Genomic DNA, 138,221 nt, shown 5'->3' with positions numbered 1-138,221 from the left:
GGGCACCTGGGTGGCTCAGTGGTTGAGCGTCTGCCTTTGGCTCAGGTTGTGATCTCGGGGTCCTGGGATTGAGTCTCGCATCGGGCTCCCTGCTCAGCGGGGAGCCTGTTTGCCCTCTCCTCCCTGCTCATGCTCTCTCTTGAATTAATTAATTAACTCTATAAATAAATAAATAAAAGAATGTCAGGGCTTTGGTGCCTTTGCCTTCCGACTCGGAACAATAGGCCGTTTCGTTGGACTCTGTGTGGCCTAACACCAACCCCAAATGTGAATACGTTCACCTGCGAGGAAAAATATTACCCTGGATTTACAATGGCCCACTGAGCCAAGAAAAGGAAATCTCAAAAATGTTCGTCTGGGCAGTGACCCGGCCGGGCAATCCTTAGCTGGAACAGGCATCTGGGAGACTCGGGTTTTCACCGCGCCTCAAGAAAAACATCCAAATGATGCTCTTGCAAGTTATATGCCTGCAATTATTCCAAAAACAACACCCTGAAATAGATGAGCCAATGGGTCAGGAAACGATTTTCCTCAGAGGGTAATGTCTTCTGCAACATGCCAGCCTCGGGAGTGATTTATGGGCCGGCCTTGCAGGTATTATGGGCTGTCCTCCCAGAGACGCGCCTCGCTCGTCTGGGCCTCGCTGCCTCCCACCAATCGGAGGCTGGTTCTGCCTCCGCTGGCAGTTTTATGCAGACTGTGGGCTCTTTGACTTGCTTTCCTTCTCCCCCGAAAGTGCACCTTATGTGTCTCCAAGGCTCACTCAGCTCCTCCTCTAGGCTCCAGACGGTTTTTCCGATTCGCTCAGCATTTCCACCCGCTGCCTGCCGGGGTTCAGGCCGGCCAGCAGCTGTCTGACCTCTGGTGAACTCGCCTCCTTCCTCACACCTTCGAAAGCCTCTTACTTCTTTCTCCCTTGCCTCCTGGATGAGCTCATCAGACCTGGGAGCCAAAGGGAGCCGGGCCCAGAATCTGCCAGGAAGCGTGCGGAAGGGGCAGGAAAGCACTTTCCTTCTTCCTGTGAAGATTTACTCCTGCGTCAGGCTCTGCACTAGGGGCCAAAGATGCGACCCTGAAAAAGGCAAGGGCCCCCCTAGAGGGGGGAGAGGTCAAAAGCCAAACACAAAGCAAAACGTCAAACACCATGACAGGCTGTTGCACTAAACAAGACAGGGTGATAAGGAGAGAAGGTAAAGGGGATGGAGGTCCAGGGTAAGGGCAAGGAGAGCTCCCACCTGCCTGTGTGACCGATGTCCCCTCTGGGCAGACACGGCCCAGGGGTGTGTGGCTCTAGGAGCAGACAGTGCTTTGGGCAAAGGAAAGGCTCCCTCTCCATCCCCCAGATGGATAGAGCCCCACCATGAGCAGCCAGCACGTCTGTGGGGAGGCACTGGAGATACTCCTGGAAAATAAAACATTCCAGAAGACACTTGAGGGGTGATGTGATGGGCTGAGTGGTGTCTCCCCCTAAATTCATGTGGAAGCCTTGTCCCCCAGTACCTCAGAATGTGACCATATTTGAAGGTAGGCCCTTTAAAGAGGGGATAAAGTGAAAATGAGGGTGAGGATGGGCCCTAATCCAATCTGACTGGTGTCCTTATAAGAGGAGGGAGTTTGGACACCCAAAGAGACATGAGAGATGTGCACACACAGAGGACACAGCGAGAAGGTGGCCATCTGCAAGTCAAGGAGAGAGGCCCCACGAGAAACCACACCTGCCAACACTTGATCCCGGACTTCCAGCCTCCAGAGGTGTGAGGAAATACATTTCTATAGTGTAAGCCACCCAGTCTGTAGCCTTGTGGAGGGAGCCATCCAGCCCCCAGGCCAAGGGAAGGGTAGGTGGGAAGGCCCCGAGGCAGGAAGTATTTGGTGGGTTTAAAGACCAGAAATGCTTGCACAGGGGCCATGACATGATGCAAATTCTTGCAGCGTTCCATATTTTTTGAAACTAATATTACACTGTGTGTTGACTAACCTGTATTACGATTAAAACTTAATTTAAAAATGTAAAAGCTAAAAAATAAAATAAAAAAATAAATACCAGAAATGCTGGGACACCTGGGTGGCTCAGCAGTTGAGCATCTGCCTTTGGCTCAGGTGGTGATCCTGGGGTCCTGGGATCGAGTCCCACATCAGGCTCCCTGCATGGAGCCTGCTTCTCCCTCTGCCTGGGTCTCTGCCTCTCTGTGTCTCAAATAAATAAATAAATAAATAAATAAATAAATAAATAAATAAATACCAGAAATGCTGCCAGCAGGGCTGGATCCCGGCGAAGCAGGCGGACCCTTAGGGCCTGACGTGGTCGGGGAGGCTGCGGCCTTGTGAGGGGCCCTGTGGGCTGTGCATCTGGGTTCAGTTCAGGCGGCGGCCCCAGGTCTGAGGAGCCTGAGGCCGTCTTCCTGAGCAGGGACAGAGCAGAAGGATGAGGGAGGCAGACGGGTGGGAGGCCGCCCTCTGGGTGCTAGCTGCCGCCCTCTGGGTGCTAGCTGCCACTTACCTGGGGAGTGCCTGTGCAGACTCGGGCTCACAGGCCTCATTTTACAGACCAGACGCCCCCACCACCCCCAACACCACACTGCCCCAGCCCCGGACATCTTTTCACGCACAGAATTTGTTTTTCTTTTTCTTAAAGATTCATTCCTTACAAGAAGCCCAGGAGGGAGATATTAAGGGCATGAACCTTTCCCCTGGGCCCTTGCTTTTCTGCATCCTCCAGAACCACTCTGACCACAGAGCTCTCTCACTGAAGCGTCACGCTTTCTCCACAGCCCCCCGGCCCGTGCGAGGAGCCAGTGTCTTCCTGGGCCCTGGAAGGACGCCCAAGAGTGGGGCACGAACCAAGCGCTCGGACCATCACTCCAGAACCGTCACCTCAACCTGGGAGTCCCCCGGGCCCGCTTTACACCCGCCCCTGAACCGGAAGTCTACCCGCCTCCTGGAAGCAGACGGCAGGAGGGGTTGCAGCTCCTGGCATCTCACGAGCCCTGGGGGTCTGCTCTCCGGGCATCTCCTCCGCACCCTCTGCCCGCCTAGAGTCTAAGCTTGCCAAGCCCTGGGGGGAAGTTGGTAGAGAAGAAGGGTGGAGGGTTTGGGCCTGAGGCCGGGGTTTGCGTCCAGGCTCCCCCGCACACCGGCTCACGTTGGCCGCAGTGCTGGACTTGACGGAGTCCCTGCTGACTAGAAAGAGGAGGATCCGGACCGTCCTCTTTTGACGGGGTTGATGGGGGAAAGAGCGAAGAAGAAGCGTGGCCTTGTTCCAGGCCAGGAGCTGTTGCTCAGGTAACGGGAATTCTCTCAGCCAAGAAAAAAGGGTGAGGTGAGGTGGGAATGGTCCAGGGCCCGGGGATCTGGAGGCCTCTGCAAAGAGCTACCTCATGGGGTCAGAGTGCCCCGAGGCTGGTTTATGTCTGAGGCGGGAGGGCTGAGAATGGGGGCTTCCCTTTCGAGGAGTCGCTGTGGCCCCAACCGTGTGTCCTTCCTCCCATCACGCCTCAGCCTGAGCACGGCCCAAGGCGGCCACTTGCTCTCACAGCCTGTCTCCCCCATTTGCCAGCTTTTTACTTTAAGCCCCACAGCTAACGCCCAACTTCCTCCCTTCCTCGGGGCTCTCAGTGCCTCTTGATTCAAGTTCCTCAGAGAGAAGGGGAGCGTGGTGGGCCCAGCAGGTAGCCGGTGGGCACGCATGCGGCCCTTCCGGCAGCTCAGCCCCATGGGGACGTGGAGGAGGCGAGGGAGGCTGGACATTGGGGGGCAGTGACCACGGCGAGTTCTGAGAAGGAGGGGATTTATACAAAATGCCTTACAAAGGTGACTTTGTTTTGTTCTATTTGTTCAATTTTTTAAAGTCCACTGATCCTTATCTCTGAAACAGGCTATTGTCTGTCAACCATGATTTGGTCTTTCTCTCCCTCACACACACACTACCAGCTTTTTGAGGTGGTGACCAAGTTTCAGACACTGTCACTACCCCCCCGCCCTTGGGCCTGACACACTGTCAGGAAGTGAATGGTACGTGTATGAACAAGTCACCCCCAAAACCTTCCTTTGAGGTCTTTCTAGAGAGTTTGCCCCCCCCATATGTCCCCATTCATCAAGACCTCTTTGTGATGCTACTCGAAGCCCATGGGGAGTGATCAGACACCCTAGCTGTCCCTTTGAGCAATGCTCTCCTTCCTGTGTCACCTCCCCCCACCGCACCCCGCCGGGGCAGGAGCCATGCCTCTTCCCTTCTGAGCTCCCCAGAGGCTCTGGACTGACGGGTTACTGTATATCCTACTCTGTTCAGGTTTCTATGACAAAATCCCACAGACGGGTGACTTCTAAATAGCAGACATTTAGCTTCTGTGGTTCTGAAGGGGGGAGGTCTAAGACCAAGGTATCCACATGGTCAGGTTCTGGTGAGAAGCCTCTTCCGGGTTACAGACTTTTGGCTGTGTCCTCACATGGTGGAAGGGCTTGGAGGCTCCGTGGGGCCTCTTTTATAAGGGGACTAATCATTCATGGGGGCTCTCCTGGCCTAAGAGCCTCCCAAAGGCCTGACCTCCTGATACCATCACATCAAGCGTTAGAGTTTATTTTTATGTATGTATGTATGTATGTATTTATTTATTTATTTATTTATTTATTAAGTGTTAGAGTTTAAACATGTGAGTTTGAGGGGACAAAAGTATTCAGATCATAGCACTGTAGAAGCCTTCAGCCCACCTCCATCCCGCTCTGCTTGGTGCCTGCGCCTATCTGGAGACCTGTCGTATGGGGCCACCTGGCCCAAACCCAACTGCAGCCATTAGAACAAGCAAGCTGGGGGCATGAGACACCAAGCTTCCGGTGCCATCACCAGGAAGAAAACTTCTTTTTTGCTCGGCATAATTTAATCCCACCTCATCTGCTGTGCTGGCTCTGCGAGGTGCTGATGTTGCTGGGCTAAGCCTCTCCCCAGAACCCCTTTCCCTGTGGAGTTCTGGTGAGAGTGGCCACCGGGGAGGCCTACGTGGGACATGCGGAGGGCAGAAGGGGGCAGCAGTCACGGGGCAGCTCACACATGCACACTGTCACGTGTGTGGAGCTCCCCAGGCTGGAGGCACCAGCATCTCGGACTCTATGGGAGTCCCAGCTTCTATAGGACCCCACACCACCGAGATCAGAGATAAGAGCCGACACAGATTGCTGTCTGTCCTGGACTCAAACTCATGCTTGTTCTGGTTCTCCCCGCTTTATGTCCATCATCCTGCCCCACTGCTGCCCTGAGGACAAATCCCAGCATCCGACATGGGAAAGCAGCCTTCCGGGGATGGCTTAACCAGCTCCCCTGTATCTGCATTCAAATCCCAGGAACAAATGGTCTCCTGGTGGCGTCTGGTTCTCTGATTGAATCCTGACCGATAGGTCTGCCGACACGTCTGCTCCTGCCACACCTGACCAGGAGGCTGGACCCCACTAAAAATACATTTCTTTTATTCAGCAACTGAGTGGATTTGCTTGACATTCAGAGCAGTGTTTCTTCAGCAAAACAACTCTTGGAAGTCATGGATATATATTCTGCCTAACATTATTCTCCATGTTTCTACTGAAAGGTAGAAAAGGAGGGGGGGGGGATATATATATATTTGTATTTATATTTATATTTATATTGGTACTATATATATATGGTATAAACTGACTTTGTGGGAAAAACAACAATTTTCAAACATATTTGGAAAATGTGAGAGTATTGCATTGCTTCCTACAGAAAGTAAACTGCAGCCCCGGGCAGCACAGAGTAATAATTCCTGACACATGCACTCACATGCATGCCTCACGGCTCTTGGAGAGAAATCCAAGGCAAGGAGCAGCCTCCTCACTTTACAGCTGAAGAAACTGAGGCATGGGGAGACACAATTGTGCCCAAGTGTCCATAACTCAAAAGCCAGAGGTTGCAAATCTAGGGTCCTGGGAACCCAGCACAGGCCTGGGTTCTGTTTTATTTGGCACAAACAGTATTTTTTGTCTGGTTTGGTTTGGGTTTTTTATTAGCTCCCATCCTTTAAAAATCAGAAAACTTGACCCTCTTCTCCTCCCCCCCTGCAAAAAAATCCAGATTTGCTATTTGGCAGCAGACCCTGGAAATGAGTGGAGGCCACCCCATTTAGAGAGAGAGAGGCGGACCCATTTCCAATGATCTAGTCTCCCTATATTACCTAGTTTCCTGTTGGCATTTATGTTCAAACTCCTTTAAATCAGTAGAATCGAGACTCAGAGTCAGATCCATCTGATTCTAATTCTGCTGCCTTTTCCAGTGGACCATGACACAGTCCCAAACATATCAAGCATCCGTGTTCTCAGCCATCTGACAAATATTTACCGACTGTCCCTAATGTGTAGCTTGAGGATGGTGGTGAACGAAATGGGCATCTGAGTGTGTGTGCACGTGTGTGTGTGTGTGTGTTTGCATTGACACATATGATTATTCCCATCGGTTTGGTGTGAGTATCATCTGATGTTCAACCTGTGAGCTAGTGGTAATCGGGTGAATGCCATGCCAACTCCAGACACTTGTATGTCTATCTGCCTATCTCTGGAGCTTATTTGCATTTTCGTCCACTTGCATTTTTGTCCACTTTCCTCTGAAAAGGTAGCCTATGCCTCTTTTGGGGAAAATAACTGCTTCGTTTGAAGTCTTGGATTCCTGTTCTGCAACTGCATGGAGGCATCTCAATGAACCACACAGGCTCATGGGAAGACTAATCTGGGGGCACTGAGCACGACAGCCAGCCAGTGATCTGGGATCTGGGACCAACTGCCCTAGAGTGAAGTGAGATTCACAGGCTGACATGGAGAAAAATCCAAAGGAAACCAGAATGTATTGCTCACCCTCGCTGGAAGCCTTCTCTTGACAATCAGACTTTAAAGAATGATCAAGATCAGCAGGTGGAAGGGGAAGCGAGGGTTGCAAAGTGCTGCTGTTGACGTAAAAGCTTTTCCAGTGGAGCACAAGCAATGAATGGGGAGCTTCCCTTCATACTACGCACACGGCAGTTGGTGGTCAGGAGCTCCCGCCCTTCCAAGAGCTGGCTGTGTGGCCTGGAGGAAGGGTTTCCCCTTCTGTTGCTTCAGCTTTCCCCTCTGTAAAATGGGCATCTTGAATTCAAAGACCACGGAGCTCCCCTCCAGCTAGAATAATCAGGTGCAAAGCACACAAAGTGAAACCTGCTTTTAGGGCTATTTTGCGTTGTAACCGCATGGTGTTACTCGGTCCACAGTATCACTAACTGCTAATATTTATTGTGTGTTTGCTCATGCTGGGGATGCTCTGGCTATTTTAATTTATTTTTTTAAAGATTCTACCTATTTATTTCAGAGAGAGAGAGAGAACATGAATGGAGAAAGAGGCAGAAGGAGAAGCAGACTCTGTGCTGAGCAGGGAGCCCAAAGTGGGGCTCCATCTCAGGACCCTGGGATCATAACCTGAGCCAAAGACAAGTGCTTAACTGACTGAGCCACCCAGGCACCCCTGCTCTAGCTATTTTAAATCTCATGTTTAAAGTCATTGAATCCTCACAACCACCCTTAATTTACAGAGGAGTAAACTGTGAGACAGAAAAGTAAAGCACTTTGTCCAAGTCCCATGGGTCCTGTAAGTGGTGAAGCTGGGATCAACACCCACACAATCCTGCTCCAGTGTCTCTGCCCTCGGCCCCCCTCCATGATGCCACCTCTTTCAAAGTGGGCCTTATTTATCTGTGTGGGGTTTGTTCTTTCTTTCTTTTCTTTTCTTTCTTTCTTTCTTTCTTTCTTTCTTTCTTTCTTTCTTTCTTTCTTTCTTTCTTCTTTCTTTCTTTCTCCTTTCTTTCTTTCTTTCTTTCTTTCTTTCTTTCTTTCTTTCTTTCTTTCTTTCTTTCTCTTTCTTTCTTTCTTTCTTTCTTTCTTCCTTTCTTTCTCTTTCTTTCTTTCTTTCTTTCTTTCTTTCTTTCTTTCTTTCTTTCTTTCTTTCTTTCTTTCTTTCTTTCTTTCTTTTTCTTAAGATTGCATTTATTTATTCATGAGAGACCCAGACAGAAAGGCAGAGACACAGGCAGAGGGAGAAGCAGGCTCCATGCAGGGGGCCTGATGTGGGAATCCATCCCAGGACTCCAGGGTCACACCCTGGGCCTAAGGCAGACGCTCAACTGCTGAGCCACCCAGGTGCCTTGTTTGGGGTTTCTTAAGCTCATCGATGAAGAAGCAGAGGCGTAGAATGTTGTAGTACAAGGCAGTGGTTAAAGGCTGGGGCTCTGAAGTCAGAGAACGGGGCTTCTATATGCTCTGCTGCCTTCCACCTGGGGGACCTCGGGAGTATCACTTCAAGCCTAAACTCACTCAACTGTAAAATTAGGCTAATAATTGTACCAGCTCATAGGGCCCCTGTGGGAACACAGTGAGAGATTGCCTGCGAGACACTTGGCACATCCCTCTTAGGTAGACATCCCCCAGGAATGAATGTACGTGTATCCCCTGGAAAGACGTGCCCCGGGAGGTTTGTGATCACAGGAGCACCTCTGGAAGTGCCCACATGCCCATCGGCCGTACCCAGCTGAACGGCCCTTGGTACACTCCCACTGGGAAATACTATGCAGCCGTGAGAACAGGAGACCCGCAACCACACGCTGCGACGGTGATGAGGCTCCTAAGCTTTGCAGGGAGCGAAAGCAGCCAGACACGGAAGAGTGTGTGCTGTGTGATTCCAGTCATGTCCAGTTCAAAACTAATCCATGCTGTCAGAGATCAGGGGAGTGGTTCCCAGCCTCCCGGAACTTGCTGTGGAGAAGAGGATGGTCTTCTGAGCCAGCTAGTGCAAGGCCCTGGCCCTCCCCACTCCACCTCTTCCTGGCTGTGTGGCCTTGAGCCTGTTGCTGAACCTCTCTGAGCTGCCACGTTGTCTTCGGTAAAGCCCAGGCTGAGGAGGCAGCTGTGCCCAGATAAGCCTCCTGGCCCCCAATCCAGGGCACCCCCATCCCAACCACAGACATCCAAGGTCAGGTGGCTGGTTAACGCAGAGGAACACTTACCTTCAGTTTGCTGCCTTACTCTCTGCCATTCCTGAGCCCACAGAAACTTCCCTGTTCCCACCTTCATCTCACAACTTCAGCCACCAAATACTTATTTGGGGCCTGCTATGTGCCAGTCACTGGTCCTCGTGCAGGGGACACAGATCCCTGTCCTCTTGGGGCTGACAGCTTAGTGGTGTATTTCAGTTCATACACTGGCTCAGCTGCATAATAGAAACCAAGCAACAATGGCTTTAACAAGACAGGTTTAGGGGAACCTGGGTGGTTCAGTGGTTGGGCATCTGCCTTCAGCTCAGGTCTTGATCCCCAGGGTCCTGGGATCGAGTCCTGCATCATTCTCCCTGCATGGAGCCTGCTTCTCCCTCTGCCTGTGTCTCTGCCTCTCTCTCTCTATATATATGTCTCTCATGAGTAAATAAATAAAATCTTAAAAAAAAAAAAAGACAGGTTTATTTCTCTCACTGAAAGTCCAAGTCAGCAGGCAGTTTTGGGGTATGGGTGGAGGTGGTTGGCTTTGCTCCAAAAATTATGGGGGGCCCTGGTTCCCTCTAGCAGCTCTGCCAGCCCCCAGCATGGTAAGAGCGGAAGAGAGGGAAGGGCAGGGCAGGCAGGGACCTTGAAGGGCCTGACCTGAAGGTTGCAGAGGTCATTCTTGCTCACATCCCATTGGGCTGATCTTAGTCACGTGGATGTGTCTAGCTGCAAGGGATGCTGGGAAATGTAGTCTCCAGCTGGATGGCCCTCTGCCCAGATAAAACTGTGGGTTTCATTACTAAAAGGGAGAGGAGAAGGCTAAATTTGGGGGGGGGGGAGCACTTTGCCATGCAGAGACAGAAAACAAAACAATTAATAAATATTTTAGTAGCATAAGTCAGATAGACACGATCGACCGCTTGAGATGACATTTGAATTTGAATGAATTAAAGTTGCCAGCCTTGCACTGTCAAAGGGAAGAGGGTTCCAGGCAGAGGAAACAGCAAATATTAGGCCTTGGGTACGATGGGTGGGAGTAGGGTGTGGAAATGAGCTTATGTGTTCGAGGAAAGCAGCTAGAGGAGGGCTTGGCAGGCTGTAGGAAGGGGTTGGGTTTTATTCTGAAGGTAAAGCATGTGTGTGTGTGTGTACACGCACATGCATGTGTATAGGGACTGAGGTGGGACAGGGGTCAAACAGTGGGACAGGTGGGAAGCTGCACACCTGTCCAGGTGAAGGATGGGCTGTAGTCTAGGTGTAAGCAGAGAGAGGAAAGAAGTTGACGAGATAGAGTTTATTGACGAGGAGGAATAACTGTTAGGAAAATGGATCGGGATCCAAATTTTGGATAGCCTTACGTACCTGGCTGGAAAAACGAGAGATTTCGTTTTGTAGGCAATTTTAAAGCCAAAGAACCGGCATGGTCAGAGTGAACTATACTTGAGGAAAGTCACATCCTTTCGTAGACTTGGGGGGAAAGTGATTTTACTCAAGATGAACAAGAAGGGTCCAGGGGATGCCCTTGCAAGATGGCAGGGAACATGCCAAGGCCCAGCTTTTCGGGCTGCTGTAAAGTCTGGTCTGCTCCCAGCCCGCATCGAGAGCGCAGAGCTGCAGGCCACGAGGCTACGACGCAGAAGGTTCTTAAGGACCTGCATCCACACGCAGCACTCCCGAAGAGCCCAGATTGCCAGAAGCAGCAGCGGGAAGCCATTATGAGAGCTTGCACAATCTATTCTAGCTGAGAATGTTTCCCAATATAATTTACAAAATTTCAGTTGGAAATGCATTAGCAGCTGAGCAGTGAGGAACTTCTACGGGGGAAAGAGGAAAACTAAATTAAAACCCCAGCTTCGAACGTGATCGAACGGTGTGTGCGGCCCCTGCAGTCTTCTCTAACCTTTTCAAGTCCAAAGAGCCCTTTTGTTCTGCTCGGTTTATGGGTTGCTTTTCATTTGATTTGGCTTCAGAAAGTTTTTATGGAATCCGTTCAAATGACTGCCGATGAGCTCACATGCTAAACCGTCCGTTCACACATGCACCGTAAAAAGAGCGCAGAGGAAGAGATACAGGCATCTGAACACATACACACAGCACTGAAGAGGGACTGAGACGGACAGACAGACACGGAGGCAGAGAAAGACGAAGAAATGCAGAGGGAGAGGCTGAGGACACAGGGCACTTAACTTCTCTGTGCTGCCTTTGAAATCACGTATTATAACCTCGAACTGGTTTTCCATGAGTGATGCAGGCCATCTCCTTGTCCTGTGTCTGCACACCCAACCACTGGAAAGTTCGCTGGTAACTGCAAGGCATTTATGCCTTCTTCTTGGGATTTCTGGGGCCCTTACCAAGGCAGAGATGGCTTTCCCTGCACCGCTCTATCCCTCCACCTGACAGCAGCATCTTAGACTCTGGTCTCCTCTCTCAATGGCTCTCTGGTTCTTCTAGAGGAGACCCCAAGCTCCACTTGACGTGACAGGGAGAGTCACATCCTGTTGGGGGACTTTAAACATAAGGGATGCCCCGGACAGAGTCTGAGCCAAGTGCTCCGTCCTCTCTGAAAGCGGGGAGACATCCATTCCATGGGCACCATGACCACAGAGCCAGTGAGAAGCCAGGAGGCCGCTGGCAGAGAGACCAGTCCCTGTTCCCACCCCTGAGCAGCCTGGATCCCTCCTCGAGGAAGAATCATGTCGGAGATCACTCGGGGTACCTACTCTGTCAGTCAGATGCTAGGGATCCCAGACACAGACCCTGCCTTCAGGGAGGGGACATTCTAGCAGGAAGATTGCAACAAGGAAGTCAACCCATAAACAACTCCAGGTGGGGATCAGTGCTTCCCATAAATAGTAACAACATGGAGGTAACAGTGCCAGGTTGGGAGAAGTGGTTTCTTCAGGGGGGTGGGCAGGGCAGAACGGAGGAGCAGAGACTGAATAACGTGGCAGGAAAAGAGCAAGCAGACATGCCCTGAGATGGGAATGGGCTGGCCATCTCTGAGGAAAAGAGGCCATCTCTGAGGGCGCCTGGGTGGCTTGGTTGGTTAAGCGTCCAACCCTCGATCTCAGTTCAAGTCTTGATCTCAAGGTCATGAGTTCAAGCCCCATGTTGGGATCCGCTCTGGGTGTGGAGCCTACCAAACAACCAAACAGACAAAAACAGAAAGAAATGATTTCACATTTCTTGCTCCCATTTGGTGACCTAGAGAAGAGGAGAAAAAATGTCGGGAGCCTCCACTCGCACCACCAATGAGCTTGTGTTACAGCCACTACGGTGGGTGTGAAACGGTTAAAGAGCACACCCCCCCGCCCCGGCCCACCCCAACCACTACCACCACTGTCTGCAGCCAAGGAAGCACTTAACACAACAGGGGCAACGTCCGAGAATCCATGCCTGAACCACCACAGAGATTCCCACCTGAAGCTGCACAATGCATCCGTTTGCCTACTGCCCAGGTTGCACACCACCCAAGAAGGCAAAGCCTTCTCCCCAGCCCGGTCGTCTAGCCAAACCCCTAGACACAGCTAACTCACAGCAAGTGCAGCAAGGCTGCACATAAAATCTTTTTAAAAATACATGAGATAGGGACACCTGGGTGGCTCAGTGGTTGAGCATCCACCTTTGGCTCAGGGTATGATCCTGGGGTCCTGGGATCGAGTCCCACATCGGGCTCCCTACTGGCTGCTTCTCCCTCTGCCTGTGTCTCTGCCTCTCTCTGTGTCTCTCATGAATAAATAAATAAAATCTTTTTTAAAAAATAAAATAAAATAAAAAGAAGAGAGATTGATGGAACTTTAAAATGGAGTTATAATTGTCAGTATATAGTGAAGTTGCACACAGAGAAATCAAGAATTCTCTGCAATGGGTGTTACGTGCAGGAAGTGACTTCTGCCTCGGCCAGCCTGGACCACAGAGAAGGGTGTTGGTGTTGTAAAGTTGGTTTATAAAATGAGAGAAATCCAAGCCCCCCCCCCCCGCCAAAGAAAGAAATCCACCTAGAACACAGAATTCTACACACATGGATCATTTTCACAGGGGAGAGATTAGAAATTAATGCTAGAGTTTTACTCTGTGTAACATATTATCCATAATTTTATTAGAATTTGTAATTACATGTATTTCTTTATGAAATCATCTGTATATAGATAAGGCTTCTTCTTGCCCGCGTGTGCCATCTATCATATTTGCCTCTTTTATGGGAAAAACCAAAACCAAAGCAGTAAATGAGTGGAAAGAAATAGTGATTTTAAATCCGAGCTTCTTGTTGATTACATTAAAATTTCAAACATCTATATGGCCAGAGAGAGAAGGAGAGAAAAGAAAAGAAAGAAACAAATGAGTCCTAAACAAAGTCAGAAGCTAAGCAACGATGTGGGAAGCAGCACCACATAATAGACAAAGGGCTAATTTTTATTATTTACAAAGAGCCCTTTACAAATCAATAAGGAAAAGACAAACAGCCCAACAGATACATGAGCAAAGTACAAGAACAGGCTGATAGCAGAGAAGAGCAAGGTATTTGGCCAGTAACATGAAAAGAAGGCCAATCCCCCTCATAACTAAATAAAAATAAAACATTATTTAAAAAAAAAAAAAGTTGGCAAGGCTTAAAATTTATCCTAACTTGGAATCCCCAGAAGCAGACCCCGAGACACACGTTTGGGTACAAGTAGCTGATTCAGGAGGGGCCCTTGGGAGCAGTGGGCTTGGGGCCCTAGAGGGACAAGTGAAGGGAGAAGCCTGTGACTCTGGTGACTCCTGGAGCCTCAGGCCACTGGGGCAGTGGGGGGGGGGGGGGATGAGGCAGAGGGGGCCCCCAGAGTTCCCTTGACCAAGAGGTGAGGGACGTGGGGGCTCTCACCCCCACCCCCACTGGACACGGGTCCAAGGTTGCTGGGACAGGCTGGCCATCAGGTCCCCAGCCCTTCTGGCTGGCGATGAGCCCGCATGAGTAGAGCAGGCCCCCGCAGCCAGCAAAGCGGGGGGGGCAAAGAAATGTAGGAGCTGACCGGGGGCAGCTGGGCAAACACCCGAATGATAAGGGTAAAGGGCTGTAAGGTCAGGGCAGCAGTAGGCTCAGTACAGGAGGGGACACACGTTTGGCTCTCGCCGTGTGCAAGGCACTGATAATGTGTGTATGCGTCTCATCACCTAGTGTATAACCGCTTCGTGATAGAGGTGCGACTTCTTTTTATTTATTTATTTTTAAATTTTTTTATAAATTTATTTTTTATTGTTGTTCAATTTGCCAACATACAGAATAACACCCAGTGCTCATCCTGTCAAGCGCCCATAGAGGTGTGACTTCTAACCCTGTTTTCAAATGAGCAGAGGCCGGAAGGGCTTGGTTAAACAACTTTCCCAAGGTCCTGCAGCAATAAGAGGGAAGAAGGAAGATTCATTCCAGGCTGCCCAACCCCAGGGCCCAGTCTCCTCACTGGTGTCCTTCCCCTGGAGGGAGGGCAACACCTCACACACCACGGATGGGAACGTAAATCGGGTACAGCCTCTTTAGAGCATTGCTCGGTGATAACTGTCAAATTTTTAAATGCATATATCACACGACTCAACCGCTCCCAACTCCAGATATAAATCCTGCAGACATACTTGCAAAAGGGAGTCACTGCAGAGGAACACAAAAGCAATTGAGGTTTTTAATTAAACAAGAATAATAAGGGGCACCTGGCTGGCTCAGCAGTTGGGCATCTGCCTTGGGCTCAGGGCATGATCCTGGGGTCCTGGGATCAAATCCCGCATTGGGCTCCCCACAGGGAGCCTGCTTTTCCCTCTGTCTGTGTCTCTGCCTCTCTCTGTGTCTCTCATGAATAAATAAAATCTTAAAAAAGAATAATAAGACCCCTGGAAATAATGTAACTGGCTGTTAAGAAAGAGGTGATAGAGCATTTAAGGTGTGTTCACACAGTGAACTAGCACAGAACTCTTAAATGTAAGGGCAAGGAGCTATGTGTGCTGAAACAGATAAAAGTTGACATTTTTTAGAAAATGTAAATTGTTACCTTTTTCAAAAAGCATGTAGCAACAAATGTTTGGTGTGGCTCCATTTGTTTACAAAGAAAAGGGATATTCGGGATCCCTGGGTGGCGCAGTGGTTTGGCGCCTGCCTTTAGCCCAGGGCGTGATCCTGGAGACCCGGGATCGAATCCCATGTCGGGCTCCCGGTGCATGGAGCCTGCTTCTCCCTCTGCCTGTGTCTCTGCCTCATTCTCTCTCTCTCTCTGTGACTATCACAAATAAATAAAAATTAAAAAAAAAGAAAAGGGATATTCATTTTTACATGTGTGGGAAAAAGATTCAAGGAGACCATGGATCAGGATTGAGAATCTGAGAGATTAAGTGTGGATGGGGAGATGTCCCTTATTTTTTACCCTATACCCTTCTGAATTACGTGAATTTGCTCCTAAGGATTATTTTTATAATTAAAAAGTCCCAAGGGCACTAGGATTGTGAGTTCAAGTCCCATGTTGGGTATAGAGATTAGTTAAAAATAAAATATTTTTATTTATTCATTTATTTATTTATTTGAGGGGGGAGGGGCAGAAGGAGAGGGAGAGAGAGAATCTCAGACTCCGGGCACTGAACGGGGAGCCCGACATGGGGCTTGATGTCATGGCAACTGAAATCATGAGCTGAGCTGAAAACAAGAGTCAGATGCTCAACCGACTAAGCCGCTCAAGTGCCCCCCAAAACAAAATCTTCTTTTTAAAGTCTTCATAAAAATCAATAAACAAACGAATCCATTACTCGGGATATTAACACCAGGTTTCTTGGATCCTCCTTGATCTGCTTCTCTCCTTCCCTGTCATTCACCTTTCCCTAGAGTTTATCTTCTCCCTAGCTTTGGCAGGCTGCTCCTCTCCTTGGGATGCCTCTTCTCTACCCTGCTGAGTTTCCCAGTCCCACATATCCTGCAAAGTCTAGCTCAGTTACCACGTCCTTCTAGAGGCTATGCTGGCTCCTCCAAATCCCCTTCCCCTCCAGATACTCGTAGCATCTGTGGTCAGTACCAACCACATGACCTGGTATTTCGATTCCCCTTACTTTCTATCAGGTCTCTCATGTTTATGTTTTGTGTTCTAGGATGTATGTTTTCCCATCTCCTGGGAAAAAAACCAGCCAAGAACTTGGGGAAATGAGACAAAATATTATAATTCTGTGAGAATGAAAGCTTAGCAGTCAGCATTCAGATGTTACCCATTTTTGAAGGACTCCGCGGACATCAAGAGGAAAGTGAGACTAACACAACGAGTGGAAGGGGAGAACCAGTGCATGTGGGAGCATTCATCGCTATCCACTTGCTTGGTCTCCCTGGCTATTGTGTGTCTGTGGCCCTATCTGCTGCCAACAGTGTGCCATTCTTGCAAATAAGATACATAGTGATGTCTATATACATAGTATACTTGAGACTCCTGTGAGTAGAGTTCTAAGAAATACAAGCTTGGAAGGAAAGTAAGTCCTTTGGCAAATTTCTTTTCTCTTTGTGGTGACTTCACTCTTGCTGAGAAATCTGAATGTGACATTATTTGAATATTACCCAATAATATTCACTGGCATTTTCCAGATATGAATCTTTGCTATAGACAAAGATTCATCATAAATTTTCTGCAAAGCTCTTTATAAATACTATTAAACATGCACTTTTTTCTTTATCAAACAACTTTTTTAGATATCCATGAAGAACGTTAAAAATATTTTAAGGGGGCACTTGGGTGGCTTAGTCATTTAAGCATTTGACTCTTGATTTTGGGTCGGGTCGTGATCTCAGCATCCTGAGATCAGGTCCTCATGTAGTTTTGTGCTCAGCTCAGATTCTGCTTGAGATTCTCTCTCTTCTTCTCCCCTGGCCCATCCCCCTGCTCAAGCACACGCTCTCTTCCTCTCTCTTTCTGAAATAAATAAAATCTTTTTTAAAAAAGTATTTTAAGAATAACATGATTTTAGTAATTTCGTGTTCTCATTCCCAGAGCCCAAGGATTCATGTCTGTCAGAAATTTGGAGATGCTTGTGCTGTCATAGAGCTCATTGGTGTCTTATTAGAAGAGCTTGGATGGCAAGATTTTCTGAGAAAGCACCCAAGCCCCAGAGATCACACACAGCCACCTTAACAGTATGCTCTCACTCACTAGCAGGTGAGCTGTCACCAAGGGCCGGGGACAGTGCTTCTGCTCATGGACCATGGGGACGGCAATGTTCAAGACACATGTGCACATGTTCCTGTGTGCCAGATTCTCAGTAAGTGTATTGATGCTGGCTTCTCTGAGCTGTAAATTTTCCATCTGCAAAATAAAGAAGTGAGAGAAGCCAATGATTTTTTTTCAAATGTTATTTTGGGTCAAATCTGACCCTAGGAGGACCCCCCAAGGTGGACTGTAAAAATAATAGCAATAATTAGTTATGGCCTGCTGTGGTTCCAAACACTGTAGACTTATTAACTTATTAAACTTCACAGCAATCCATATGCCCATTTTACAGATGAGAAAACTAATGAGACTCCAAAAGGATTTAAGTAACTTGCCCAGGGTCCCCATGTGAGCAATCTGGTTCCAGACCCTAAAGTAAGGAATTTGGGTGGGCGATAGGGAACCATGCCCTGCTCACCTTCCCCTTTCTTGCCACAGTGGCCCCACACAAACCTTTGGGCTCCCCTAGAATACAGCTGGAGAAGTTAGTGCCTTAAATAATCCCCACCGTCATTTTCAATTTAGATTTAACTAAAGAATATTTTCATACCACAGTCCATTTTTGTAACTTACTGCGATCTGCAAATCTGTGGAACACTTACATCATCTCACCTGAGCATCCCACAAACCCTCTAAGGCAGACAAAGCAGGACTCTTGGCCTGGTATTTACCCAAGGAGCAGAGATTCAGCCTGAGGTCATACTTCAATTATATGGTGGAGGCGACTCAAGAAATCAGATCTCCTGAGTCCCTGCTCAGGGTTTTTGTTTTTGTTTTTTTTTTCCCGAAAGCATATGAAAGCACTTTGTCAAGTGTGAACACTGTACAAATATACAGTATTATTTTTCCCACCTACCTCCCAGCTTTGTACAAAGTAAGTGTTCAATAAGGGTCTATTGAATTGAATAGATGATTATGGCTGCTCTATGGCTATAGAATTAAAGTCAGGAAAGAACAATGGGAAATCTCGTGAATTATGATGTTGTTTACCTTTCCATTGTCGAACCTAATCATTTATTTTTTTCAAGTATGCCTTCTGCTATCCTTAGGCTAATATAGACACAAAGGGGGACCGGCATTTGCTGATTATTCTTCAACTACCATAAGGGTTGGTGGCCCAGAAGCATAATGCATAATACAGTCACCAGGCTGGGAGTCAAAATTTGTCAGGGAGCAGTAAAGGCAAGTGGGTTGTTGGGCACTAACAGGACAGCCTTAGAGTTCTGCACAACAGCCTGGAGAGCACGTGGGCACTGTTCATCAGGAGCCTCAAAGACCCGCACACCCGCCTTTGACCCAGGAATTCCAATCCCAGGAACATACTCTTTTTTAATTTTTATTTTGTAAGATTATTAATTAATTAATTAATTAATTTTATTTATTTATTCATGAGAGACACAGAGAGAGGCAGAGACATAGAGGGAGAATCAGGCTCCCTATGGGGAGCCTGATACAGGACTCGATCCCAGGACCCTGGGATCACGCCCTGTGCTGAAGACAGACGCTCAACCACTGAGCCACCCAGGAACATATTCTATTAAGATCCAAGGATTTGGTCATAGAGCTGCTCATAGCAACACTGTTCACAAAAGCAAAATCGGGGGAACAGACTAAATGTTTGCGATAGACAATTGGCTCGGTAGATTACGTTAAATCTCGCCTGTGGACTATTGTTCAGCTATCGGGATTTTGTGTGGGTGGCAAATCCCGTAATCACATGAGTTAATGTTCACAACCGAGTTTTTTAAGGTGGTGGTGGCGGGGAGTGGGGGGTGGGGGAGCAGTTCATAAAATAACAAGGGCCGTACAGGCTTAGATATGTATATCTATTAAATGAGGTTGCAAATATGTAAACTAACATTTAACAGTCGTCATCTCTTCATCAATGGGATTATGGCTGGTTTTATGGATTATCATTTTGCTTACCCCTAGTTTTAGAATTAAGCGTATTTACTCGCATAATGAAAAAACAATAAAATGGTTGTAAAAGATACTACACAAGAATACATACTAGCACTGAAGTGTGATTATGTTAGAGCTTTAATAATAATAGTGACTGCAGGTCACATTTATTAAGCACTGTTGCGTGTAGCCATTCTTCTAAATTCTTTACCAGCTTCCTTCCTTCTGTCTTCCCAAAAATTACTTGAGGAAGGCACTGTGATCTGTCACCTTTAGTCAGCGGGAAATCTGAAGTTCAGAGAGGTTGAGGTCAAAACTATGCATTGGCATCTGCCCTCTTGTGAAACGTAAAAGCACGAATAACCCATGTGTATGTACACATGCATGTATGCACCGGGGCACGTACGCACAAATTTGTACATCGCTGCTTTCTCCCTTCAGGTGATGGGATCAAGAATTATCTTTATGTTTTTCTTTTGCTTGTCTATACTTGATTTTTTAAAAACTGAGTCCATCCAGCGACTTTTTACTAGAAAAGGCAGAAGTATTTTAAGGTTGGAAAAGGAAGTTTGGGGATCCCTGGGTGGCTCAGTGGTTTAGTGCCTGCCTTGCCCAGGGTGTGATCCTGGGGTCCCACATCAGGCTCCCTGCGTGGATCCTGCTTCTCCTTCTGCCTATGTCTCTGCCTTTCTCTCTCTCTCTCTCTCTCTCTCATGAATAAATAAAATATTTTTTAAAAAGTAAAGGAAGTTTAAAAAGTAAAAAGTACTTTAAAAAGTAAAGGAAGTTTGCCACAGAAGATCCATACTCCACGTGTAATCTATGGGGGAAAAAAGGGTGAGCATGTTCCAGAGGAGGAGAACCAGAAGGAGCTCTTAGAATATGAAGAGTGGGGAGAGATTCCTGGTCAGTTGTCTGAGGCAGAGTCTGTGTCTTTCTTATTCCCCTCTGCCTCCCTCTCGCAGGAGGAGGTGCTCCATCAGGGAGGAGGGATCGACCTGGGAGAGCCCTGGCTGCCCTCTGGAAGCTGCTGGCCTGAACGAGAAGCCTCACCCAATGCACCTCCTGCAGCTTCTCCCCCGTGCTCTGGGATTCCCCGTACCCCAACTGGCCTGGGGAGTAGACAGTCTTGCGTGTACAACCTAATTCTGTCAACAGTGAGATTGCAAGTAAGTCATTCCATGTGCCTAAGCCCATGGTTGTCTTTCTTTCTGTGAAACGTGCACTGTATTATAAGGGATCTCAAAGGATTTGGGGGCCCATATAACCGAGAGCCTGGCACGGTGCCTGGCACATAGTAGGTACTCAATGAAATGCAGTGTTATGGATTAGCACTAGGATGAGGCATCATGACCCATTCATAATCACAACGTTATGATGATTACTGTGCACACATTCCCCTTTCAGACTCCCACGCTGGCTTGGGCTTCTCAAGCCCCGGTCTTTCCGCAGCATACTAACCAAAGTCTGCTCTTTTGTCTTCTCCCCCAGGAAAAGCTTTCAGACTAGAACCACTTTCCCTTAGCCAAACTCAGCCAATAAAATTAATCACCATGAAAGTATGAAGAGTACCCCTAGCTCCACACGGGCTTCTAACAGAGATCTTCAGTGCCTTCACTCAAACAGTGGGCAGTAGTGTGAGTGCGCGGGCTCTGTACCTTGCTGATTTTACAGGATAATCAGGACCTGGTTCCCGAGACAAGGAGGGTCCCAGAGGGGCTTGGGGACCTCACAGCCTCACCCAGGTTTCCTGACCTTTAACTCTCTCCAAACCTTCTCTTTAAGGCTCTAGACTTTTTATGCCCATTGTCATGTTTTATAAACTTTTATTTGCAACACATTAAGACAGATGAGCGTGGAAATCCTTGAAGTTGCTCCCAATAACTCAGCCCCTTTATTATGACCGTAACCTCACCATGTAGGGCATTTCCATAGTCGAAGGATCAAAAAGAAGCCGTTTGCTTTGGCCGAACAAACGGCCGCCCAGCTGTACAACCACGCCAAGGCATCAATAAGGCCAAGAATGCATTTAGGGAAGGTGTGGTAATGCCATATACACAGAAGATTATGGATTTAATGGTTGGAAAAGCAGAGGAGAAAATAGAGTATTCTTAGTCGTCGCTGCAAACTTGGAACCATATGCCATAAATACATGGTTAGCCCATCAAAATGACGAGCCAGGGTATGAAAACCAGAAGATGTTCAGTTTTCAACTCACTGGTCTCACTGCTCAAACACAATCCTCTGATGGCTATATTTACGACTCCATCCCTTCAGATTTGCCTTATTCCAAATAAATCATCACCAATCTCACTGACCCAAATCCCATTTCTTACTAAACATCTTCAATCTCTCTCTCTTGAGCCTAAATGCAAGTGCAGTAAAAAATATTATGAATCCTTTAGGGTACTTTTCACCAATTAAAAGTGGCATATTAAATTTCTGAAAACCTTTGTAATCTGCAGTATAAAATCACATTTTATGGTAGCAGATAATTTAGAATCCATAAGCTAATTAAATGAAGTGAATGACAACTGTATTCTCTAGATAAATGATATATCAGTCACAGATAATGTACAAATTTAAGGGACTGGAACCTTTGGAAGAAGAGAAAAAACAATGGAAATATTCGAGTCACAAATGTTGGTCTTTATATGTAAATCTGACTAATTATATTAACTGCATAATGGAATTAATTGCTGGAGTCTTTTTTGCCTCTAAATCTGCACAGAGCTACAGGAATAGGACCTTCTGCTGTTAGAGAGCCATTATCTCATAATACTGAGCTATGCTGCTGACGCTCCTGGATCTAGGGAGAGGACGTAAGATCTCTATCTGGCGGTGGCCAGTGGGGTGGGGGCGGGGGGGGGCATGAATTGCAAGAACTATAGCTATTGATAAAAGGGGGGAAGTTTCCAAGTCAAGATTTAAATTTTTTTTTTTAATTTTTTTTATTTATTTATGATAGTCACAGAGAGAGAGAGAGAGGCAGAGACATAGGCAGAGGGAGAAGCAGGCTCCATGCACCGGGAGCCCGATGTGGGATTCGATCCCGGGTCTCCAGGATCGCGCCCTGGGCCAAAGGCAGGCGCCAAACCGCTGCGCCTCCCAGGGATCCCTCCAAGTCAAGATTTAAAAACAACAATTTGTAAAAGTGTCCAAAAGCCTTAGGATCATAAAATGTTAAGTAAGCTTCAGAAGAAACTTTAAGATCGGCTACCTCAGTGTTGAGAAGGATTCTGAGGCTGTGTTTAGGCTCAATAAGCAAGAGCACAGTGATCAACCAGAAATGTGTGGCATGGACATGGGAGCGATAGGACATAGATGCTAAACCTGACCAAGGTCAGATCAGGGGGTGCCTGGGTGGCGCAGTTGGTTAGTGCCCAACTCTTAGTTTCAGCTTAGGTTGTGATCTCAGGGTTTCAAGATCGAGCCCTGCATCAGGCTCCATGCTCAGCACAAGTCTACTTGTCCCCCTCCCTCTACCCCTCCCCCTGCTTATTCTCTCTCTCTCTCTCTCTCAAGAAAATGTATGGGCTCCTGGGTGGATCAGTCAATTAAGCATCTGCCTTTGGCTCAGGTCATGATCCCAGGGTTCTGGGATCAAGTCCTGTATCAGATTCCCTATTTAATGGGGAGTCTGTTTCTCTCTCCCACTTGTGCTCTCTCTCTGTCAAATAAATAAATAATCTTTTTTTTTTTAAGTGAAATAAGATAAAATCTTAAAAAAGAAAGAAAGGAAAGAAATGAGAAGTCAAGGGGTACCTGGCTGGCTCCGTTAGTGGAGAATGCAACTTTTGATCTCAAGATTGTGAGTTCGAGCCCCACATTGGTCATGGAGATTACTTTAAAAAAATAAGGAGTCAAATCCCCAAAAGGTAAGGGCCAAACATGCCTGAAGTCAGAAAGTGGTTAGTGGTCAGAACTGGGAAGAGATTACAAGCAGCTGAGTTTTTCTCACAACGCACCTCTCAGAGTTCCCCAGCACATTCCATGGCAATCCTGACCATTCTAAAAGGCAAAAGGAACAACACAGTTCATATCTGCACACACTGGCAGAGGAGTATATCCTCATGGATCCCAAGCTTCTCCAGGTCAAAGCCAGCTGTCTTTAGGCCATAAGTGAAGCTTCACTGGCTTCAATCAATCAGAGAGGTTGTTTCAATATTGAACACCCAGACATAGAGAGGAAAAGTCCAGCTGTGTTAGGATATCTAGGATAGGGGCACCTGGGTGGCTCAGTTGGTTAAACGTCTGCCTTCAGCTCAGGTCATGATCCCAGGGTCCTGGAATAGAGACCCACATTGGGCTCCCTGCTCAGCGGGGAGCCTGCTTTCGCTCTCCCTCTTTGCCTGCCACTCTGCTGCTGTGTGTGCTTGCTCTCTGTGTCAAATAAAAATCTTTAAAAAAATCTTTAAAAAAAAGATATCTAAGGTAAGACTGGATATCTCATGCGTGATAGAAAACGATCTGAAGGTCAGAGTCAACAGGCTAATAAAGCTATGAGGAAAACCATCATAAATTAGATCAGCTAGAAGCACGACTTCACTCATTTCCTAAGTCCCCAGTTCAAGGAAAAAAAATCTGTAATAGGAGGAATGGAGCCTTGCTCCTTTGGTGTGTTAAATGCTCCTTCGGTGTATTAAGTCCAGACATAGTACTGAGCACAGAACATCCTATGTGATATTGAGTGTCTCCTGCCTAGACTCAAGAAGTCAAGGGCTAGCAGGCAGCTGCATGGCAAATGTGTAAGAACTCTCCCAATGCCAGAAACCCAACTCAGACTAACTTCAGCAAAAAAAAAAAAAAAAAAAAAAAAAGGCATGTGTGGTTCAACGACAATGTCCCAGGATGAGGATGATTTCAGGTGTGGTTGGATCCAGGAGGTCAAATTTGGTCTTTGAATTTTAGATTGGTCTTCCATGTTTTGGTTCTTCTTTCCTCCTATTGGCTCCATTTTAGGGCCAATCCCCTATGGAGCAGGCCCAAGCAGCTGTGAGCTTATATCCACCCAGCTTTAAGTCCATGAGAGACAAAAAGACTCTGATAGTAGAAATCCAGGTCTGAGTCTCATTGGGACTTGAGTCACATGCCCAGCCCAGAAGCACTCACCCTGAGCATGGGGAATGAAGCACCCTGATTGGCCCTGATGGATCTCACGTCAGCCACCATATATTCTTACCAAGACTTACTAAATCACTGGCAAACTTTAAGTAGTGTATATTGTTCAAGGTAAACTTAGGGGTTGAAGGGAGGCTAACCCCCTTCAAGCCACATGGACAGAGCTGCATTCCTCTTCACAGGGCAATGGTTCCCCAAAGAAAATCCAGGCTTTTGCAACTCCATCCGACAGGTGTTACCAGCAGGGGTGAGAGAGAACTGGGTCTTCCAGAGCAGCCCTCAAAGGAGGTGAGAAGAGTAACCCCCAGGAAGAAGGGGTGGACAGGGGTGGCACCTGTGAAGCCCACATGCACACACACCAACTCAGAAATCAATGAATGCTTCCCCGTAGAGGGAAGAGAAAGAGGGGTACTGACCAGGTTCATGTCTCCTGACAAATAGAAGGCAGAGAGACAGCAGCACAACTGTGAGCTGGTGTAGGGGGCTGAGTACCAGGTCCTGATCCGGACACTTGTGCATGTTGTGTTACGTGGGAACCTTTGGGCATTGATCTGATCTGGCATTCATTTGATCTTGAGATGAGGGGTTTAGCCTTGGTTATCCCCATGTGCTCTATGATATCACAAGTGTCTTTTTAAGAGAGAGGCAGGGGGAGATTTCACGCAGAAGAGGAGGCCAGTGGGACCACAGACTCAGAGGTCGGAGTGATGTGGCCACCAGCCAAGGAATGCCAGCAGCCGCCAGCACCTGGAAGAGGCAAGGGACAGTTCCTCTCTTAATGCCTCCAGAGGGAGTGTGGCCAAAACCTTGACTGTGACTGGTGATTCAGACATCTGGCCTCCAGAATTGCAAGAGAATCAATTTTTTCACTTTAAGCCACCACGTTTGTGGCGATTTGTTATAGCAGCCCCAGGAAACCAATGAGGACAGCATGAGACCTGCATATTTTACAGCACAAAGGCTAGGCTGGGATAGAGGGGGTCGCCAGGCCGAGGAGTGTGGCCACACTGTCCGGAAAGCCAGTTTCGCCAACACTGAAAGAGTTCCGCAGAAGGACGCAGTTATTTTTCTGCTCCCAGTGGTGGTCGGAGCCAGGGACCTGCTTCAGGACGGATCACTGTAGGTGTTAGGTTGCTGGTTCCTACACTTGGAATAATGAGATTTCGTATGCACTGGGGAGCCCGGGCCAAGGAGGCAACACACAGGAAAACTGCTGGAGTGGGGAGCCTCCCTCTGGCTGGGCACACGGGGTTGCCCTCTGCCTAGCACGGCCTGGGGGGCCCAGTGATCTCACCCTGTCCTGTGGCAGCCTTCAGAGGACACATCTTTGACACCCAGTGTCCATCCAGAAAGTCCCCCTCCTCCCAGCTTCCTCCTCTCCCCAAGGGGAGAGGTATTTTTAATCCTCCTGATGGGTTTAATCCTCTTAATGAGTTGCCTTTTTTCCCTCATGGGGAGGGGGGGAGATTTCACAACCCAGCAGAATAGTATAAATAAAAGCGGCTGAGAGCTGCTGGGCACTCACAGCAGGCAAAGTGTTTTAGAGCTGTGGAGACCCCATTTGGCAGATGAGGAAACCGAGGCACAGATAGGGTGAGCGCCCAGTCTGGAGCCACACAGCTGGCTGGTATGCAGTGGAGCCAGGCTTTAAGCCCAGGGGTCTGAGCTCTAGGCTCATGCCCTGCCCCAAGCCACGGTGGGAGGCAGGATGGCCCAGTGGTCACGCCTGTGCTGGCTCCTCCTCACACCCCTCTGCTCCTTCCTGGGGGCCTCACACCCAGAGATCTTCCAGAGATTGCTTTTTGTCCGCTTCTCATTCTTCATGCTGCTACTTTTGAGCCGTGTTACTGATGAGAAAACAGCTTAGTAAAATCAATGGTTTTAAATTATACCTTTATGTACCAAGGATACAAAACAAGCTACAAAACAGAAATACTTTCCCGTGACAAAAAATCAATCTTGCAGATGCTACTGTTTCTTGAGCTTGCCTCTCCCCCACCCCCCTCCCCCTCCCCCCCACCCCCGCCCCCATTTCCCCTCTTACTTAAGACTTTTCTCTGCTCTCCCATCTGCCGGCTTTGTGCAGACTTTCTTCAGGTTTCTTGCTCGGGAGACTCGTTTTATCTAAAAGGTCAATTCTTTCAGCGGGGCACAAGCAGAATTGAATATAATTATCCCAATCTCTACCGTGTAGAATTCATGCTTGAATTCATTCAAAAAATAGCATGCAGTATAATTAACTCAGAGTCCAACCAAATCTATTGAGAAAGCCTCAGGTATCATACAGTTCCACTTACAATAGAACATTTTCATTTAAGGACATTGTACGTATTAACCCAAGTCAGCATCCAATTACTCTGAATAAGTGAATTCTCTGTTCCAGGAATGTAATTTGAAAATGTTGTCATGCAATCTGAGGCAAAAGGTCCTTTTTCATTAATCTAACTCTCATTAAAGTGGAAGCCTGCAGGTTATTTCAAATCCATTAGTTTTAAATACAGGTGATTACAATTCTATTGCACATAAGACAACAAAAGTGTCTATCAAGAAATATTGGGACGTTTTGAAGGATGGGACTGGTCCGTGGTTTTGCTGTCAAGGCTGAGGATGAGATTTACCAGATGACGGAATGGGAGACTCTTTTCTGAACCCCCCGGGGCATAGGCAATCAACTGCACAACCCAGAGGGTAGATCTACTTGCTGGAGAGAGCCTATGCTCGTCCATTTCTCCCAGAATCCTCTGCTGTGTGTATTTCCAATCCACTTAGCTTTGGAGGCTTGGTGAAGTTAGCACCCACCAGTTTTGATTCCTTAAGGGCCTGGCAATCTTTGGACACATGGGATCATTGGCCTCGATTCTCTGCCCCTGCCCCCATCTACATGCTGTTCATGTCTCAAGGCCCCCTCTCCCAGGCAGCCTCCCCTGACTACCTCAACTGAAAGTGATGGGCTTCTGCTTTGGACCCCTTCAACCCTGAGCATCTGATTCCTTTGGTATTCGCCATCTGCTCCCCCAGCATTTTAGTTGTCTTTTCCAATTTGATTCAATGCAACAAATAGTTCTTGAGTATCTAGCAAAGGTCAGGCACTGGACTAGTTGTGAGAGGTGAAACAAAGAAAGGGTCACAGATCTTAGCTTCCAGAAACTCATGTTCTAGCAGGTGGGGTGTGGGGGAGACAAGGAACCAGGCAGTTAGGCTAAGTGCCTGGGAGTCCTCTGATCCGGGACTTACAGGAGACAGTGGAAGCCCTAAAGGAGAAACTCCCAACTTGAACTTCATATCATGTTAACACCTGAAACCCTTGAATGGCTTCCCATTAGATATAGAACACAATCCATGCCTCTGACAAGACCTCCAACGTCCCGTGATGATCTGGTCTTGCCTCCTGCTCCCACCTAAAGATAGGATTATCTTCATACTCTTCTCCCTCTTTCACCACGCTGGTTTCTCCAAGTTCTTCAAACATTCTAAACTCCCCGATGCCTCAGTGCCTATGCACATGCTGTTTTTCCTCCTCCTTATACTTGAGCTCTCAGTTCAAAGGCCTCTGCCTTGTGGAAGTCTTCTTAACTACACTTTCTAAAGGAACCTTCAAATCTGAGACAGTTTATTTCTTTCAAAACCCCTTAGTCACCTGAAATATTAAGTATTTATTCATTTAAGTTGTCTCTGACCCTCCCCAGAGTATAATTTACAGGAAGGCAAGGACATGGTCAACTTTAATTATCATGAAACCTACTGCACCTATCCCAGAGCCTGGCATATAGCAAGGACTCAATAATATTTATTGCATAAAAAAAATAATGAATAAATGATTTGGAGTTCTTGAAGCAGCCTCTAGGAATGATCAGACAGGAGAAGAAGAGAAATGATATCTTATTTTCAGTTTGGATCATAGCGTTGGGTGGGCTTCTTCATTTGTCTCTTTCCAGAATCACGCCTCCTATCTCAAAGATAACTGAATCGTTTTTATTTTCTGATTTACATCATCTTTCAGGGGCTAGGTGAACCCAAAGGATGAGCAGAAATCTCAGAATTTGAGACTGAGCCAGACAGAAGAGGTCCACGGGGCTTGCTTCTCTCTCAGATGAACACGGCCTCACAGCTGAACACAGAACAGAATTCCCACTTCCAACTGTTTGTAACTTCCTTCACTGCCTGGAGCTACCCCACCTGCCAGCCAAGTGGAAAGACTTTTCCAGAAGTTACATGGACTATAAATATCCATCCATAAACGATTTGGGTGTCGGCTGGATGCGGAGCCCAGGGCCCGGTGACTGGGGAAATTGAAAAATGTTAGTCTCTATCTCAACTCTGGAGAGCATTACACTCTCTTTAAGGAAAGCAAATCTTTCACAGAGCAATGAACCCTTTCTAGGTGTTGAAGTTTGTTTACGTCCATTGCCTCTTCTAACACGCAGAAGCCTTCCAAGGTCAAGACACATTTACAGCAGCATTAAGTGGCCCTCAGAGCAGGGAGCGCAAGACTTGCTCAGAGTCACGTATCTGGGAACAAACAGAACACGCACTTGAATCCAGGTCTTTGATGGCCATGGGATAACTTTGCCAGAGTCGGCTGGCCCCAGGAAACCACTGTGTGAGTCAGATGGGAACTTTCAGGTAGAGGTGCATGGGTTTGGAAGGCTGAGCTGAGCATCATGGAAGCAGCCCAGGATCTCCTTGACTGTTCAGCAGCAATACCTTCCCACCGTTTCAACTTTTTATCCCAGCCTGTTGGCCCTCCCTGGCCACCTCAAGGACCACCAGTCCTGAGGCTTTCCTTGAATAATCTTCTCGCGGTCTCATTCCTGCATACAAGGGGCACCAAACAATCCTGCAGTTAATCAGATACCATCTTGTGCACCAACCATTCCACGGGTTGTCTTATCTCCCCAACTACAGTGAAAACAACCTGGGCAGGAACAATGCCTAATAATACTAATTACAGGATAATAATCCCTTTTATGTGGCCATACTTTCAAGTCTACAATGCACGTTGAAATTCTCACCAAATCTCACTGTACCCCGGCACGGTTGGTGGGAGCAGTGCTAGGATTATTCACACGTGACAGATGAGGGAACAAGTCAGGGAGACACGTGACATGTCTGAGATGGCACAGGACACCTGGGGGATGAATGGTGTGAACCAAATCCGGACTTAAAGCTGGGTCTTCTAATTCCTAGATCCCTTCACCATAGAACCTGGGATTATCTTCCTTTGGCCCAAACCTTGGAACTTCCACCATTCCTTTCTTCTCTCGACAACATATATCATTTTCAGACCTTGAACACTGAGCTTCTGGGGCTCTCAAGCCAAGCTGGGTAACGTGCACCAAAGAGCGATGTTCTCAGAAAAATAGATCCTGCTGCTTTCTAAAGCGATATGTGAATAAGTGAAAACTCCAGGCAAATTTCGAGGCCGCTGTTCGTATGGGGTTCCCACAGCTGGACCTGTCCAGAATTGATGGGATCTGAGACACTGTGAGCACCAAGCCTGGATCCTCCAGTCCTCATCTGCCACCAGGAACTGGAGCTTGCGTTGACTTGACCCTTTGGATGCTGGTTGGCCTGATTGGAACTGGGGGGATGGGTTTGGGTTCCTGGGTTACTCCAAGGGGAGAAAACTCACAAGGGAGGACTTATCTGTTGATCACAAGGGGGCTTAAGTATCTCTGCTCTCTTCCCACCTCATCCTCCCTCAGCAAAGAGAGCGAGCTAGCCCCCTGGAAAATTTTGCCAGACACTTGCCAAGGAAAGGAGTCTAGAACACTCTGACCACAGAGTTATCTTGGAAGAGAAAATGCAGTGAGAAGTCACCAGAATCAAGTTCCAAAGATATTTTTGTAACATTTGACACTTAGGGCTCCCAGCCTGGTGCCTGAGACGTTCACGTCAGACGCCGTCCACAAAGGCCTGAATGATTTTTCCATGAGTGACGCATGAACCTAGGTGAACCAGGCATAGGTGACATTCCCTGGGAGGGGTGGGTGGCCAACCTTTCCTCACCCACTCCGAGTGCCCAGCACGCAAATGAGTGGCATCTGCCTGTGCCCAGACTTGATTAGCTCTAATGTGTGAGAATCATCAGCAAATGTTGGCATTCTAGCTATTAAAGTTTAAAAACAATCCAAACTCGCTTGTCTCACACCTCCCACTGATTGCCACATAAAATATGTCATGGTCCCGGGCTGCCAAATTTTTTTGATCTGCCCACGCCCACTTCCTCCCTCCTCCCCCTGCTGCCCCAATTCTCCTATCACTTCAGACAGGTCCTGGAAAGAAAGGCCTCAGAGGAGAAAAGCCACCAGTTCGCACTTCTTAAAATCACATGTGCGTGAGTTCACGCACACACACACACAAGGATAATGATGCTTCTTCAGCATTTTCAAGTAATTTTTCCATTCCAGACCCTGTGCTTTTTACAAGATCCTATTTAAATCTCCGATCTTAAAATCAGCTCCCTGTTCCACATTAGAAAATGGAAGTATTTAAAAAACAAAACCCATGCTTATAGTTTTACCCCTTGGAAAAAGCCCTCAGGACCCCTTAGCAACCCTCAGGGTTTTGCTTCTCTTTGTTCTTTGAAGGAGCCAATGACTCCTTTTTTTTCCCTAAAGGTACATTTGAATTTCTTTTCAAATGTATATATGACCTCACCTAGTGTGGCTTCCTTTATTTTCAAAACGTATATTTGAATGTCTTTTCAAATGTAATAGCCTTTTGAAGTTTGTTTACTGTGGGTTCCAGGACCTTCTTTCCTTCTGAATTCCACAGTATTTTCTGGAAGCTGATAATTAGCGGGGGAGCTGGAGGGTATCATATTTATGTATTGTCTTCATGTCTAAAATTACTTTTATTTATGAATAAATACCTGTATGACGGATTAAGTATTACGTGCGAGGTATTATGTCCAAATGCTGCATTTATACCCAAAGGAGAACCCGTGGGATGGATACTTTGTGAACTGAGTGGGGAGGTTCCCCAGCTCAACATGGGGGCCCTTGTTTCTGCCTGCAGATTCTGAGTAAATGTGAAAAGCTCTACTTCCAGTCTGGTGTTTTCCCCACAATATCTCCTGACATTTTTTTGAGAAATGTACTGTACTTATCCTGGTTTACAACTGGGGTTCCGAGAGATGAGAGGATTCACCCGATGTCACGTGGCTAGGAAATGGGGAAGCCAGAGGTTACACCCAATGTCTGATCCTTTTCTGAATTTCCTGTGACATGTGGATTTGAACAAAGGCTTTGTTGTTGTTGTTTTGTGTTTGGTCATGTGTGACTAGGAAACCTGTTTGGGGCTTAATTTCTGTTTAGGAGGCTGTGTGCTCCCAGGGCTGTTGTCACCCATCCTCTGCCCAGCTTTGCTCTGGGTGGCAGGAGGACTCGCCCCTGCACAATGCACCCCAGACTCCCACATTTCTTGGTTTCCAGCTGCATTCAGTCAATTTGGGTGTTCTGTGTCCTTCTACCCTGGATACCAGCAAGGGTAAGTGGCCAAAAATCAGGTATGGACTCATGAGATTTCAGATCTAGAATTACTACATTTGTCTGACTGTGGTCAACAAACTTGTGCCAAGTCCTGCTACTCTTTGGAGTTAATTAAAGAAGCCATTAGTGATGTAGAAAAAGACCTTAGGGCTCAAAGCCGATGGCCACGAAAGAATTCTTGAGACGTCTTTTGTGTAAAATGGTGATTTGATTTGGTTTTGACAACTGTCCCCCACTCCTAGAAGTGGCAGTGGGTGCCTGCAATCTCTAGTCTCAGATTGGCCCGCTGTCCCTTTGGGCTTCTTAGCTCTTCCATCACCTGGCTGACCATACCCCTATGGCAAATTCCTTCTGTTTATAACACTTAGACCCCACTCTGCCTTTCTGGTCTGAACATGACTAATGCGGAGATGAAGACACCAGAGAACATTGGAGAAAAACACAAGAACTGTCACAACTAAAATGGTGTAGAGCCTGTTGTGTTTGTTGACCACATTTCTTCCATTGCAAAGCAGGACTTCGCCAAGAACGACGGCAGGCAGGGAGAGAGAAGACACTATACCTATAGGCAGATGTGAAGAGAAAATATTTCCATGTATTTCAGCAAGCAGCATTTTCCAGTTCCTTGAAGGGTAAGAATGGTAGGGAGAGCCCCCACCCTGGACTGTGTGCACTACTCATAGCTTCTTTAATTAATTCCCAAGGGTAGCAAGACTTGGCACAAGTCTGCTGACCACAGTCAGATAAACGTAGAAATTCTAAATCTGAATCTCATGAGGCCATACCTGATTTTTGGCCACCTACCCTTGCTCTACCTTTCTCTGTGTGTCTCTTCCTGTTGAGCTGACAACAGGCCTTAATAAGGAGGATTTGCAAGGCATCACTGGGAGGTACACGGTTCAGTTGGGTGCAGGACAATACCCATAGTCTTTCCCAAGGCACCTCTTAGAAAACACAGCTTCTTCTTTTCCCACCAGGGAATCCCCCTGGGAGAGCTCTGTGTCTGAATACGACGGAAGTGAATTACTGTAGCAAGTCTTAACTCAAGACAGGACACCCAGCTTGGTTTCCAAATAGTCTGTGTTGCTGCAGAAAAATCTCAAGTCAGGCCATAGTGGGTGTATTAGTCATGGTTCTCCAGAGAAACAGAACTTACTGTGCACACGCGCACACACACACACAGATTAATTACAAGGAACAGGTTCACACAATTATGGAGGCTGCTGTGTCCAAAATCGGCAGAACCAATATCTCAGTTTGAGTCTAATTTTAGTATATGTGCTGCCGAAGCGAGCACCTCAGTTTGAGTCTAAGGGCTGGAAGCTGTTAAGGAACCAGGAAGAGCTAATGTCCCAGTTCAAAAACCATCAGGCAGGAAGGTCTAATATTCCAGTTTAAAGATCATCAATCTGAAGAATTCTCTCTTACTGGGAGGACGATCCGCATTTTGTGCTATTCAGACCTTCCTCTGATTGGATGAGACCCACCCATATTATGGAGGGGTGTCTGCTTTACTCAGTTTACCAATTTAAATGTTAGTCTCATCCAAAAACATCTTCATAGAAACACCCAGAATAATGTTTGACCATATACCTGGGCCAGTCAAGTTGACACATGGAACTAACCACCACAGCGAGTAAGAGGTTTTATAAAACATGAAAGTTAAAACCACAGGGGTTATTCCACTTATACGAGGTACCTAGAATAGTCAGGTCCGTAGAGAGAAAGCAGAACTGTGCTTAGCGGAGGCTGGAGGGAGAGGGAATGAGGAATTGTTATTTGATGGGGACAGAGTTTCAGTTTGGGATGATGACAAAGTTCTGGAGATGGATGGTGGTGACAGTCATACAATGGTGTGAACATCCTTAATGTTACTGACCTGTATGTCTCAAAAAGGGTCAAGGCGACAGATTTTATGTCCTGGATATTATAACACAATAAAAATTTTTAAGTAAAACAAATGAACAAAAAATACTGGGCAATGGAGTTGTCTGTCAAGGCATTAATTAGTGTTTCCATAATTCCTCAGTCAAAAAAAATAAACAAGGGTCGTTTCATTTACCTAATAAATGTTGCCTAATAAATCATACCACATATAGGGGCTTGAAAGAATGACAACTGGGGCACATGTGGCTCAGTCGGTTGGGCGTCTGCCTTCAGCTCAGGTCATGATCTCCGGGTCCTGGGATTGAGCCCCATGTTAGGCTCCCTGCTCCCTCTCCCTCTGCCCCTCTGCCCTGCTTATTCACTCTCTCTCTCTCTCTCTCTCACTCTCTATCAAATGAATAAATAAAATCTTAAAAAAAACAAACAAAAAAAAACCAGTGACAACTTATTCCTATTATGTTGTTGTTGTTATTCGGTCTTGGGATCTCTCACCCAGATACAGTCAGGTGGTGGCTGAGGCAGCTTCCCTTCTGCACGTGGGACCTGAGCAGAGAAGGCTGGAGGCCCGGGCCTTCTCTCTCTCCCCACGTGGTGCCAGCTTGGGCTTCATTGCCTGGTAGTTGGACCCCAAGAGCGAGTGTCACGAGGGAGCCACCACGGAAGCCACCAGCACTCTCACATCTAGGCCTGGACAGCACCTCACCACCTCTGTCACAGTCTAAGCAGACGAAGGCCGGCATCCTTGGAGGCAGAGTGACAAGGAGCTGTGGCCACCTTTAATCCACCACGAGGCACTCTTCCTCGATTTTCATTCTGAGCCATCCAGAAGATCTCACTTAGGAAAGAAAGCCCCATGAACCAGAATGTCACCATGTCGGGGTTCCGAAACCCCGAAACCGTCGTTTGATCCCCACGGCAGGGGACTTGGGCATGCTGGCAAGCCAAACCCTTGACCAAATCGAGTTGCAAGGTGGGCCAGCCGCACGCCAAAGGCCCACGTTCAGCGGCCGGGGCCGAGTCGGCCTCCGAATGCTATAAGTCTGCAGAAATTCGTTTCAACTTTCTCAGATGACTCAGAGGCCTGCAGTAAGAGGAGGGTCACCGAGGGTGGCATCCGTCATCATTTCGCTGGTCCGGCCCCCAGCGCTGGTTGACAAGAACGCCAGGGAGATAAACCTCTTTTACTGTAATTCAGGCTCTGAAAAAAAGGGATTTACTAGGCAAATTAAGAGGGTGAAGAAACTTGCAGGGGGTGACATTTAGCCAGCTCCAGACACCAAACTTTTCAAGCACTTTAGAAGCACAATTTGCATACAATTACAGGAATGCCCCATTTATCCACCCCTGTCAGAGGGAAGCCGTCTAAACCCAAGTGAGTGTTTCAGACACCGCCTGCTTCCCCCTAGAGGCACCGAGCCATTTCAACCAGGCTGGGACAGAAACCTTCCCCGAAGGCATTGCAAGCGTCCAGAAGCCTCCAAAGGAGCACACGCAGCACGTGGCTTCACCTCTCTGGGAGGAAGGCAAGCTCTCCCGGGGCGGTCACCCTGCGGGGCTGTGAAATGACAGTGGCCCCGATGTCCCCCGCCCCACGTGGCAGCCTTCCCGCATTCAGAACACATCTACTGGCCCCCTGCTTGATGCAGGATGGTGTCTTAATTGCCTTCTCACTGTCCTACCAGACTTCAGGTACCAAGAATCGAGACGGCTTACTTCTGAGCAAGTGGCCCACTCTGTCACCAGCCTTTTGGTGGTTTGTTTGAATCTCTGATCACCTGTCCCATATATAGTCTTTCAGGCGTGTGTCTTAGTAAAACAGCATCGTGCAGTTTTGTGTGTCTGTGCTCCACAGGAACACACATGGTATGGTGCTACGGAGTTCTACTTGGCCCATCAAATTCCATGCCTTTTTTTAAAAAAAGATTTTATTTATTTATTCATGAGAGACACACATACAGAGAGAGAGAGGCAGAGACACAGGCAGAGGGAGAAGCAGGCTCCAGGCAAGGAGTCTGACATGGGACTCGATCCCAGGTCTGTAGGATCACACCCTGGGCTGAAGGCGGTGCTAAGCCGCTGAGCCACCCGGGGGGCCCAATTCCATGCCTTTAAGAGGGACCTCTCCTGCCTCAAATGCTGCCCTCCATTCCACCTGCATCCAGGTTTTATCTGTGGGATCGATCTAGGGATGGGCATCCAGGGCACCGCTCCCTCCGTGCCTCAGAAACTGAACAGCAAAGACATCCTTGTGTACGTACCCCCGAGGGACGGCTTCTCTGGAGGGTGAGGCCAGGGTGGCCATGACAAGATCTGGAGGTGTGTACACACTCCATTTCAGAAGTGCTCCGAGATTCCTCTCCAGAACAGCTAGGTGGGTTTATATGCCCCCAGCAGCTCCTGAGGAGTCCTGTGTGCCTAGAGGTGGGTGGGGATGGGTGAAATAGATAAAGGGGATAAGGATGCTTGGTATCATTCATTTTTTCTTTTAAGTGAAGGATAATTAACGTACAGTTGTATATTAGTTTCAGGTGTACAATAGAATCAACATTTCTATACATTGTTCAGCACTCATTGAGGTAAGTATACTCTTTTTTTAAAAAAATTTTATTTGTTTATTTGAGAGAGAAAGCATGAGCTGGGGACAGAGTGGAGAGGGGCAGAGGGAGAGGGAGAAGCAGACTCCCCACTGAACAGGGAGGCCAATATGGTCCTCGATCTCAGGACCCTGAGATCATGACCTGAGCTGAAGGCAGATGCTTAACCTACTGAGCCACCCAGGTCCCTCTACTTTCTTTTTTTTTTTTTTTTTTTTAATTTTATTTATTTGCCAGAGAAAGAGTGCGTGTGTACAAGCAGGGGGAATGGGAGAGGGTGAAGCAGGCTCTGTGCTGAGCAGAGAGTCTGACAAGAGGCTCGATCCCAAGACCCCGGGGATCATGACCTGAGCCCAAGGGAGATGCTTAGACTGAGTCACTCAGGCAAGTGTATTTTTAATCCCCTTTATCTATTTCACCCATTCCCCACCCACCTCCACTCTGGCAAGCACCAGTTGTTTCTCTGGGTTTAAGAGCCAAGTTTTTTTGTTTGTCTCTTCTCTTCTTTGTATGTTCATCTGTTTTGTTTCTTAAATTCCACATGTGAGGGAAATCATATGGTCTTTGTCTTTCTCTGACTCACTTATTTCACTTAGTGTTATACCCACTAAATCTATGTTGTTGCAAATGGCAAGATTTCATTCTTTTTTATGCTATAGATATAGATATAGATATAGATATAGATATAGATATAGATATATACCACCTCTTCTTTATCCATTCATCTATGGATGGACACTTGGGCTACTTCCATATCTGGGCTGTTATAAATAATGTTGCAATAAACATAGGGGTGCCTCTATCTTTTTGAATTAGTGGTTTTGTTTTCTTTGGGTTAACACCCAGTAGTGGAGTTACTGGATGGTATGGTAATCCTATTTCTAAATTTTTGAGGAACTTCAAACTGTTTTCCAGAGTGGCTGCACCAGTTTGCATTCCCACCAACAGGGCACACGGATTCCTTTCTCTCCACATCCTCACCAACATTTGTTGTTCCTTGTGTTGTTGATTTTAGCCATTCTGACGGGCACGAGGTGGCATCTCACTGTGGTTTTGATCAGCATTTCCCTGCTGATGAGTGATGTTGAGCATCTTTTCATGTGTCTGTTGGCCATCTGGATGTCTTCTTTGGAAAAATGTCTATTTAATATTTTTTAACCAAGTTTGATGGGGGCAAAATGTTACCTATGTGCTTTTTGATTTTGCTGATTATTAAAAGGTCGAGCACCTCTCTGTAGGCAAGTCAGCCATCATCTGCTTACCTAGTCACTGTTTTCCCAGGCTGTCACCCCTTGCTGACTATCTTTAGTGACTCTCAGCAAACCAAAATGCTTAATTTTGGTGTAGTTAATACATTTCTTCCTGTTATTGTAGGTCCTTTTCTCTTCCCTATTAATCTCACTTGTCACTTTTTTTTTTTAAAGATTTTATTTATTTATTCATGAGAGACACAGAGACAGAGAGAGAGAGGCAGAGACACAGGCAGAGGGAGAAGCAGGCTTCATGCATCACTTGTCACTTTTAACTTCATTCCATATTCTTCCCCCTAGTCTGCCAAAACTGAATTCCGCATCTGAGTCTTACTCTAGTTTTCTCTTTGTCTGGTATACCCTCTTCCTGTGCACTCCACCAGGCCAATCCCTACCCAGATTCTTGTCTTTCACTCCAACTTTGCACATCACCTTGCTTGCATTTCTATTTAGCATCCCATCACTGCCTGGAGTCTGTCATTGTAATCTCCATCTCCCCCATGAGTCTAAAAGTTCCTTAAAGGTAGGGCTTAAACTTTACCTGCCTTATCATTCCTGGGGGGAGTCATACAGGAACCAGCACACATCAAGGAATCGATAAATGCCTACCAAACATAGCAAATATATCTACAGCCTGAAAAGCAAGCTAGTCTCCAGCCAGCAAGCCTTATTGAAATATGCTAACATCTAAAGAAAAGTCCAATGTAAAGCCCAGCTAGATTCTTCTCCTTTGGAGCAGGTGAAGGCAGGAAGGAATTTATTAAGAAAATCCAAGGCTGCAGACTCAACTGGTCTCTATAGGGCAGACAGATGTGAGAGGAGAAAATAAGGAATAAGGAAAGTACTAGATCTTTCCTTCAAAGGGTGAAGATGTCTGATCTTGCTATTTCACAATGGTGCACTTTCTATCTTCTGGTTATCTTTGCTGGTAGCAATCTGCCATAAAATTGTGCTTAAAGCAATGGTGGTGACTTACGATTGCCTCTTCCAGTTCTAGGCTCAACTGGGGAGTTCTTGCTTGGGAGGTGGAGGGTGGACAGCTATTATAGTCAGACTACAGCTCTAGCTGGAATCATCTGGAAGGTTCTTCATGCACGTGTCTGTTGCATGGACTTGATTGGCTGGGGCCACTAGACCATCTCTTGAGGTGTTCTCTCCATGAGGTCTCTCCAGCATTGTGGCTTAAGGGTAGCCAGACTTGTCACATGGTCACACAGGTCTTTAAAGGCACATGTCTGAAGAGGTGGAGAAAAGGAGCAAGCCAAGAGGATGCCATTCCACCTTTTCTGACCTGGCCTCAAGAGTAACATGGCAGGGCTTCCAACCACACTCTGTTCACTGAGGCAAGGGCCCATCCAGGTTCAAGGGGAGGGGATATAGACCCCACATCTTGATGGACCAGAAAAATTTGGGAAAAGCATGTGGAATCCTGAAATATTACTATGGCCATTCTTGGAAAATACAAATGCCCACAGCTTGTACCTGTCTAAACCAAAAACCAGGCTGAGGGTATGACAGAGTCTTGGTAGCCCTGTCTGTACAATGGGCCAGTTGGGTCAGGCCAGTGGCTTTAAAATTTATTTATAGTAACTATTATCTAATAAATTGTTTTCTGAAACTCAAAATAAAGAACCAGTAACAAAGAAGCTGTTGCCTTGGAATAAAGATGATGCAAAACCCCATCCATTTAGCTTCCTCTTTTCACACTAAGGCTCTAAGCTCCCCTTTTGGCTGAACCTTCCCTGCTTTGACAATTGCATACCCTCGAGGGAAAACCCAGGTCCCAGGAAGGACAGGGCTTTCTTCCTGGCTCCTCAGCTTGTGCCTAAAGATCAAACAAGCCCCCTTCTGCTGGCATTCCCATTACTCAGCCTGCAAGCTGATTGATTTAACCCAACGGAGATAGATTGGTGAAATCACCCTCGCAATAGGTGTTTGAGAGTAATGGTACCCGGGAGGGACAGGTAAGCAGAAAGGGAACAAACCCAGGCAATTTTCAGACATCTCCACTGCCCATTACTTTGTTCACTTAAATAAACAAATAACCCCCAGGCAATCAGCAGCCAGAACCTCAGAGGCTGTAGGAATGATTTCCTTTCACTAGACGCCAAGACTAATCAATGCTCCTTAATCGCAACACCACGTACCCAAACAGCACACACACATCCCTAGCCAGCTTTCCACTTGTGGGCATCTACTGTTCATAGAGTGGGGGTGAAACCCCTCTTTTCCACCCCCTGGAAGTATGGAAGGGTGATAATTAAGGGAGACCAGCCCCACCAACCCCACGGCTGGGGTTCTTCACTGGGTAAGGCAGTGGATACTATACATTGTGCTGAGATTGAGGGAAAAATGAAGCGTGAAAGGGATCTTGGGCATTGGATATTCCATGAGAAAGTGCAGGGATCAAATTCCATCACCATTGGTCGACTGTCTGGAGTCATTGCATGGTATGTGCAGAAATACCAGGTCTACCCAGAAGCAGCCACTACACCAATCTCTAGAATCTATTCTGTGTTCCTTGAATGTGTCTGAGGACAATCGCTAGCAGAGCCCCAGACACAGCTTTCCTTTTCTCAGCAAATGGATCCCAATGGGACAAGAACGATACTGACCCTTGGGCCAAATGACCAGGGAGTGACCCATAGTGAGTGGCCAGAAACCACCTCCTCTCATTTTGGTTTTGCTCCCAATTCCAGCTCCCTTCCCCATGGGCCCATTCTGAAGTTTGTCTCAAGGAAAATTCCAGAAAACACATATTTCCCCTTGACTTACAGGGCATTGGTGTCATCTCTGATTATGAGTTCAGTGAGCACCTCAGCACCATTGTCAGCGTTCCCTCCTGGGGCAGCCAGGAAGAAAGCTCCACAAATAATGCTGTCTTATCTGCCACAAGAGAATGAGATTCAGTAAATCTCAAATTTCTGCCATTTTCATGTTACCTGCATGATATTGGCCATGCCCCCCATTTTATTTATTTATTTTTCTTTAAATCGACTCACTTTTATGGGAAAAGAAAAGCATATTCATTTTTTTAAGGAAAACTTTTTATCACTGCCCAAACTGGAAAACCAATACTGCATGCCATAAATAGACTATGACTATAAAAATAAGCACAATGGGAGTTCATGGTGGATTAAACACAAACGTCTTACTCTGCTCATTGCTAAAACCCTAATAAAATGACAGTTAAGGGATAAAAAACCAAAAAGGCATAAATCCATAGGACCAAAAAAAAACAAAAAACAAAAAGACCCAGAATAGCAGATAGCAAACAACAGATGTCAACCAAATTTTGGAGACTAGTGAGAAAATAGATTAATTAGGTCTGTGAGAAAGGGAGCAAGGACATAAGCTGTTCTGACTTCTGACCAGTAGTGTCTCAGAAAGTCTCCTAGAAAGGTGGGAATTCAAGTAGGGCTAAAGTCAGTAAAATGAATGGAAAGCTGAATTAGAATCTGCCAGAACCCTAGATTCCCTCTCCCACTGACTCCCTGCCAGGGACCCCACTCCCCATCCCAGTGGAAGATAGAGTTTACTATTTGACAAGGTCAATAATAAAATCAGTCCTGCCACCATTAAAAGACCCTTATGACACATATATTCTAAAAGTTGAAAAGGCAACTAACAACATAAACAAATCCTTGGTGGGTGTTTTGCTACCTGGAGGATACACTGTCCTTAAGCACTGAGCCAGCTTGTGCTAAAGTGGTAAGACCCACGGGGGATACTGTGGGCACTGCAGCTTCTGCTATACTCAGAGAAAAAAATATATTATATCCATGACATAGAAACAGAACTATAAAAAGGAATACTCAGGGGACAAGGAAGAGGTTAAAAAAAAAAAGGATGGAGGAAAGCAAATAAAGGATAAGAAAACAAATGAATAGTTCCAGGTCTGCCATTTAAATAATAAACATTCCAGAAGATTAAAAAAAAAAAAAGGAAAGAAAGAAAAGAAAAGCAAAAACAAAACAACAACAACAAAAAATCCCAGAGGATATAGAGGGGAGGAAATTATCAAAGAAATAATACAAGAAAACCTCTCAGAAACTAAAGACTTTGGCTTTCTTTTTTTTCTTTCTTTCTTTCTTTCTTTCTTTCTTTCTTTCTTTCTTTCTTTCTTTCTCTTTCTTTCTTTCCACCTTTTCTTCAAGATTTATTTATTTTTTAAAGATTTTAATTTTTTATTTACGAAAGACACAGAGAGAGGCAGAGACATAGGCAGAGGGAGAAGCAGGCTCCCTGAAGGGAGCCTGATGAAGCACTTGATCCCAGGATTCTGGGATTACAACCTGAGCCTAAGGCAGGTACTCAACCACTGAGCAACCCAGGTGCCCTGTTTATTTATTTTTGAGATAGAGAAAGAGAATGCACAAGTGGGGGCAGGGACAGAGGGAGAGAATCTCAAGCAGACTCCATGCTGAGTAAGGAGTCTGATACAGGGCTTGATCTTAGGATCCTGAGATCACGACCTGAGTTGAAATCAAGAGTCAGGTGCTCAACCAACTGAGCCACCCAGGAGCCCCAAGACTTTGGTTTTCTGATTGAATGGCCCCACTGTGAACCCAACAGAAAGAATGGACAACCTTACCAAAGGATATCATCATGAAATTGCAGAGCACCAGAAACAGAAGAGCCTAAAATCTTCCAAAGAGAAAATGAAAAAAGAAAATGACAACATAACCAGGTCACATATATAAAGAAGGAAGAATGGATGAGGCAGTTGTCTTTCTCAGCAACCCTAGAAGCCAGTGGAATGGCACCTTTACAATTCTGGAGGAAAATTACTTCAATGCTTAAATTTTATACACTGCCAAACTATCAATCTGGAGGGAGGGAAAATAATAAAAAATAACTGTTTTTTGTTTGTTTGTTTGTTTGTTTGTTTGTTTATTTGTTTGTTTTAAAAAGGTACTTCTGGTGTCCAAAATGTGCACCCTTTCTCAGGAACATATCAGAGGATGTGCTCCACCAAAACAAGGGGGTAAATCAAGAAAGATGAAGATGTGAGACCCAGGGTACAGGGGCTCATGCTCAGGACAACAGCAAAGGGAGCCCCTGGTGACAGCTGTGCTGTAGGCCTGGAAAGCCCCAGGATCAGATGGGCCAGGAGGATGGATGACTCCAGGAGGGATGTCTCCAGGAAAAAATGGAATTGACAGAATAACTGACAGGTGTGGCCGGGTGTAAAATTGGATTGAGGGCCTTTGTACGGAGCTACTGGAGGGTGTGGGAAGAGTCATGCAGACATTCAAAGAGCGCCAAGCTAAAGGAAGCAAAGGCCAGAGGAGAATGACATCCTGAGACACTACCCAACTAAGCTGTGAATAATATTTACCCATTCATCATAATAAAAACACTAAATCTGGATTCCATTAAAAAAAAAATACAACAAACCGATGGCGGGAAGTTGGAAGGAAGAGGAAATCTGTCTGAGTAAAAAGTGGTCCAGGAGACTGCTCACTGTTCATACGTGGAAATTAATCATATCTATCTGATATGTGAGAAAACTCAGGAGACAGTAGCATATGCATGTTTAGAAGTATATAGAGAAAGAATCCCAAAAGAAATTGCGATAAGAATTGACAGCAGTTGCTTCAGGAAATTTGAATTTGGGGGCTGGTGGTAGGGGTGGACCCAAGGCCCTGCTGTTCTTTGTAAGCCTTATGCTCTTCAGTTATATATAATAAGTAATGACTTGATGTATGAGTCTGGTACAACTTTTTAAATGAATCAAAAATGAACACAGCTAAAACAAAACACTTTGTTTACATTTTCGCTAGATTATCAATGCCAAGGCCTATGCTCGATTTTAAAAAGGAGATTGGGAGGGACACCTGGGTGGCTCTCTGCCTTTGGCCCAGGGCATCATCCCAGAATCCCGGGTTTGAATCTCACATCAGACTCCCTGTGAAGATCCTGCTTCTCCCTCTGCCTCTCTCTGTGTGTCTCTCATAAACAAACAAACAAACAAATAAATAATTTTTTTTTTTTTTAAGGAGATGGGGAAAAATCTGAGTGGTGGCAGAAATAACCTAGCACTCAGTAGAGGTTCCTCCCAGGCAAGCAATCAGAAAGATAGAAGGATGCTGCACAGTGGCTCCCAAGACATGACCCACACAACCTGTTGCTCAGACAAAGCTGAGTACAGCAAAGAAGATGAGCACTCTGGCAGAGTTCTGGTGGTGTCTCAGAGCATCTAAAGTCAGGCTAGAATTAACTTTGGTTCCAGAATTGGAAGTTTGGTTTCAGGAGGGTCTCTTAATTCAGGATTGGTGGAAATAGCAAGGCAAAGATTTTGAGGGGACAGAGTCAAAGGAATCTTAGAAGCCAACTGTCTGCAGGTGCTTTCACTGGAGCTGATGGGTCTTGAGGGAAGTAATGGACAGTCAGACACCTCGCCTGAGCAGACCAGTCTTGGAACATAGAACAAATGAAGACAGTGAATAGCAAAGTCAGGTTAACATGGGCGGTGGGGTGTGGCCTGTTCTCAGCGTCAGGCAGATCATCAGGGAAGATGGTTTGAATTCTTAAAGAAAACAAGAAAGGAATAATTGACCAATATTAATGAATGCCACCTTTGTATATCATCTGTACCCAACGTTCCCTGGTCCACATTTTGAGATAAAAAGAGTGTCACGGTAAACAAAGCGTTATGATCAGGAATGCTATTTACACTCTTGGTAATTATTAGACCTCAGAACTTGAGGGCCTCTTTGTCTTCCTTCAGTGATTGAGAAGGAGTAAGATAGAAAGAAAGAGAGGCCTAGCCCCAAGGGCTGTTGGGGACAAGGCAGTTACCTCACAGATATGGGAGGAGCCAGCTGGGGGCCAGGTCCCTTCTCCTTGTGGCCTGGCTGCAGAACGAGATGTCCTGGGCACTTGTTTCTGTGCCCATTTCAAGCCTCCAGAGTTCTAGGGATTTGAGTATTTGAGGGATTTTATTTTAATACATGCTTGAGAGGATTAATATTGTATTATACTATTATTATAGTACAGTATTTTATATTATTATTGTATTATATTATATTACATTATATTATATTATATATTTAATCCACTAAAAGATTTTGAATAACACACAAAGGAAGGCAACGACCTACATTTACTGGCTATGCTCTCTACGTTCATGGATGTTTCCCTGTCACCTTAGCTGGCCTCACACAGATGGGAGTAACTGGGCCCATGAGGGGTACATTGAAACCTCTCAATTGGGGAGTCTGCGTCCAGACAGCCCTGGTTCCCAACTGCGGCCTGCCCACTCACTGCTCACATACCTGCTTCTGAAGATCCCCCCTTCTGGAGAAAGGGTACTGAGTGATATTCTCTCCCCACATATAAAGATTGTTTTCTGATAAAAACAGGATCAAATCGGGTTCTTTACTTTCAGAAACAAATATGTGAGCAAACGTCTTTACTCTGCGTCTGGGAAGCAAAGCTGGCTCCTTGCACCATCCTGGGAGCATGCCTGCCCCTGAGGCCCACACCTGCCGGGGTGACTTCTCCCTTCCTTACCCGTGTGTCATGCATCTAGATAAAGGGATCAGTCTTGGGTGCTTTTAGGCCACGTATGACGATCAGTGAGGCAGAAGGCCCTCTCAATTCAGCCCCGGTGGTCATTCTGCAGCTACTGTTCGCTTGGCCTGCAAATTGCTTCTGCTCTCAGCAGCAGCAATGCCAGGCCCTCAGGTTCGGAGGCAACCCTGAGCTGAAATTTCTTTCAGAAATTCAACTCCAGAGGCTGATGGGGGATATTTTTAAATTAAACCCCCTCACAAAGGCCTTGGGGTGGGGGGTTGCCCGTGGCGAGCTTTCTGATGCCACCCGTTATTGCCTAGAAAAAACAACAACAACAACAACAACAAAAGTACATAAAACCTAGCAAACAGCAACAAAAACCACAAAAGAAAAAAATATAAGCCTGCTTTGTTTACTTTTTTAAAGGCTGGCTTTAAAGTCCAAGTCAGGTTGGCTTTTGACAGGTGGACTGGGGGGCAGAACAGAAGCCCCCCTCTAACCTCCCCCCCTCCCACCCCACACCCCCATGGGCTCTGGGCCACACTGCCAGGACTGCCTCCCCTGGAAGGCCCAGCAGGGCAGGGCCCCGGTGTCTCACTCGCCTCCCCCAGCCGCACCCCTCCCTGCCCATTCCACCCGCCAGACCCAGAACAAGACAGGAGATTTGTGACCGCTGATGTGTGGCTCGTCCGAATGAAGGGGGCTTTTCATTAACAAAGTAGCGGGCGGTGTCATCTTCCCCTGAGTCGGAATCATTCACTATTAGCACAATGTGTTATTATTGTATTTTTAATTGAAATGTAAATTCTGGGGACACTCTGACCCAATTTACTCCCAGGGAAAAAAGGGCAAAATTCTCATTTTCAAGGCTCTAGAAATGCAAGTTAGTGTTATTAATGATTAAGCTCTTTTTTCCTTCCCCCTGCTGCGGGGTGGGGGCCGGAATGGGACCTTCTTATCCGGGCACAATGGTAACGTTACCCTGTCCTCGGAGCACACTTGATCGGCAAGGTAGATCTGGGTGGGAAGCTCGCACGCTCCCCCCGCGGTCGGTCCTGGGGTTCACACCTGGGCCCCGGGCTGGGAAGTGGCCACAGTGCAGAGATGTGGTTTCAGGTTTTAAATGCCGATGATGATTGATGTGTGATTAAATGATTGATTTGGAGAGGAGATCACTGTCCGTCTATTTTAAAGAAACTCGTTTTGTAAAAACAGAACCGCATGGAGACGGGATGATTCGGGGGGTTGGTTCAGACTTTGCCCATGAACATTGTGCACTCACCCCCCGTGGCTGATAATTCTAGAACTGACACTAGCAGTCAAAGGGTGGTGAGCATTTGCAACCCTGAATCTCCTGGCAAGGAGGGGAGAGAGCATTCCCTCTCCGGACAAGTATCTTCTGAGTACCTACTAAGTGCCAACCACTGGGAGACAGAAGGGAAAGCCAAGATGAATACTCTAGAGAAGTACTCCTGCCCTCCCACTAAGCTCACATGTCTCCTTCCAAGAGAGGTGTCCCTACCACCTGTTGAAGACGCTCTATGCATTCTCTGCCCCTGACCCTTTAAGTATTCTCCTCATAGAGCTCATCATGGCCAGAAATGCACCTGCTCATTTGTCCATTTATTTATTTGCTCATCTCCACTGACCAGCCTGCTCCTGCTAGGAGGTCAGTGTCGCTGAAGGCCCTGCCCCTCACAGTCCCCATTCTTCGGCATATCTCCAGAACAGAGGCACCTGGCATTCACCAGAGATTAGTGACTATCCTAAGAGGACGACGATGGTATAAAAACTACAAGAAGCCCATTGGACCCAGAGACCCTAATGTATCTCCTACCAATGCCACACACCTACCATGTGCCAGAGAAGTGAATACATGCAGCCTTGGCCATGAGTGAGCTCAGGGTGAATGCAAAAGACAAATAATAAAATACAGCGCAACGTGATCATGTGGACCGTGGTACTCAACTGGGGGCAACTTTGCAGCCCCTCACTCCTAGATACTGGGCCATGTCTGGAGATCTTTTTGGTTGTCACAAGTAGAGGGAGGTGCCAACTGGCCACCTAGTGCAGAGACCAAGGATGCTAAGCATCTTATGATGCACAAGAAATTAGGCAAAGAATGAAAAATTCTTTGGTTCAAAATGGTTATAGTCCCTGGTTAGGAAGGGGAAGACCATCTAGGCCGACGGGGAGTCTGGGGCATCTCCCCTCTCACTTTCCCCCAAAGTAGAGGACCAGAGTGGGCCCATGCTACCTGGACGGGTCACACTCACAAGGCGGGAAGGACCAATTCCAACATCCTCTCCGACTTTACTTCTGCCTCACTGCTGAAAGGGGGGGTGGGGGGGAGAAGAGAGCCTTTTAGCTCGGGCTTTTCATGTAACTCTTAAATTATTTGTGGCTTCCTTTAGCACTATGAAAATAAGTACAGGTTAAGAGAGAAATGATGGGCAAAAAGCAAGGCTCGGGCAGGGACTCCGGGACTTTGAGACTTCAGGCAGGCGACGTGCCCCAGACATCAGGGAGCAGAGCATGGTTGTTTGTTATTGGACGATCCCCAGGTTAAATCTTCGGGGGTGTGTGATTTTCTTTTTAAAGAAACTTGACATTTTATTACATCTACTTATAGACCATAGATCAAATGCTCAGGAATGTGGTGGGGCGGGAGAGAGTCAAGAATGAAATATGGAAGGTCAGGATGGTTGGGGGAGAGGAGTGGATAAAACCATAAAAGGAGCCAGCCCCTTTGTGGGCTCCGCCTTCTCAGAGCATGGGAGTCCCACACTGTGTTTACCAACCCGGGAGTTGGGGCTGAGCTAAAAATGCATCTGCCTCCGAGAGCCCCTGGGGTGAAGTGAGGGTACCCCAAAAGCCGGCTTCCCCAATGGCATAGGCCAGCCCTGTGAGCTCCAAGCAGACCTCTCGGGGTCCCCTCAGTGGCTCACCTCCCTCATCAGATGTCACCTTGCAGGTGGTCTGGGCAACGTCCCCACTTTCATAGACACAGAGGACAAAGCAGAAAGTCCCAGAGCTTTCTCTGTGGGCAGAACTCTCTCGTCCATCAGGGAGCTGGGAACAGACCCCAGCCCTGAGCCAGGCAGGGCTGGGTGGCAGGAAAGGAGATGCCCCACCATCTAGGAGCTTGTAATTTAGCGAGGCAAGGTATGTATGTGTCAATCACATAGCAGCAATTATAAAATGACCCCCAAAGGAGAGGTCATGCTGTAAGAATGAAGAGGAGAGAGGTTCTGGCCTGGGAGTGTTCCCAGAAGCTTCTGCGAGGTGGTGGTCATCTGTTCTGGGGTTTCCTTAAGAGATGGACAGGATTCTGTAGACCCTGCCCTGAGGGCCGTTCTCTGGAAGCTGCAAAAGAATAAATTATGCCCCAGGCTGTGAGGCGCTTTCAATCCTCTGGAGAGGAGGAAGGTGCCAGGAGTCTAGACCCACCTGTCCAAGAACTTTCCAGACAGTGTCAGTGGTGGGCCATAGCTCCTCAAACCTAACACCTCGCAGTCTGAGCTCTCCATTCCCTTCCAAGGCTGTGGCATTTCCTATAACTGACCAAGGGGTGACATCACCGTCTACCTCACCACCAGACCAGAGACCGGGGAGTTGGGGAGTCCTCCGTCCACTTCTAATCGCTGACTGCCCACGTGACCTCTTTAACATCCCTGCCCCTTAAAACCGGCTCCTCTGTGTCTCCACCCCCTGGGGCAGGGTTAGCTCAGGCTCCTGGCACTTCTGGCCCCAAGGCCCTATCCTTGATCACCTACGGGGCAGCCAGAATTCTTCATGCATACCCCACCCCAGGGAGCTTTCTAAAATGCAAATCAGATCACAAAAGCAGCGGGAGTTAATTTAGCACTTACTATGTGCCACTCCTCCCCACCTCCCACACCCGACTCCAGGCCTCGCAGCTATGGTCTGAGCCGGGTGTTACCTGGCCAGGACTAGGTGAAACACACGCTAGCCCGAGGCCACGCAGCTCTTAGGTAGAGGCTTAGAACTTGAACCACATCCTTAGCGCCTGAGGTCAGACTCCGAGCTGCAGTCTGCAACCCTGCTATCCGGGCCTGCTTAAAGTCCTTCACGGAGCCCAGTGCCTTCTGGGTAGAAGTTAATCCTTCCTGTCTCATTCCCTAGTGCTCTTCACACGTGCGTGCACGCGCGCTCACACACACACACCATCTTTACCTGTCCTCCCACTAGCTCTTACCACCATGAGCCAACCAACCGATCCCAACTACCAAAAGTAAAAACCACGCTTTCAAAAATACCAAGTCTTCCTTGAACGCAGGACACTTCCAAATGGCTATTTCCACATACTCTTCAAGGCTTAATGCGAGTGCCACCTCCTCCAGGAAGCCCTCCATATGTGGCCCAGGTTAAGGGGCGTGCTGCCTGTGGGCCACCGTAGGGCCTGAAGTACCTTCACAGGACTAATACCACCTTGCAATTGTCTTGATGCATTTGCAGGAATCAATCTGTGTTTCCTGAGAGCAGGGACTGTGTCATTTTCTTTTTCCTAGCATCGCGGCTGGCATCCGGTAGGTTCTTGGTAAATGGTTGTGTGGTGAGGATATGAAACAGGTCTTTAAAGCATGGATAGTTAGGATGCGTATTAAATTGAAAGTCCCAGGCTCTTCAGCTGCAGAGAGATAGAGAGACAGAGGAGGAGGCCGAGACATAAAGAGACAAAGTCACAGAGAGCAGCGTAAGTGCTCCGACAACGTTGCCAGATGAGGCGTCCATCTGGAATCAGGCTGTCTTGGAGACTTTCCATCCTCGAGGCTGCAGACCGCAGAACCTCAGGGAGACTGTGCTGCCATATTTCCAAGCCTGGCCTCTTAGTCAGATGTCACCCATCGCACACAGTATTTGGTGGCACACATGCATTTTATTACCATCGTGTGGTGGCGAATGGCTCGCGATGTGCCGTCTAACGGGGTGGGCTGGCGCCCTAGCTCTGCTTGCTTGGGGCTTCGGCACATTCCTTAACCTCTCTACACTGCAGTATCCTCATCACAAAATAGGAAGTAAAAATATCCACCTTTCTGGGTTTCCGGGACCATAAAACCAAATAAAGTATGTGAAACAAGCACTCGGGAATTTGTACCTAATATCATCATCACACATAATGGATTGCAAATCGTGGCAAATTTGACTAGGGAAGTTGTTTTTTTTGTTTTTGTTTTTTTTTTTTTTTTTGTCCAAGTGTCTCATGGCACTCCTTGTGATGAGCAGAGACCTTCCAAGAAATCACAAAGGTGGGGGGAGAAGTCATGTCATCGTCTGCGCGGGAAGCTGCGTCTGCCCACAGATCCATAAGCCGAGAGTCAAACCCGATCACCCACTGGCGAAGAAGAGCATCGCCTTTTCTTGCAGCGTGAGCTCTGGAGTCACCGGAGACTTGCCATCTTGGGGAGCCAGAAAGCCCAACATTCAGCAAGACGGGATTGAAAGACTCTATCAATAGCCTGTGACAAGCGCTTCCTGAGAAACGCATCCCGGTCAAATAGCAGCAATCATTAAATATATGAGGATCAGTCAATTTAATCTGTTCTTTTCATATGGATTGATTGGGTTAGCCAAGTAACAGCTAGGAGACAATTGACATTTCTGCATCCCTTGCAGACAAGCTGGGGAGGGGGGGCGGGCAGGGAGGCTGGGGAGGGGAACTCACCCGCACCCCCTGCAGTTTCCACCTGTGCCTCCATTCCTGCAAGGGGGACAGATCACAGGTCCCCACACCCCGCCCCCCAGGATCAAAGGCACCGGTGGTGAGGCTGATGCATGCGCAGTTCCTCCTTGAGTCCCATGAATGGTCCTAGGGCAGATCTCCCCCCCTTGCTCCTCTTCCTCCTCAGGCAAGCTTGCTCAAACCACAGATTACACCTGTGAAGACGGCCCTGGGTCCTGAGAGCCGGGGACCCCAAGAAGCCTCCTCCAGCCAACTGTACAGCAAAGGCAACAGGAAACCAAGGTCAACTTGAAACACACTGTGGAGCTCTGGGAGGGAGGCCAAAGCAGGGTTTCTCCACCTGGAATGTTTCCCAGAAGGCAAGGTGAGGCAGCTTCCTTGAGAAAGGTGGGGAGAGGTGGGAGGGGTTCAAGGCCGGACTCCACCCTCCTCCTCTGCCACCTTCTCTCCCACCACCTGGGAGAAAGATACAGAGCATCACCCTTTGGGGTGCATCCTACCAGTGGCTTCCACAGTACCCGCCTTTCTCAGAGCTGGGGAGGACATGGTGAGGCATAGCCTTCCTTGTTCCTGAGCCACATCCCCGCGGCCCAGCTGATCTCAGCGCAGGGGACGCAGACACTTCTCATCGGATGCCCACATGCCTGTGCCACTTCTCCTCTTTCCACCTCGGGTGTCCGGGGAAGTGTGCTCAGCCCTGGGGCAGGCACAGCCTCAGAGTCCAGGGAGTGGTCCTCACACACCCAGGGCTGACCCTCCACCAATGGGGTGGGCGACTGGTAGGTACCTCCAGCTTCATTCTGTGAGCCAGACGATACTGAGTGCGCCCTGCCTGGTCCCCAGACCATCCCGTAGCAGTAACCAGCTTCGTCACTTCTGGCTTTTATTCCTTTCTTCTCTTACTTTCCCTGCTCCTTCAACTCTTGCCCTCTGGGACATTTTTCAAATATGCTATCTGTACCCAAGTCCTTTTCTCAGGCTCTGCTTTTGGGAGAATCCAAACATACCAAGCACAAGAAACAAAAGACGGGGAGCGGAGCCCAGGACATATGTTTGAGAAGCACCAGATGCCTAGTTTGCCCCAAACTAAGCCAGGGTGTGTGCTGTGCCCTTGGCCTACCCCACCCAGTGGGCATCGACTTGACTCCCCAGGAGGTGTGATTCCAAGGCTATGCCCTTACTCCCTTCTCGCGTTGGGGGTGGCCTCTAGGAATGATCTAGACATCTTGGCAGACAGTTCGTCAGCACAAGCACAACTCCTGGGTGTCTGGCATTCTCATTTGAGCTGTGACTATACCAGGAGGCAGGGGCAGGACAGGGAATCTTCCTTGTTTGGCCCAAAATGGCCAAACTGAAAACATTCTCTCGAAGAGTTCTTCAAAATAGGTTTGATCGCGTCTTTGATGAAGTCATTCAACAAATGCATGCCAGCTAGCACTTTGTCATTCTTTTGCTTTGATAAATCCGTCTTTGGAACATGTAGAAGCAATACTTTTTTTTTTTCCTAGCCCAGTATTTCCCAAGGAGTGGCCTGTTCTAGAAAACACAGGGTCATGCCACTTCAGAACCTTGAATCACACAGCAAGACAATATTTCTCTTTTTAGTTCTCTTCTAATTCCACACAGACAAGCAGAAAGGCTCGGTTCGGTGCTCTCCAAAATTTAACAATCTCTCTCTCTCTCTCTCTCTCTCTCTCTTTCTCTAACAAAGAGAGAGTAGACTTCAGGCAGGAAACAGTATCTGGCTAACGTTTTATGATTGCTTTTTATCTTCATGGAGTTAATTTTCAGGTTTCCTTTTTTTTTAATATATAAGAAAAGGAAGGTCAATGGTCATGTAGGGAAGTGATATAAACTTTCTCTTTTGAATAAATTCATTAAAGCCAAAAAAAGGGAGTTAATTAAAATACGAAGTAACGGACCATGGTGAGATTTACGAGTCCAGTTTGACAATAACTGAAGTTTAGGGAACGCTGTTGGAAGCCATCACTCCGCTTAGGATTTCTGTCCCCTGTTCTCAGTCAGCTCTCTAATTTGGCAGTTAAAGTGGAAAATCCTGGGGCCCCTGGGTGGCTCAGAGGTTGAGCACCTGCCTTCGGCTCAGGGCGTGATCCCAGGGTCCTGGGATCGAGTCCCACATCAGGATCCCTGCATGGACCTGCTTCTCCCTCTGCCTGGGTCTCTGCCTCTCTCTGTGTGTTTCTCATGAATAAGTAAACAAAATCTTAAAAAAAAAAAAAAAAAGGGTGGAAAACCAGCTGCTGAAAGGAAGTCATCAATCTGAAAAGGTTGCAGAGATCTGTTGTGCTCCTAACAAGGTCCCTGCCACCTCCCAACAACGCCCTTTCCGGAGCTCAGTTTCCCCATCTTTGAAATGGGTGGTAGGCTGGGTAAGTCGATCTGCAGCAGCTCTTTCAGCTTTGATGTTCTAGGATTCCTCGTGGGGGGTGGCCCCCGAAACCTGACCTGCAGCCCAGACTCCTCTCCTAAGGAGCTCGAGGCCTAGAACATGCCACATCCCCAGCCAGACTCGTTCTGTCCCCGCGGGCCCCTACATGTGCTTGCTGTGTGTCCTCCCTGTCCCACCTCTGCCACCCCTCGGCCGCTCTAGCCCTCCCTGGACTGAAGCCACAGCTTCCTGCCTGGTCTCCTGGCTTCCCAGCTTGTCTTCCTGGAGACAGACGTCACTGACCCCTCCGATCGGGGTCTCAGGGTCAGATCTAGTCAGGTCAGGGCAACACAGGAGCCCCTCGGTGCTCTCTGCGAGCTCTTCACCCTTGGCCTCGTCTGCCTCTCCTCTCCCGGCACTTCCCCCATCTGCTTTCTTTCACCCCTGCCCTCACTCTCAGGAGATCATCTGGCCAAGTCCTCTCTTTGAAGACTCATCTCAAGGGCCACCTCTTCCATGAAGCTTTCCTTGATCAGATTCCCCACCGCCAGTCTGAGACAGGCACCACTCCTTTCTGAGCCCTGTGTTACTCTGTTTTTGCTGTTGCCACGTGGCATCGTGGTTATCTCCGTGAGTGCCCAGGCCTTCATCAGACTGCCAGCTTCCTGGTATGCTCAGTGTCCGTCCCAGAGACCAGCATAGAGTAAGGTGCCCCATAACTACATGCAAAACGCAGGAATGGTTTATCAGCAGTTGGTCTTCTAACTCTGGGAGCCTTCCACCACTCTGCCCACAGAGCTCTTCTGAAGGACGGCGGGGTCGTCCTTTTCACACTTTGGCATTTTCTTAGGTATCACCCCATGAGGGCAAGGTTAGGTTATCACCTACATCAATACTGTCTCTCAGGACGCCTGGTTGGCTCACTGGTTGAGCGTCTGCCTTTGGCTCAGGGCGTGATCCTGGGGTCCTGGGATCGAGTCCCACGTCGGGGTCCCTGCATGGAGCCTGCTTCTCCCTCTGCCTGTGTCTCTACCCCTCTCTCTGTGTCTCTCATGAATAAATAAATAAATAAAATCTAAAAAAAAAAATGCTGTCTCTTTCATGAGGCTGGAAGCTTCTGGAGGACAGGATTGCCTCCTCCCTCGCTGGGGCAACAGACATCATGTGTAACAGTAACTGTCCAGCAAGACTCAAACTTTTCATAAACATAAATAGAATATTCTCTAGGCCCCCCGGCTCCCCACTGTTTTTATTTTGTACCCCTCTGGGTCAGACCCATTTCATCTTCCCTAAGCCATTGTCCGGATGCGCTCCATCATGCCGTCGCACCAGATACAATTATATATGGAGGGGAGAAATTTCTATTTTGGTCTCAGGAAAATTATGTGATTTTGCTTAAGTTCAATTTTTAAACATGGAATATGACTGAACTTAATGTTAGTACTTAAGAAAAATGTTCACAGTAATTACAGATGAGGATACATATATGCAATTTATTTCAAATTTAGTAATACAAAAAAATTCTGGATCCTAACGTAACTATTTATAACTTGGCCGGGAGAACTCTGAGAATCCCAGTTATTTCGCCAGAATAGGTTATTCTTCATGTATCTTATTTAAGCAATAATGCATGACAGAGCGTGAATTATGGTATATTAATTCTCACCTAGTGTGCTATTAGGCCTGCATTGATGGCCGAGGGCTGTCAGCGCAACTAGGCATGAATTAATATCTAATAATTCCCCTGCTGAACTGTCTTATTGAGATTATAGCATTTTATTAGTAAAGGTTATTCCTTTAAAAATGTTTTTGTATGCTAATTGGGAGATGGGGGCTCAGCGTAAAAAAGGCTTCCCTGCTTCTCCCCATAAGCATCTCTGAAACTTCTCTTTGACACCCCCAACATGTCATCCTCATTGATACACAGATAGCGCCATTTGGAAGTTTTCTCAGAAGGGTGACACAGAGGAGCCCCACAGCAATTGGAAATCTGAGCATCAGAATTTAATTTGAGCAGAAATTCTGTTCAATAAGATGTGAGACTTGCCAACATAAGCACGGCCCTACAAGGGGCTAAGGGAGGACAGACTCAACAGTCTGTCTCTCTGTCTGCAGGCGAAGGCCCCTCCGGGCTGTGGGGACCAGGTAGGGTCCAAGTCTAAGGAAGAGGCTTTGAGTCCTGGTTCTCCTGCTTACTAGCTGCAACCCTTGGGTCGAGCAACTCAATGTCTCTGGTCCATGATTTCCTTCTGGTACAATGGTCACTCTGCTACCCTGCAGGCAGGTGGTGGTGCATGAGCACCTGCTCCCTGAAGCCCTGCTCCTTACCCATTTGTCTCTCATACTGGAGCCAAAGGGAACACTGCCCCAGGCACCCTCCTCTCCCTGTGGTGTAGACTAAACAGTCTTCCATTGGTGTCTAAGTCCTCACGTGTCCTGTGTGCGTGGGAGCCACATTCCCCTTGCTCGCCGGGTTCCAGCTACTTCTTTCCGTTGCTCACACAGGCTGTGATTCTTCCTTCTTCAGGGCCTGCACACAGGCTGCTGGCACTTCCCAGCTGCTCCCCCACACTTCCATTATGTTAACATGTCCCTGGTTAACACTCACACACAATGCAGAGCTCCGCTAAAGCTGGAGAAGCAATCCCTAATGCAACGCGGCAGGCATTCTGGATCTCCTTCTGAGCACATGGAGGAGGATGTCCCGCCCACCCTCTGTCAATTCTGTATGGCCATGTGACCTGCATTGGCCAAGGAAATGGGGGCAAAGGACTCGGTTGCCTCAAGGAAGAAACACTGAAATGCATTCCTTTCTCCTGTGATTGTGAAAGGTGCGCTGAGATGGAGCCTCTGTGAGTCAGTTCCTGAGTGAGCACAAGGAGCAGACCCACATGAGAAACACACATGTCTCATTAGCCCCTCAGATCTGGGGGCTATTTGTTCCACAGCAAAACAGAACCAGACTGGGCTGATGCACCCAGCCTCACTCCCACACTTGGTCAGGTCTCTGCACAACACCACAAACTTTTCCCCTTCCAATCACCTATCATGACTGCAATCACTCAGTTATTGTGTAATTATCTGTTGAATGTCTGTTTCCCCCAGGAGACTAAAAGATCCATGAGGGCCCCAACCACATCAGCCTTGTTCACCATCGTATCGCCAGCTCCGATGTGCCTGGCTCATGTGAAATGCTCAATATTTGTTGAATTAAAGAAAGGATGATCTGACTGAAATATATAGGAACATAAACACGAGCACTTGGGAAACATTAGACCAGAAAAAAGAAAGAAAAGTATGATCCTCTTGGCTACCAAGAGTGTGATAGTTCAACGGATCGAAATCTCTGAACGGCTGGTCAAAAGATGGCTCCTATCAAACCTGCTGTGTGACCTTGAGCATGAGTCTTCCCCTCTCTGGGCCTTGACTTTCTCATCTGTCAGATGAAAGTAATCTTTTCTGGGACCTTCCATATGTAGGCTGTGGCTCCATTGACGTACGCATTAATGTATTTATAAAGTACATAAACGACTTATGCTGAGCAGACTATTAGAGCACAATACCATCCGCAGGTATACTTCTCCAGGCTGACAGCAGCCAACAGCTTTGGGCAAGTCTGTCACCAAAGTGGCCTAATGCACCCAAGATGGCAGTTCCCACTTAGAAATCTCTTTGGTGTGCCTTTCACCCATGTTGGCCTGGCCTACAGCGAGGCCAAGGGGGAAAAAGCACATTTTCTTAAAGAGGCTATTGAGCATCTCCCTTCACTTGGGGGTGCTCTGTGCAATCCAGAAATGAGGCAGGTATACATGACTTTTTGTCCATAGATAGGCTAGTGGTGAGGGAAGGGGCTCCCTGGGGTCTGGGGCCCAAGAAACCTTTCCACTCCCCCATGAAACAAAAGAGGTTCATGAGAGCAGAACAAACAGAGCCGCTAATGTATTACAAAATCAATGCCCATCAGTGCTCAGGGCAGCTACACTGCCCCACGCGTGGACAAATGTGCCAGAGGAGACGCTGCGCACCACGCACACCAACACCACTTTGCCCTTATACCGTCTTTACAGCCATAATTAAATTTTGAATGGATCCAGGGGAATCTTCAGGAGGAAACAACCAAGCTAAAATGCTAAGGAACGACTGTCTCCAGAAAGGTGGTCGGAAGGCACCTCTGCCTCCCAGGTGGGGATTATTCTGTGGAGCAGTGGCCTCGGGGGAGGGGTGGCCAGCAAGACAATGGGATCCTCAATACAGCCTTGTTCTAGTATTTCCAGACCGTCATTGTTTTGTTTTGAAGATTTTATTTATTTATTCATGAGAGACACAGAGAGAGAGAGGCAGAGACACAGGCAGAGGGAGAAGCAGCCTGATGCGGGACTCGATCTCAGGACCCTGGGATCACCCCCGGAGCCAAAGGCAGATGCTCAACAGCTGAGCCACGCAGGCATCCCTCTCTGTCATTGTTTGGGTTTCATATAAGTCTTCTGGTTCCCCTCTCTGAAGCTGCCTAGGTCTGTGTCTCCTTTTTCTAGCATATACCAAAGGAATCCAAATCCTCTTCCCATTAAGTCTGGGGCCAGACAGGACACTGATGGTCACCCTGTCTCCTTTCTCACCCCTCACAGAACCCTGGCTCCTAGCCTATGACAAAGCTGAGAGCTGCAGCCGATACCTCCCAATGTCCTCTGAACCCTCGGGAGCCTCCAACCCCCACACCAGGGAGGATTTGCCTCTATTTCCAGTCTTGGCCCAAAGCACTCACTACTTCAGCCTAGGCTGATTCCTCTCAGACATCCGCCCAGAGGGAATAAACAAGCTGCAGGCATCATTTACCCCAAAAACCAGGAGGCCAAGGTTTACTACATGCAAAGTGGGTTACTTCTTGACAACCTTGCCTCCGTCCTTCCAAGGTGCCATCTCCTTAGGAAGAAAAGCACCTGTTAGCCAGCACCGTGGCCTCCCAGGAATACCTGCCCAGGGGCGGGGCCCTGTGTGTCTGTGCTGGGAACCACCTGCCTGTGGAGGCTGAAGTGGGGAAACCCACTATAGAGATCGGATTACTGAGGCAGTGGAACAGTTAGCCGTGATGAAAGGGATTCAAGGCCCCTGGCATCAGGCCCCCCTGATACTTGTTAAATGTATAATCCCAGGCCCGGTGCCAACCTACTACATCAGGATCTCCAGGGCCGGAACCCTGGCACTTAGAGTCCTAGCAATCTGGAAATGGCAAGTCTGGTCTCCTGCTTTCTCACACACACTCAGCCAACTTGGTTCTGATGAGCCATGAAGTCCAAGAATCTCTGCAGTAAAACTTAATTCCTCCCTCCCCACTCTGGAGTTACCTTAAAAGGAGGCAGATCTGAAAGCTGACAAAGACAGCACGTTAGCCTGGGCAAGTTCAACTGGCCCGAGCTGAAATGATGCAAGTTTTCAAGATCCTTCTCTTCTGCATGGTGTTTTTCTGGCGATTGGTGTCGCCACTGCTAAAATCCCATCTCTCCTCACTTGTGCAAAGCCCAGGGCGTTGCTGAAGCCTTTCTGGAGGGGTCCACTATGACCGATCGGATATCATCAATTTTAGGTCAGTCTCAGAGGAAGGGGCCCCCTGGGACCATGTCCGTCCCGGTCCCGCCCAGGCTGTGAATCTCAAGTGTTCCCTCCTGGTTGTCCAGAGGTGAGGGTCTCCTGCCCTGGCCTCCTAGGAGGTACACTTCCCCTCTTGGTAAGCAGCTGGGCCCTTCTTGGCAGCTGCTACAGATTAGTAAATTACAAGTTTGAGATTAAAAAAAGAAATGACGAAAGAATAAAACCTTTAGTCTGGCAATTTGAAGTCAGATTGCCACAATGAACACCTGTTGAGAAAGACCATTATTAGAGGCTGGAGGTTCTGGGTGAAAAGATCGCTGTGAATTAATTTTGATTGCCTCACAAAACTCTGCATAACAAATGATCTCCGATGGGGGTGTCAAGGGACTTGCATTTGAAGGAGGTCTCGGGGTGGGGGGAGATTTGGTTTCCAGCAAGGTAATATAAGCTGCGCCACGATATTAAAATCCACCATTGGCTGCACTTGTCTGTATGCTTCTGTGGAAACAGATTGTACATGCTAGGGTTACCACGTATTATGCTTCTGGGGAAAAAAAGAGAAACAATTGGTATCAAAATCTTTTAAAAAGGTTAGTTGAGAAAGCATGAGGTCAGAGACTCATGACTCCCAAATTGTTAAATCATTTATTTACGTCTGTGTCTATGTAAATGGAGATTTGGGTGTACTCTTTGTGATTTAAACAGCCGTTGTTTTATTTTTTAACCACACACACACACACACACACACACGCAGACACGCGCACGCACACAGACACATTCATAACTCTTTTTTTTTTTTTTTGCGAGGGAAGAATAGAGTAAAAGATGTGTTAATAAACGGATTCACTTGCAGTTAGATGCCCTTTGTACTTTGTAAATGTCATCAGAAATGAGAAAAAGTTAGGCATTGGAGATCACGGGGCATGCGGAATAGATGGGTGTGGGGGGGTGGAGGGCATACTGAATATTAAGTAGTTTCATTCTTTCCTGAAAAGAAAGAGACTCCAACTAAAATATGCCGGCGTCCTACCTGTCTGTCAGCCCCTGATTAAATCTAAAAGCAGGCATCCCATCTGTTTGCCCAAATGAAAAGTGTAATATTCTACTAACTACTTTCTATTATCGCTCAACTTAAGAGTTTCCTGCAAAATGATCCTCGGTTCATTTGAAGTTTATTTGGCACACAAAAGGAAGCTCTAGAAAGCTTTATGCTTTTAAGCTAATAAGCAATATACCCAGCTGACTCTGTGGCTGAATTTTCAACACTGGGCCATTAATATAACATGAATTTTCATCATCAGAGACTTCCATTTGTCATGAGACATAAACCCTAAAAATATCCTGAGAGCCATGGACAAATAGGAATATAAGCAAAATGCTAATACTTTGTGCCCCCCTCCCTCCCCCAGTTAGGACCTTTCTAATAGAGTGTAGAAGTTATGCAAAATTATGTTGGGTTAGGGAATAATATTTTGTCCACCAACCAGATTATTTTAATAAAACTAAAATTTGTTCTTCTAAACGTGCTGGGGCTGCGCCTCCAGTGTCCAAACCCGGACACACCCACGAGCCCCTCACCCCCAAACCCCCAGAGTGTCACTCCCACGAAGTTTGAAGATGCTTCTGGTCCTTGTTGCCTTTGTTTCTAGTTTATCAAAAAGATTTGGGAAGCCTTGCTGTGAGCAAAAGCTACTCAGGTCCCTGCAAATGCTTTCTCTCCCGGGGAGCAAAACGCTTTTTAAAAAAAAAAAAAAAAAAAAAAAGCATTCCAATTCCTGCACGATTTGGGAAGTCTTTGGGGGTTCCTCTGAGATATTAGATAATTGAATATAGCTTTCTCCCATTGGAAAAAAAAAAAAAGAAAAAGGAATGCACACATCCAAGGACAGCCCCCAAACTCCCAAGATCCCTTAGCACACTAGTCAATTTTATGACAAAATTAATCTGGAACGTGACTTATGGAGCCCCAGAGGGAAGTCACTGGGGCCGGTAAATATGTAAACATGGCTTTTTCGGTTTCCGTTTCGCATGAATACAAAATAAACGGCGGCCCTCCGCACGCTGGAAAGTTCTTCCTTAAAGTTAATAAAATCTGTCAACTTCCATAAAGGCTGGGAGGAAGGGAGTCCACAGGTGCAGGCGCCCGGGCTCGGGCTCGGGCAGTCGGGGCAGCTAATAAAAAGCCCTGGACACCGCGCGCCTCCTTCCCCATCAATTCTCATCAAGCGTTATTAGAGTCATCTGCCGCCTCCGAGGTACGCGCCCCGCGCTCGCCCCGCAGAAGCGACAATGACATTTGGCCGCGCTGCAGGTGCGGCTGTGTGTGGCCGCGCGGCCCGAGTGGGGCGGCCTTTGTGGCGCTCGGGCCCTTTGATCTGGGCCACAAAAGGGCCGCAGAGCTGCAGCCCCCTGCTTTCTGCTGGCGGCACCGCCCGGGCAGGGGAGGGGCGGGTGGGGGAGGGCGGGGAGGACGGGGGGGGGGGCGGCAGCAGGAGGAGGAGGAGGAGCAGGAGGAGGAGGAGAGGGGGGCGGGGGGGGCCTCGGGAGGGGGTGATCCATAATATTTATTTCAACAATAGCTTCAAATCTTTTTAAACATCATAAGAACACGGCTCATTAAGCCCACAACAGCCTTGAAATTGTGTTATAAAACCGCAAAACAGAAATCAATACATTTGCTAGAAAGGAGGTAATGAAATATATTGAGTTGCCTGAGAAGTGGTTTGTATGAATCATAATATTATTATGCGCGCATCAATCCCATTTCCAATACTTAAAGTTAACCAGCTAGCGGAGAGCGCCCCGAACCCTCGTTAAACAAGCTCTCCCGGTTACGGTTACGGTTACGGTTACGGGCCGGGCCGGCGCATCCTATAAATCACCCGGGGAGGGGCCGATCGATGGCGCCCACCCCCGAGCTTCAGCTGCCGCGGCCCCGTGGCTCCCGGGCCGGATCAATACCCGGCACAATGGCCCGGAGGACGCCGGGGGCCGCGCCAGCGCCGTGGCCAGCTCCCACCCAGCGCCCTGGGCCAGCTGCTCAGTCCTGCCGCCTCCTCCAGGGCCTGGCTTCCCTGCTTCCTCCACCCCGGGGCTGTGCCTCTGAGGACCCCGGGCTCGGAAGGATGCCCCCCTCCCTCCGCATGGGGCATCCTCGGAGTCTTTTCTCATTACTTTGTTTTTTATTTCGGATGGATGATGTTTTCTCTCTTCCCCTGCTGTCCATGGCTGAAACAGGGATGCATTTTTCTCGGTCTCCATCCGGATAGATTTTGAAAAGAGGAGCTGAAGTTTCCGTACTTTGAGGGCCCTTGTAAAGAAAAGCTATGTGAACTTTTTGCCAATTTTATAAAAACGGGGGGGGGGGGGGGACCGCATTGCCAAGGCCCCTCCTGCACTGGGAGGAGCTTGAGAGGTGGAAGCCCCTCGCTGGGGCCTCGAAGCTTTTGGAAAAGCCTGACCCAGAGTAAAGCCAGGCCCCCGAAATCACCTGATCCTCGGTTTTCCACACCACCTCCACCTTCTGGAAAGTAAGCCCCCTGAGGACGATGGCCTTACCTGACTTTCTTCCCTCTGTGTCTCCCTAACACAGAACCTGTCATATAACAGGTGACCCATGAATAGGGGGATCTGGGGGATCTGCTCTGCAGGGTCGGCCATGGAGCTGCAGGCTCCAGTCTAAGTCACAGAGGTTGCTCCGTGGCCTTGCACTGTGCGTTTGGAATTTGGACTGACCGTTAAAACAAGGGCTGGTTGACTCCCAGAGCATTCTCAAGCGGCCAGTAAGATAGGGACATAGGGACAGCCACACGTAAGCATACATGCGTACACAGACGCCAGGCCTCGCACCTGAACACATAGAACCATGCGGCCAGATTAACGAAGGCGCAACTCCTCAGATGTTCTGAGTTTTGGGGAAAGCCTCTGCCTCAGTAGATACTAGCAGAGCAGAGCATGAGGGCCCCCAAACAGTGATTCTCAACCTGGGGTGATTTTTGCCTCCACCCCTCAGCCAGGGAACATGTGGCACTGGCTTGGAAGCATGTTTGGTGGTCACGATCCCGGGGGAGGAGAGGATGAGCAGGGGGAGACGTGGTGCTGTGGCATCTAGTAGGTGGAGGCCAGGGGTGCTGCTAAATACCCTAGGATGCGCGAACGGCCCCATGACACAGGCTTGTCCACCCCCAAATGACCACAGTGCCTGGATTGAGAAATCCTGGACTAAGTCTGCACCAAGGCTTTTTTTTTTCTGGCCGGAGTCAACCGTGCTCCTGGCACTGTTTCATCCGCAGTGCCTTTGACACTCTCTAGGAGAGGCGGGCTGGGGAGCAAGAGAGCCCATGGCCCTCTCTGGGTATCACGGCCGGGAAGCAGGGCCTCGTTCCAGCCCTCCGCTTCACAGCCACCCACAGCCATTGTCCCCATCATGCTGCTGCTGCCACAGCGCTGGGCCTTTGCTCCGGGGCCACTCGAGGACAAGCCCTCCTTCTGACTTCTTCTGACACACCGACCAGTCACCCTCTTGCTGAGGGTTGGCTGTCTCAGCTCCTGTCCAGCTTCTACGGTACCTGACCCCAGAAGGGCTTGAACAGAACAAATCAGCAATCTTCAAATCAAGGGCATAGTTTCTGCTCTCTACACGTGCCCCAGGCACACCCAACACCCTCCTCACACGCTCCCAACACCTCCAATACCTCTGCACACGCCAACACCTTCCCTGGGCCCCACCGGGGGCCCCACAACACACCTGTCCTCCGAAGCTACTTGGATAACTATTTCAGACTCGAAAGACAGGTCTGAGACACTGAATGTGCCTGCATTTTGGAATCTAACAGATGGGTGACAATAATTTTCCCAGCCCTAGATTCCACGCCGCCCCCCACCCCCATCTCGTTCTGATTCCCCTGTCCCTGGTTCCCTTTCCCCCTCCCCCACTGCCTATTGTCTCCCGCTTCTCCCAGAATTGATCATTCATTCCCACCATCTTGGCCATTTGCAGACGCAGACTTTATGACAACCCCAATTTTTGCCCTTACTGGCCAGAAAAGATCAGTGGTCACATGAAACAGCACAAATGTGATTTTCTTTGTTTGGAGAGGGGAGTGTCATCTCTACTACATAATCCCAATTATGCACAATTAGCTGACTCAGGCCACCGCTGGCCACTTATTGACCAGGCAGATGGTCACCCGGGCTATGATTTTTGTCATTGTGGAACCTGAAAACCAGTTTAACGTGGGCCCAGCAAACCATGAAGAGGTCTCATATTTTCTAGTTAGCCTGATAGCTACAGAGAACCTGATCATTTTAAGGACCACACTAAAAAGTAATCTGTTCTTATAGTCTTTAGGGTAAAAAAACTGTTTTTGAAAATTAAATTGTTTTCACTTACAGGAGGTGCCTGGCAGACCAAAAGAAAAATCCTGCATAACAAAACTTTCCATGTTGTAGGGCTCAGAAATGCCTAAGAGAAATTAACCCAGATGATTGAATTTTAAAACTTCAGAGAAGGATGAAATTTAAGAAAAACAACAAGAGTAAAAATTGCCCAGTCCTGAACACATTAAACTCACTTAAACAAAATAACCATCTTTCAAGTTCAGATTTGCCATAATTCGGTCATGGTTTATGAAACCAATATTGAGTAAGAAAGTCAAAATGATTTCTTTCTCTGTAAATTTTTGGGGTTTTGTTTATAAACACAGAGATTCCATCATAAAATGTATTTTTTTAAGCCAAGCACGCAAAACATGAGGAATTTCTCCAAAATGGCCAGCAATTTATTCTCGTTTGCTATGTTTATGATCTACAGGATGTCCATAAAGCCTGGAAACATAGGGGAATATAAATAATGTGGTCAAGAACTAATAATAACTATATTTCCAGACTTTATGGATGTCTTTTATCATCACTGTCTTGTAGACAGTACAAATGAAAAGCTACTTAACATTTCTTAAGCGATGCAAATATGTATTCGAGTTGAGAGTAAGTAGATCTTCCTCTACATAAGAATGTACCCCATTCGTGTACATTTTTTGGAAGACAGGTAAAAATTTAATGAATACAATTGAAGATGACTTTGTAAAGTGTGGAATCTTTTTTTATTTTTAAGTTTATTAATTTAATTGAGAGAGAGAGAGAAAGAAAAGAGGGAGAGGGAGAAGCAGACTCCGGGTGCGGTGCTCGATCCCAGGACCCTGAGATCATGACCCGAGGTGAAGGCAGACGCTTCACCTGCTGAGCCACCCGGGTGCCCCCCGTGCGGAATCTTTTTGAGAAGTGAATTTGCCAGTTTTTGAAGTAGTGGCTGGCATAGAATATGATGATGGGGACCTGGAGGATGATGGTGATGAGGATGGCCATCCGTGTCTTGAGCGCCGCCATGCAGCAGGCATTTTGCCAGGTGCTTTCCAATGTTTATCTTAACAAATGGTCTTTCATCTCTCCTGCCTGGATCAGAACACATCTTTAGGCACATACACCTAATATGGAGAAGATCCCTTTTTTTTTTTTTTATTCCTGGGCATGAATAAAATGTGCTGTCACAGGAAGAACCTAGAAAACGTGGAAAAAAATTTACAACCCTATATCCCACTCCCAGCTCTTTCAAATAATGAGCTGTAGGCCCCTGGTTACATCACTTGTCCTTTGTAGTCTTTGATTTCTTGTAATATCAGATAAAACTATTCTAGGGCTAAGCATGCTAGAATTATAGTCTTATCAATTCCATTGATAAGAAAGCTCCCTTTTTTTTTTTTGTTTTCTTAAAAGATTTTTATTTATTCATGAGAGACACAGAGAGAGAGGCAAAGACATAGGCAGAGGGAGGAGCAGGCTCCCTGTGGGGAGCCTGATGCAGGACTCGATCCCAGGACCCTGGGATCACAACCTGAGCCAAAGGCAGATGCTCAACCGCTGAGGCACCAGGTGCCCCAGGAAGCTCCTTTTGTTTTAAGGAAGGATCCATCTCACAGGTCCCATCGTCCATAGGTGAGTAAAACAGTGTCAGCCACAGCCTGACCTCCCAGTCCATTGGGAGGCCCAGTGGCATTGACTGGACTTCCTTGAAAGAAATCTTAGGTGCCCATTCCAGTACTCTTAGAATGGAAAAGCCAGGGACTCCTGGCTGGCTCAGTCCATAGAGCATGTGACTCTTGATCTAGGGGTTGTGAGTTCAAGCCCCACATTATGAGTAGAGCCTTACTAAAAAATAATTTAATTTAAAAAAGAGAATAAGAAAAGTCAATTTGAACAAGGGCATGATAACTTACGCCACAACTCTATGTGAGATCGTCTTATACCCACTAGGATTCTAATTCTCGAGGGCAACTCTGGTATCATACTCATGGGCATCGCCTCGGTATCTGGCAGGCAAATAGATGCCACCTAAGTGTTCCTTCACTCAAAGATGAAACTGATGGAAATATCAATCAGGACCTGACCTTAGGGCTTTTACTTGAGTAGGAGAATATTGGGAGGGATTGTGCAGTAGGAGGTGAAGTTCATTGCTTTCTATCTCCCATCTGACCACCCTCTCCCTACCCACTGCCCCCCCAGACCCATTCCAGTCCAAAGGATTTGAACCCTGGGTTCAGCTGATGATGAACAAATCCCATGTGCCGCATCGCCTATGCTTACAGCAGTCTCCACTGCGCACCTGTGTGGATGCGTGTTCTGTGTTGCCACCTGCACGTCTGGGTACATGTGTGTCCGCAGATGTTTCTATCTCTTGCCGGCAAGGAGTGCCTGTCTACAGCCTGTGAATCTTGATTGAAAATCGGCTGCTTGATTTTCAGCAGTTGGAGCAATATTTTCATGGAAAATTACAAAGAAAATGAGCATTTGGAAACCAAAGTTGCCGACCAAGAGCAGGGAAACGAAAGACTGTACATCACCTAGAACAGGAGACCCCGGAATTGACTTCCCACCCATCTCTTTTATTCCTGTCCTCCTTTTGGAGGCCGGTTTGCCGGCCAGGGAAGCTCCACCGGCCCCCTCTCCGCAGCTCGGAGGCTCTGCAGATGAGTCACATAAATTACCGCAGGAGCAAAGTTACCAACAAGCGCAGCGCACACAGACGATCTAGGTCAGAGGCACGAATCGATCTCAAGGCGCGAACCACTGACCTTGGTCCCGCTCGCCCGCTCTAAATTCCGAGTCCGTGTTAACTAAAGATCGCATTTCCATTGTTACGGCGCAGAAAGTGATTCCTGACTCGGCCGCGGTATATCTCTTCCCGAGCACCTGGAAGGCTTTCTGTGTAATCTTTTGAATATCCGAAACACAATTCCAAGCATTTCCAACTTAGACCTCTCTTCCCATTCACAGTCAACCCCAGAAGGAATGTGGGCCGAAGAAAAAGGAGCAGCACACGTTCCCTTTGTTCTGCATTGGAGCGATGGGATTTGGATCATCTGTGGGGATATATCATAACAAATTGTCTCTACCCCAGTTGTCCCTGCAAAGGTCGGGTAAAGTCCCAAAGATCGCAATAGGGACGAAAGAGATGCACACATTTCTCAATAGAAGGGACGTGGGGGCGGTTTCGGCGATTTTGCTTACTAAATGTGGAATTCAATAAATAAATAAATAAATAAATAAATAAATAAATAAATAAATAAATGTGCAATTCCTCGAGGAGTTCACTGCTACAAAGACTGCAAAGGAGTAAAACTTCGTTCAAGCAAAGGCGTAGAGAAGAGGCTTCCAAAGATCGGCGTTCAGCTAACTGTGCATCCAAACCCCTTTTGGCATTTGGAAACTATTTCCAGATTAGCCAAGTCACTTCTCTGCCTTAGAAAATGTTTTCTACTGAGACCATCTACCAGCCTGGGGCTGTGCACTCTCTGGGCCTCGGTGTCCTCAGGAGAGTACAGACCCACATGAGGACCAACGCCAGCACCACGAAGTTCCTCCTTGGAACTCACTTTGAAAAATAGAAGCTCTAGTTTCATGTTCTTTTATTGCCATTTAAACATTTCTAATAAAATACAAGTTGTGAGAGTAAACTCTCAGCTATCCCAGATTCCAGTAACTGCAGTTCTAATTATTCCACAGCAGAGTTCCAGGGCAAAGTCCTGTACTTTAATGGTAGAGTGCTAATTTCAATTTTAAGTGGTTGTTGAATATTAACCCTGACACTGCCCCGGATGGCAAGTTTTTCACCGTCAGCACTATTGACATTCTGGCTGGACGATTTTTTGTTGTAGGGGACTGTCCCGGGTGCTGTAGCGTGTTTAGCAGTAACTCTGGCTTCCACCCACTACATGCCATCAGCTACCCTCCTCCCTCAGTGGAGACCAACAAAAAATGTCTTCTGACATAGTTGAATGTCCCTCCCCGAGGGGTGTGCAAAATCGTCCCCAGTTGAGAACCACTACTCTCATCAAGGGAAAAAAAAAATCATTTATTAGACATTTCTACTCCACTTAAAAGAGAGGGCAGGGGCACCTGGGTGGCTCAGTGGTTGAGCATCTGCCTTTGGCTCAGGTCGTGACCCCGGGATCCTGGGATCGAGTCCCGCACCGGGTTCCCTGCAGGGAGCCTGCTTCTCCCTCTGCCTGTGTCTCTGCCTCTCTCTCAGTCTCTCATGAATAAATAAATACAATCTTTAAAAATAAAATAAAAAAGAGCACAGAGTTATAGTGCTTTTCTGGACAACAGAGTAAAAGAAACAAAGGACCCGAATTAGGTATTTCTATCCGTTTAAGGGAATATTAAGCAGCTACTAAAAATATATGTTTTAAGACACTTTGTAGGCATGAGAATATACTCATCCTATTACATTAAACAATAAACGAGCACACTAAGAGAGTATATTGCCATATACATGTTCTGTAAGACGTGTGTATTTGAAAATGCTAAAAGGAAAACCACAAAAATGAGAACCACTGTTATTTGTGGGTGGTTAGATAAGACAGTATATATTTTCTTATTTAAATTTTTCTGTTTTCCTCAATTGTCTGCCATGAACATCTATTTTTACCATTTTAAAGCAGACAGAAAAAGGACAAAGAACTTGGTATTATACAGCATGTGAGCAAAAAGCTGCAAACACACTGCCATCCTGTATTTCTAATTTAATTTTCTTCCACACCCTGAAGGAAGCATAGCGACTCCTTTTGTACTTAGCCGATCCTCTGCTCATTAAACCCTCACATCTGCTTTCCTCTGCTGTCATCAACCGCGAAGACCAGAATTCATGGCATTGTTTATTTTGTTTTATACCTTGCTTCACAACCTGGGTATGCTTGTTCACTGATTCCCTCATTCATTTATTCAATACCCTGGTACTGTGCTAGGTCCCAGAAATTCAGTGGGAAACAAGGCAGGTAGAGTCCTTGCTTTCATGGTAGATGGACACTAAACCGATATACACATACATGGACATCATCAGTCCAGATAGCAGTAGGAGCTATTACTCCTATTACCATATGTATGGCAATACAGCCTGGTGATGTGTTAAAGAAAGAATATATGGAAAAAAGTATTTTAGACTACTTTAGGCCACCTTACTTTAAGGTGGTCAGGAAGGGCCTCTTGGAGGAGGTGACATTTACACTGAGAACCAAAGAACAAGAAGAGAGAGTCCCGTGGAAATTGGGAAGATCCAGGGGCAGTTTTCCAAATATGAATTTAATGCCCAAGACATACAGAACAAACGTGGAACATTAAGGAAAAGAAGAAAGGCCATGGCGGTCGGAGCTTTGCAAGCAAGGGGGAGAGTAGCTGGAGACCAGGTTGGAAAGTTGGCAGGGCCCTGATTATATAGCCCTGGTACTGGATTATACAGCCAGGCTAAGGTTAAGGTGTAGTGAGGAGTAGAGGCAATGAATCAGGATCTTGGGATCAGAGCCCTGGAATCTGTGATTTAGAGCAAATTATCGAGGTGATTTTGCTGCCCTGGAAATTTGAAGAACTGTGGTTCTTGAGTATTCACTTATCCAACAATTGTGGGACTGATTCTGACAGAGGTGGGGATGAACTCATGGAGAGCCTTGCTACTCAAGAGTGTGGTCCATGGTCCAGCAACACCAGCATCACCATAGAGCTTTGTAGAAATTCAGATTCTCAGGCCCCTCCTCAGCACTACTGGATCCGAACCTGCATTTCAACACCATTCTGAGCTGTCTGAATAAACTAGACAGTTGGAGAAGTACTGATTTATTTTTTATTTTTTAAAGAAGATTTTATTTGAGAGAGAGAGAGAGAGAGAGCATTAGCAGTGGGGAGGAGCAGAGGGAGAGGGAGAAGCAGGCTCCCTGCTGAGCAGGGAGCCCAACCTGGGACTTGATCCAGGTCTCCGGGATCATGACCTGAGCTGAAGGCAGACGCTCAACCAACTGAGCCACCCAGGTGCCCTGAGAAGCACTGATGTAAGCCAGTGTCTTATATATCATAATAAAGCTCTATAGAGAAAAAGAAGTGGAAACTGTATGATTTTTAGTAATAAGACATAAACAACAAAATACCTGATTATATCGTCATTTTTTTCTGGTATGAGGAAGTCCCCTGTGAAAAAGCAGAGTGAAACTGTGTTTTAGGTTATGCCTGTGTTAAGCTTCCTTGGAGTGAACTGAAGTATCTGAATGGAAATATTGAACTCATTGGCTTTATAAAAGTTCACTGAACTGAGCAGTAGACACTGAAAATTATTCTATCATTTAGATTTATTTATTCTTAAGCATTTTTAAAATTATTTAAAAGATTTTTTTTTTGAGTAATCTCTACACCCAATATGGGGCTCGAACTCAAAACTCTGAGATCAAGTTGTATGCTCTGCCAACTGTACCAGCCGGGTGCCCCTAGCATTTAGGTTTTTTTAAGGAGAGGAGAAGTTCTTTATTAAAGCGACTAAGCATCAATAGTTATTATGTTGGGCAGCCCGGGTGGCTCAGCGGTTTAGCGCCGCCTTCAGCCCGGGGCCTGATCCTGGGACCCGGAATCGAGTCCCACGTCGGGCTCCCTGTGTGGAGCCTGCTTCTCCCTCTGCCTGTGTCTCTGCCTCTCTATCTCTCTCTGTATCTCTCATGAATAAATAAATAAAATTTAAAAATATTTATTATGTTATACTAGTATTACATATCTTTCTTATTTTTTTTTAATTTTTATTTATTTATTTTTTATTTTATGATAGTCACAGAGAGAGAGAGAGAGGCAGAGACATAGGCAGAGGGAGGAGCAGGCTCCATGCACCGGGAGCCCGATGTGGGATTCGATCCTGGGTCTCCAGGATCGCACCCTAGGCCAAAGGCAGGCGCCAAACCGCTGCGCCACCCAGGGATCCCTACATATATTTTTTAAATGTATGAGACAAAGAAATACAAATACTACCATATCAATAGAGAGTTCCATCATTAATTTTTGACAATCATCAATCTTTTCTCGTGTTCCCCCTTCCTCAAAATCCCTCTGTCTCTGTCTCTTTTCTAATTAATCTAGTTGTCGTTTTGGTTTGGTTTTGCTTTCTTTAATGCAACAGCTTTCACCGATTCTAAGACAGGTCTTGCTTGTTTTCCTTCGGTGTCAGGAAAAGACCATGTGTGCATGAGCCCTCTGTTTACTGTGCGCGGTGATGAAGATCAAGCCCATCGGCCCACGAGTGCTTGCAGATTTACCTCAAACTATGAATGAGGGTTCCTAGGGTAAAAACACTATCTTTTAAATTTTTTTCTTTCTTTATTTAGGGGCATCGGCTGCTGCTGTTCTTCTGCCTGAATCAGTCATAAAGATGTTTCTTAAAAAAAGGGGGGCACCGGGGTGGCTCAGTTGGTTATGCATCTGCCTTTGGCTCAGGTCATGATCCCAGGGTCCTGGGATCAACCCCTATATCAGGTTCTCTGCAGGTTCTCTGCTCAGCTGGGAGCCTGCTTCTCCCTCTCTCTCTCCCTCTCTGTGCTCTCTCTCTCCCTCTAGTAAAAAAAAAAAAAAAAAAAAAAATTGGTAGAAAAGATTTGATCTTTGCCCCTACCCTGGCTGGAGGTAATGAGAACCGGAAGGAGATGAAGACACCTCACCTGGGGAGAGTGGCTCCACCTGGAACATGGACATGGGCTGTTTGGTTCAGGTGTCTGGGTGCAGCCTGTGACTGTCTTGGTTAACCTCTTACGAAGACCATTGCTCTCACATGGACGATGTCCTTAGCAGGGAGGCTCTCCTGTCCTCCAGACTTCCAGAAGCAGATGCCCCCGGAAATGCAGTCACTCACTTAGGGCATGGCCAATGGCAGTTTGGTCTACCTCTCATCCTTATAATACAGATGGCAAATATCTCTATGGCAGTGGGGGGTGTTCCTGTTAATATTCCACTTGGGTAGTACAACAGCTTTTATAAAAGTAGCTGAATGTAAGCAACCTGAGGGTAGAGATTCATTCTGCTTTTCGTTGCTTTGTATCCCAGAACCCAGCACAGAGCAGGTGCTCACTAGATGTTTGCCGAATGAACGAATGAATGAACCCAGCAGCAGGCACCTTCCTGGGGCCTGGGAAGGCTTCCCTGAGCTCCCCTCCTGCAGTAGCTAGACTTTGCTGTCCTGGGTGCCAGTGTCCAGAGCACCTTGAAGTCCCCGTGGGCTTCCACAATGATGGTCTGCACTGCCCTATGAGTAACAGGGGGCAATCCTGGTGCTGCCCAAACTGCCTGGCCACTTAGAGGTGCCTCATAGTTTAATAAGCTTTAATAACTGCTTGATGAAGGAAGGAATGAGGGAAGGTGGGAGGGAGGAGAGGAAGGGAGGCTCTGGGTAAGTGGCTAATTAGAGATTGCTCTCTCTACATACATAACTCCATGTCGATCTGGGTGGGGGGGAAGCTAACCCTTTTTTAGTCTTTGTTGTGGTTGGGTCTGAATTGAACCTTCCAGACTCAAAGGTGGGAGAGCCTTTTGGCCACAGGGCAATTACAACCTCCTGAAATAGCGTTTCATTAGCAAGAGCACTGGGCTAGCCGGGAGAAAAGATGGATTGAAATAGTCCTCTGCCACTTAACGATCCAACTCTGGAAAAGTCCCGTTAAGTTTTCCCTTTTTTTTTTTTTTTAAGGTTTTATTTATTTATGCATGAGAGACACAGAAAGAAAGGCAGAGACACAGGCAGAGGGAGAAGCAGGCTCCCTGCGGGGAGCCCAATGCGGGACTCCATCCCAGGACCCCAAGATCACGCCCTCAACCACTGAGCCACCCCGGCAACCCTCCCCATCTGTTTAAAGGGAACACTCTACCATTCATTCTGCCCTGCTGGGTTGAAGGAGACAGTGAGTGTGGAAGTGGTTTGAAAAGCAAAAAGCCCCTGGCAAACAAAGGATGACCAGGAAAACCTAAAGTCTGGCCTACCCGGACCAGCTTAAAGTCATCGTGTTCTTTCTTTCCCCTTCTCTACCGGCAAGAACATCTGCAGGAAATCCAGGGTCCTGTCTGAGTCCCAAGATTTGCCTCCTGATGGAGCCCTCCTCTTGAAATGCCCTTTTGCTGTGCTTTACCTTCCTGACATCTTCGTCTCCTTGAAAGTATCTGCCTTCTGCCTTTCTACGTTTTCCTGCTGAATTAATCCGTGTGGCATTCGCCACTAACCCAGGTACTTCTGTCTCTGGGCCTTCCTTTCTTCACTTACCAAATAAGCCGGCTGGACCACAGTGAGGCAGAAAAAGTCAAGTATGTGCAGAGGCCAGCAGGCTGGTAGCCACGTGAGATGGGTCGGGTGGGAACCGAAGATGGACAACAGGTTTGCTTCAACCGAACGGGGACAGTCACACTTCTGTGCTAGCCAATTGTTGAAATGTGGGAAGGCGAGAACACTAGATCATTTGACATTCCCAAAAAAAAAAAAAAAAAAAAATCTGGAAATTTGAACTTTTATATGAGATCTCCTGACTTTCAAATGCTGGCAATGCTTTCAAATTTGTTAAATATGCCTCGTGAGCCAAATAAAACACATATGCAGGCCGAAGTCAGCCTGTGAGTCTCCACTTTGTGACCCAGGGCCTCTGGGTGCCTTTTTAGCTCTGAGAGCTGTGGTTTTTCTGGGCTGTGAAATCTGCTCAGAAATACCCAAAGCTCCTTCCACCTTCTTTTTTTCTGCTCAGCTCCTCTTTGTGTCTCACTTGGGCTTCTGTGATGGCCTCTCTCTAGCCCTGGGTATCTGCCCCAGTGGCCCTATTTGGAAATCGTCTTTGCAGATGTAATCAGGTGCAGAGATGAGGTCATTAGGGCAGGCTCTAATTCCATATGACCAGTGTCCCTATAAGAAGAGAAGACACATGGAGAAGGTCCTTGCAGAGGAAAGATGATGGGAAGATACATGAGAATATCACCTGCTGCTGGAAGCAAAGGTTGGAAGGATGTGTCTACAACTTACAGGATATTTCTACACCAAAAATCACTAGGGATACCAGAAGCTAAGAAAAAGGCATGAAAGATTTTCCCCTAGAGGTTTTTTTTTTTTTTTTTTCAGATTTTGTTTATTTATTCATGAGAGACACATAGAGAGAGACAGAGACATAGGCAGAGGGAGAAGCAGGCTCCCTGTGGGGAGCCCGATGTGGGACTCCATCCCCGACCCCGGGATCACACTCAACCACTGAGCCACCCAGGTGCCCCTTCCCTAGAGCCTTCAGAGGGAACATGGCTCTGCCAACATCTTGACTGACTTCCAGCCTCCAAAGCTGTGACAAACTAAGTTTCTGTTGTTTTGGTTGTTGCAACCACCCTAGGAAACAAATATACTGGCTAATCAGGGGGTGGCACCCAGACAGGAAGGAAGGCCAGCAACTCCGACCTTCTCATCCTTCTCCCCCATGGCATGTTCAGATCATGAAAACCTGACCCTCTTCCTAAATTTCAACTATTTCCCTCAGCATTTCCTTCATTTTCCAGGAATTTGCAAATCTAGCTTTGCGCACATAAGAAAATGTGAATGTCATCAATATTCTTCACGGAGAGATAAACGTATACGGCTACTCATGCCTGCCAACTATCTCTTCACTGTGATAAATCAGATGAAACATCCCTTCCTCCACCCCCCCGCCCCCCCCCCCCCTTGAAAGATTGCATGACTTGTAGTGTGTGAAAAAGAAAAAGGAAACCAGTTGATGTGTTTTCCCATGAGAGAAGGAAAGAGGGCGGGAAGTAAAGCTCCACACACTGCTAGGTGGATGGATCATTCCCTCCATGGAAAAGATACAAAAATATTTTGATCTGTAAGTATTAACAAGGTCTTTACAGGGTAGATAATGATTATCACGGGCAGAAAGCATCCAGTGCTCACTGAAGGGAGGTATTGGAATTAGTGTGTGGATTTACAATTAGTGTGGATATCTGCTCTTTCTGTCTACACTCTATGCTGAGCATGAAGGACCCTGGTCAGGAGGGTTCTCATGGCAAGAGCAGGTGTTTGGGGAGCAGAGCACTTGCCTGTGAATCCTGCAGGATCCTACCTCTCTGGAGACTTCTAAATGGAGTAGAAAAAGTGAAAGGTGCGGAGATTTGATTTATTTATTTTATAATTCTGGGCCTGGGGTTTAGTTAGGGAGGGATGGGCAGGTGGTTTCTTAGATTTGTGACAGGGCGGGGCAGCCCCGGTGGCGCAGCTGTTTGGCGCTGCCTGTAGCCGGGGGTGTGATCCTGGAGACCCGGGATCGAGTCCCTTGTCGGGCTCCCTGCATGCAGCCTGCTTCTCCCTCTGCCTGTGTCCCTGCCTCTCCCTCTCTCTGTGTCTCTCATGAATAAATAAATAAAATCTTAAAAAAAAATAGATTTGTGACAGGGCAAAAGGATAGCAGAGTGGTTAAAAGCAAAGCATGCTCATTCTGGAGCTGGATGTCTGGGTTGAGATTCTGTTTACCAGGGGTGTCCCTTTAGACGTTACAGGGAATCTCTCTGTACCTTAGTTTCCCTATTCATAAAATGGGTGTCTTGATAGTATCCACCTCATGTGGCCGTTAGAGGGATTTAATGAGTTAATTCAAATAAAACATTTAAAATGATGTCTGACATTTCATAACCACTATAAACACATCTTATGGAAATGGTTAACAGTGGCCCCAGTGATGTTTAGTAAGACACCACCCACAAGCTCAGTGGGTTAAAGCAACACCCATCTGTGGTTCGGCTCCACTCAACTGGGCCTGGCTGGGCCTTGGCTGATCTAGGTTGGGCGTGACTAGGGGTGGTTCCATGTTGCCTCTATTCTTTTCCTGAGATCAGCGGGAATGTTCTTCTCGTGGTGATGGCAGAGGTACCAGGGCCATGAGTAGACACGTGCAGGAGTCTTGAGTCCCCAGGAATGAAAGTGGCACAACCATCGCATCTGGACAAAGCAAGCCAAGGGGCCAAGGCCAACGAGGTGGGGAAGTTCAAATGCCCCACGGGGGATGGCACTGCAAGTTACATGCCAAAGCAATGGAGGAGAAACAGCCAGAGACCTGGTGCCGATAACGTGAGCTACCACAGTAACTCTTTTTATTATAATTTACCTAAGAAGTACTGGACTGAAACTGGGAAGGATAAATATAAATAACTCAGGCCCCAGCTCCCTGACTCACGTCTATTCAAACAAAGAAGGGTCTTCCTGGCCATTCCTGGCTCTGGAGATTTAGATAAAAGTGTGTGTGCACCCCCACAAGCACACACGTGTTTGTTAAAATGAAATCTTTGCTGAAGGCCACAGACAACCTCCCTTTCTGAGCAGTATTTCTGAAAGGGACTCTTCTAGGAATGATGGCTCAGGACCACATTATATTTATTGGGCCCCAGAAGCCCCATAGTGAGCACTGTGACTAAGGATGCTCAGAAATGGTGGGACTCGGGAAGGAAGTTATCTTAGGTACCCAAGAGCTGGAGCCCGTTACCAATGGGGTGAGGGACTATAAATGGGACAGTGCAGCTCACTGCACCGAGTAAGCTTTAGCGCTCAGTTTTGTTTTGTTTTTCTCTTTTGCGCTCATGTGTGCATTTACGGAGAAATCCTCTTTATAGCAAAATGCTTTTAAAATCCTCCACGTGGAAGCAGCCCAGGAGAGGAGAACACACAGATGAGCAGCATGAGCCCAGTCGCTAGTCTCTCTTTTCCTGCCGGAGTGGCAGCTAGAAAACTCTGCATCGTGGATGAGTCATTGCAGAGAGCTGGAAGCTTAGGTTATTGGCCTGTGCCTTCACCACCACTCCCCCCATCCCCAAAACTGACTGCCAGTCTCCCCTCTAAAGCCCCTGGTGCTGTGATTTCAGAGGAGAAAGAGAGAGGGGTCAGCTGTACTTCTTGGGGCCTTCGTAAGTGGCTTTCCAACTTTTTCGATGGCAACCCATGCTAAATACATTTATCGTGTGTCCCGGTGCACCCATGCACATGCACAAATGTGCGCGTGCACACACACACACACATCCCTTGAGATGAGTAAGACACGACTGACCCTTTCTATTGAGTGTGATATATTCTGATCCTTTCTACTCTATTACATTTAAAAGATAATGCTGATGATGACTTCTAGACTGACTTCATAATGCCCCGATGGGTCTTGACCCACAGTTGGAAAAATTCTGGGCCAGCGCCAAGGTGTGCTGACAAGTAGAGGAGTGGGATGGCGACCAGGAAAGAAAACTCTTTAAGAGCACCCAGGCTTCATGCTTGTCTAAAGCAAGAGGCAGTTGGAAAATGAGGAAAGGACAGAGCAGCAGGTGTGTTGGTGTGATGTGGTGGTGTCGGTGTTATTTGGAGTTGGGGCACGGCACCCAATGGTTGTGATTGGAAAGACTATTGAAGAGAATCAAATCTGGTGTTTCCTTATTCCTTCTAAAATAAATATACGTAGGTTTTTAAAAAGGGAGTAACTTAAATGAAGTCATCCAGTAAGTAAGAGTATAGGTGGGACCCCAATGATGTGACGTGGTGAACATGGTAGAGTCTGAGAGAAGCTACTGGAAATACCGATGGGAAGCAAACCTTGTGTGGTACAGATGGGGAAGGTGGTCCATGGATCAGGCAAGTTAGGACTGTGCTCTGGGGTTGATGGTCAAGCAAGTGACAGCTCCACATCTCCTGGCATCCAGGTGTTCCTTCTCTCTCTCTGGGACTCAGTTTTGTCATCTGGTAAATGACAGTGGTCCTGTCTGTCTCACAGAACTGTAACAAGATGAGACCTGCAGAAGCACCACAGATTCTGAATGTAGAAGGAGCTCCACAAGCTCTTATGTCCCTCTCTGTCCCTTACATCAGGAGTGGGGCCTGCGATATGGCACGTTTACCCACGTTTCTAGGTGACTGGGGCCTCATACTGGATGTGGCCATGATTACAAGAAGATGACATGACCCCTGGTTTCTCTCCACACCCATGTCCTAACCAACCGACCATGCTGCATCGGGATTCAGCCGCATTTGGCAAGCTGGATGGGGTTCCACCTTGGGCCTAACAAGGAAGGATGGGTTTGTGTAGCCTCCAACACAGTGACACTTGTCTTCAAAGCCCTCCGTGGATCGTCAAAAACTGATGCTGGGTTTGACCTCCGTGAATGAGTCGCCAAGGGCCCCACACAGAAGATGGCCTGTTCCTGGGGGTGTTTATAAAGGCCCGGCACAGGCCCCACCCCCATCATCTTGGCTTTAGAGGGGGCCAGAGCCAAGCTGACAGGCAGTCCCTGAGTCTTTGTTAAACTTGAGCTCAGATGGCCATAGAAACACAAGAGGAGCCAAATCATATGTTTAAACAGTTAAGAGGAAACCCGGCTCAGCAAGGAGCTACAATCCTGGATTTAGCCTGGGTGAATTTTCCTTTACTGGGATTTCCTGTCCCGTTTCTGGATGTTTCTATCTATCAAATGTTCCCTGGCAGTTGGTTTAAGGCCATCAGCTCTGCTGTGAAAGAAAGCTTTACACAGTACTTGGGCTTCGCTGCTAAAGTATCAAGGGCTGCTGAATAGTACGGACCCAAAGGTTGGCTTCTATGACAGAAGCTCTGGTCTCCGTCTATCCTGCCGCCATGGAAAGAGACCAAACTCAAAGACTGGCCTTAAAGAACCATCCATAACAATAAAGGCCAGCATGCTCTCCCCGCAACAACTGCCTGGGGGGCAGGCGACAGTGGGGTTTGTGGGGGGTAGGTCCTTAAGGAATGTAAAGTAAGTGAACCCAAAAGTCGGCCTCCTGCAATGCTTTTAGACCGCAGTTAAAATTTAACAATTTTTTTATGTAAATCATCTGGTATACTCAATTGCAGGGGTTGGTTGGGGGGGGTGGGGGGTGGGAGTGCGGACAAGAAGGGAACAATGGCCTGGGATTAGATAATTTAGTTAGAGCTAAAATTCCAGGAAGTTTGTGTTGATCTGGGCCTGGATCTTGTTACTTTCTAGCTCAAATCTAAATCTTTATCTTCCTATTATAGTTGAGAGGACATTTTTTTTACTTAGTCATTTTTACAGTTGTGATTTTTAGCCGCTTTCATCCACTAGAGCCAGTTAGATTAGCAGCTCTTAGCGCGGAGATGAAAATATTGGTAGGGCCCAATGGGCCCTGTTTTGTTTATTCTAACGGAGCAGGCTTTGATCTAAACATATTTCCTGGGGTCTGGACGCGATGACCTAATTCCTGTCTTATCCTTCTCCACTTTCCGTGAATCTCAGATTGCGCTTTACTGTGGAACCCTTTGAAATGCACTTTGCATGTTTTCCCACTTTGTTACCCCCTCTGACATTTGTTTCACTTGGGGTAGAGTTGTGTGACTCCTAGTAAAGGTTCCGACGCTTTATTTTTCTAAGGGGGCTGCTAAGTTTTAACAGAGCAGGAGCTTTTTCTTTCTCCCTCTTCCCTTCAGGTTCTCTCATGCTTGACATTCACAACACGCCAAAAACAATAAGCAAATAATCTACTGCTAGAAGTTTATGTCAACTGCAAATCATTTAGGATTTTCTGTATGAACGCTTTTTCTAATTAAAAAAAAAAAAAAAACTGCCCCCCCACCCTCCACCCCACCCATAAAAGTTAGTTGAATCAACCTGGCCTCCCAGGGAGGACGGAGATGGGAAAACTCTAAACTCAAAAGTTATTTTCAGGTGTCTCTAACCTGCTTTCCCCTCCCCCACCCCCGCCCCCAGGGTCCTTTTTCGTGTGTGGGGGGGGGGTGTCCTGGGCAGCTCAGGCCGGTCCTCGCTCTCTCCTCTTTCCCTCCCCAGGTCCTTGGCCATCACTACACCGCCCTTCCACGTATCTTTTCTAGACGAGGGGGTCCGTTACGTGACTCGCTGTGCTTTCCTGTACTTCCACCGTGCACATTTTAAAAATAGGAACGGGGGGTGCATGTCACCCAAATCAGTATTTTTAGTTCAAAAATGTCGTCACCTTCGCCGTCATCGTCGCGGGCAGCAGCAACCCAGGAAATTCGGTTCTTCTCGGTCTCCAAACCACCTCCGTGCAACTCCCACGTTTCGGCGGGGGCGGGGGCGGCCGGGGCGCCGACCTGGGTCGCGGGGACGGAAGCCTGGTCGCCTCACCAACCTGCACCGTGTCCCTCCCGCGGGCTGAGCCCCAAGGCCGAGGCGGGCTCGCGCAGGGAGGGGCAGCCCGAGTGGGCAGGTCAGCATCAGTGGCTCGAGCTGGTGCACGGAGGCTGGCCCCGCGGGGACGAGGGCGCAGGGAGGGGCCGGGACTCCGGGGCTCCGGCCTCCCCCTCGGGGCTGCGGCGCCCCGGGAAAAGTCTGCCCGGGCTCCCCTCGACTGCCCTCCAGAAAGCGCTGGAAGGCTGGAGGTTGGAGGGGCGCCGCGAGAGAAACAATTGCCCGGCTCCCGCCCCGACCGCCCGGCTCGGCTCGCGGAAGCGGACGCGCAGCCCCGGGTGGCGCAGGGCCGTGACCTGGGGCTGGGGGTGGGGGGGGGGGGCGGCAGGGCCAGGCCCGCCGGGCGCATCCGGAGCGGCGGGGGGCGGGGGGCAGCGGGCACTGCGAGCCCGCCCCTCGCGGGGGCCTGTCCCCAGGCTCCATCCCAGGGTGCGGGGCCCGCTCCCGGGGAGAGCGCCCCGACCCCGAGGCCACGCGGCCCGGGCGCCCCAGGGGCCACAGACGCCTCCCCTTCTGCCTTTCATAGGACAGAAGCTTCTGGCCAGACCCGCGGCCTTCCCTGCGCGACCCCGCTCTCGAGCAAAGGCGGCTCTCCTGGGGCGCGTGGCCCCGACTGCACAGGGGCAGCCCCCCAATTCTCGTGCACCCAAGTGCACCCCAACACCGCGCGCGGCCCCACCAGCACCCCGTCCCCGCGTCGTCCTGGCCTGGTGCCCCAGGCCGAGCCACGCAGCTGGGGAGGCGAGTCCGGGCGCAGACTCCTGCTGGGAGGCGACCCGATGCTTGTCCCTTACCTGGGTGCAGGGCCACTGGCCACCGGCGGCCTGCTGGCGGCTCACCACCTACCTCCCTGAAAGAAACAAATCGCCGGACCCCTGTAGACACCAACTTCCACCCTGTCCGTTTGCTCACCCCAAAATAGTGCTCAGGAGGAAAACATGTTTCCCCTAGAACAAAAGGGAGAGAGGAAGGATCAGATTGAATTTTGGTGACGAAACATTCAAGTTGTAATGGACTTTTTCTTTCAAACATGCATGTGTGTGACTCAATGCCTGAAAGACTAATTAACGGACCGGTTGACCTCTGTGGGTTGAGGCCTAGTTTCAGAGTCAGATGATATAACCCCCACTGCATCGGGCATTCTGCAGCCATGGGGCTTTCTCTGCCTGAAAAAAGCCACTGAATCAAGGGAAGCGGATCCAGCACCGTTGAAATAAACCTGAAATCTAAATGGGCCAAATGTCCCGCTTCAAGGATGACCTGTTCAGATGAAACCTCCAAGAACTGCTTTTTATTTCATTTTTCCTCCTTCTTGGGGGGTTGGGGGTTGAGTGCCCAGATGAGTCATGGATGACTGGGGAAATATCTAGATCCTCCAAATTAAAAAGAGAAACGACAAAATGAAAGAGAAAGGAAAAAAAAAAGCAAACCCACAGGCCCATGCAAACCTGTTTCTGTTACGCCTTTTACAATTCCTTATTTAGAGAGAGAGAGATACACACTCACATACACTTTACTGGTGCCTGGGGAAATGTTAAAATACATTTCGGGGCCTGGCTAAATAGAAATGCACTCTAAAAACACAGACACAGTATTTTGTTTTATCTGTTGCAAAAAAAAAATGTATTTGATTACTTGAGTAAAATTACAGTATCTCTGTTGTTAGTAAGTATTAAATGTTAAAGAAATTGGACCCCCCATTTCCTTTCAACTTTCCAAGAAAGTGCATGTAACAGTCCAATTTTGTTTTCTTCCATACCTAATACAAAATAAACAAACACTATACCTGCTCTCTTGATCAAGAAGAAGCATTTGCTCTTGTAAGGAACATATGTACATTTTAATGAAAGTGATATTTCTTATCGTATATACAAGAGCATCTACATTTTCTCCACTGACGGTTGTTCAAGATGCCATACTTAGCAGCATTGTGTAATTCCAGCACACATTTTCTATTGTGAATATACCTACAAGGCAAAATGTTACGTCTCAGTTTCAACTACCAAAACAACACTTGTATTTTCTCTAAAGAATTCTGCGTGCTTATTACTGTACAGAAACTTATCAACATTGAGGACGACTCAAGTAAAAAGCACAATACAAATAGCAGTTCAAAACGGAAATGGTTAAATCTACAAAAAAAAAAAAAAAGCAGGTTGAATTTTCGAATCAAAATCAAAAAACAAAAACAAAAACAAAACCCCAAACCTTTCAAAGAACCACATTGATCAGTCTGTACTTTCAGTCCTTTGCTTAAATTTGTTTTGAAAGATTAGACAATGTGTTTGCTGATAAAATTCTCCAGCAGGATCAAAGTGTACATTTATATACAGACTTTATTAGAGATCTAATGCATCACTGAGGCATTGCATCGACACCAGATTCATATTAAACCGGATATAGAAAATAAGTTAATGCCAGATTAAGACCGCCTAGCAGGGCAACTTGCGATTGCCATAAATGTTACAGCAAGTTTATAGCACTCTAGTCAATTAGTATTTAGTCCAAAATACAGAAGACCAAAGTTAACGCTTGCATTCTGTTTGCAAAGCCAGGTTATATTCACTAATAAATAAGCTTTCTTATAACTCTAGAAGTTGAACAAGGTACAAAAGAATGTCTTCATAATGTTGTAGTTCATAGATCTGGGGGAACCAGAAGGGAAGGGGTAGGGGGTGGGGGGGGGACGGGCAAGGAGGAGGAGGAGGCAACCGTGGGTCTTGTTCTGAATGGGGTGTTGTGGGGGGGGGGGGGATGCTGTTTCTCCAGCCAGAGTTGCTTTAACTTGTGACAATCTCTTTGCTGTCCTCCACGAAGCGGGTGAAACGGAAGTTGGTTCCGTTCTCGCTGCTGGCCATCTTCTCCAGGCCGGCCAGAGGAGCGCTGGGCTCTGAGTTCTGGAGCTTCTCCAGATTTCCCGTCAGCCCACTAATAGGTGAGCTGCTCCCGCTGCCCAGGCTTCCAGGAATTGGAGGGATGCCACCATTCTGAATGACGGAGATCTCATTGGCCTTCATGGCCAGCCCGTTGGAGAGCGCCGCTGCATACTGATTCCAGAAACTGGAAGGATCCCCGCTTCCTGACCTGGCCGCCAAATCCTTCTGGAACATTTCTGGGAACTTGACAGGATTGCCTCCTAGAAATGTCATGGGGCCATCCACAGAAAGCCGCCGACCCCGTCGCGCAGGGGTGCTATTCCACATGTGAGTGCCCATGTGTACCTGAGATGAGGCAGGGGATGGGGGGGTTGGAAGGGGAAAAAAAAAAAAGAAGAAGAAAAAGAAAAAGAAAGAAGGGGAGAGAGAGAGAGAGAGAGGAAGGGAGAAGCTTAATAGTTGAATCTGTCTCAGCTCATATCCCAACACTCGACAAAGCCAGTGGCCCACATGTCTATTCTTATTAAAGTGCCAGACCGCGGAGAAGGGAACGGGAACCGTCCACTCCGGCCGCCTGGTAATAACGCGTGTGCTCTCCCCAGCCCTGGGCCGCCTTCCCTCTTCCTGGGCCAAGATGCCTGCCTTACTTACTCTTTTTTTATTACCCGTATTTAGCTTATAATGGCCTCAAGCAAGCCAGTCAGTCGCAGATAGCTCCTTTCAGGGTTAGAATTGTTATGTCCACTCTCATTGCGATGGTAAGTATTGTATCTGACACCCTTTACCCTATAAATGTCCTTTTCAGATGGGAAGAAAGTACCCCTCACAGATTGCCCATCGGAGGGCCCAAGCACGGCGAGCAAAGCCAGAAAGTAATTATTCATCTCGCATTACTGGCAGCAATCTCTAGAGAAAGACTCTGTCAACAGAAAAAATGTACACAGTAAGAGCGCTCAACTGTTGCTCTAGAACCTAAGCATATTTGCTTTTATTTCCAACACATATCAGCAGGAAATGTTGTATAATCAATTATCATAATGCCCATTAGCAGAGCAGTGTGACGTTATTGTTTTTTTTCGGGACGCAAGCCGTGCTGGACTGCGGAGTTATGAAAAATAGATGCATCCGCCGAGGAGGACGGTAATTATTAAGTGATACGGGCTGCACACAGGCCACGTGGAGGTCTTTAATCAATACCCCATGGCAACGCCGGGCTGTCTTGCTTGGTAGGTAAGGCAATTCATTTGGTGCACTTAGCGAGACAGCGGGGATGGGCTGCTATTTGGCTTAGGCGTACCAAACGATTGCAGGCGCTCTCACGCTCGGCAGGCCGCAGCCTGTCCTGGATCCCCAGGTCCCCGGCACGATCATGACCCACACGGGCACCCTTGTTTCTCTGCCGTCAGCCACACGTGGCAGGTACCCTCACGAGAACTCTCTCCCTGCATATCCTGCCTGTGGGGGCTGCTGGCTGGGGGTTGGGGGTGGGGAGCATGCATTACAGATAATCAATGGTGACCGGTGACAGGGCCGCTGGGTGGGTGGCTGGGTGAGGGACAGAGAGAGTGAGGTACCTTCAGATTGCCTTTTGTTGTGAAAGCTCTCCCACATATAGTGCAAGCAAAGGGTTTCTCTCCAGTGTGAGTTCGCTCGTGGATCTGCAGGGCGCTCGACGAGGAGAAGGTTTTGCCACACGTGTTGCAGTAGTGCTGCTTGGGAGTTCTCCTGGGCAGGGCTGGGAGCAGAACTGGGGACGTGGCGGAGGAGGACAGAGGCCCAGAGGGGACGTGACTGGTGGAGGTGTCCTTGCTGTCCTGAGGAGTGACATGCACGAAGCCGTTGACCTCTGTCTTGATGAGAGATGACAACGAGTTGGCGGGGATCACCGCCGAGTTCTGATTGGGGCCGAGGTTGGAACTGGGCTCGAAGAGCTGTGATGGTAGGTCCCGCATCTGATGTGTCAACATGTGCTGCTTCAAATTACCCTTTGTGGAAAAGCCGCGATTGCAAACTGTGCAAATAAATGGTCTCTCTTTGGTATGACTTCTGTAGTGAATGTCCAAGGCACTCTGACAAGCAAAGGTTTTGCCACAAATGTCGCAAGCAGTGTTTTTAAATTTACCCCGGTCTCTAAAAGGGAAGAGGATCCCCAAAGAATCTTCTTTGATGATTTTCTCTGCGTGACTGGATGTCAGATCCAAAGCCCCCCCATTCACGGGGGTGGGGGACAGGCCATTGGCAAACTCGCTAGGTACTGCTCTCTGTGGCTTCTCCTCCACGCTGGGTGACTTGTGCAGCTCCTGGGTGCTGTTGGATGGGGACAGAGCCTGCATGGAAGAGGTAGACTCTGAGATGGCCGGGCTGCCAGCACTTTGGCTCTCCATATCACCACCCACCGAGGACGAATCGTTGGTCAGGACGTCCCCCTCGACGGACCCATTCTCCACGGACTTCAGGCTGGCCTGCAGCTGCTCTGCCAGGCCGGCATTGATCATCTTCATCTGATTTTCCAAAGCAGCGATGCTTGACATCTCCAGGGGCAAAGGCGAAGAAGACAGGCTGTCTTGGGACGCATCCGCGGACTTGGGCGTGTCAGGGATGCTGCCCTCGGGACAGTCCTCCATGTTTTCATCGGAGAAGTTGTCCAGGTCGTCGAAATTCTTCTCGTCAAAGGAGCCCGTGTCTGACTCCATGGACTCGGGGTAGCTGTCGGGGACCGGGGTGTTGGGGATCTGACCGCCCATATGCATTCGAATGTGCTGCTGCAGGACCACAGCGTTGGTGAACTTCTTCTGGCAGATGGGGCAGGAATGCTGGACTCTGAGCGGGGGCATAGCACGATGGACACTATAATGGGTTTTAAGGTTCCCTTTCGTGGTGAAAGCCCGGCCGCAGATCTTACACTTAAAGGGCCTCTCCCCGGTGTGCGTCCGGTAGTGCATCTTCAAGGCGCTCTGACAACTGAGGACCCGGTGGCAGATGATACACTCATTGGGGTCCGTGGCCTTCTTGTCAATGTTCTCTACCAACTGCTGCAGCTTGGATGTCTCTGACGCCTGGGCCGAGTCCAGGAGGCCCCCAAACGGAAACTTCGCCTTGAACTGCTCAGACATGAGCGGCAGCAAGGGGTTGGTGAAGGCGGTGGCACTGCCCGGGCCACCGTCTGCTGCTGGGGAGCTCAGACAGCTGCTACTGGCCGCCGCGGCTGAGCCGGGGGCCAGGCCACTCTCTTCGCTTTTGCCACCGGAGGGTGGCACCGTGGACCCTTCGGCCTCATCTGCGAGCCCACCCAGGTTTCTGGGGGCCGGCTCGGGGGCCCCGGAGTCACTAGTGACTGAGCCTGGGGGGCTGGTGGCAGAATGGCTGATGGGGATGGGGGCTGGCTCTTCGGTCTTGATGAACGGTGTGAGGCTCGGGAGGGTCGGGGGCAACGGCAGGCCGACCGAAGTGGTCAGGGTGGGCAGGACCGGTTTGGTGTCTAGCCAGCTGGTGACCGGCTTTTCCGGAGGAATGGACATGCCGTATGGGATGCCGGTACTCGTGGGGATATTGTCCAGATGCTCAGGCACGGGATAGGGGTTCATCTGGATATGAGGGTATTTCTCTTTGTGGCGCTGGAAGTGGACTTTGAGGTTCCCCTTGGTGGAGAACCTGTTTCCGCAGATGTTGCACTTGAAGGGCCTCTCTCCGGTGTGGGAGCGCAGGTGGATCTGCAAGGCACTGTCGCTCCCGAAGACCTTCGCGCAGAACCTGCACTTGTGTTTGAAGAACGCCTCATCCGAAGTACTCTTCGCTTCGAAGGCAGTGACATTTGGTGGCTTGCTTTTTCTTTGCTGGGCCAAGGCAGACAGGGAGTTTAAATCCTCTGCAGTCGTTCCGATGTTGGGCAAGGGGCTGGGGAAAACCGAGTTAGCGGGGGCCGGCTGAGGTAGAAGTGGATTAGATGCAGGATTCAATAAACTGCTTATTGCAAAAGCTGGTGAGGATGACGCCGAGGCTGCCGGGTGGCCGGCGTGCGAGGCGCCAGCGCTCGAAGCCACTTTTTCCGAGGACGGGGTGGTCACCGCTGCCGCCAAAATGTTAATGTTGGGGGAAGAGCCGCTGTTGGGTGGAACGATGGTGTGGCCGGAACTGCTCTGAGGTAGCTGGATGGGGGGGAGCTGTTTCACGCCGCTGATGCTGGCAGACTGGCTGGCGAGGCTCTGTGCTAATCCAGCTGCCGCCGCCAGCTGCTGAGATAAATGGGAGCTTAGTGTGGACAAGGGGTTGGCAGATGTTCGTAAAGCCCCTTGAGGAGGACTAGGAGACGTTGGCAAGTCTGCGTTCTGAGAAGCCAACAGCAGTATTTGGTGGCGGATCTGTTCGATCAGCTGCAGCTGGTGGATCTGCTGCTGCTGCAGGGCCAGGAGCTGCTCCATGAGGGCCGGGACGGCCAGCTTGCCCCCGGAGGCCCCGCTGCACCTCGCTTCCTGGGAGAACTGGGCCACCGCCACCTTGGTGCTCTGCAGGTTCTCAATGATGACATTGCTGTTGATCACGGAGAAGTTGCCCAGTGTCGTCAGGTCCCCGAGTTGAGGTAGAGAGGTTGTGATCGCTGAGGTACCTGTGGAGGGGCCGCCGCCGCCGCCGCCCGGCGTGGCACCGCTGTTGCTGCCACCGCCGCCGCTGCCACCGCCGCCGCCGCCCGGAGCGCCACCGCCACCTTTGTTAGCCCCCGGGGCCTCCACCTCCATGGACTCTTCCCTGTCGCGGCCGCGGTGTTCCGAAAGGTCACTGCAGTCGGCCTGATCTGTTTTGTTAGCGGGGTCATTCATTTGTGGTTCATCGGGATGATGCTCGGGAGGGGGAGTGGGAGAGAAGGTTTCGGGTGGGGTGGCCGGGCTCTCATTGACGATTAAAACTAATTGATTTTTAGTACAGTTCTTCTTGTGGAGCAGAAGATCTGACAATTCAAAGAACTCGGCACAGCACCGGCCACAGACGTGGGCGTCCTTGCTCTTGGTGGTGCGATTTGGTTGACCTTTCTCTGTGTCTCCTGCAAATATCAAAAGGTGCAGGGTTAGAAAGGGGGCCAGGGCACCCCGGGTCACCCGTGACTGCAAAACAAGGAGGTGGAGGCTGACCAATCGTGTTCTGTCTTCCAAACTCAAAACTCTGGCCCCTGAAAACCAGTCGATTGCACCTAAGAACGTTCATAATTAAATTTTGAGGGTGTGGAGGAGTTCCTATCATCGGGTATCTCAGATAGCCAAGGTCTTCAGATAATCCATCAAAATATAAAATACTACGAACTGAAGACATTGGTGCATAATGAAATTCCATAGCAAAACATTGATTTCCAATATTTTATACACCTTATTGTCTACTCATCCAGAGAGGGTCCGGCAACCATTCTGAGGACTTATTAGCCTCTTGAGTTTCTGTCAACCTTATTCATTTTCAACTGATTCAAAGATATCTGTGACAGTTTGTTCTGTCACTAAACTAATTTGTAGTCATTCAGGTTCCAATCAGTTGTTGACGGGGCGGGGGAGGGGGGGTGGGGAGGATGCATATCACCAAGCAGAAGACTGACACCTTAAAAATCACCTCCAGCCCCTACCTAGAACCTGAGCCAAGGCTGATTGGTGACAAACACACTTTAGCCACATCAGTAACAAATCCTCCAGACTGCTCAAGACTCCGCTGAATACAAACAAGAAAGCAAAGCAACACACACACACACACACACACACACACACACGGAAGAGAAACACAATGATCATAATCCGTTACAAGGCCTGCCTGGCACCTATACATCACCCCATGGCATGTTTATTTTTAAAATTAAAGAATGCGGCCCTGGCTACCATTCTGCTCTTCAAGGAATATATGCCACTGTGCTCCAAATGGCAACGCTATGCCTCTAAATATTTCATCAAAAATGCTCTCTATATCTATAAAAACTGGCACAAGATTTACATTTCTGATTCAACAGCAACTTCTAGAAGGATGTGCCATTAAGGGGAAGGGAAGAAATAATTCTTGGTTTCGAGTTTGGAAAGGCTGTGCAATTCTCCTTGTCTGAATGCCTTTAAAAACAGTTTGCTCTTAACTGTTATCAATTGTTTAACAGATTGTCCTGAACCTTTCATTATAAAAATCCCTTTATTTCATGTTTGTTTCCACTGGTTGCTCAGATTTCTTCTCGCTAAGATCCATTTGTAAATTAAACATAAAAATCTCCAACTCCAAGCTAACATCCTATTCAAAGACAGGATGGAGTCCCATTGTTTGCCCAGCATGGGGAACACCAACTTCTGTTGTACAAATGGTGTGTGGTCATCTCCGAAGGCTGTGAAAAAAAAAAAAAAACTGTTTAATTCAAGGATTACCTCCCTGCATGCTTTTCTGCAGAACTGAATCAGATAATAGTTAGTTTCCATGACTTCCAAATTGAATCTCCCAGAAAACTTGCAGGGAGGGAAAAAAAAAAAAAAACCCCAACTAATTGCAAATATGAATAAATACAGATTCAAAATGTTGCTTTTTCGGTAAACTTCAGAGTCAACTCAAAAGAGTCAGCCATTTGCCTTTTCGTAGTAAACATCCAAAAAATAAAAAAATAAAAATAAAAAGCTTGAGTATTTTTACATTCCAGAAAATATAATTAATACCTAAATTCTAACTTCTGGAAATTCCTTTAACTCTATTTGTCTTGAGTGATGCCCAAGTTGATGAGAAGCCCCGGTGAAGTATGCCAAATGTATGCACACTTTATTCACTGGGAGTGTTATTTGAGTAGCTAAGTTATACTTAACAAGCTAGCTTTTCTAATACCCATCTTTTAATCTCCACAAGGGTATAGAGCAAAATGCATTAACAATACCAAACAAATCTTAGCTGTAGCAGAAAATACCAATAATGATTCAGTTTTAATTTAATGTTTAATCATCCTAATTGGCACCGGATTCCTGTGCACATCCAAGGTGCTGTTTTAAGCACTTTCTGTCTCTCTCCCTGCCTTAAAATAATGTAAACAAAATATTAAACGAAATTCGCTGAAGTTATGTTGCTTAACTTGGGACAAAAATAATGTGACAAAAATTCTGTTTAAAGCTTCTTATTTTGACAACCAATTTTAAATGATGCATCCATTTCAGATGCTTATTTTAAACTAGGAAATGCAATTCCTAATATATTCAACAGAAATGTTATTTCTTTCTCTTTGCACATTTCCATATGTAATGGTTATGTTTCCATCTACTTTTACAGCCAATTATGAAGGAACAAAAGCTATTCTGTTTGTTCACACATTTTCAACAAAATGCATTAAAACTATTATGTCAGCATGTTCTATTAAGCTCTGCATTCAGTGGAAAATACTTTTCAACCAGCTCACATTTATCAAAACATAAAGCCACTTTAAAACACAGTTTTGCTTGGTCAGCTGGGCTTAGACAAATAATGACAGATTCAGAACTAAATAACTAGCAAGGGAAATCAGAAAACTGACTTCATCAATTGTACACATTACAATGTAGTTGCTTCAAATATTTAGCACATCTGTGTTCACGATTAAAGGGCATTTTAATTCTTTATAACTTGCAAACATCTGATATTCTCATAATATATAGACAAAATAAAAAAAAGGTTACTTTATAGGATTTAGCTGATTATTACTTTCCTGCGCTCCAATTCTGGCATTTGTGCTGCTTCAAGACTCACTTGAGAATTTTCAAGTTTTTCAACCTGAACATTTTTATATTTAGGATTGTGCTAACTGGACGGAAAATGTAGATGCTTAAAAATAAATGCCTGCTTGCTTCTAAGAAAGAGACTGTGTTAAAAAGCTGCCCATGTTTTAAGCTTGGATTTTCACAACATTTTAATAAGCTGACATTTGATCTCACTGTAGAGTCGACTAATTTAATCTCCTGATGTTTATGAACGCCCCCCCCCCAAAAAAAAATCCAGTATCTATTTTGATTTATTTCAAAAGCAGGTGTCGCTATACTGTAATAGCTCTTAACTTTCAATCTATCTGCGTTCTGAACTGAATTGCAATGAAGTAGCTCAACAACAACAAAGACAAAGCATGAGGACTAGTTTGAATCTTTAACTACCAGAGGGAACATTTTAAGTTGTAATAAGACACACACACACACTAAGGTGTTCTAATTCATTTTTCTGACCGTCTGCTATCTTGTTTCTCAGTAATCTGTTACACAGGATTGCAACTGGTGACCCCATTATAGTAAATACAGTTGCCTCGTTCGTTCCCTGTACTATGGTGAAAGTAACATTCCAGGTCCTTTTCTATGGAGCTTGCATACAAATTAATTTTATAATCCTAGTCAGGCAGGAAAATGTGAGAAGTAGTGGTTTGCTAAGTTTGTACACACAAAAAGATATCTGGAATTTTTCTGGGATTTTTTTTTTTTTAAGTTTCTACTTTTTTTAGAGGAGAAGGGGCTGACCTTACAGCTCCATCCAATTTATACTAAAATCCCAGATGTTTTAAGTCTTATACTATTTAGGTACTTGACACCCAATTCAAATTTGTCAGTTTCTCATCATCTCAACCTAACATTGCAGAATAGGAGGCAGAAAATTGAAGTGTTCCAGTATATCTGTCTACTGTGAAAACAAAAATAAAACTATGCCCCACACAGCAAGGTTTAGCCAGCCAGGAAAAAAACAAAACAAAACAAAACAACTCTATTCTACCGCATTTAGTCTTCTTTGCTGGAGCTCTTCAGAAAGATCCTTCACTTTACTTTCCACTGCCTGAAGATCCCATGAACATTTTTAATAGAACCTCTCAGGATTGTGATTTTGGAGCTTATCATTTTTACAGGCTGTCCCTCGCCGTAGACCAATTTAGAAAGGCCATCACCAGCATTTTTGATTGACTGCTGTTTTATCTTTTTCGTAGTGTTATAATAACGTACATACATATTTTAGCCCAGACCTGGGAAAAGCCTACATCTGAGGGTCAAGCGTAAGAGGCCAAAGAAATTTCAAGCGCTCCAACGTATGCCCTGCACACTCTGTGTGATAGTGTCTTAAGTTTTCCTCTCTGTTATATGCAACCAAATGACACATTACTGGCTGGCTTCAATTCCCTCCGCGTTCTGGCCAGGATTAGGGTCTTGTCTCGTAGAAGAATACAAGTGATATCTCTGGGAAAAAAATAAATAAATAACACCCGGGACAAGACACTCCTTTGAGAGCTGCGATACAAGCCCCCCTCATGGACACAATAAACGCAAGGGGGAAAATGTCTTCCCCTTGGATGAATCAAACCGAACACTAGATGGGGTTCCAGTTGCAAGGGTTTGGTGCAAAAACTTTGCGGCTTTCCTATTCCAGTGACGCGTAAAAAGAGAGACTCCTTAAGGCGAGATCTAAACTTTGACTACATAAACATTGGCAAAGGCACAAGAAACTAAATCCCTGTTGTTTGAGGGTAGAACTGAGCTATGGGGACTACCTGTCAATCTTCTCCTTTGGGGGTCTGGCATCTGAGGGTGACGGGGGAAGAAGGTTAGGAAAAGAAGCCAGGCTGATAAGGTGAAACTAAAATAAACTACCAACTTCCTGCTAAGTGACTAGCAAGACTCAATTTGGGGGTCACTGGGAAGATACTGAAGGACATATTATGATCTGGACCTTGTCACCTTTGCATAGGAGGAGGCTAGCAAAGGTTAAAACAGCTCGACACGTTTAGCTTTTCTAAAGCCTGGCACCACACACTTTTTTTCTGTGTGTGTTGGGGGGGGAGGGGAGGGGAGGGGTGCTGGGGCTCCGGGTAATTTACCATCTCCGCTAAGCTGCTACATTCCTCCAGTTTTGGTGAAGCTAAGAGAGTTTTGGGAGATGTGGCGAGCAGTGCACCACGCCATGTCTTAGGAAAACTGAATGAAGACTGCAGGAGGACTTTGTTCTGGTTACTACATACTGGGCTTTGAACCATTTCAAAAAACTTAGCAGACTGGGGACTCTGGCTGGCTGGCTGGCTGGCCTGCTGGAGTTCCCACTAAGATCTCCACCGGGAGAAATGGGGGTTTCTGCCTCCTAAAGGGCTCCTGGTAAAGAGGACTTGCTACCTGCAAACGTAGAAAGAAATGAAATAAAGTCCCCGAAGAGTAACCTATAAATTGGCACTTGTGCCTATAAACCATAGGAGAAACTTGCTGTGCAAGACACTGTGAGACCCTCAGTATCACCAATTCACTTTTGCATACATGCTTTCACGCCCATGTACACTTTGCTTGTTGGTAGGTTTGTTTTTAACATTTTAGAAAGTATTTGCAGCCCGAAGCAAATCCCTCCAAAACAGTTTGCGTTCTCTCATCCAGAATCTTCCATTATGCCACAAACTTAAAATAGGCCTGATGAAACACGAATTCTTTCCAACTGCCTTATCGTGCAGGTGTCGGTTTTTCAAAAAAAGCAATTAATTATAGTTCTCTCTAACCTTTTAGGCCCAGAAATCAATGTCTTGCCATTAAGCTGCTCACAATGAGTAAATTACTTTGGTAAATAATAGAATTTCATTATTAATATAAATAAGAGGAATGTTTATGATACTTTATACGAGTCAATGTTTTATCTTGAGTTCGGGATGTTTTTATCTTTCTTCCAATATTATCTTTCCTTGCAAGAGCTGATCACCAAAATACTGTAACAAATGAATGGACTCTGAATGGGCCATGCCTGTAGTTACTTGAATCTTAAAAACACCACCCAAGGAAGAAAAACCCAACAGACACACACATCTCTCTGAAAACTAGAGCTTAGGAAAGAACCAGCACAGAAAAGCAGTAGATTCTAATATTCCCCTTCCTCAAAATTATGTATCTAGGTAAATTATTTTTCTCATGGCAGTAATCTTCCTACAAATAATTTGAGACTTGTTGAATACCATTTAAGAGACAAGTAACATGTGTCATAATCTTGGTTTCATAAGAAACAGAAAAATTTCCCAGTTTAATGTAGGGGGTTCCTGGTATTACAGCTGAATTAAAATATGAACACTGCAGGACTGACCAAATAATCTTGTTTTCTTGAACTTGTTCTGAGGGAGTTATCCGTGTGGCTGTTTTGCATGGCTCTGGTTTTCTTTGTATACGCATGAACACACACACACGCACATGCACACGCACACACAACACATGCATGACACACAGAGCAGCAGCCCTGGCTGCTCTCAGCCTGAGTCTCTGCTTCTGGGCTCCCATGACTTGGAGCCCACAAACTTTTCTAGGTCCCGCTCTAGGTAGAAATCATCATGTTTGAGGTGCCAGCGTATGTCAAGGACACCAACTGCATTTAACTTTGGTTTGTTCGAGGTTTCACTGACCATATTTTCAGACCATTTCAAGACATGAGAAAAAGGTAACATGTTGAGTGAGGCGCATGTTGATTGAGGCGCCGTCTTCCAAAAAATTTAATAACCTTTATATATGTGAAAAAAAAAAAAGCCAACCCAAAACAAAACCAAAAAGCACACAAAACCACCCCAAACCCCAACAACTTGGTGAAGTGTGTGTCCTGTGTAGGGAGATGAATAGAGTTTGCTGAATTCCTTGCAGAAAAGGTGGTGACTTTTGAAAGGTAACTTTGAGAGATGCCATGTACTCTCAGGGTCCACTATCTCCCCACTATTCCCAAATAAAAAAGCGTAGAGTGTAGAAGGCCCTCCTGTAAGTCAGACGCTGAGGAGGATTAGTTGTGTACTAATATTATTACAACATACTAAATCCTGTAACCCTATTACAAAATCTACCCTCTAGGCAGCTTCCCCCAAACTTATTGTTCAACCATGTAAAAACAGTGATAACCTAAAACCATTACCACCGAAGAAAAAGAGGGGGTGGGGAGAGGTGAGAAAAAGCCAGGAGGGGAGTGCTGGCCACCGGGCCCCTAACACTTTACTGCTTCTTAGGACAATGAACTAGCTTTGGGGGAGAAAGAATGGGAAGAAAAAAGAAAGAGGGAGGAAGGAAGAAAGAAAGAAAAAAGAAACTTGATTCAGTTACTTAATTAACTTACCTCAAAGCTCAAATAAACTTAAAAAAAAAAAAGTCCTAATAAATAATAATGGTAAGAGGTAGTGAACTCCTTTTATGCTATCGCTTTATGAGAAGCCTTAACTATTAAAAATTCCGGATTTAGAAGGCGACCGGAGAAAGGCAAGGATCTAGCAGGCATCATTTCTCCGCGAAGCCCGAGTCTTTCTTCTCCTTTTTTGAAAATGTATGAAATCGGTAAAAATGGACCAAAAAAAAAAAGAAAAAACCAACCCCAAAACAAACAAACAAACCCAAACCCCAACAAAACAAAACAAAACCCGAAAAACTCTTTCTTCTCCGTTTGGTTTTTCCTACACCAACTGGGAACTTGAACAGTGTTCTGGGGTGGAAGGTCTCACAAGAAACTTTAGGAAAAGACGGGTGTGGGGGCGAGAAGCAGAAGAAGCCAGCCGAGAAAACCCGGAAAAATATTCGGAGCTCGTGCTGCGGCCTGGGGTAATTTCACCCCGATTTGCCTCGCGTCCCGGGATTTGCCTGGGGTGGCAAGCGGGATTCGGGGACTGAGAAATTGCAGCGACTCTGGGGTATGGCTTGAAGCTCGAAAAAGTCCTGGGGCGGGGGGGGGGGGGGGGGGAGGCCGGCAAATATTGTAAACAGTTTTCTTAATCGGTCTCAGTTCTCCCCGGATTTCTAACAGGGACCCCCACGCCGGGAGTCCCGCTTCCCGACAGCCGGGGTGACGGCAGCGGGAGTCCCTTGGCTTCGGTGCCGGGGCTCTGCGCGGCTCCCCGCGCCCCAGGTCTACTGAGAAGCAGGCCTCTTGGGAAGGAGCCCGAGCACCTCGGGGCCCGGGCGGCCGCAGAGTTTGGTGGACAGAGGTGCCGACCTAAGGGCACGCCTCCGAGCCCTGTCGGGGTCCAGTCCCTCCTCCATACCCCCAGACGCAGCCCGAGGCTCGAGCATTCCGAGGGGCGCCCGGGGCCGCGGAGAGCCCGGCGGGGTTGCCCTGGTCCTCCCGCCGCCGAGAGGCGAGCACCGTGCCGGGGACCGACCCGGGCGCCGCTGCTGCGCCTCGGGCGCTGGGCCTGGCAGCGCGGAGGCCCCGAGAGTGAGCCACGTTCGGGGACGAGGAGGGATTCGAGGTGTGCTCCCTGCGGACCCCAAATCCCCAGCCGGGACCTCTCCTACTCTCGGCCTCGGCGCCCTCAAACAAACTTTGTTCCAGACTTGTTCATTCCCTTCGGGACCACGCAGTTGTCGCCTCCATCCGAGAAAGCGAGTGTCTCTGTTTCGGGAGGCGGGGGGGTCCTCCTCTGGCCTGAGCGCCCCCCCACCCTACCCCCAGCCCTGGAGAAAGACCCTTAGGGTTCCTGGAAGTACAGGGTACCACGATCCTCAGCGGGCGCACACTCAATGTAAAGATTTCTCGGGGGCGGGGGGTGGGGTGCATGTACTGGGGGAAAAGATGCGGGAATAAACTTGCGTAGCCGGACCCCAACGCCGTTCCCCGTCAGCCTACACTGTGCCTCCGAAGCAACCAGCCGCGAAGAGCCCTCCCCACCCCTGCCCCGACCCCGGCGTGTCCGGCATCGGCGCCCCGACACAGGTCCCCGGCCTCCGGCAGCCCTGAGCCCCTAAAGGCACCCCACGCCCCTGCGCGGGCCCAGGTGGGGTGTGAGCGCTTGGGGGGGCGCGGCACAGGGGGCTCCCCCGCGCTGGGACTCAGCCCCGGGCACCCGGTAAACTTCCTTCCCGCAGGCAGCAGGGCCGGGGCGGCGGGGGCCGGCCGGGGGGCCCCCGGGCACCGAGCGGGGAAGCGCCAGGGGCCCCGCGCGGCCGACCTCCGCCCGCCCCTCGCCGACCGGCCGCCCGGGCCCCGGCCGCCGCTCCCCGGAAAAGCCGGGCCGGAGGAGCCGGGCCCGCGTGCCCGCTCCGCTCCCCCCGGGGGGACCCAGCAACTCCGGAAAGATCCTGCGGGGAGAAGTGTTTGCTCTCCCCGGGCCGGGGGGGGGGGCGGGGGGGAGCCCGGTGCAGGCAAGTTGGAAATTAAAAGAAAAAAAAAAAAGAAAGAAAGAAAGAAAGAAAGAAAAGAAAAGAAAAGAAAGGAAAGGAAAGGAATGAAGGAAGGAAAGGAGGAATCCGCCGAGTGGGCAAGGCGAGCGGGGACGCGGCGGCGGCGGCCGGGGCGGTGGGCGCGGGGGCCAGCCGCGTGTGCGTGGGTCCGGGTGTGCGTGAGTGTGAGTGCGAGTGCGTGTGTGTGCGTGTGTGTGTCCGCGGCGCGGGCCGGAGCACTCACCATCTCGCCGGGGGAGCGAGGCCACTTCGGGGTCGGATTGGAAATGCTGAGGCTTCGCTTGCTTCCTCCGCGACATGCTGGCTCAAACATCAGCTGGGGCAGAATAAAAAATTACTAAAAAAAAATCTTCTCAAAATTACGGAAATCGAGCGGCGGCGGCGGCGGCGGCTCCCCCCGCCCGCCGGCCCGCCCGCCCCCTCCCCGGCTCCCCGGCCCCGGGCGCAGCGCGCATGTGTCCTGCTATAATTATGATTATCAATAATGCATTGCGATTAATCATAGAGGGGCTCTTTGAAAGGCGATTGGCACCGGGCCAGCGCTATTCAAACCCGCTCGCCTTAATCAATTAGTTCGTGATTTGCTGCAGACCCCTGTCTCTCCGCGCGCTGGCCCAATAAGCCGGCCGCGGGGCTGGCTCTGCGCGCCGCGCCGCCCGACACTGGGTTAACCCTCTTCGCGACCGCCCGGGACTCCGCGGCCCGGCCGCCGCGGGCCTTCCTCCTCGCCTCTGCGCGCCCGGCGCCCCGGCCTGCGCCCCCCCGCCCCCGCCCCCCCCCATCGCAGGCTGGGCCGACCCGAATTAGCATGCCCTCCCCGGAATCAAGCCTCCCGGGTGGGGGGCGGGGGGTGGGGCCGGGCGGCGGGGGCTGGAGACCCGGGCTGCGGGCGCGCGGCGAACTTCCCAACTCCGGCGCTAGGCGCGCCGGCCCGCGGGGGGAGGGAGTCCCGTGGCGGGATTCGGGCGGGGGGGGGGGGGGAGAGGAAGTCCCGTTTCGTGAGTGTTTCTTCGTTTCTTTAAGAGCTACCAGAAAGCAGCCCACCCCCACCCCATAAAAAAAAAAAAAAATAAGCGAGTGGGGAAGAGCCAGCCCCACGCCGGTCCGCCTCCCGCCCGCGGCCCGGCCTCCCTCCCGCTGGCCGCCTGGCTCGGCGCTCCTTCGCCCCGAGTTCTCCATCCCCTGGATCGCGGGCTCGCGGGGGCGCGGAGAAGAGGATCGAGGAAAGGTTTGGGAACGTGATGGGTTTGGGGCTTTTGGAGGGGGGAGGGGCGACTCTCCCGCCACCCGGATCCTTCTCAAAGGGCCCCGATCTCCCAGCCCCTCGGTGCTCCCTCGCTCCCTTTCTCTACCTCGGACATTCCCAGGACAATTAGGGCTGAAGTTTTCGGGAGAAGCAGCCCCGAGCCCGTGGGATAAGGGGCGGCCCGGCTCCGCCCAGGACCCCTCCCGGACCTCCCCCCCGGCTGCCCCGGTTGGCTGCAGGGCGCGTCACTCCGCGGGGAGGCGGCGGCGGCGGTGGCGCCGCCGAGCCCGGGGCGGGCGGAGAGCAGGGACCGGCCTGGGATCCGAGTTCAGCTCCAGCCGGGGGGAGGGGAGGGGCCGCCGCTTACCCTGGACGCTGCAGCCCGCCCCTGGCCTCGGGAGGCGCGGCCCAGGCCAGCTCGGCCGTGGGCGAAGCCAGTCCCCGGGACCCCGGGCTCCGCACCCTGGGGGGAGGGGGCCGCGCCCCAGGCTCCTAGTAACCAGGTGGCCACGCCGAGCCGTGGGAGTGGGGGGGGGGGTGCGTGGGGGGGGGCCTCCCGGTCCGCAGCTGTCTGGCCCGATGGAAGCTCGCCTCCATCTCTCCGGCACTTGCCGAGCGCGGCACCCAAACTTTTCGCACTAGCTCCGTCTCCCCAGGCTGAGATGCAGCCTCCCTACCCGCGCCCCGGGGTCCGGAATCGGGAGCGTGGGGCCCGCACCCCCTCCGCCGGGCTCCGGCGCCCGCGAACCTGAGGCTCAGTCCTCGGCTCAGCCTAGCTCTCTGCCCTCGCGCCTCGGGGTCTGCTCGCTCCAAGGCTCCCGAAGTCCTGCGCCCGAAGGACAAACTAAACTTCGCTCGAGTAATGGGGGAGGCGGGGGGGTGCAGATACACAATCCCTGCCCTATCTCGCTATCGGGAGAAGAGAGGGCTCATAAGGACGCCCCAATTCGGGAGCGCCCTTGAGTCTGGAGAGCACCACAGTCGGTTCGCGCGAAGTGGGCACCAATCTTTCCAGTAGTTTCGGGTGCTTCGGACCTTACCGCTCTCCCCCAAATGACTCTTCTCTCTTAGCTTCGTTGATCTTCAGTCTTTTTTTTTTTTTTTTTTAATTATAAATCTTTTGTGTGCGGGTGCGGGTGGATGTTTCTGTTTTCCTCCCGGCGACTTTTTTTTTTTTTTTCATGTTGTAACTTCTCTCTTTCTTTATTCTTGTTCGCCCTTTCTTCACCTTTTCTCCCTCTTATTTTTCTTCTCTTCTGCCCTCGCTCGGTCCTTCCCCCGCCCCCCCCCCCCACACTCCCTCTCTCCACCTCGCTCTCCCTTTCTCCCCAGGTCCTGTTGGTTACAGTAGATTTTGATAAAAAGACGAACGAAGCTATCAGTGGGGCTGATGTTGAAGAATGAAGATAATAATGTTTCCATAGGTGGTGCTTCAAATGCCATTATTTCTCACTGAATATTTAAAGAGATCCCTCGGCAAAGATGGATCTGCGTGCTCCTGGGGTGCGAGCCGCTCGCTTCTCCCAGACCCCCGGGAAAGTGTACAGTTACACGTGCCAATCCCGCACCGCCCCCCCGCCCCCCCTTGCAAACTGTGGTCCTCGCACACAGCAGCCCGCACCATCCCAGGTACACCAACGTGCCCGTACATATATGCACTTGCACACTCGTTTCTCTGACTGTGCCTGCACTTGGAGCCGCCCGCATCCGTCTCTAACTCTCTTGGCTTCTTGAGAGTCCGGGCCTCCGGGTCACCGCGTGCTGTCAGGATCCAAGCCGAGCTGGCGATCCCGCAAACCCCTCTTCGCGGTGCGCGCCGCGTGCGCCCCGGGAAGCTCTCGGAACAGCTTCACACGTGTTCGTTACTTGCTGCGTTATTAAGATGGGGGGGGGGGGGCAGAAAAGCCTTCCCTCCCCCCAAAACACCAAAACAAACAACCAAACGAAATGCACACGCAAAAGCAGCTTCGCGATGTCTAAATTAAAAATGGGCGAGCGGAGACCAATTAATTGGGGGGATCCAAACTTTAACAACTTTTTTCGTTCTTTTGCGTCCTCGACGGTGGAGAGGCGGGCGTCTCGCTCCGTGCGCGGCGTCCCCCGCTAATTTCTTGTTTGTTTTCTTTCCCTCGGTGGCCGGGAGAGAGGAGAGGAGAGGGGAGGTGGAGGAGGGGGGATGGGAGGAGGGGGATGGTCGGAATGGCGGGGAGAGGAGAATTGGTCTTTATTGTTGATGGCAATACATCAATTACGGGCCATTGTCTGGGGCCCAAGTTCCGCGGTTCGCTGACGCGGGCCCTGCGATGTCAGGGCGCGGGTGAGGCTTCGCGTGCCGCGAGGCAAAGAAATAATTAAATTAATAAAAACGGAGACAGAGCGGGGGGTTGGTTTTTACTTTTGAGCGCGGGTCGAAAGAAGGCAGCGAGTGCGAGCGAGGTGCTACAGCGGGAGCCGGTCCCCAAGCCTCGGTCACCCCAGTGACCTGCGCGCTCTGTAGGGGGTCGCGCCGGCCGGGGCCAGGGTGGGGCAGCTGCTGGGGGAGCCCGGCTGACGCGGGTCGGACTTGCCCTTTCCACAAGAGGGCCTGGTACTCAGGGGCTGATCTGAGCCGGGGAATGGGGGTGGCCCGAAGGGAGGCTGCAGCTGCGCCAGGGTCGTGACCTCGTGGGCCAACAAGAACCGCACCCGGGGGAGGCGCTTGGAGAGTTTTGCAAACTCACATTTGGGGGCTTGATGTCTGTGTTTCTACTAATGCGTCTCCTCGGTTTTCCCAGACCCAGAGGGCCTCGGTGGGTTGGCAGACCGAAGGGCTGTGCCCCAAGGCCGCGGGCCACGACCGAGTTCCCAGCGAACGGGTTTCCGAGCCTCTCTCTGCTTCCTCCCAGATCCTGGGAAGGGGAGAGGGTGTTGGGCCTCCCCTTTCCAAGGCCTGCCTCTCCCACCTGCAAACCTATCTTATGCTGGCCCAGTCTGACCCCAGATTTGGGATGGAGCCTGGAGTGAGGCCTGGCCTGGGCCCGGGACCCTCCTTCTCTTGCCGCTGTCGCTGGTTGGGCACCCCAGAACTGAAGGACGCCCCCACGCGCCCTGGCCGCGCCCCTGCTTCCTCGGCCCCAGGCCCCAGGCCCCGCGGGCTCCCGGCCCGAGGCTAGGAGGGCAGGAGAGGAGGTTTCGTTTTCTTGTGTCAAGCAAAAAACGGCGAAAAGGCGGCAGCGGTGCCCCGGGGGTGGGGGTGGAGGCGCATCGATGGTATCAACATTATTGATGGGGAAATGTTTAGGGCAGGGGCCCGGAGATCAGGTTCCCAGTCCCTCCTCTACCCGGAGGTGGGAGGGACGGAGTAGGGGCAGCGGGGCGGCGGCGGAGGCGGCGGTGCTGGTGCTGGTGCTGGTGCTGGTGCTGGTGCTGGTGCTGTGTGTGTTGGGATGGGGACGCTTGGACGCACCCGCATTAACCACTCCTGGGGCTTATCTGTATTTTTCTGATCTGAAAGTTTGGGAAGGAAGGGGGGCCAGAGAGAGAAAAGGATTGACTCGGCTAGTTACTAGCCCTTAGAACTCTTGGCTAGGGTTGGGGCTGGAGGGGCGGAAGGAGAGAGCCTTAAAACTGACCCAAAGCACAGACCAAGTTTGGAAACCCCACCGGCGGCTCGGTTACTTTCCACGCCCCGGGGCTTCGCTTCCCCAGGAGTTTCGGAAACTCCTTCCTCGCCCGCACCGCGGGCGCCCAAAGCCTCCACCTCGCCTCGGCCACGGGAGAGGCTTCGAACCTGGGGCCTCGGGGAGCGGGCTGGGCGGGGGGGTGCCCCGGTCCCCGCGGAGTCGAAGCCGTGCGCGCCGGGCGCGCTCGCTCCCCAGCAGCCAAGTCGCGGCGGCGAAAAGGCGCACTTTCAGGGGGACTCCCGCCGCCCACAGCCAAGGGCTATCTCCAGACCGGCGCCGGGTGCCGCGCGGGGACCAGGCGCCCCGGCGCCGGCTCCGGCGGGAAAGTGAGCCGTGGCGAGCGGAGGGCGGGCTTGGTCACCACCCGCACGCCTCCCGGCCCGAGGTCCCGTGCAGCCTGCCCGCGGCAAACTTCCTCTTCCATCTCTTGCAGGGCCATCCGCACGGCAGCATTTAGAAGCTGACTTCGCTGGCGACTGCAAGTGCCTGCGATTTTTGCTTCCCGTCCACATTCGGCGTCTTGCACTTAAATTCGCTGCGCCCCGCATGCAACAGTGCCTCGCTAAGGGGTCTCTGGGTACAAAATTCCTCCCAAAGGAAATGTCTCGAGGTACAGAAAGTGGAAAAGATTAATCGAATTTATAAAAAAGAAAACCTTTGCTTCCTTTGGGTTAAAATCCCATTGCGGTTTTTCTCAGCGTGGAAAAAAAAAATATCATCCTGCAACAGAGTGTAGCTAATTCCTGGAACCTAGTAGTAGGATGTTCAGAAAGCCCAGCAGGGCTCGCAGATTCTCATCTTTGAGCTCAAGAGGTAGGACCTTTGGATCCAGTGAAAAACGATGAGTTCTTCTGTCATCTGCTGGGATTGGGTGTGAGATCTGTGGAGCCCTGGACTCTGTGTGCTTTTGGGGGTGTGCCTGGGGGGTCTGCCAGGAAACTCATTTTCATTCATATAGGAGATCCTCTCAAATGACCTCCCAGTGGGAACTCCTAGATAAACTCATGGAGCAAATCTCTTACAACCAACCCTAGAGAAAAAAAAAAAAAAAAAAAAAAAAAGATACTCCACCACTTTCTCTAGAACAACATCCCTCTTTAAAGAAGAGAGCAACAATTTGCAAAGAGATGTGCATCTTGTTTTACAAAAAGCTTGTGTGCCTGGAGACCTTGCCTGGGGGTGGCCAGGGTTCCAGGAGGAAAGCACCTTTTGGTTTCTGTTTGGTAGAAGTCCGATGGCCAGCTCTGGTTGCAGAACCATCCTGGGGGCCTGGCTCTTGCCTGCCTAGCGGCCTTGCTCCCAAGGCCCATCATTCACATTACTAGGAATTTACAAACTGCACAGATGTCAGCTGAGCTCGGACTTCATAGGGGATATTTCTCTGGGTTTCTCTCTGCTGAGAAAGAGCTCTCTGAGAAGGAGAGAAGTGTTCCTTCTCCTCGGAGCTTGCAGCTTGAGTCAGAGTTGTGGCTGTATCTTGGCCCCACAACCAACTTCAGTTCGTCAATGGTGCGCAGTTGACACCTGCATCCTTTTGGGGCCATATGTGGGATGAGTACAAAGGGGTGGGGCCGGTGAGGCGAGTGGACAGCCCACCCAACTCTTCCTTCCCTTTTTCCAGCTCAGTGAAGTTTCTTAAGTATCGTACTATAATTTCTTTCTCTCACTTTTACTCCTCCTCTCTCTGGCCACAGCAACAGCACGGTTCTCGCTGACTTAATCCCCAGTTTAAGGTGGGGTTTTAAATTTAAGAGACTCCCGTTTCCCAATTCTAAACCTGTGTCTCCCAGCTTTCTGGTGCCTTCCCCAAACAGGAGCAATTATCTCTTAAATCATAATCCTGAAACCATCAACACCTACCCGCTGGGATCAGGAACTAGCTCCACCTTTTTCTCCCTCTTCCCCACTTAAAATTCTCATTCTGCCCTGGCCTCCGCTCTTTCATTCCGAGTACCCCCCCCCACCGCCCCCCCCCCCCCCCAGACTCTCCGACCTATTTTGTAGTAAAACTCAGTCCCCGAGAAGCTTTGCTCAGAGAACCTTTGCTCGGGCTCTACCAGATGCAACTTTTACTTAGAACTTGGCTCAGGACTTGCTGTGGCCTTCGCTCAGGGACCAAAGACAGGAAGATGGTAGCGCATCTCCTTCTCCCACTTAAACAAAATGATTCCAGGGGAGTTGAGGGGAGGCCCTCATTTCCAGGTTTGTTTTTATTTTCTCTCTCTATCCCGGACCCCACAGCACTTTCCTTTTGGGAGAACAGTGCTGAGAAAGCTGGCCTCTAGTCCCAGCCTCCTTGACAGGTGTCTCTTCTGCTGATCTCAAGTGACTGTCCCTGGCCAGCTTTATTCACATGCCCTACCTGGGCCTTAGATACAGGGGTTCACATCCTGGCTGTCACTGAACCGCATCCTGGGAACACCATCCGAGGTGTACACCCATGGATTGGGTAGTAGCCTTGGTCAAATTAATATCCCTGCACTCCCGTTTCCTGCTGCGTGAAATGCAGCTGATGGAGAGGAAGCACAGTGCTTCAGAGCATCCAACAAGGAGTCAACTCTCCTTCGAACAGCGTGACCTCCATATACCTCCGGCAGCTCCTTCATCTGTTCCATGGAGATAATAATAGTCCTTATTTCATAGGGCTCTTGAGGGTTAAAAGAGTTAATATGTATGAGGAGTTTAGAATAGTGGCTGGCATATAATTAGCATAATATAAGTGTTAACTATTATTGTTATCACCCCACAGGTTGTTAGGATCAAATGCGGGAAGATGGTTAAAATATCATTCCCCGTTCACTCATCCATCCCTCTATCCATTTATTCATTCACCCTGTAGAGTAACATGCTAGGCGTGGGGGGATACCACGGAAACACTGCTGTTCCTGTCCTTGCTTATGGGCGGTTAATCAAAGGGTTTATTTTCTGGGAGTGTGGTATTGCTTGGCTCAGTGTTGGGGGGTGAGTGGAACAGCCTAGGAGCAAGGGTAAAAACGGTGCTTGGTTTCACGGCATTTCTAACATTTTAAAAATTTTTTGATTTTTCTAACATTTTTGTAGGAAGTCCCGACTAATACAGAAAATTGAAACTAGAGCAGGTTGTGTATGAGCCCAAGCCTAATTGTGCATGTGGGCCAGGGACAGATCATCTGCCTGCTTCTGGAAGGTTCCTGAGCACTGGTGCCATGCAAATGGTCTGCTGCTTAGATGCCAGCCTGTATTCACCTCGTTGTTTTATTTGGCTCACATATGTGTATTTTGACTGTGTGGACTCCTCTGAATTGAGCAGAAAACAAAACAACAATAAAACAGGTGCTGTTTTTCTTTGGGCCCCTTGAAAGGTATAAACCATGCGTAGTGTTTACTTAGGCCTCCTGTTGCTGGCTCTTTTCCTTTCCATTTTTGTCAGATTATAAAAATTGAGCGTGGTCATAGTAACAGAGCACTCTGTAGCCAAATCTATTGGTTGGGGTGGGAAATCCTGTCAGCCTGTCCTGCCCTCCCAGGTGTGTGTCTGTCCGGTCTGGATGCAGACCGTCTAGCGGCTGCTGTGCCCACCTTGTGATGAGTATTATGACCAGGTTGTGATCAAAGGTAATTTCCCATTTACCGTCAGAATGCAGCGTGCTCTTGTGAACACCCCTCCCCTCTGCTTTGAGATGAAAACGCTTTGTATGGTTAAGATCTGGAAGAAGAATGAAAGTCTGAGCAAGAAATTCCCCTTCGCGGTGGTGGTGTTCTGTTAAATGGGAGACGATCCCACGGATATGTTTGCGGGATCCTAACGGTGTCTTTGGGAAGCTTCTGGTGGCAAATGTGAACAGTCACAGATGTCAGCAAGTGGAGGCCGAGGTTTCTTTTTTCTCTGGCGTGGAGGGAACAGACTCGATTTAATCTGTCACTTGATGTCCTTTACCTCAAAAATAGTGCCTGGGGGCCCTCGGGGGCTTTATTTAGAGGCTCTTAGGAGCTTGGCAGTATGTAAATTATGCGTGAGTGTCCTTCATAGTTCCCGGTGGTCACAATCAGGGATTTAAACATGATTTAGCATTTCAGATGATTTGTAGGCACGATGGAGCCAGCCAGGGCAGTGGGGAGAGCCCAGGCTGGTTTTCTCACCAGTGCATTAAGTAGGTTTCCAAGTCCTGGCTGCTCCTTCCATTCTCTTTCTGGCCTCTGAGTTGATCTATGAGTAGCTCCCAGTGTTGGTAGGTGGCCTCCCAAAAGTCACTACTAGATCAAGCAGTTCGGAGATTTTTCACAACAAAAGGTCTTATAACTTTAAAACAATGCAGCACAGTCTATAGTGACCTTTTGCCTGCTCATTCACTCATTCATTCATTCATTCCATTAGCCAACACTTACTGAGCACCTACTGTATGCCAGTCAGTATTTTGGGCATGGAAGATATAATTGTGAAAAGATGGAGGTCTCTCTGGTTTTCTGGAGTCTACATTCTATTTTTTTAAGATTTTATTTTTTTTATTTTTTAAGGTTTTATTTATTTGAGAGAGGGGGAGGGAGAGAGCACAAGCAGGGGGAGTGGCAGGCAGAGGGAGAGGGAGAAGCAGACTCCCTGTTGAGCAGGGAGCCTGATGTGGTGTTGGTTCCAAGACCCTGAGATCATGACCTGAGCTGAAGGCAGATGCTTAACCTACTGAGCCACCCAGGTGCCCCTGGAGTCCACAGTCTAATGAAGGGGATATATATATATATATACACACATACACAGAGAAAGAGAGAGAGAGGGAGAGGGACTCAATACATTCAGAGAATGGTGAGTACTTTAGAGAATGTAACACTGTGTGATGTGATGGAGAATGACTGGGTGGAAACATGGGGGGAACAGGAGGAAAGTTCAGGAAGGCCTGGGGGGAAGTGACCTTCACACTGAGATGAGAATGAGGGGAGGGTGTCAGCCATGCCACAATTTGGGGACACAAGCATTCTGGGCCAAGGGAAGAGCAATTGCAAAGGTCCTGAGGAGGGAGTGGGCTCAGGAAAGTGTGGTCCTTATTCTTCTTCTCCTCTCCTCATTATTCTACTTTCAGGAGGAATTGAGAAATTAAATATCTTTTTTTTTTTTTTTAAGAAAAATTGGTTTTTCTAGTGGAATGGATAAAACAAGTTGTGGCATATGGAATACTACTCGGCCATGAAAAGGAACTAAGTGCTGATAGTTGCGGTGATGTGGATGAATTTCAAAAGTATCTTGCTGTGTGAAGGAAAGCAGAAACAAAAGTGCACACAAGGCATTGTTCAATCTATGGAATGTTCTAGAAAGTGCAAACTCATCTATGGTGAGTTTGAGAGAGCAAGTCTGTGGTGTAATGGTTGCCTGGGGACAAAGGGGGAGGGAAGGAGAGATTGTTGAGGGGCCCGGGGAAAGTCATGGTGGTCATAGTTATGTTTGTTATCTTAACTGTAGTGATAGTTTCACAGTGACAGACACATTTCAAAATGGATCCGATTGTATACCTCACGTGTGTGTGGGGTCAGGATACTTCAATCATAGCTCCACAATGTTGAAAAATTAGGTATCTCATTTTGGAAAATGTGGGAAGTGGGTGTTAGAGATAAGGAATTCATTCATTCATTCATTCATTCATTTTAGAGATAAGGAATTTAAAGAGAAAATGGAAGTTGCCACTATCATATCTAAACACTCCAACCCTAAGTATTCTTTGGGCCTTGGTCACATTTGATCTGGGAACAAGTATCGGCTAGGGTGGGTGTGGTACTAGGGTTGGCACTGAACCACCTACCTTGACCCTGGAAAAAGCATAAAGTTTTCCTTGTGTTTTTGAGTAGTAGTGACTTTTTCTATTATTCTACCCAGAAGCCAAAAGTCTTTTGAATGCCAGGTGCTAATCTAGTCTTGGAATTAGAGCCCCTATGGGTGTTGAGAGAGAAGTTTCCAGCCCCCAGCAGCTGGTGCATCCAGATGGAGTTCAGGGTCTGAAGCTAGACCAATACTGTTCACACCAACTTACAGTTTACTGACGAAGGATTAATTTGAAATGCCATAGACCAGTTGTCATCTGAAGGACCATCTTTAGTGAGGAACAAGGGTTTTTGTTGTTGTTGTTGTTGTTTTCCCAATCTGTCATGGATCAATACTTTTTTCAAATATCATACTAGAAAATATGAATAATATCCCCAGAAAAAGTTCTGAGGAGAAAAACAGAATAGAAAACAGAATTGCACAAAATAAGCTCGAAATTGTATTGCAGATTCGGTGAACATAAATTATTCTGGTAAACTGTCAAAGTAGTTTCTTTTTGTTTGTTTTTTAAAGATTTTTCTTATTTATTTGAGAGAGTGAACAAGTCGGAAGGTGTGAGGGGTAGAGGGAGAGGGAGGAGCAGACTCGCCGCTGAGCAGGGAGCCTGACGTGGGGCTCAATCGCAGGACCCTGAGGTCATGACCTGAGCTGAAGGCAGATACTTAACCTTCTGAGCCACCCAGGGACACTGTCAAAGTAGTTTCTAAATGCTTGCAGTTCTCTAGTTCTGGTGTTGCAGACTGACAGCAAACCAGACCAAGCACTAGCCCGTGGACCACAGTTGGAGTAGCCTTGGGGTACTTCAGAACCTCACAGCCACAAGGTGGGTGATGGCATGTGACGTATTTGTTCCTCTTATTGCGCAGGGACCCAGGGTGGCCGGAACTCCCCAGGACCACTTACCTCTGGTCATAAGGAGCTTCTCCATTTTATCACCTGGGGACACACAGATGTCACAGTTGTCTATGTGGGAAAAGCTAGGCAGTTCCATAGACCAGCAGTTCTCACACTTCAGTGGGCAAAACAGTTGGGAGGGCAAGGATCTGTGAAAAATGCACGCTTGTGAACCGCAGCTCTAAAGATTCTAATTCAGTATCTGCACAGTGAGGGCCAGGAGTCTGCGTTTTCACCAATACCCTAGTTACGCCGTAGTTGACTTTAATATGTGTGTTCCAGAGATCTCATTTGGAGAAGCGCTTATGCAGGCAGTGGAGGTGGGTCAGTGGTGGGGATTTCTCTGTCGACACGTGCTTAAATCTCTCTACAAGCTGAATCAAGGACCGATAATTAAGCTGGAAGATGCTTCCATCAGGGTTCTTAGCTTCAGCAAGAGACACTCAGGAGGGCAAGCAAATCAGGCTCAGCCTGTCTAGGTTTGGTCTCCAGGGCAGCACCTAAGGAGACATGACTATTGCCACTGGAAGCCGTCCCAGTGCTGACCCCATAGAAACCGGGCACCACAGAAACTTCTGGGCATTGGCTATCATTCCCACTCCCATGACATCTTCAGCAGCCTGGACTCTTTATGGGCCCTGGCTCCTGAGTCAAAGTCTTCGGCGGGGCATTGGGTGGCTGCTTCAGAGTCACAAGGGAGGCTGGGAACATAGATGTCCAGCATTTTTAGCTTCTGTCTCAGAGAAGTCTAAGGCTCATGTAGTGGGGATTTCCCTGAGCTAGGAGAGCCTGAAGAATGACAGGTGTCTCTGTGACTTGTATAGCTCATCCCCCTTCTGAGACGTTACAGAGATCTTTTAATTTTTCTGAGCATCACTGAAGGCCCACAGGAAAGGTGCCAAGGATGGTGGCAAGCTTACTTCAAGCATCTAGGGCGACAGCTGCCCTTTTGTTGAGCTCCATCCTCTGCATTGGAATGGAGCTCTGCCTCTTTCAAACGCCTAGCAGCTCAACCTAATGTGTTGGAGAATCCCTAAGACTCATCAGGCACCAGCAGCCCATAGCCACCAGCAACAACACCCCCCCCCCCCCCCCCCGCTGCCCCCGGCCGAATGTTCTTGGAGCAAAGGGATGGAGAAGAGAGCTGCCATTTGTTGCATACTTGCCAGGACTCAGGCTTGGGGCTGAGCACAGTACCCACATTAATGAGCTTCATGAATTCCCCCAGGAACTTTGTAAAGAAGTGTCTATGTTTCCCATTTTATAGATGAGAAAACTGAGGCTCTGGAGTCATTTCCCTGGAATCACAGAGGTTTGGGGCTGTTGGGGACCTGCAACCAGGTCTCGGATAGCTTTATGAGAAGACAAAACAAACTAAGCCAAATGGAACTAAGGGACAAGAAAGTTTTTGAGTTTTAGGAAGGCCAGGTGAGGTGGGGACTCGGGGCAGGAGTTTGGAGTCGGCCCCATGGACACAATCAGAACTTCCTTTTTTGATTTCAGATGACAGGAAGATATAGTTTGAGGGTGCAGATTCATTAAAATCTCCAGAGCTGTGGTTGCTTTGTATTTTTTTATGGATGGTCTTTAAATGCCTTTGATTTAGAACTGATGGAGCTGATGGAGCGCTTTGAGCAAAAAATTTACCCCCGTGCATTAAACTGTCTCTAATTCTAGACGGGTTCACGTTGGAAGCCAGCAGTCAGGCTGAGTGACCCCACCCAGACCCTGATCCTGCCTTTAGTATGATTCAGTAGTTAAAACAGGCAGAAACTTCTGTTTCTTCTTTTTGCCCTGATGATTGTAGTGGAAACGTAGTACGGGTGTAGAGGAAAGAGCCAAGACTGAGGAAAAGGATGTTGGAATTAAAATCCTCGCTCTGGTTATTAGTAGCAGGATTTCCCTCCAGGCTCTTTTTTTTCCCCCACTCCAGGCTCTTAAGCTGGTGGGGCTTTATTATCTTTCTATGTAAATCCAGTGACTTCATCTGTATAGTCACCTGCCTGGGGCAGGGGTGGTGGTGAGAGGCCCTGACTGTTGGCATCACAAGGGCAGGACACATGGTAGGTGTTCAGTAAATACTTGTGGAACGAAAGGATCTAGGGAGAGCCTGGCTGTTGTCTTGCATCTGTGCACGCTCTAAAATGCTGACAGGTGCTAGCAGGCTTATACTCTGGTGCCAGAGTAGCATCTCAAACTTCGGTGCACTCAGAAATAATCAGAGGGAACTTGTGAGCGTGCAGATTTGGAATTGGAAGGTGAGGAGTGGGGCCCGGGAGTCTAGATTTCTCCCAGGCTGCCAGGTGACGCAGATGCTGCTGGTCATGGACCATTTTGTGTATTGAGGGTGTAAATGAGGGACGAGCAAAGGACAAACTCCTGCAAGGTGGGAGTGGGGTGACAGAAAGGGGTCCACTGGGCCAGCGAGCTTCCAATAGGAGCATGGCTCAATTGCCCAGTTCCTCCTGTATCCAGAAATGTCCCTGGTTGGGCACCATGCCTGTGAAGGAACAAAAAGCACATACCCTTTTGCTCCTGCGAGTTATGAGTGTGGCCTGGCCATGGTATCTCATGTTTGCCATATTTGGTGAAAATGTGGCTCTGGCTGCCTGTTACTCTGAGTCACCGGCGCGTGGCACTAGCATTAATAACTACTAATACTTGTTAGACACGGTGCGCGTTGAGCAGCTGGCACATGCTTGGCACACACTAGGCCGTCCAGGAAAGGTAGCTGGTGATGATGATGATTGTTTTATGAAATGTTTTCACATCTCCCTGTGAGTTCTCTTGCAGCTCGATGACATGGGCATTAGTTGTGTGGGTTCTGGAACGTTCATCTCCAGATCCTGGATGTCCAGTATCTGGGCTTATTCACACCTCTGCACCTTTGCTAAGAAGCAGCGTTTCCTCCTGGGGGCAATTTAGCGACAGCTGGGACATTTTTGGTTGTCGTGGTTAGGGTGTGTTCCTGGCACCTAAGGGGTGGAGATGCTGCTAAAACAATGCAGAGAACAGTCTCCACAGTAAATAGTCCCAGAGTTCAAGATGTCATAACACTGAGGTTCAGGAAACCCTAGTTCAAATGGTGCCTCTTCCAGAGAACACTTTCTGCAGTTCCACCTGTGACTATTCTATAGGTTTCTAAGCTGACCATGGAGCAGGAAAAAAAATCTCATCTCATGTTATTTTCCTAACTCTCAAGGCTGCTAGCCTCTTAGTGTTGTGGGTTCAAATCCAGACCAGCGAGAGCTTCCCTGCCGTCCCCACCCCTAGCCCTGTGCCTTGTACAGTAAGGGTCTTATGGGTCGGGTGATTCAGTTTTCCCATTCTGGTGGAGCAAGGAAGGGAGCAAAGGGCCCCGGCGGGTGGGTGCCTGTGCCATCTACTTCAGAACTGGGCCCTGCAGCTCTTGGGCCACTGCCTGCCTCTCTCTGGTGGAGATAGACAAGAGAAGCCTGCTGGGGAGAGGAAGCCGAATGCAACATCCAGACTTGGCTCCCCACCTCCCCATACTCCCCAAAGACAGAAGAAGAAGGGGAAGAAAAAAGCATGCTAGACAACTCGTTTGGCAGGATAATGCCTTTTCCTCTCCAAAATGCAAGGAACGCCTAATGAGGTGTGGCCTCTCTGGAGTAATTGAAGTTGGAATGCTTCTCGCCAGTGCGTGGGTCTCTGCAACACCTCCCTTCCAGCCAGGGCTGCCCCCCACCCTCCGGCAGCGATCCCCGGGGGCTCTGCTCTCCTGACACGACACGAGGGAATAAAACTGGGGGATCCTTGGGGATGGCCCGGCCAGCACCAGGGAACCCTGGGAAAGGCTGCCTCACAGCACAAGGAAATGTCGATTGGAAAGTGAGAGGGCAGGTGCCAGGCCGGCGGCATGTCGCGTCCTGGAAGTGGTTTCCTTGCTGCAAGCTTGTGCTGGGGATGTTTATCAGAGGCGGAGACAGGCCCCACAATGGGACAGGCCTTGATTCTGTCTCTGGCAGCCTTTTACTGCTAGTGATAGGTGCCATCAGTGTCTGGCTTGAGAAATGACCATGCTGCAGGCACCTCCATCCGTGCAGCGTATTGATCGGCTGTGTCCCACCTCCCTGGAGTGAGGGAAGAGAAGTGAAAAAGTCTGAGGGGCTGCAGGACCGCCGGGCAGTGTGGGACTGGGGGCTGCAGCTGCCCCCGTGGTGACAGCGTACATGATGGTCCTCGTGGCTTCTCCCCTGCCATCACCATTCTGTGCTCCCCCGGGGACGAGTCAGATCTGCATGCACAGTGACCTTTCAGAAAGGCACATGCCTCTTTGGATTTGTTTTCTTCATCAAAGTGCTGTGGCTGTGGTTCATTTTTTCACCATTGACACATTGGGCCTGAAAACAATTAATGTGGGGCGGAACACCTGAGAAACCCATTCGTAAATAATCCTTTCTTGGGGGGCCCCAGCATTGGGGAGCTAGGGGAGATTTCTACACCTGAAGCCTGCAGGCCAAACTCAAGAGAAGGGTGTGTACCCAACCCTCTGACTTTGCATGTGGGACTAAACAGCTTATTGCCCTAAGCCCCAAGGAAACTTTTTTTTTTTTTTTTAAAGATTTTGTTTATTCATGAGAGACAGAGAGGGAGGCAGAGACACAGGCAGAGGGGGAGAAGCAGGCTCCCTGTGTGGGGGGGTATAATACGGGACTCGATCCCAGGACCACGGGATCATACCCTGAGCTGAAGGCAGATGCTCAACCACTGAGCCAACCAGGGGCCCCCAGAGGGGACATTTTTATGGCATGTTCATTAAGAGTTCATGATATAGAAGAGACAGGATATGCCACCAACCCCAACCAGGGCATGAGACCCATCTTCTGAGTAAACACATGAAGGCACTTGAGCGAAAGTTCTGTCTGTGGCCGTTGAGCCTACAGAGAAAAGGTCTGTTGGGAATAAGGCCGGCTGAAAGGAGTCAGCACGTGGGAGTGTGTGCGGTGGGGAGAGGGGCCTTCCTGGCAGTCTGGCTGGGGTACAGATGACGCCTAGGCCAAGCCACTCAGTTTCTGTAAGTCTCAGTGTGTTAGTGGCAATAACAGGACCTGGCCTCTGAGATTGTTGGATGGGGACAATGGACTAACGTATGTAAAATGTATAGCCCGTCTCAGGGGTTTCATGATGGCCCCATAAATGTTAGGAGGAAGAAGATGCTGTTGGTGGTGACATAGATGGCCACGATCACTTGGTGTCTGCAGCGTACCAAATTACAAAGTGCAGTCTGATGCCCGTGTCTGACCCATAACCCCATCAGGTGAGAAGCTGGTTCACCCACTTCCAAGCACGCTTGCCGAGCAGTCGTAGAATGTGGCTGTGGGACGATTGTTTGAACTCCAGATCTGGTCTTGCCCTCTGACTTCAAACCCTGTCCCTCCACTGCCCTGACTTCCTCATGCTGTTTGGTTGGCTGTGGGTCCCAAGACTGTGAAGCAGTTTTCACGTTGCAGCCCCCAAACCCTGGTTAAGGAGAATTTGTTGCCAAAATCGTTATTCGACACTCTTGTCTGCTTGGTGTTGGCTTTTGGAGGGTCTGTGCCTTCATGCTGTTGTGTTCATCGAGTGTTGCCAATTGGTGGTGAATACGGCAAGCGGGGGACCCCAAGCAGCCAGAGGCTCAGTGTGGAGGGAAGGTTGCCAATTCGGCAACTAGGATTCTGTGTACCCTTTTTGGTCAATTAAAACCTTGTGTTTTACTCAGATCATCCCTTTCTGGGGCCATCTGAGTTCGTAATAATCTCAATAGCTTACATGCGCTGAGCCAGGCATTCACTGAAATGCTTTACAAGTGCAATCTCAGTTATAGGCTTCACAGCAGACTTACAAAGAAGGCCCTTTTATATGGCAGCGTTCTTGGCTGCAAGCAACCGAAGCCAACTTGCTATTCCAGAAGGACGGAGTTTATGGGAAGGGTGCTGGGGCTTCCAGAGTGGTTGGGAGGCTGGAACGCAAGGCTGTGGGAATGGACCCGGTGAGCCCCAGAGGGCCAGGCAGCAGAGGAGGGCCATTCCGCGTGCCGGCTCTGCTGACCAATCAACATGACTTCCAATCCTCTCTGTGCCCTAGAGTCACTCAATCTGGATGTGCTGGGCTTACAGCGAGACCTGCCATGTGGGCTGCCCGGCTGGCTCAGTCAGTAGAGCATGTGACTCTTGATCTTGGGGTTGTAAGTTCCAGCCCCACATTGGGCATAGAGTTTTCTTAAGAAAAAAACAAACAAACAAAAACAAACAAACAAACCCCAAACCTGCCATTTGGCTGGGTCAGGGCAGAAACAAGATCTTATCTTTTAAGCACCAGCATTACCAGGCAGGCTCCATCTTCTGCCAATATGGCACACCACTGGGGATCCCCAAAGGACTTTTGAATGTCGTGTGGGGACTGGATTGTACATGGCCCAAGGTGACAGATAACTGCCACAGTAACGTTAATGGCCCCATTGTACAGATGTATAAACCAAGGCTCTGAGGGTTGGGCCAACTGCCCAGTTTCCACAGGCATCAAGTGGCAGAGCTGGGATTTGCTCCTACAATTTTCATGGTAAGCTTCTGACCACTGAGCAGCTCTGCCTTTCCTCAGGGACTTCCTTTCATCGGTTGGGATGAGCTCTGGGCTGACTGTTAACATGATTCTCTACTCAGACTGATCTAACAGTGAGGAAGTTTATTAGCTCCCATGCTCAGAGGTGGTTAATCCAGGGCCTCCATCATGCTATCCGGGACCTGTGCCAGTCCCATTGGAAGGCTGGGTCCCCTTGTGGCTACGGTGGCAATCACAGGCGTCATGGCTCCTTGCTTCCTTGTTCATTTCCCACTGGGGAAAGTGAGAGTAAATGGTCGTCTCCTCTCTCTTTAAAGGACAAGAAAGAACTTTCCCAGAAGTCTCTGGCAAACCTCTCCTGGAGTCTCATTGACCAGAACCGGGTCACATGACCACTACTAAAACACATGTTTAGGTGTGGTTAACCTCAGACCTGTCCCTAGAGGTGGAGACAAACCCCAAAGTGCATGGCCTTTCCAAGATGACAGCAGGGATTAGGGAGTTGACCATGGCCACTAAAGGAAATAGTAATGCACTTAAGCATCCATAAATACGTACGAATTTAACTTACCTTTTATTTATAACAAGGACCCAGGCTAGCGAACGTGTTTTCCATACTGATACGTGTGATGCAGTTTGTCTCTTTCTCTAGTTAATAAGTGCTTTTACTTACATAGCAGCTGTATGAAAAGAATGAAGATACATTATTTGTTTGTTGTTCTTGCCAGCCTGGGCTTTAGCATCTGACCAGTCTGTGACAGAAACACATCTCTCACAGACACTCTGCCCTGGAGATTTGCTAACCCACCTCCCATCTCCTTTACATATTCATTTCATCTTTCAATGTTGTTTTAAAACATAGCTTGCTCCCTAATGGAGTTACCGGTACCATCCATGGGTGACTTTCAGTTTGGGGTAAGGGTGAGGGCAGGGCAGAGAAGAAACTTCACCAAAGGCATGACATTTCCCAGGTGGAGAGACTTCTCAGAGCAGCGCTGTACCATTGGTCAGGATGCTACGGGTTGCAAGCAACAGAAGCTCAAGCTACCACTGCATAAGGAAGAAAGAGACTAAGGAGATCCTGGATAAGGGTGCAGAAAGATGCAACAGGACTTCGGGAACCAATGACATGAGGGGCTCACGTGACCTCAGAACACTTCATTTCTTTATCTGCTCCTCACAGAGGATCTGCTTTATCCTATCTACTTGCATACTGGCTTCTTCCACTTTCGAGACTCTTCTGGAAAGAAATGGGGCTGCCTAGGACAGGGCATGCCTCACTCCAAGATATCGGACGTTCTCTTTCAGTTTTCATTTCGAGGACCCCTGAAGGCCTCTCATTGGTTCAATGTGGCTCAGGTGCTAAGTCACCTGGGGTCAAGAGTCATGCTGTACTTACAGAGTGATTCCCTATGGGGAGTGGGGTGGTTCTAAGAAGGGAAGTCCTGGGAGCACCGTCCCATGGACCCTATCATACGCATCTAGCGCCATTGAGGGAGGGTGGCAGGAGAGAGGGAAGAGAATTTCCCTTGTGAGTCCAGGCACTTGGCCCTGCCTAGGATTTTCCAAGGAGACTAAAGCTCCCTGTGATCTCACCTCTTCCTCTTGAGGATTCTCTGGAAGCTGCTGGAACTTTCAGGCATTGGTGGTTAACAGGGCTGGACAAATGGGTATAACCTAGTCCCCATCTTCCAAAAGACTACAGATGGGCCAGGGAGACAGATGCGCACACAGCTTAGGAGCCTGCGTGGGGACTCCTGAGGACTTCAGCTGGAATACTCATTGTACATCATGGCAGTTTCCCAGGAGTGGGCTTCTGCGGAATCTCTGCCATGCTCCGGACCTGGTGCTGCATAGTGGCGGCAGGTAAGCGATGGAATGAATAGCCTCTCCTCTGTGCAAGGCAAAATCCAAGAGAGGTGCAGTCTGGCTACTCATGAGAGGAGAGCAGGGGCAGCTGGGAAAGGCATCACAGATGTGGCCTGCATGGAGCTATGCCTGGAGAGGCCAGGAGATGGGCGGAGAGTTAGATGAAAGGAGGAAGGGTGGGAGGTCCGCTCCCTCTGAATGGCTTTGCAGGCTTCTTGATGCTCCTCTCCCTGGTCTGGGCTCTGACAACCCAACATACTCCCTAGAACACCACCTAAGTCATAGCGATTAAACCTGACTTGTCCCTAAAATTCAGCCACTGCCTGGTCTCCACCACATCTTCCAGGTGCTCTGTGTCTTTCCAACTAGACAGTCTTCACAGTGACTACCAGTCTATGGCCCTTGGTCAGAGCAAGCTGAAAGGACTGAGACTGTGCAGATTCTGGAAAGAAATGGGGCTGCCTCTCTATTGGGCTTCCACAGAGAAGCCTTTCCATTCTTTCTACTGGGCTTCCACAGAGAAACCCTCAAGTTCCCCACCAGGCTGGTGGTCTATTTCTGAGTGGGGATTAGACATGCAAAAGCGTGTATATAACATATCAGAACTTGCCAGGAGCGAGAAGTAGGGACTGACTCCCAATTTCCCGTGGGGATCTGGAACCACTGCAGCTTAAAGGAGAGAAGAAGGGCCGAATGACAGAGGAACCACTCAACAGATGTGTGTGGAAAGCTGCCTGAGCTACAGGCTGAACCAGGTGAGTAGGATTTACATCTTAGGGACTCAACGCTAGTGACCTTCTGCAGAATGGCAGTACTGTGGAGATGGCCCCAGGGCAGGAAAAAGTGGTCTCAGCAGCACAGGAGCCAGGGAGACAAGGGACAGGATGATCCCAGGCTCTGTGCCCAAGTGAGACACAGTATTTTAGAAGATTTGGGAGGATAAATCAAAAGGCCAAGGTGAAGCTGTGAATAAGCCCTATTTCCTATTCCAGATAGATTTTCTTTAATTTATTTTGTTTTTCATTCAGGTATTTGCTGGCCTATTTGTTTTTAGGGATGTCACCAGATTTCCAGCAGAGTTGATTAGAACCTTGAAGGATGATGATTTCTCTTTTAAAGAAAGGTTCTAAATTTCTAATTCAGGGGCTTTCCAACTTCTTAAAATATGACCAACTCTTTGTTTTTTTTTTTTAATATGACTCATTCTTTAAAAATACATTTTATATCAGGATCTTAGTATGCATGAACATACATATGGAAACGAGAGTTTCAAAAAATAAAACTTTCTCATAAAACAGATGGTAGATTCTTTTTTTTTTTTTTTTTTTTTCAGGTGGTAGATTCAACACAGTGCTTCTCAGGGATGGTTCTGAACCAGCAGCATTAGCATCACTTGGAGATGCAGACTCTCAGGCCCCATCCCAGATATGCTCTATCAGAAGTTCTTGGGGGCACCTGGGTGGCTTAGTGGGTTAAGCATCTGACTCTTGATTTTGGCTCAGGTCTTGATCTCAGGGTTGTGGGATTGAGTCCCGTATTGGGCTCTGTGCTGGGCATAGAACCTGCTTAAGACTCTCTCTCCCTCATTCGTCTCTTTCAAAAAAAAATTCTGGGCAGCCCTGGTGGCCCAGCGGTTTAGTGTCACCTTCAGCCCAGGGTGTGATTCTGGAGACCCAGGATCAAGTCCCACGTCAGGCTCCCTGCATGGAGCCTGCTTCTCCCTCTGCCTGTGTCTCTGCCTCTCTCTCTCTCTCTGTGTGTGTCTCTCATGAATAAAAAAATAAAAATCTTAAAAAAAATAAAAAAGGTTCTTGGAGCTTTACCAAGACTTCCGAGTGATTCTAATACTTTCCCAAGTTTGGGAACCACTGCATGATATATACTATGTTATTCTAATCTATTAATTAAAAAAAAAAAAACCAAAAACCTTCTTTTCAAGCCACAAGTTTGGTGGTAGCTTAAAGGCTACCTAAAAGAAACCTCTGGGGCTCTGCATGGGCTCCCATGCTTCCTTTTCCAAACTCATCTCATACCATCTGCCCTTGACCGCCTTGCTCTAGCCAGCTCCAGCCAGCTCAAACAGCCCTTTCTTGGAGCTCCTGAACCTTGGCCATGGTGCACGCCTGTGGAAGCCTCCCTCCTCAACTCTTGCAGGGCTGGCTCATGGTCCATAGAGAGCCATGGCTCAGATGCTCTTCCTCAGAAAGATTGACCTCTCTAATTTGGTCTCAGAAGGTCTGTTTTCTTTTGGTTGGAGCCCTTAGCACAATTGATACTTGTCTGCCTCTGGTTGAGTATCAGCTCTGTAGAACAATGCCTGTCATGTATTAGGTTGTCAGTAAATATTTGTTGGGGGAAAGAATGAATTAATGAATACCTCTCAACCAGATGTACCTGGGAACACATTGTAACCACTTGGGGAACATCTTCAATCCACAAAACCCTTCTCCTCTCTCTGGTGTGGCCCTTTTGAGGATGATATTGAGAATTCCCTCTCCTGATTCCTGGTCCACCACGATTCTGCAGGTGCAAAAATAATTTTTTTTTAAGATTTTATTTATTTATTCATGAGAGACACAGAGACACAGGTAGAGGTAGAAGCAGGCTACCTGCATGGCACCTGATGTGGGACTCGATCCCAGGACTCCAGGATCACACCCTGAGCCAAAGGCAGATGCTCAACCGCTGAGCTACCCAGGCATCCCATGCAGGAACAATATTTTAATCAGGGAAATGGAGAGGGAGTAGCACCCAGGCTTTTGAAGGTAGGGCACAAGGGTTAAAGACAGTTCTAGTCGCCTGGCCATTTGACTTTGAACAAGTCACCGAATGCCTCTAGGCTCAGTGTAGTTGGGGTCATAACACCTACTTGTCCAGTTGTTAAGAGCCTACGAGGATAGAACTTAGGAACATGCCATGTCTTACAAAGGACTCACAAACTTAACATCTAAGCTATTGACCCATAAGCCACATTCGTAGCATAGAGACACAAGCCCTGCAAGGAAGTCTCCAGAGCAGTGCGCAAGCCCACGGTGGGAGCATGCAAACATGAAAATACCACAAGTCCTCTGAAAGGAGTCCCTGAGTCTCAGGCTTTAAAAGAAGGCTTTGCGGATTTGCATAAGGATTTGCATATCCTTTGCGAGTCATTCCAGGCAGATGAGAAAGCATTAGATCCCTAATACTCTTACCTCCCTCCTGCAACCTTGCCTGGCTTCTCCACCTTCCTGGCCTCCCAGCTGGAGCCCAGCCTGGAAAAATGGTGGGTGGGGCTTCCCCTGGGGGCTCCCACTGCCATCCCCTCCTTCCAGAAGCACGTATGGGGGCGAATCCAGGCTTCAGGAGCACTCCGGAGCCACGCTGCCTGATGGATGGCAGCTCTTAAGCGTGACTGAGCTTTCACAGTTGAAACCATTAAAGGTTATTCTCCTTTTAATTCTTTGTGGTCGTTCTCACTTCTTCCTTAGAGAAACCTCTGATTTTCACTTGCGAGACGCTTGGCTGCGCTTGTCATACTCTAAAAGGTGATTTCGGTTCTCCGATGCCAGGGAACCTTTTCTGCTAATCAAAACACAGCTGCAGAGGCCCGTGTGATCTGCTAATGGGCACCCCAACTCTGGGGTATGTCTGTCTGTACCTGGGAAAATAGATATAATTAGGATAACAGATATCATATGTATATGCAAATGCAGCAGGTAGAAATGACTAGCAGTGAGACAGGGCTTGAGTTTGCCAAATCCCATCAGACCAGCTGCGGGCTTACCCAGAGCCACACCACCAGTACCACGCCCTCCCCAGAACCAGCTCCGGGGCCTCCCTTCATCCCACGTTCTTCCCTACCCTACCCTCCTGCCAAATATGTGACTTTTAAATATAAAAGCAGATTCCCATAGTTTTCTTAAAAGCCTCTTTATTTTATTATTTTAAAAGATTGTATTTATTTATCTGACAGAGAACACAAGCAGGGGGAGCAGCAGGCAGAGAGAGAAGCAGGCTCCCCACTGAGCAGGATGCCCAATGCAGGGCTCAATCCCAGGACCCTGAGATCATAACTTGAGCCAAAGTCAGATGCTTAATCGACTGAGCCAACCAGACACCCCTGGGATGGTCTTTTAAGAACTTTTCTTCTATGTGTGGCACTGTTTTAGCATGTAGTGGGATAGTTCACGGTGAGACAGGCTAATGTTGCCCACTTTCCTGGGCGGCAGGGAGGGTCACGTAAACGGCGGATGGATGACGCGGCGTTGCAGGACAGAAGACACCAGAAGCTAGCTGTGTATGTGGAGTAAGACTACCTTCTGGGAGCCTCAAGCCTGTTGTGATGGTGAGAGTCTCAGTTCTGAAGCTCTGTGTCTGATAGGCGTTGAAGAGGCCCGTCCAGTCTGTCCAAGGGGCTACAAGGCTGTGCAGGCATATGACATGGCCCTGACTTTTCCCAAGGTGGGCAGGCATTCGGTGAGGGCATCCAGCTTCTAGCAAACTGTCTAGCATGTGGACATCTCCTTTTCCCTTCTCCTCCTCCTCCTCCTCCTTTTTTTTCAAAGATTTTATTTATTAGAGAACACAAGCAGGGGGAGCAGGAGAGGGAGAATCAGGCTCCCCGCTGAGCAGGGAAGCCAACGCAGGACTCGATCCCAGGACCTGAACCGAAGGGAGCCCTCCTTTTCACTTCTGTATGCTCCGTTCCTAACACAGTGCATCGTAGGTGCTCAACAGATATTCATTGCTTGCTGAATTACATCATAACCTTACTTCTCTGCCCTCAAGATGGAAAAGCAGCCAGAGTCTTGGCCCCCCTAGCAATGGCGAGGACAACACCTGCATGGTGCCCACAGACGGGGTCAGAACCATACGCGGATCCCCATTCTACCACATCCTGGCGGTGACTTTGTTTGCCTCATCTGTAAAATGGGGATAAGCAGAATAGCTTCTTTTTAAAGTTATTGTGCAGATTCCTTAACCTTGCGCATGTCGGTACCTGGCATGTCCCTAAACAGAAGGCAGCGGCACTGAAGTGGATCCCCTTCCTCCCCTCCCTGTCCCCTCCTTCCTCTCCTCCCGACACAGATCCTAGGAGATCTCATACCCAGTCGGGTCCCAAGCCCACGAAGTGAATCTGGGGCTCGATCTCAGCATGGCATTGATGTTTCTCATTCTGTTGAAGGCATCAATATTTGTTCAATAGTATAAGTCTTAAATAAGCATCTAAACGACATATTACAGATGATGAAAGTCATTTCCGCACAGAAGATTATCTCACATGATCATGTTTCCATCGTTATCTGGGGCCTCTGTAGTTGGCAAATCTCCACAGCTACTTAAATGATAACATTAGTCCTAATACCGTGTAAAATGACTAGTTCCTCAGGGTAGGTTTATTTTTAATAGTGTATGTCAGCAGCAAATAGCCTGGAAGACCCCAGAGGAAAAAGCACAGCTCACGCTCTCACTGAAGCGATGATATGGATATATTTAATATCTATATTAAAAACCTTTTAGGCGCCATGGTGATATTGAACTGGATAGTTAGACATTTGCAGGCAAAAATCCCTGGCTGTTTATAGGGCGTGATGCAGTGTGCATTACAGAAACCGTTTGAGCTTGTTCAAAGTCAAATTTGGGCTTCAAAAATCTTTGACAGACATTTGACCCCAGTAGTAAAATACCCTGAAACATAAGCTAGGAGAATAAAATCGCCTCCTTTTTTTTTTTTTTTTTTCCTTTTTTTGGGTAAGTCTGTTGATAAGTTCGCTGCACTATTAAAATGTTTAATCACTTCCCTCCAGCAAGAGCTACCTTCCATCTGAAGTTGCAATTTATTAGAGTGCCCTGAACATAACTTGCTGTACACCCAGGAGATGGCCAGGGGATCCTTAGGGGGAAAATAAGCCATGATTTGCAATCGGGCCTATGGTGACAAATGAATGGGTTGAAAAAAATTATTTTGGAGTTGATGTCAGGGGCCACACTATAAAATTTGCACTAATTTCCTCTTCCAAATGCACAGAGGTGAGAGAGTGACCATAGGTCTGTTCCAAACTGTCACCGGCCTAATGGCCCTGGGACAGTTGCTGGAAGGGGCGCCAGGCCTGCATCAGCGAGTGGAGAGGGGCAGCAAGGGGACGGGGGCTACTTGCTTCCAGACAGAACCTTCCATGAAGGGGCATTCCTCGCTGCCTCAGGCTCTGGTCAGAGAAGCCCAGCTGGGAAGAGCAATGGACAGATGGATGCCCAGTTTCAGTGGATCGATTGTTACCCTCCAGATCCCTTCCCTCTGGTCTTTGTAGGTGTGAGGCTCACTTCCACCTTCCAGATGTGACTGAGGACAGACTGGGCTCTGGGGCGGTGCCTCCGAGGCAGTGAAGATGATTGCAGGGCCCTGGACCGTGGACCTCCCTCTTGGAGGAAGCGACCTGGAGGTCCCTGGGATGACCGCAAATAGTTTACTCCTTCTGCTAACCTGTCACCCAGGACTGTGCCTGGGAAGGGACCAAAAGATAATGAGACAACTGGGAACTCTCAGGTCACACGTCCCCAAAAATGGATGTATGAAGATACAGGGACTTCTTTATCAATCTGAATCCTTGGCTAGACAAATAGCTACAATTCCTTTTAAAAATGTGATAATTGGGGGTGCCTGGGTGACCCAGTCGATCCTGGGATCGAGTCTCACGTCAGGCTCGCTCCTCAATGGGGCGTCTGCTACTCCCTCTCCCTCTGCTTGTGATCACTCACTCTCTGTGTCAAATAAATAAATAAATAGATAAATAAATAAATAAATAAATAAATAAATAAATAAATAAACAAACACATCTTTAAAAAGAAAAAGAAAGAAAGAAAGAAAAGTGGTGCTGAGCCATAGTCTAAAAAAATAAATAAAATAAAAAATAAAAATTTGATAATGGATCCCAATGGGGTTATGAGGAATAACAGGTGTTCTGGCAGAGAAGGGTATGATAGGTCAGGATATTTGGGCAAAGTACACGTTGAAGGGTCATGAGACCTGTCAGCGGCACTGATGTGTCCCCAAGTGAAAGGCTAATGAACAAAAGGCTAGTGATTGATGGGCACTGAGGGGGGCACTTGGTGGGATGAGCACTGGGTGTTATGCTCTATGTTGGCAAATTGAACTCCAATAAAAAAAAAAAGAATAAAAAAAAAGGCTAGTGATTTTGCTCTGTTTCCCACTGTGAGGGGACTATGAATCCCTTCACAGAATGTCATCATTTCACCTTTGCAAAAATGCAGTTTAAGGATCCCCTTGTGCGTGGTAGGCAAAGCTCTAAAAATGCACCCCCACCCCCCCAGCCCCATGCCAAGATTCTCTTCTTTGGATTATTCAATCAAACCCCAACGTAGGTACTGCTGAAGCACCCCCCCCCCACCCCGTGGAATGCAAGTCTGGAGTGTGCGACCTTCCAGTGGGGAGAGCATCTGGGGGGGGGTCTCACCCAATCAGCCGAGGCCTTGATCGCAAGACTGAGAAGGCTTTGTTGAAGTCCCCTGGCTGGCTTGGAAGGCTACGGGACCATGGGGGGAGGAGGGTGCACAGCACGGGGAGGGACACGGAGAGCAACCCCAGAGGACAGCCTCTGAAGGAGTGGGACCCCAGGCCGGCCCTTACAAGCCACAGGACGGTGCCGACACCCCAGAGGAGTTTGGAAGCACATTCTTTGGAGCCCCAGCCTCAGAGCCATCAGAGCTAATTGTGTCCACTGGGCCTTACCCCGTGACACTTGTAAGGTGTCCTACACGGAGCTGAGCACCTTGCTCTGATCGGGCATGGGTGGGAAAGGTGTGTCGGTGTTTACAGGTGAGGAGCACGAGGGGTGGGGCGGGGGGTTGCTTGCCAGAGATGCTCAGCCAGTGATCAGAGCAGGCAGCCTGGGTGGGGCTTTTCCTGTGACTTGAGGGGGCGACCTTTGCTTTCCTCTCTCTGGCTCTCAAGTAGGAACAACGTGAGCATCGCGCTGCAAGAGGCACTGCAAGAAGGCGCCTGGAAAAAAGGCACGAGGACCATTCAGAGAAGGACACGTCGGCCAAAGGGTTCCACCGCTGCATCAGGGAGGCCCTTCCTTTCATCTCTTGTGTCTGACCAGAAAAGCTTGTTAGAGAAAGGACTCACAGCTGCGAGCCAGTGACAATGTGTGGGGGCAGGGCATGGAGGCCGCCGGAAGCCGACTGCTGGGAAGCTTTTTTTGGGTGACTAAGGGCAAAGACACACAGGCCTATAATATCAGGAGGAACAATGTGTGCAGGCTGACCTCCCAGATGGGTGGTTTGCAGAGGTGGGACTGTCCGCATAATGAATCTGCTTTCTTTGCCACAAGTCGCATTCCTCCCTGGGCAGCCGCACCCCTTAAAGGGGTCCCTAACTTAGCATCTGGGACCAGCCCCCGTGGGCACAGGTGGACACTGAGGTCCAGAAAAAGGATGAGACTTTTGCAAGGTCACAGGTGCCCTGACTTTCCATTCCAGGATTCCCCAACACACACACACACACACACACACACACACACACACACACACTTGATGCTATAGTATCACGGCATTTCTTCATGTTAGTTACTAATCACTTCCTGATGCACCAGAGCTCCTTACCAAGCGACTTTAGCATGTGTGTGTGTGTGTGTGTGTGTGTGTGTATGTGTGTGTGTGTATGCTTTGTGTCTAGCATGAGTCAGAACTATGTGTTTACTATTGTCCTAATAATAATAAAGTCTAACACTGATGGAGTGCAGACCCAGTGCCGGACACTGTCTTGAAAGTCTGTGGATTAACTCACTTCTAAGAGCAAGCCCATCGGATCCAGGGGAAGCCATCCGGGTTCTTAACAAATATTTCTGCCCAGAGGCAGGTGGAGGTTTTGTAGGGCCTGAAGCTTATACAGGCCCTACAAAAATATGTGTTATGCAGGGCCGGGGTCTTGCAAGGAGCCCAAGGAGAAGAGCTCTGAAGCGTTGCAGTAAATCTGCCCTGGTGTCCGTCTTTCTCCTTCCCACATGTTAGCGTTGCCTGTTCCTGCCCCCTGTGAAGTTAGCCGGGCCACCTGCCTTACGTTGGTCAATGGAACGTGAGTAAACTTCACGTGTCACCTCCAAGAAGAAAATTTAAGACTCTGTGTGATTCCCTCCTTTTCTTCCCCATCCTCACGTTCACGGTCCTTGCACTGACGGTGGAAGCACATGCTGAGATGGAACTTCCTTTGCCCAGGGACTCAGAGTCCTTAAAATGATGAGAGCATCTCCTCCTCTCACCCTGCCCTGCATCAACCCGCAGTAAACACAGAGCATTAAGTGAGAATTGAGCTTTTGTTAATTGACCAAGATTTTGGAGATTTGTTTTTTTGTCTTTGTTGTTGTTGTTGTTGTTGTTGTTTTTGTTTTTTTTTGTTTTTTGTTGTTGTTGTTGTTGTTGTTGTTGTTGTTTTAACCACAGCAAACCTAGCAGAACCTAACTGATACAGGTAGGGTACTATCATTGTTCCCATTTTCCAAATGACTAATGGGGGCACAGAGAGGTCTAGCAACTTGCTCAAGGCCACACAGCTAGTTAGTGGTAGACCTGGGATAAAGTGTCCTAGTTTCCCAGTGACCTACCAGGGGTGGGTGGGGCTTTATTAACTGAAGATACTTGTCCCATGAAGAGGCTGCTACTCCGCTCCAGCTGATGGCTGTAAAAGAGGAATGTGGGCCAATTGTGGCCAGATCTTCTGATTTTTTTGAAAGAGAGGCCATAAAACCAGAGTTTCAAGGTGAGATCCCAAACATTGTAGATAAGCAAATGATTGAAGTCATTTTCTCTTTTCTTTTTTCTTTCTTTTTTTCTCTTTCTTTCTCTCTTTTTCTCTCTCCCTTTTTCTCTCTTTTTCTCTCTCCCTTTTTCTTTCTTTCTCTCTCTCTCTTTCTTTCTTTTCTTTCTTTCTTTCTTTCTTTCTTTCTTTCTTTCTTTCTTTCTTTCTTTCTTTCTTTCTTCTTTCTTCTTTCTTTCTTTCTTTCTTTCTTTCTTTCTTTCTTTCTTTCTTCTTTCTTCTTTCTCTGATGAAGACATCAGTGAGCTTGCTTTGCTTCACTAGTTTGAGATCTTACAATATCCAACCTCTCATTGAGGAACAAAAACAACTGGAGATTCAGGCTGGTAGCAAGTATGTGCTAAGTGACAGGGCTGTGACATGCAGCATCTGAGAAGGCTTCAAGGAGGCAGTAGCGCCTGGCATGAAGGATTGTCATCAGGTGTCCGGGGCCTAGGGAGGAGAGGTCTCATGCAGCAAGATGACCCGGGGTTAGGGGTGTTCCTGGGTGTCGAGAGAGGAACACACATTTTCAAACATACAATCGCACAGAACATGTTTTGTCTGAGTCACTCAGACTTTTATATGAGGCTGTCATCCTCACATGCAAATACTCTTCAAGGAAACACAAATTGTTCCATATGATGCATATCTGGAAGCTTGGCTGTCACTGTGAACATGTGGGTGAAGCAGGATGTGGCACGGGGTGTCACTCAGCCAGAGGGACAAGGGCTATCATGGAGCAAGTCTTCCCAGCAATAGGAGATTGGCTTGGACCCCAAAGAAGCTGCTCCCTGATGAGGCCAAGGTATTTAAATCTAACTTGTCTCTCCTTCAGCTATTTGTCTGTGGGGCTCAACTTATTCCCGGGGAATAGGACAATAAAGAGTTAAGAAGGTTATGTCCATGTAACTCTTAACACTAAGGAAAGTCATGGTCAGATGAGACTCGTGCCTGTCCAAGAACATCTGACCTCCTGCATTAACCCAGAGGTTCCCAAAACATAAAGAGAACACCAAATGCCATAAGAATAAGTGGGCTAAGGGCACCTTGCTCGCTCTGTCAGCAGAACATGTGACTCTTGATCTCTGGGTCATGAGTTCAAGCCCCACATTGGATGTAGTGATTACTTTAAAAAAAAAAAAAAAGGATAAATGGGCCATGCATGGAACTAGAACTGTAAGCAAAGACAGTTGGAAAACTGAATTACACAGGAAGCAAAACGCTTTGCTGCAGGACTTCTCAGAACCTTTAATATCTCATAAGCACTGGGTATTTCCAAGTACAACATGGCACCCTGCTTTGCCATGGAATCTTTTTTTTTTTTTCTTCAGAGCTTCTTGGAAAGAAATGTCATAGAGAACATTCTTTGAGAGATCCTGTCTACTTTTTCAATTGTGGCTCCTCTCCTCACCTCTCAGTATCCTTGCCTTTCTTCACAGGTTTCTTTAAGAATTGCAGTTTTCCCTTTCCAGGATATGGGTTGTTTCTACTTACCCATTACTGTAAAGGACTAGGGGGACCAGTGGAGATCAGGGGAGGTCACAGCATATCTGTCACTGTAACCGCCTGTCCTTGGGCTCTCTGGGGTGACACTGGTGTCTCCCCCTGACCTCCCCTTAGGAGTGACTTTCGCAGATGGAATTTCCAGCCCAGGGGAGGCACTTCAAGGCACTTGGGAGGTAGCAGCTTTTAAAGGAAACGCTCCCTCTGCCTGGGGAGGCGGAAAGGGAAGAGGAGGAGGGAGAAGGAGCCTCTGAGTGGTTGACCAAACGGGGCCCCTTTTATGGCCTTCCTGTTTATGGCTGAGAAGTAAACAGCTTGGGAGCCAGGTTGTCTCTGACGGCAGCTGGGGCACTCGCTCAGGCTGGCTGGGGACCTTCTCTTTCTGGGTGGCAATGGGCGGGGCATCTGCCAGTCACGCTAGTCTCAAGGGCTAATTTTTTTTTTAACCAGCATTTTGGGGCATTTTCCATCACACCATCTGCTTCACCCACATTATTGGTCCTACGGCTATTGAGGGACAGCTGGGGACCTCTATGCACAGGGGCTTGGGGTACAGATCCCAGCTGTGCCACTTGGTGGCTGTGCGACCTCGGGCCAGCCCTGAACCTCTCTGTGTAGTGATGAGTAGGAGGGATTTGGGAGGATGTGGAGACTATGCTGAGAGCAGCACTTGCCTCTCGCGGGGTGCAGGGTGAGGGTCAACCCAGGGTTCCTGCCAGGATTCTTATTTCAAGGGTCGCCAGATTTGAGCCCCCAGGGCCAGGGTGGAGGTGGGGGGACGGGGGTGGGGCCAGGCCTTGGTCGATGCAGCAGCTCTGTCTCTCTCTTTCCGGATTGGAACCCGGAGCATTTTTGTCTCCTGCGAAACACAGGCTGTGATGGACGAGAAGGTGCCCCGGCCGCGATGAAGAACAGGACGCCAGGGGCAGCCCGCACGGCGAGAATCAATAAACTATAATGATCAGGACTGGTGTCTGTGGGGGCGGGGGTCCCGGGGACAGACGGCGACAGGAGGGACGTGCGGCTGCAGCGGGAAGCCTCACCTGCCGTGTGCAGCACCGACCTCCGTGCTCCTCCTCACGCGGGGCACCGGTTTCCTTAAATCCCCGAAGTCCTCGCGCCCCCACATCTGCCCTTGGAATCCCTAGTAAGACTCTGAGAGCCTCCGTGTCATATCCGCAAAGACACCCCATTAACTCCGCGCGAGGTCGGGGTTTGCTCATTGCCCACTTAGGGTACCAGGTCTAGCCACGGGGGAGGGAGTGTAGGGAGTTAGAAATGCCACCTGGATGTCACCGGGGTCTTCATCGTCCCCAAATTTGTAATTCTTTAAAAAAGATTTTATTTATTCATGACACACACACACAGAGGCAGAGGCAGAGACACAGGCAGAGGGAGAAGCAGGCTCCTCGCAGGAGCACGATGCAGGACTCGATCCCAGGACCCCGGGATCATGATCTGTCCCGGGATCATGATCCGAGTCAAAGGCAGACAGTCAACCCCTGAGCCACCCAGATACCCCCATCATCCCCAAATTTAATGCTCCTTCCCTGGGCCCTTTGCTCTACGCAGTTTCTGGTGTAGCACTTCTGGAATCTCTGTGTGAAGCTGTCACCAGGAGTGGAAGTCAAGCCTCAAGGACCCACTGGCCATTTGCGAGCTCCTCTATGATGTCACTTGCCTTATACCTTTGTAAAACTCTCCTCTAAAGTCATGTTTTCTCTGATCCCCAATACCTGCTGTTTTGAGGTGTTCTCCCCCTGAAAGGATGATTAAATCTGTATGTATTTTATTGACTTTCTTTTCTCCTCCCACTCCCCCTGCCATTTGATCTCGCAACCTTTACAAGGACACAACTGGCATTGACTGAGGTCATTTGGGATTGCCATGTCTCCTGACTGTATTAGTGAGACCCTCGTAGGAGTAATGCATCTGTGACACTCAAATAGGTTGTGTTCCTCCGCCCCCATCTCTGCCTTTTCTTAAGAACAATATATTTTAAAAAAAGATTTTATTTATTTATTTGAGAGGGAGAGAGAGAGTCAGAGTGGGGGCAGAGACTGAGGGAGAAGGAGAAGTAGGCTTCCCATTGAGCAGGGAGCTGGACACGGGGCTCGATCCCAGGACCCTGGGATCAGGACCTGAGCTGAAGGCAGACGCCTAATGACTGAGCCACCCAGGCGCCCCAAGGATAATATTTTTGGAAGCAAACACACATGCAAACACGCTTGTTTTCCTTGGGCTTTGTTGTGTGCTGGTCACTGGGGGCTAAGGTTCTCCAAGCAGGACCCTTTCCTTCAAAAGGAAAGCCTAATCTCAATGGTGACAATAGGAACTACTTCTTCCCTCATTTGTGGGTAGAGGTGCTGGACAGACTGTCACAGAGCTTGCAGGTGGCCTAGCCTCGAGGATGTCCAGGTGGGTCGTCAGAAACGCACTGTGCAGTGCGTCATCACCGCTTTTCCCAGCAAGGAGACTGACAGGTTAACTCCCAAGGCCTCACAGCTCAGCCTAAGTGGCCAGGCTAGGTTAGATCAGCACCCCGCCACCCCCCACCCGGCCCGACTCCCCTGAGGAGACAATGATTAGGAGAAGATGAAGGAGGCACAGTAAATGCCATCCTGCACTGGGGGGCTCCAGGATCTATCTCACATGTCCCCCCCAGCCTCCCCCCCGCCACTTCCAAGGATGTATCTACACCTCCTCCCCACCCTCCCCTGCCACCTTCTCTGGCTCTAGCTGACACATTTTACAAGGAGGTCAGCCTCCGAGCCCTCAGCTGGGCAATCACGTGGCTGCCTGGGCCTGGTACTGGGCCAGCCTGGCCTCCGCCGTCTGTGCTTGCTCCTTGGGGTTCTGTCCGTCTTCTCTGGGTGGGACCATCCAGAAAGATCCCTGTTATCTGGAAGCAGAAGGAAGAACTTTCTGTGCTCCCACTTGGCTGGGTCAGGGAGCGACTCCTCGGTAAGAAGACTGTTTGTGGGTTTGAGGTGGTCCGGTTCTGCCCACAGATGCCCCTCAACTGTTCACCTTGGGTGGGAGAGTGACCGGGAGAAAGGGGAGCCCATGTGCCAGAATGGGGTTTGGATTTTTCTCTAATCCCTGAGCACAGCCTCTGCCTCTTGGAAGGAGAATGCGATTTCTCTTTCTCTTTCTTTCTTTCTTTCTTTCTTTCTTCTTTCTTTCTTTCTTTCTTTCTTTCTTTCTTTCTTTCTTTCTTCTTTTTCTTTCTCTTTCTTTCTTTCTTTCTTTCTTTCTTTCTTTCTTTCTTTCTTCCTTTTCTTTCTTTTCTTTCTTCTTTTCCTTTCTTTCTTTCCTTTCGTTATTTCAGGTTGACACGGTGACCTTGGGTGAAGTGCGACAGGAAGCTTCCTTTCATTCTTATCTTTTCTTTTTGTTTTGTGTCGGTTTCAAAAGTATAAAACTGTCGGAGAGTTTCATTTGGATACAATGCAGTAGATATCAGAAACATAACTTACCTTCAAGACTCGGAGTTTTGAGAATTTGTAGGATTCTTCCCCTTTCTGGCCTCAATGCAAATTTTTCACTTAGTAACTTATTTTCCTGCCTTGATAGGATATCACTAGAGAAAGGACTGTTAAAAAAGAAATGGTGTGTGTGTGTGTGTGTGTGTGTGTTTTCCACTTTAATTAAAAAGGAAAAGGAAACCATGGAATGATAGTCTGCTGAGAAGCGGGTTTCCAGCTCGGCCACCACCACCCTCGGGGTTCTTTACACCAGGGCTCTGGATTTGTCTAGTTGCTTCATTTTCCAACCCAAATCATGTTCACTGGTCAATGGCATTCAGGAATACAAATGTGAGATTTTACAGAAGGCTTAAATATATGCAGGATTGGAAGCAGCATTTCTTCAAATTTAAGGGAATTTCGGTTGTGTTAAATGGAGTCAATATTTTCCACAAATTCAGTCTGCTGGTTTTTGTTTCACTCAGGGAGAAGAGCTAACTGTGGAACCCCAAGCAGAGGAATCCTTTTCATTAGATGTTTGCTTTATTCACTTTATTTACGTGGGGGAGGAAGTCATGAAGCTCTAGAAGAATAAAGATGGCAGGAAAAAAATAATGCAAGTGATTACTTGTCTCTCTTCTTTTTTTTCCAACCTAGATTTTTCTCTTTCTTTCTACGTAGCTCCTCATAAGGCATGGTAAACCTTGGCTCTGCCCCTGCCTATACCCCGCACAGAGCAAGGCAGAGGCCTGCTGGCCTGGACTCCCCCACAGGTGAATGGGGGGCTGCACAGGGAGGGAAGAAAGATTGGGGGAGCAGAGCCATTTCCATAAACAGATTTGGGGGTTGAACTTCAGCCACCAGGCAAGGGAAAGATGGATCTCCTGGAGGACAAGCTGCTTCTTTCTTTTCCTGATAACTGAGTTTCATCTGAAGACCAGTAAATCTCCCACTCAGGATGCTTTACAAAATGGTTATATAAACTACTGTGACTGATGCTGGAGAGTTTTTAAAAAGTAAAGTCTGTACTTTTTTGTCTTTTTTAAAATTAATTTGAAAAAAAAATTAATTTGATGCTAGCCTTTCATGGGGGTAGACAGGAAGGATTCCAGGGGGATGATATTGTAGTTTCTGCCGAGTTATTTACAAACTGTGCAAAAGATTTTCGGCTTTGGACTGCTTATTTTTCCTCCTTACAATACTTTATCCTCTTTCCACACTCAAAGGTGTGCATGAGAAAGATTTTGCTCTCTATTTTTTTAGATTTTGATTTTGCCTTCTTCTTATCTCTCTCTCTCTCTCTCTCTTTTTTTTTTTTTTTAATTTTTGCCTTCTGTTTTGTTCCTTTTTCTCCTCCCTGGAGATTTCAAATCTCTGCAAGCGCTGAGAAACATAAATGTATGCACACACTGGGACATGTGCAAGCACGTCTCCGTGGGTGACCCTGACTGCCTCTGTGGTTTCCCCTAAAGGCCTGCCGTGCTCTGTCCCCCTTTGGTTGACATCTGGGTGGCCCTGATCCAAGCTAAAGATTTCAAGCTCATCCCAAGTTCCCCAAATGTCTCCATCCCCCACGCACCCTGGGTGTCTTCCCTGTTGTCTCTATTAGCATGGACCAAATGCCCTGCTTTGTGGGCTGATTTATGGTTGCATTAGGGCAAACTCCACAGAGGGTATAAAATACAGTGTCCCATGCTTGGGTCTGATCTTACATGTTATCGGTGATTGCGAGTGCATTTTATAACCCCGGTGCCAAATCGAAATCAAGGTGATTTGCGCATCAATCTCCTGGATAAAATCAGGGCATGCTCTATTGCGGTTTGACCTTCCTGGTGCCTTTGGCTGGTCCGACTTGTCTAAGTCCCTTGGACAATTACCCAGGGACAGTTGGAAAATGCACAGATAATGGCCAGAGCTGGGATTACCAGCTGTATCAAAAGGCTTAACTGCTCACCCCAGAGACTCCTGAGCGCCAGAGAAAAAGCCCTAGGAGGAGGCTCGCATGGTCTTTAAGAAAGGCAGGCTGCAGGCAGAGAGGGGGAGCACCTGAAACCGCTCCTCCTTCTCGGTGCTCTCGGAGTGAACCCCTGAACTCCGTGGCAAATCTGGAAAACAAAACTCAAATCTTACAAAAAGCCGGCAGATAACTGGGCTCCAGAGGGCCCGCGTAGGCCCTCCCTGCCTTGTTTACAATCCCAAGAGCTCAGCCGACTGTGGGGCAGAGAAGTAATTAAGTTTCTAGAATGACCGGAAGGCAGGCATAGGAATGGAATCGGTGGCAAGCCGTTTTGTCCCACCAACACCCAAAGTGGGCTCTCCTTGCTGATTTTCAGAAAACCTGGTCAGAGGCTTCCAAAAAATCTGTCTCCTTCGAGAAAGTTCAAATCTTAACCCAACATTTTGACGGTGGCGTTTTAAGAGCCTTGCAGGGTTAAAGATATTTTGAACAGGATTCGTGGCAATTGTAGATTTTTAGAATCTGAAGGCTCTTTAGTGATGGTCAGAGGGTGTATTTAGGATAAATATTTTCAAGTCAGGGTTTTATGCCTATAATCTGAGTTTCTCAACTTATATTTAGCTCAGACTTCTTTTTAAAGTAATTTCTTCTCTTTTGAATCTGCACCCTTTCAGAGTCCAGGGGAGGAAGCTCAGATGGCTCTTCAGATGGTAAAGCCTGTTTTACAAATCCCTTTAAGATATGCTAATGTATATGGGCTGATTATTAAGATAAATACCTTGTGTTGGAAACTGGAGTTAATTATAATATATATAATTAGTCACTGGTCAGCCTAGAAGTTATAATTTATTGTTCCCTGATTTGCATTTATTATCAAAGATATTTAATTTAAAGGAATTACAAAAAAAATAGCCTGATTTGAGTGGTTATGGAGATGGTGGGCATTTAGCAAACTTCAAAACTCTGTCTCCCTCCCCCCCCACTTTTCTAAACCCATTATATTCAATTTCAGGAAATAACACACCAACATTAGGACATGGGTCCTGCTTGTTGATTCAAAAAATGGGAAAGCCATTTTGGAAGAAGAAAGGAAGCTGTTTTTTCTTCTAGATCCTCCCTCATTTTTGGAACACTAGGTAAGCTTGCATGATAAGAGGTTCCAAGTCCAAGTAGAATTATGGAGCTTGGGTGATAAGGATGTCTTTTGTGTCATGTTGGGGGGAGGAGAACAAGGTACAATATTAGATGCTTTTTCTTTCGGGTAATCATTTTTCCCGGACAGTGAAAAAGAGGCCAGCCATTTGCTACAGATATAGCTTTTGTGTAAAAGGGGATTCTCGTGCCTTTCCGTAAAGATTGTTTCCATAAAGCCCCCACCTGCCTTTCAAACATATTGTTTCTGCGTTCCTTATCCGGGTTCCTGCTCTGTGACAGCTCTGGGCCCCCCTCAGTCACACAGGACCGACTTTCTGGTGTCCCTTTGTCTCTGAATTAATGCCGGTGTTAGAGGGGCCCCTAGGCACAGTGTGAGAAGGTGGCCCTCGGCCCTCTCGCCTCTAGAGATCCTTTTGAAAATAAATGCAGCCACAATTTGCAGTGAGTTTCTCTGAAATGCACCCTTAGGGGGAGGGACACCCCTGGGATGTCAGACTTTTCCTTCCTAAGATGAAGGAGTCGCCCATCCTTGGGTGACATCTGTAAGAACATACTGTCCAGGTTCTGTGTCTTTCGATAGAGATCATCCTGGAGCCATTTGCACATTCTTTTTGAACCTGTTGAATGCTGAGATCCTATGACACTCTCTCAACCCCCATGTCTTCAGAGGTCACACATGGGGGTATCTGATTTTATGGTTTTCATAAGCAAGAGTGAAGCAGTCAGATTGGGTGAGACTTGAATTATTCTTCCTGTGGATAGAAATCCTGTTCTCTTATTGGAGGAGAGGGAGGAGGTGAAGATGGGGCAACTCCTTTTGGGCGATGGAAAAAGCCGGAGGCCTAAGTGGCATGAAATACCATGGGGAGCCTCTTGGTCATTTCTGCAACGGGTTGCCTGGCTTCTCCTCTGCTTAGGAAGCCTCGGTGTGTAAATGTGCACCAAGGGTAGTGTACACACAATCTGGGAGGCATCGACTGCAGAGAATTTGGAGATGACCACCAGGGGTGCCTGCGTGGCCCAGTCCGTTGAGCAGCGGACTTCTGGTTTTCAGCTGGGGTCATGATCTCCGGGTTGTGGGATCGAGCCCACCTTGGGAGTGCTCAGCACAGAATCTGCTCGTCCCTCTCCCTCTCCCTCTGCCCCTCCCCAGGCTCATGTGCATGCACTCTGTCTCAAATAAATAATCTTTTTAAAAAGAAATAAAAGAAAATGAATGCCAACTAAAAGTGGTCTCTTTTCAATTATCACTATGGGCCGGTGATTCTAGCATCAGTGATAAAGTACCAATGTGGCTGCCCAGGGGGCCCTTCCGTAATGCACACACACACAAGCTGTGTGTTCACGCGGAGCTGGGTCTCGGTCCTGATCCCCATTTCTCGGTCAGAGCAACCACTCTCCAGCCACGGAGAGTGTTGGTTGCCAATGCCACCTTTTCACCATTTCCTGAAGACTTATAGTCAGCCTTCCCTGAGCAGCCCATGGCCCGTGGGTGGCCAGCCCCACGGGGAAACAGTCCCAACAGTCCCAAGGGGCAGTTCACCATTCAGCATCCTCATCTCCACAGACCACGCTTAGACCTTGCTCCAGACCACGGTCTTGCTCAGCCCTTTGATTCCTTTGGCCTGTTTGTCTCCCTCCCTTGAGCACACCAACGCATCCCAGGCATTCAGATTCCTGTCTCAGGCTGTGCTTCTAGGGAACCCTCCCTAAGTCATTTGGCTTCCAGGAATGCTCTGCATGGTGAAGAAAACTTGGCCTCTGCTTTCCCCAGGTCCACCTGTGTTTCCCAAAGCGTCTGTGTGTCTCCTCTCTCCCTCTTTGTCTATTGATGCAAAATGTGTTCCCACTACGACTTTGGACTTTTCAGGCACCTTTACTGTCATCCAGGGGCCTAGAGAGTTACAGAACCATGTGCAGCCCTGAAGATGTTAGAATTATTTTCTCAAGGACTCTGTTTGAAGGCCATAACCAGCCTCTGGGAGGCAGAATAACATGAGTTTTGTAGCTTGGCAGACCTGGGTTGAGTCCAGGCTGCCATTTACTTCCTGGGCAATAGTGAGTGAGACTAAGCCCAATGCCATCCTCCCCAGGTGATAAGATGAAGAGCCAGCATTTGAACCCAGGACCTCCAACCCAGAGTCCCTGTGTTTAGCCCCCATCCTTTGCTTAGCACAGCCCCTGGGTGCTCATCGGTGGTAGCAACGATTATCCCACCGATGGGATGGCAGTGATGTTGGCAATGAGGTAGACGGAACAAAATTCACACATGTTGGTAACAGGGACCAGTAAACCAACTGAAATCCCACTAATTCTTCCCCACAGACTCCTTCAAATGATAAAAAACAAAAACAAAACCCCCAAAACCCCAAAGACCTAAACCCTTGGGGTCCTGAAATAGGCACTGGTCTTAGAGACTGAAACTCTTAGAGTCAGATACTAGCTTTGGGTGAGTTAGCTTGTCTAAGCCTTGGTGTGCTCCTCTGTAAACTTGGTGGAAACATCAGGATGAAATGAAAAGAGATCCTAGGTACAAGCTCTTAGCGCTGTGGCTGGAGTGGTAGGTGCCCAGAAGATGTCTGGGGGCTGGAATAAAGTGTGTCTCAGGTGACTCCGGAGAGAAGCAGTGTGTTGCAGGGCTGCCACTACCTCGAGTGCCACCAAGGAAGAAGTGAAGGGGACTTGTAAGAATTCCTGGTAGACAAGGCCTTGCTGTTTCCCAGACTTTGCAGTGGCGATTCCCCTGTACTCCTGGGTCCTCTGCTATTGTCAGGTCCTGTTGTCACACCTATGGTCTCATTATCCTGAAAGTAAACTCCCCAACAAATGCACAGGAAGGCAGAGATTTTAGTCTATATTGTTCATCACTGCCTCCTAACACCTAGAATAGTACCTGGCGTATCCTAGGTTTTCAACAATACTGTCGAGAAAATAAACCTTACCAAGAGCCAGAACTGGGGACTCCTTGCTGGCTTGGTCAGAAGAGTGTTCAACTCTTGACCTTGGGATCGTGAGCTCAAGCCCCACATTGGGTGTAGAAATTGCTTAATTTGCTTAATTAAAAAAAAAAAAAAAAAAAGAGCCAGGACTGAATGTGGCAGGGACTAGCACTCCACTAGGTGCCAGGAAGCCTTAAGGTGTGTCCCTTCTCTGCTCTGTGGCTTTGGGAAAACTACCTA

General features: G+C 48.4%; 1 protein-coding gene and 4 long non-coding RNA genes across 7 annotated transcripts; 3 read left to right on the top strand and 2 right to left on the bottom strand.

Moving 5' to 3' along the window:
- The first annotated feature begins 61,209 nt into the window (after positions 1-61,209).
- On the top strand, positions 61,210-64,733 carry LOC144314401 (uncharacterized). Its single transcript, XR_013380278.1, has 2 exons — positions 61,210-62,177; positions 64,042-64,733. It is a non-coding gene; the product is annotated as an uncharacterized LOC144314401 (long non-coding RNA).
- Positions 64,732-80,419, bottom strand: LOC144314400 (uncharacterized). Of its 2 annotated transcripts, none has more exons than XR_013380276.1 (5): positions 79,964-80,419; positions 77,576-77,772; positions 73,253-73,436; positions 70,119-70,158; positions 64,732-65,202 (listed from the first exon to the last, which is right to left on the bottom strand). It is a non-coding gene; the product is annotated as an uncharacterized LOC144314400 (long non-coding RNA). The 2 variants fall into 2 exon arrangements; XR_013380277.1 differs by having other exon boundaries at positions 64,732-65,097.
- Positions 80,420-81,772: 1,353 nt separating this feature from the next.
- On the bottom strand, positions 81,773-98,539 carry SALL1 (spalt like transcription factor 1). The gene is made up of 4 exons (XM_077898455.1): positions 98,500-98,539; positions 97,371-97,463; positions 84,629-88,089; positions 81,773-83,399 (listed from the first exon to the last, which is right to left on the bottom strand). The coding sequence occupies exons 2-4, from the start codon at positions 97,444-97,446 to the stop codon at positions 82,959-82,961; spliced, it is 3,978 nt and encodes a 1,325-aa protein (XP_077754581.1). The 5' UTR covers positions 97,447-97,463; positions 98,500-98,539; the 3' UTR covers positions 81,773-82,958.
- Positions 98,169-102,666, top strand: LOC144314399 (uncharacterized). The gene is made up of 2 exons (XR_013380275.1): positions 98,169-98,375; positions 102,489-102,666. It is a non-coding gene; the product is annotated as an uncharacterized LOC144314399 (long non-coding RNA).
- A 28,594-nt stretch (positions 102,667-131,260) lies between these two features.
- LOC144313493 (uncharacterized) lies at positions 131,261-136,257 on the top strand. 2 transcript variants are annotated; one of them, XR_013379139.1, is made up of 4 exons: positions 131,261-131,427; positions 132,612-132,703; positions 134,900-135,023; positions 135,960-136,257. It is a non-coding gene; the product is annotated as an uncharacterized LOC144313493 (long non-coding RNA). The 2 variants fall into 2 exon arrangements; XR_013379138.1 differs by lacking the exon at positions 132,612-132,703.
- Positions 136,258-138,221: the final 1,964 nt, after the last annotated feature.

Source organism: Canis aureus, chromosome 5 (assembly GCF_053574225.1).
Source record: "Canis aureus isolate CA01 chromosome 5, VMU_Caureus_v.1.0, whole genome shotgun sequence".
NCBI lineage: Eukaryota > Metazoa > Chordata > Mammalia > Carnivora > Canidae > Canis > Canis aureus.
This window is presented reverse-complemented; position numbering and strand designations above follow the sequence as displayed.

Bases quoted from the DNA above. Each gene is read 5' to 3' on its own strand.
- SALL1 (XM_077898455.1), bottom strand. From the start codon at position 97,446: ATGTCGCGGAGGAAGCAAGCGAAGCCTCAGCATTTCCAATCCGACCCC. The intron at 88,090-97,370 runs GTGAGTGCTCCG...TGATATTTGCAG, and splicing joins CTCGCTCCCCCGGCGAGATG to GAGACACAGAGAAAGGTCAA. The intron at 83,400-84,628 runs GTACCTCACTCT...GCCTCATCTCAG, and splicing joins CAACAAAAGGCAATCTGAAG to GTACACATGGGCACTCACAT.